Below are 139,266 nucleotides of genomic sequence, written 5' to 3'. Positions count from 1 at the left end.
GAGTACCCTAGCAACCGCATAGCAACACCTTAGCAACCGCCCGAGTACCCTAGCAACCGCATAGCAACACCTTAGCAACCGCCCCGAGTACCCTAGCAACCGCATAGCAACACCTTAGCAACCGCCCAGAGTACCTTAGCAACCACATAGCAACACCCTAGCAACCGCCCTGAGAACCCTAGCAACCGCATAGCAACACCTTAGCAACCGCCTCGAGTACCCTACCAACACCCTAGCAACCACCCCGAGTACCCTAGCAACCGCATAGCAACACCCTAGCAACCACCCCGAGTACCTTATCTACCTATCTATTAAAACTCATTCAAACTCATGAACTCAAACTCATCAAATCTATCTATCTACTAAAACTCATTCAAACTCATAACTTTAAACTTTATAAACTACTTTAAAATTTCTGGACCAACTTTTTCAAGCCAACTTAAAGTTTGTCTACAAACTTTTTTATCTAGTTATTATTATTCTTCTTAGACTAAATTTCTAAATGCTACTCCTCCTAGACTGTTCAAGCTACAACCACCAAACTAGACCTTCAGACTGTTCTGACTTAGTGTGCTATATCTTTTCAGACTGATCCGACTTACGGTTTTCCTAAAAATGCTGATTAAAACTGAAAAAAACTCCCATTGACTCCCATTGAAAATCTGAACATTCCATCAAACTCCAACTGTCAAAAATTCAAATCTAAACACACTGAAGCCCATTAAACTCAATGAAGCTTCCATTCTATGTACTATTACTGAGCCATTCAAACTCATCTATCTATCTATCTATCTATCTATCTATCTATCTATCTATCTATCTATCTATCTATCTATCTATCTATCTATCTATCTATCTGTCTATCACTTCTCATCTATCTCTCTTCTCATCAATCTCTCTATCTCTGTAACTCTCTTCTCATCTATCACTTCTCATCTATCTCTCTTCTCATCTTACACTTCTCATCTATCTCTTCTCATCTATCACTTCTCATCTCTCTATCTATCTATCTATCTATCTATCTATCTATGACTTCTCATCTATCAATCTATCTATCTTCTCATCTATCAATCTATCTATCTTCTCATCTATCTATCTATCATTCAAGCTATCTATCTATCTATCTATCTATCTATCTATCTATCTATCTCTTCTCATCTATCTCTCTTCTCTCTCTCTTTCCTTCCTTCCGGTTTGAAGTGGGAGAGGAGTCACGGTGAGGGGGGAAGTTTATGGACTTTTCTTTTTTTCTTTCTTACTTATTTTTGAACAAAATTGATATTTAAAAGCTATCATAAAATCTAGAGATAAAATTTTAGTTTGAGGTTTTCATTGACGGTGTGTGAGGAGTTCACGTGGCGAGTGTAGGGATGGCGTCGCACCTGGATGTGCGAACGCCGTCACTGTCGCTTCGTCACGGAATTAGATGCATCACTCAAGTTGGAGTAACAGTTGAGGACGTGTTGCTGGATGTTGCTGAGCAAGTGGGGCATGAAAACATAATTTCAGCATCCCGGATGAATAAGGCCGTGGTGGTTTTTTTGAAGGAGGAACAAATGGTGAATCAGTTGGTAGAGAGCGGCATTGTGGTAAGTGGAGCTTTTGTTATTGTTCAACCTTTAGTATCTCCAACTGTAAAGGTAATAATTTCAAATGTGCCGCCATTTATTCCGGATGAGGATATACAGCGTGAGCTATCTAGGTATGGAAAGTTTGCGAAGTGGAATTAAGATGGTGCCGCTTGGTTGTAAACATGAATCCTTGAAGCACGTGTTGTCTTTCAGACGGCAGGTGTTTATGTTTTTGAATGCTCCGACTTTAAACGTGTCCTTTCGTTGCGTGTACGAAGGAAAGTCGTACATGTTGTATGCAAATACTGGAGAATTGCGATGTTTTGAATGCGGTTCTGTAGGACATGTAAGATTGTCTTGCCCACAAAGGGAAGAAGTGGTAAATGAGACAGGTCAGAGTAAGGATTTGAATGGTAGTGTGGAGGAACTTATCGTGAAAGAAGGAGTGGAAACTGAGGATCAAAATAAGGGGAATGAAAAGGATCAAGGTAGTGTTGGTATTGAGGGTGAAACTAATGGTTCTGTGTCGAGGGTAGTAGAGGATATTAATAGTGAGATACAGGTGTTTGAAGGGAAGGTGAGGACAGAAAATAAAAGTAAAGAGCAAAGAGGAAAGGTGGAAAGTGCTGAAGAAGTGATGTTAGTTGATGGGGATCAGTCAAGTGTTGCAGGGATGGTGATTTTGGAGGAAAATCAATCTGGAGGAATGGTTGATAAGGGAGGAAAGGAGGAAAGTGAGGATGATGCATTGTCAGACATATCAGATGTGTCAAATTTATCTCAGGTGGGATGTGAACAGGTTTATTCTTTGGAAGAAATAGATGCTTTTTTGGATGAGACTTTTGGGAAAGTAGCAGAAGTGAAGGATTACTTCGTTGATACTAAGAAATTTGAATGTTCTGTTTTATACTGGATGAAACGAGTTGGAGAAGATAAACTAAGTAAGAGGAAGAGGTTCCGTTTGAAAAAGTTTGTCACGAAAATAAGGAAGGGGAAAACCCCAAAGAAAAGGAAATTTAATTAAATCGGATAATGATGTGTAATTCACTAAGGGTGTCTTTATTTCTTCTTTTTCTGTCTCTCTTTTCCCTCTTTTGGAACATTTTTATGGAGGTTGTAAGAGTAGGATCTTTAAACATAAATGGGGGAAGAGATAGGGTTAAAAGAGCAATGATTTCTGAATTTATTAAATTAAATGATGTTAAAGTAATTTTCTTACAAGAAACACATTCTGATAGAAATAATGAAGTGGAGTGGTATAGATGGTGGGAAGGGGAGTGTAAATTAAGCCATGGGACAAATTTTAGTATGGGTGTTGCAATTCTCTTCTCGAAATCTTTGGCTTTAAAAATTGTGACAACAATAGAGATAGAAAAAGGTAGAGTTTTATTAGTTATAGCAGAAATTAAAAGTGTTAAATTTCTTTTCATTAATGTATACGCTCCAAATATAGGATTGCATCGTGAAATAACATTTCAGAAGTTAAATGATGCAATAAAGCAATATGATGATGGTAATTATTGTGTTGTAGTAGGAGGTGACTGGAATTGCACCACTAATTTTTTACTGGATAGGAATGGGGAGGAGCCTCACTCAAAATCCAGTAAGGTATTATTTGATGTCACAAAGAATTTTAATTTAGAGGATGTGTGGAGAAGTAGGAATAAGATTGTAAAGCAATATACCTGGATAAAGATATTAGATTCTGTTATGACAGGAGCTAGATTGGACAGGTTGTATATAAGTAAATCAGAAATGAATAGAGTTATTAATACTAAAATTTTACCAAATGGCTTTTCAGACCATCATATGGTGACTTTAGATTATAATATTGTAAAAGTATCAAGATCTACATTTTATTGGCATTTTAATGTAAAATTGTTGCAAGACAAGGAATTTCTTGAGAAATTTTGTATTTTTTGGGAAATTTGGAGACAGAGAAAAAATAATTTTGAAAATATGACTCAGTGGTGGGAAGTGGGAAAAGCACAGATCAAAGTTTTTTGTCAACAATTTTCTTATAATGTTACTGTTGCAGTGAAGAGAACGGTTAAAAATTTGGAGATTGAGATTAATGAAATGGGAAAAAAAATGATTGATGTTGATAACAATGGGTCAATAAATATTGTAAAAAAGAAAAAAATGGAGCTGAAGTCATTGTTGGAACAAAGAGTTAAAGGTGCACTAGTTAGAGCTAGAATGTCTTCAATTAAGGAAATGGATGCTCCAACTGCTTATTTTTTTGGACTTGAACGGAAAGAAGCACAAAAGAAATGTATGCTGCATCTTAAAAGAAATGATGGATCAATTACTTCAGATCCAATAGAAATGAGAATGATTGGGATTGAATTTTATAAAGATCTGTTTGGAAATATAAACTGTGATTTTGGATCTATGGACCAGTTCTTAAGGGACCTTCCTAAATTAAGGCCTGAGGAAAAAGAGGAACTGGACAAAATGATCTCTTTTGATGAACTTTCAAATGCCGTGCAACAGCTTTCTACAGGAAAGTCACCAGGAGTTGATGGGTTACCATCAGAATTTTATAAAGCCTTTTGGGGTATTTTAGGAAAAGATTTGTATGATGTGTTTTGTGAGTGTTTTGAAAGAGGATGTTTACCAAAAACCTGCCAGAGAGCTGTGTTGTCACTTTTGCCAAAAAATGGAGACCTAGGGTTGTTAAAAAATTGGCGCCCAGTGTCATTAATGTGTTTAGACTATAAAATACTGTCTAAGTGTTTAGCCAACAGATTAAAGAAATTTTTGCATGTTGTGGTAGAAAGAGAACAAACTTACTGTATTCCTGGGCGTACAATAATGGACAATTTGTTTCTTATGAGAGATATGATGGATATGTCTATTAGAAATAATCTTGATGTGGGTTTTTTATCTATTGACCAAGAAAAAGCTTTTGACCGGGTAGGTCACGAATATCTTTTTAATGTTTTAAAAGCTTTTGGATTTGGGAAGAATGTGATTTCTTGGATAAAAATACTTTATGAAGATGCTTCGGTTATGCTTAAGATGGGGGGGGGGCTGAGTTGTACGATCCCTGTTAAAAGAGGAATACGTCAGGGATGTCCTCTATCAGGGCAGCTTTATAGTTTAGCTATAGAACCTTTTCTATGTAAGCTGAGAACTGAATTAAAAGGTTTATTGATACCTGGTGATATTTTAAGACAAAGGTATGAAAGTGTTGGGGGTGTATTTGGGTTCTGAGAAGTATAAAGAAAAGAACTGGGAGGGTCTGCTTGAAAAGGTTGTTGCCAAGTTGTCTAAATGGAATTGGCTATTACCCGAATTATCTTATAGAGGCAGAGTTTTAATTATAAATAACTTGACTGCCTCTATGTTATGGCACAGACTGAGTGTACTTGAGCCAACATATGAAAGCATAAAGGATATTCAGAGGAAACTGGTGGACTTCTTCTGGTCTGGTCAGAAATGGATTCCTGGGCCTGCACTTTACTTACCAGTGAATGAAGGAGGGCAAAGCCTAATAGATGTACGAAGTTGCATAAATGCCTTTCGGTTACAAGCAGCACAGAGACTGTTGTATGAAGAGAATGTTGGGTGGATTAATGTTGCTTGTGCTCTTCTACGAAAAACATCTGGCCTTTTGTATGATAAACAGCTTTTTTTACTACAAATTGATGAAGTGGATTTGAAGGAGTTAACACCTTTTTATAAGTCAATGATAACAGCTTGGAAAAAGACATTTTTTATACACAGAGATATTTTAAACCCTGAGGACTGGATATTGGGAGAACCGTTGTTCCACAATCCATTAATAAGAACAAAGATTTTGTCCTCTAAATCGGTGGAAAGCTGTTTTGTGAAGGCGGGGTATGTCAAGTTGGGTGATTTGAGAAGTGGTGATGGCTGGAAAACAGAATGCTACTGGACTGAGATCTCTTCGCCTTCTGAGGAAAATAATAGAGGAAGTGTGGGCAGCTCTACCTGGTGCATGTAGAGAGGCATTGTCTAAGGATGGGAAGGGGGAATATACTTTTCCACCCATAAAATGATCAGCTACTGTACAAGAGGAGAATGAGATTCCTGGATCTTCAGTTTTATCTTTTGAGTACCCTGAGTTGGGAAGTTTTCAAGAAATTAAGAAAAAGGATCTTTATATGACTTGTGTGAAAGTTACGCATCAGAATGTGTTAAGAGGAGTGAAGACTTGGAGGTGGTCAGAAGTTTTTGGGACAAACTTTAAGCCTTGCTGGAAGTCTGTGTATAAATTCCCAATTGAAAAGCGTACTGCAGACTTACAGTGGAGATTAATGTTCGGGGCTATAGCTACGAACAGACACGTGGCACACCTAAATCAGGCAGTAGGAAAAGAGTGTTTATTTTGTGGGAATGAAGAAACGGTTAATCACTTATTTATTGATTGTTTTAGGTTGGAGGGACTGTTTAATTTTTTAACACAGTGTTTCATAAAATTCGGAGAAAATTTGTCTTATCAGAATTTTATAAGTGGTCCAATGTATAATTTTCATGAAAGGAGGAAAAAATGTTTATTGAATTTTTCGTTGGGGTCAGCTAAGATGGCTATATGGAAAACGAGAAAAAATAAAATGTTGGGTATTGACTCAATTAATGCAGAGATGGTTCTGAAAGGAATGATAGCTGCCAGAATTAAGATAGAGTATGCATAAGTTGGTATGTGATATTGAAATGTTTTCTGAAATTTGGTCAGTGGGGGGGGGTTCTTTGTCAGATTGGAGAAAATGAAATGTTAATTTTAAATTTGTAGAAGTGTATTTTATAAAATGTTATTTTTGTAAAATGATTGTATGTTATTGAAGTAGAAAGAAAAATGGCATAATAAAGATATTGTTAAGCCTCTATCACTTCTCATCTATCTCTCTTCTCATCTTACACTTCTCATCTATCTCTTCTCATCTATCACTTCTCATCTATCTATCTATCTATCTATCTATCTATCTATCTATCTATCTATGACTTCTCATCTATCAATCTATCTATCGTCTCATCTATCAATCTATCTATCTTCTCATCTATCTATCTATCATTCAAGCTCATCTATCTATCTATCTATCTATCTATCTATCTATCTATCTATCTATCTCTTCTCATCTATCTCTCTTCTCATCTTACACTTCTATCACTTCTCATCTATCTATCTATCTATCTATCTATCTATCTATCTATCTATCTATCTATCTATCTATCTATCTATCTATCTATTTATGACTTCTCATCTATCAATCCATCTATCTTCTCATCTATCACTTCTCATCTATCTCTCTTCTCATCTATCTCATCTATCTATCTATCTATCTATCTATCTATCTATCTATCTATCTATCTATCTCTTCTCATCTATCTCTCTTCTCATCTATCACTTCTCATCTATCTCTCTTCTCATCTATCTATCTATTCTCTCTTTCTATCTATCTATCTATCTATCTATCTATCTATCTATCTATCTATCTATCTATCTATCTATCTTCTCATCTATCTTTCTTCTCATCTATCACTTCTCATCTATCTTTTCTCATCTATCACTTCTCATCTATCTCTCTTCTCATCTGTCTTCTCATCTATCACTTCTCATCTATCTCTCTTCTCATCTATGAATTCTCATCTATGACTTCTCATCTATGACTTCTCATCTATCTATCAACTTATTCAAATTCATAAACTCTATCCATCTATCTATCTATGATCAACTCTCATAGCAACCACCCAAAACAACCTAGCAACCACCCAGAACACCATGGCAACTGCATAGCAACCACACAAATCATCACTGGTAGCTGCCAAGCCACTCCCTAGCAACAAACAGAGTACCCTAGCAACCATTTTGGAAAATCTATATCTCTGCATCAGAACATCGTACAGACATGGGGGTTGGTTTATATTGTCAAGCAGCCTTTGGAGTATCATCATTGGCAGCTGCCAGGCCACTCCCTAGCAACCAAACAGAGTACCTTAGCAACCGTTTAGCAAGATCTATATCTCTGCATCAGAGCATCATAGAGACATGGCGGTTGGCTCTTTTGACTCATGCTAGCAAACTGGACTTCCAACATGCTACACATGCTAGCAATGAATAGCTACATGCTAATAGTGATTAGCTAATTGCTGCTAGCATTATGTTAACATGATTAGCATCTTGTAAAAATCATGCTAGCAACATGGTAATCATGCTAACATCATGCTAGCATTATGCTAGTCATGTTAGCATGTTGTTAGCATTGTGTTAAAATGATTAGCATCTTGTTAAAAACATGTTAGCAGCATGCTATGGGTGTTAGCATCATGCAATCAACATGCTAATCATGTTAGCATTTTGCTAAAAACATCCTAGCAGGAAGGTAATTATGGTAGCATCATGCTAATCAAGAGTGCCAAGTTTTGCCACTGCAAGCACCATTCACATTTTCTTCAGGAAATGTACATTCTAGTTAATGGTGCTTGCCAAAGGCAAAGCTCCATTCTTATTCTCCCGCATACTTATTATTATTATTATTATTATTAATGGTGCTTGCCAAAGGCAAAGCTCCATTCTTATTCTCCTGCATACTTATTATTAATGGTGCTTGCCAAAGGCAAAGCTCCATTCTTATTCTGCTGCATACTTATTATTATTATTAATGGTGCTTGCCAAAGGCAAAGCTCCATTCTTATTCTCCCGCATACTTATTATTCTTCTTCTTCTTCCACTTTTTTTCTGCGCGCTACTCCTCCCGCAGTTTTTGTCATAGACCCATGAATGAGGTGTCAAATCGACCGGCCCATTGAGGAGTGGTGTGCTATGACTTTTATAAGCGATCGGGTGTACGATGTTCGTCCGGCGGGCGAAAAATCGGGCGAAAAATCCCATAGACTTAACATTGGGATGATATTTGACGAGTCATAGCTCCTAACGAGGATTTCATAGAAACATGTGGGTTACGACGTTTGAAGGGGCTGACAGGTTCTGTCAGACCATATCTCAAAATGGGGTGTAAGTTGTACCCCTGGGGCGCAAGAGCTGCCCAAAGTTGCCCCATAGACATACTATGGTGAAGCCGTGCCCATGAACCAGGAAGTACTGTGTTTTTCCTACTATGGGAAATTACATAGGGATTTTGTATTGAACATAACTCTGGATTACAATGTCATAGAGACAAGGGGGTGGGCTCATTTTACTCAGGCAACCAATCAGTCTCTCAGGATCATTGTGAAACTATCAAGCCACGCCCTAGCAACCATATAGAGCACCTTAGTAACAAGCTCCATAGACTTCCATTGAAAAAGATCAACTGAATATCTTTGGATAGGAGTGTCATACAAACATGAGGGTGGGCTCATTTGACTCGAGGCAGCAAACCGCCAATCATCATAGCCACGCCTTAGCAACCATTTAGAGCACCCTAGCAACCCAAAGCATGGGCAGATATCTTCAAATCTGAATATCATAGAGGCATGGGGGTTGGTTTATATCATTCATACTGGCAAGCAGCCTTTGGTTTATCATTACTGGCAGCTGCCAAGCCACTCCCTAGCAACCAAACAGAGTACCCTAGCAACCGTTTAACAAGATCTATATCTCTGCATCAGAACATCGTAAAGACATGGGGGTTGGTTTATATTGTCAAGCAGCCTTTGGAGTATCATCATTGGCAGCTGCCAGGCCACTCCCTAGCAACCAAACAGAGTACCTTAGCAACCGTTTAGCAAGATCTATATCTCTGCATCAGAGCATCATAGAGACATGGCGGTTGGCTCTTTTGACTCATGCTAGCAAACTGGACTTCCAACATGCTACACATGCTAGCAATGAATAGCTACATGCTAATAGTGATTAGCTAATTGCTAAAGTGGACTGAGAACATGCTAAGAACTCTATAGAAACTCCATAGTAACTATCTGTGACAACTACCAACCACCTAGTAACACCATAGCAACCACCCAGGTTACCATAGCAACCGCCTAGCAACCACCCAGAACACCCTAGCAACCACCTAGCAACACCGTTGTGACCACCCCAGGTACCTTAGCAACTGCCTAGCAACACCCTAGCAACCACCCAGGTTACCATAGCAACCGCCTAGCAACCGAGTGCCGATTTTGCCACTGCAAGCACCATTCACATTTTCTTCAAGAAATGTACATTCTAGTTCTGCTTCTTCTTCTTCTTCTTCCACTAAAATTTCTGCACGCTACTCTTCCCGTAGTTTTTGTCCTAGACCCATGAATGAGGTGTCAAATCGTGCAGATTATTGAGGAGAGGTGTGCTATGACTTTTATAAGCGATCGGGTGTACGATGTTCGTCCGGCGGGCGAAAAAGTAGCCGAAAAATCCCATAGACTTAACATTGCGACGAACTTTGACGAGTCATAGCTCCTAACAAGGATTTCGTAGAAACATGTGGGTCACCACGTTTGAAGAGGCTGACAGGCTCTGTCAGACCATACCTCAAAATGGGGTGTAAGTTGTACCCCTGGGGCACAAGAGCTGCCCAAAGTTGCCCCATAGACATACTATGTTGAAGCCGTGCCCATGAACCAGGAAGTAAAGTTTTTCCTACTATGGGAAATTACATAGGGATTTTGTATTGAACATAACTCTGGATCACAATGACATAGAGACAAGGGGGTGGGCTCATTTTACTCAGGCAACCAATCAGTCTCTCAGGATCATTGTGAAGCTATCAAGCCACGCCCTAGCAATCATATAGAGCACCATAGCAACAAGTTCCATAGACTTCCATTGAAAAAGATCAAATGAATATCTTTGGATAGAAGTGTCATAGAAAAATGAGGGTGGGCTCATTTGACTCGGGCCAGCAAACGGCCAATCACAAATCACCTTCAACACTTCATAGCCACGCCCTAGCAACGATTTAGAGAACCATAACAACCCAAAGCATAGGGGGATATCTTCAAATCTGAATATCATAGAGGCATGGGGGTTGGTTTATATTGGCCAGCAGCCTTTGGAGTATCATCATTGGTAGCTGCCAAGCCACTCCCTAGCAACTAAATGGAGTACCCTAGCAACCATTTTGCAAGACCTATATCTCTGCATTAGAACATTGTACAGACATAGGGGTTGGCTTATATTGGCCAGCAGCCTTTAGAGTATCATCATTGGTAGCTGCCAAGCCACTCCCTAGCAACTAAATGGAGTACCCTAGCAACCGTTTTGCAAGATCTATATCTCTGCATCAGAACATCGTACAGACATGGGGGTTGGCTTATATTGGCCAGCAGCCTTTGGAGTATCATCATTGATAGCTGCCAAGCCACTCCCTAGCAACCAAACAGAGTACCCTAGCGACCGTTTTGCAAGACCTATATCTCTGCATCAGAACATCGTACAGACATGGGGGTTGGGTTTTTTGACTCATGCTAGCAAACTGGACTTGCAACATGCTACACATGCTAGCAGTGAATAGCTGCATGCTAATAGTGATTAGCTTAGGGTTTAAACATGACACAAACAAGTAAAAATGTGTTAACATCAATGCTAGTATCATGTTAATCGTATTAGCATAATGCTAGTGGAATGCTAATCATGTTAGCATCATGCTAGCAAACATGCTAATCATGTTAGCATCTTGTTAAAAACATGCTATCAACATGGTAATAATGCTAGCATGATGCTAACAACATGCTAATCATGTTAGCATCATGCTAATAAAATGCTAATCATGTTAGCATTTTGCTAAAAACATGTTAGCAACATGGTAATTATGCTAGCATCATGTTAGCAACATGGTAATTATGCTAGCATCATGTTAACAATATGCTAATCATGTTAGCATTTAGCTAAAAACATGCTAACAAGACAGTAATTATGTTAGCATCATGCTAATCAAGAGTGTCGAGTTTTGCCACTGCAAGCACCATTCACATTTTCTTCAGGAAATGTACATTCTAGTTAATGCTGCTTGCCAAAGGCAAAGCATCCATTATTATTATTCAAAATACTTATTATTATTAATGGTGCTTGCCAAAGGCAAAGCATCATTATTGTTCTCTTCCATACTTATTATTCTTCTTCTTCTTCTTCTTCCACTAAAATTTCGGCGCGTAACTCGTCCCGCAGTTTTTGTCCTACACCCACGAATGAGGTGTCAAATCGTGCGGATTATTCGGGAATGGTGTGTGTAGGAGCCAAAATGTGTTATTCTCATTATGACCATTGAGTGGCGCTGTGATTATTAGGAATTGTATATGTGTGTGTGTGTGTGTGTGTGTGTGTGTATATAAGCAGCCTTTATTTTGTGGGTAAGCAGGTGTTTGACCTGGAAGGGCAAACAGGTTTTTGACCGCTTTGATGTGGTGTTAGGCACGCTTATGCTTCAGTTGAACATGTGCGCGATGGTAACAAAGGAAAAATAAAGCTAACTTATATGGAAGAAGAAGAATGGTCTCAGCATCATTTATCAAGAAGGTAAACACGTCATCAACCAGAAAGTGAGTCAAACCAACTTCTCCGGAATCAAACAACTCAGTAGCTAAAGTATAAGACTTGGCTCCTACAATTTTAAGTAAAAAACCTTGCAATCATGTGGAACTTTGTGTGAAACTTCGGCACGTTTGGATATATCAAAGTAGAAGGAAGACGCGGTGTTAACGGGAGTTGCTGGATTAATGCCTGCGGCAAAGAGTGTTCCTGCCTGCTGTTTACCATCATTCTAAAGGACATCGCGATGCTGGATTCATAACTTTTAAAGTTGGCTACAGAACACTGTAACATCGGATCATCTAATGGCGCCCAACGCACTGAGGTATGTGTAGCGCTACACTGTTTTATGGCCATTCAGTTGTGTGCACACGTAATTAATAATTGAAATGGTCTGATCGCCGACGCGAGCAGATGATAAACTTGGGTATTGACTGTTTGTTGCAACGAACTATTAAAACAGACTAATTCTTATGGAGACATGCAAAGAAATATCAAATAAAACTGTGGGTTCTGATGTGTCAACTGTTAGTAAAACAAACAGTGTGGTTAGCAATGTGGAAGTGCAAACTGAAAAACGTGTGGTTAAGCTTTCATATAAAGCATTAGCTGATAAATTGGATAAGTTGCAAGCTGGCAGAAAAGCCAAATTGAATAAGGCAGATAATATAAGAAAATCTTTGCAGGAGTTTATTAAAAAGGGTGATATATTACAGGTACAAAGTGCACTTAAAGAGCTCATTGATGTATGTGATCATGCAAAAAACATTCACAAATCTGTATTGGGTTTATTGTCACCTGATGAAAGGGAAGAACATGAAACATGGTTTAATGCAAAAATGATGTTTAATTATGAGTGCATTGCTGATACAAACCAATGGGTCATGTGTAATGAAGGAAATGCGTTTGTAAGAGAATGTGATGTTATTGATGATGGTGTTGATCCCAATGACAGTGTGTCCAATATAGAAAGTAAACGTTCAAATAAAAGCAGCATGAGCAGTAGTAGAATCAGCACTACATCCTCTACAAGGATAAAAGCAGAAGCAGACAAAGCTGCACTTGTTGCTCGTGTGGCAGCTTTAAAGGTTAGGCATGCTCTTGAGGAGCAGGAGCAGCAGATAAGGAGGAAAAGGGAGCAGCTCGATTTGGAGGCTGAATTGGCTGCATCCACTGCTAAACTGGCTGTTTTAGAGGCTTTTGAACAAAAGAGCGTTTCTCAAGGATCTGCCAGTGTCATGAATTCTCACTTGGAAAAGGAAGGAAGTAAAAGGAAGTCTGGCAACGGATTAAACCCTATGGCAACTGAATACAATCCAGGAACAGTGAAAACGGTTCAACAAAGTGTCTGTTCATTACCACCTGGCAAAGTAATTGATGTGCGACCTAAAACAAGTGAGAGTCGAATTAACACTGTTACAAGCCAACAGTATGCTTTTAATCAACAACAACAAACAACAGTTGCACAGGGAACATCACCGCATACAACCTCCCAATCAAAGAACAAAAATGATGTTGTCGTTGGTCAGAGTATACCTGATGGTATACTTAACATCATGCATAAGCAAAATGAGATTTCAAATGCCTTACTTCAACAACAGCATTCAATGTCATTGCCACCAAGAGATATTCCCACATTTGATGGAGATTCACTTCAATACAGAACTTTTATAAAGGCTTTTGAACAAGGTGTGGAAGAAAAGGCCAGTAAAGCAGATTGTTTGTACTATTTAGTGCAATTTACTCGTGGACAGCCACAAGATTTGGTGTGTAGCTGTCAACACATGGCTCCGGATCGTGGTTACACAGTAGCAAAGAACCTTTTACAAGAACACTTTGGCAACGAGTATAAAATTGCTACTGCTTATATCGAAAAGGCTCTGGCTTGGAAACCTGTGAAGTCTGAAGATGTGAAATCACTGCAAGCTTATGCTTTGTTCTTACGTGGCTGTTGTAATGCAATGGAGGAGCTTCAGTATATGCAAGAAATGGATATGCCTGCAAACATGTGAAGTATTATTTCCAAATTGCCATTTAAGCTGAGGGATCAGTGGAGAATAACTGCTTATGACATAATGGAAACATGTAACTGTAGAGCTTGTTTTATTGATTTGGTCACATTCATAGAACGTTATGTTCGAATTCTTTCTGACCCTTTGTTCTGCGATATTCAGGAGTCATCATTTGGTGTCACTGGAACAAAAACGTTGACCAGATTTAAACAACAGCCTAAAGAAAGAATGAAGGGAAATAACTTTGCTATTACAGTAGCAAACATGGACTCAGTGTTAGGATCTGGGAGTTTAAAATCAGACTCTGGGAATGCTGATGAGGATGATTGCCTATGCTGTTCTAACAATCACTCATTGGAGGAGTGTGATCAGTTCAGTTCAAAGAAGCATAAGGACAAGATAGACTTTCTTAAGGTAAAAGGAGTTTGCTTTGAATGCTTATGTACTGGACACATGAGCAAGGATTGTAAAGGGCGCCTGAATTGCAAAGTTTGTCATCAAGCTCACCCTACAGTGCTTCATATTAAAAGGCAATCAGCAGCTATGAAACAGTTTTCATCTGATAAGTTCAATTCTTCCAAAATATGTGGCCATACAGGAGTCGGTAAGGACCAATGTGCATTGTCTATTCTCCCAGTACAAGTTAAATCCACCAAAGGAAACAAGGTTATAAAAACTTATGCATTCTTGGATCCGGGTAGTTCAGCTACATTCTGCTCAGAACAGCTCATGCAGAAACTGAATATTTCGGGTAAACAGGTCACATTTCTGCTAAGTACAATGGGGCAACAAGCTATAGTTCCAGCTTACTCCTTGACTGGGTTGGAAGTATCCAGTGTGGATGGCAATAATTTCTATCAACTTCCTGAGGTTCTCACACAGCAGAAAATGCCAGTAAGTACTGACAACTTGATAACATCTGAAGATTTGGCAAAGTTCCCATACCTATCAAAGGTGCGCATTCCAAACATAAAAGCAAATGTTGACTTGCTAATTGGTATCAATGCTCCCAAGATATTGGAACCTTGGGAGATAGTCAACAGCTGTGGGACTGGCCCATATGCTGTTAGGACAGTTTTGGGATGGGTTGTTAATGGTCCACTGAATGGAAACAGTGGTGCATCAGGTATGGAGATTCCTACTGCTACAGTGAATAAGATTGCTGTGTGCAGATTGGAGGAAATGTTAATCAGTCAGTACAATCATGACTTTAATGAAAGCAATGTGAAGAGAGAAATGTCCAGGGAGGACATCAGGTTTATGGAAATTATGGAGCAATCAGCAATTCTTCAAGATGGGAAATATTGTTTGAAATTGCCCTTTAAGACCCAAGAAGTCTATTTGCCTAACAACTTTGCTGTTGTAAAGCAACGGGTCCTTGGCTTGAAGAAAAGGTTCCTTAATAACCTTGAGTTTCATCAAGAATATACAGGATACATGAATGATGTCATCAGCAAGGGTTACGCAGAACAGATACCTCAAGAACAGCTGCACTGTGAAAATGGGAAAGTATGATACATCCCTCATCATGGTGTCCATCATCCAAGAAAGGGATCTATTCGTGTAGTGTTTGATTGTGGATCTACATTTCAAGGAACATCTTTGAACAACAAACTTCTACAGGGTCCTAATCTTACCAGCTCTTTGCTTGGAGTTCTCACCTGCTTCAGACAAGAACCTGTAGCTTTTATGGGTGACATTCAGGCTATGTTCCATCAAGTAAAGGTGGCTGAAGAAGATAGAAATTTTCTTCGCTTTCATTGGTGGCCAGATGGAAACATTTTTGAGAGACTTGAGGAATATAAGATGACTGTACATTTATTTGGAGCTGTTTCCTCTCCAAGCTGTGCAAGTTATGCACTGAGGAAAACTGCGGACGATAATCAGTCTGAGTTTCCAGCTCATGTGATTCAATCTGTCAAGCAAAACTTCTATGTGGATGACTGCTTGAAAAGCTCTGCTACAGAAAAGGAAGCTATAAAGACGATGGAGGCTCTCATTGCTTTGTGTCAGAAAGGGGGATTCATTCTGGAAAAATGGATCAGTAATAGTCGTGCAGTTTTTCAGACTGTTCCAGTGGATCAAAGAGCTAAAGATTTGAAAGAATTAGATTTAGACAGAGATCAACTTCCACTTGAAAGAGCATTGGGCCTACAATGGTGTGTAGAAACTGACTCTTTCAAATTCAAGTTGGAGGTAAAACGGCAGTCTTTTACCAGACGCGGTATGCTTTCAATCACCAGCTCTGTGTATGATCCTCTGGGGTTCCTGGCGCCAGTTATGTTGTCTGCCAAGGTGATGCAACAAGAACTCTGCAGGAGAGGTTGTGGATGGGATGATGCCATACCACAGGACATATTATGCCAGTGGAAGAGATGGTTGGAGGATTTGGAGTCGCTAGCTGCATTCTCTGTGGACAGGTGTATCAAGCCTAGGGATTTTGATTCACTTCCAATGAACAAGCAGGATTGCAGTGTACTGTCTAAGTGCTCAAGACTTGTAACAACAACTAAAAGTTCTGTGTTGACACTGGATGATCTATTGGGAGCTGAGGAAGCCATTGTTCATTATTGCCAGCAACAGAAATTCAGTGAAGAAATTTCGGCTCTTTTATCTGGGAAAGTGTCAGTGAAACGACAAAGTTCTATCTATCGGTTGGATCCATTTCTGGAGAATGGATTATTAAGAGTTGGAGGAAGATTGAGTAAAGCAGCAATGCCTGAAGAAGTCAAGCATCCACTTTTACTTGGTAATGATCAGCATATTTCCATGCTTATTTTGAAACATGTACATGAAAGTCTGGGTCATGGTGGACGAAATCATACGGTATCAACAGTTCAGAGGAAATTCTGGATTACCATCTCCCATGCATTGGTAAGAAAAATCATTTCTGGATGTGGGTTTTGTAGACGCCATAATAGAAGAGCAGTTGAACAAAAAATGGCAGATCTTCCAAAAGAGAGAATTCTTCCTGACTTACCACCATTTACCAACACTGGAGTGGATTACTTCGGACCAGTGGAAGTAAAGAACAGAAGAGTAACCTGCAAAAGGTATGGAGTAATATTCACGTGTATGGCAAGTAGGGCAATTCACCTCGAAGTTGCAAGTTCACTGGAAACGGATGCATGTATTAATGCATTACGACGTTTCATTAGCAGAAGAGGACAAGTGAAACATTTAAGATCAGATAATGGAACTAACTTTGTTGGAGCACAAAGAGAACTGAAGGAAGCTTTGGCTAGTGTAAATCATGACAAGATTCAAGGAGTATTGTCACAAGTTGGAATTCGTTGGAGCTTTAATCCCCCAGCAGCTTCACACCATGGAGGTGTATGGGAGAGGATGATACGCTCTGTAAAAAAGGTTCTCTGCTCTGTTCTACATCAACAAAGGTTAGATGACGATGGACTTCATACAGTGCTTTGTGAAGTAGAATCCATTTTGAATGATCGACCAATTACCAAGTTATCAGACGATCCTAATGATTTGGAACCTCTCACACCAAATCATCTTCTTCTTTTGAAAGGGAAACCAGCTTTACCCCCTGGTTTGTTTGAAGCTCATGATCAATATTCAAGAAGACGTTGGAGACAGGTACAATATCTGTCAGATTTATTCTGGAAAAGGTGGATACGGGAATACCTACCTTTACTCCAGGAAAGACAAAAATGGAATCAGAAGAAGAGGAGTTTCAGTGCTGGTGACATTGTTGTAGTTATGGACTCATCAGCTCCTCGTGATTCCTGGGCTCTTGGCAAGGTTATAGAGGTTTTCCCTGACAAAAATGGTGTGGTGCGTTCTGTGAGGTTGCAGACAAAAAGCAGTATTATTGACAGACCAATAACAAAGCTTTGTCTGTTATATGAAGTCTAACTAATATAAGGTTTTTCAACTGAATATGTGGTAATATTTTTGGCTCCTTATTTTTTTAGTTTGAATTGTTATGATTATTCACCATTAACAATTAGGAGTCGGTGTGTAGGAGCCAAAATGTGTTATTCTCATTATGACCATTGAGTGGCGCTGTGATTTATTAGGAATTGTATATGTGTGTGTGTGTGTGTGTATATATAAGCAGCCTTTATTTTGTGGGTAAGCAGGTGTTTGACCCGGAAGGGCAAACAGGTTTTTGACCGCTTTGATGTGGTGTTAGGCACGCTTATGCTTCAGTTGAACACGTGCACGATGGTAACAAAGGAAAAATAAAGCTAACTTATATGGAAGAAGAAGAATGGTCTCAGCGTCATTTATCAAGAAGGTAAACACGTCATCAACCAGAAAGTGAGTCAAACCAACTTCTCCGGAATCAAACAACTCAGTAGCTAAAGTATAAGACTTGGCTCCTACAGTGTGTTATGACTTTTGTAAGCGATCGGGTGTACGATGTTCGTCCGGCGGGCGAAAAATCCCATAGACTTAACATTGGGACGAACTTTGACAAGTCATAACTCTGGATCACAATGTCATAGAGACAAGGGGGTGGGATCATTTTACTCAGACAACCAATCAGTCTATCAGGATAATTTTAAAACTATCAAGTCACGCCCTAGCAACCATAGAGAGCACCTTAGTAACAAGCTCCGTAGACTTCCATTGAAAAAGACCAAATGAATATCTTTGGATAGAAGTGTCATAGAAACATGATGGTGGGCTCATTTGACTCGGGGCAGCAAACTGCCAATCATGCAACACTTTCAAGACTTCACAGCCACGCCCTAGCAACCATTTAGAGAAGTGGATTTAGGAAGGGAAGAAGTACAATGGATTCTACAGTATGTTTAGAGTATGAAATAAGGAGAGCGCAGATTAATAGGGAAAGTGTAGTGGCTATATTTTTAGACATTGAGAAAGCTTATGATATGATGTGGAGAGAAGGTCTGAAAATTAAGTTAAGAAAAATTAAGAAAAGCAGGAGTTAATGGAAAAATGTTAAGATGGATTAAAGATTTTCTATTTGGAAGAACTATTCAAGTCAAAGTTGGGCAAATTTTTTCTAGGACCATGATTGTAGAGAATGGTACACCACAAGGTAGCATAATTAGTCCCTTATTATTTACTGTTATGATTAATGATGTATTCTCAAGTATTGAGAAAGGATTAGGACTCTCCCTTTTTGCAGATGATGGGGCAATTTGGAAATGTGGAAGAAATGTGGATTTCATTGTCAGGAAAATGCAAGCTGCTATAACAGAAGTGGGAAAATGGTCATATCAGTGGGGGTTTAGATTTTGTGTTGAAAAAACAAAAACAGTGATTTTTTTTCAAAACGGAGAGTCAACAGTGGGATAAAATTAAAATTATATGGCCAAGATATAGAAAGAGTTTCTTGTTTTAAATTTTTAGGGGTATGGTTTGATGAGAAACTTACATTTAAAATGCATATTGAGAAAATTATTGATAAGTGCAAGAAAGTACAGAATGTTATGAGATGTTTGGTGGGTAAGGGCTAGGGGGCTGAAAGGTTGGCATTGAAAAGTATATATACCGGATTAATGCGATCAGTGCTTGATTATGGTTGTATAGTATTTCAATCTGCTGCTATAAGCAAGTTGAAGGAACTGGACAAAATTCAATATAAGGCATTAAGGTTATTAACATGGGCTATAAGATCCACTCCTACTGCAGCATTGCAGACTGAAACAGGGGAAATGCCCTTAGAACTTAGGAGAATGCAACTGTCACTGAATTATTTGGTCAGTATAAAAGGACATATTATAGATCACCCAGCAAAAGAAGTGGTAAAACCATGTTGGGGAAAAAGAAAAGGTTGAAATCAAGAGTTTTGGGTGGGTGATACTTAAAGTGGCGGAAGAAATGGAAATAAATAAGATGGCCATTAGTCCAATGTTCCATGGTCAGTAATTCCCCAGTGGTTATTACCACAGCCCAATGTGGACATGTCACTGCTGGAGAAGAGGGACAAGGACCAGGGGGATGGTTATAATGCTCGAATGGTGCAGAAATATATTCAAACTCATTATTTTAGTTATGTCTTGATTTACTCTGATGCATCTAAAAATATAGAAAACAGAGTAGGCGTGGCATTCACAGTTATAGATTTTAATGTCAAAGTTAACAAGAGAATCTCAGATAATCTTTCAGTATACACTGGAGAAATGATTGCAATTTTATTGGCACTACAGTGGGTTGAAGAAAATAGACCATTGAGGACACTTATATGTTCTGACTCAAGCTCATCTTTAATGACACTAGAAAGTGGTCAGTCTGAGAGTAGATCTGATGTACTGATCGAGATCCTTCAAACTTTATACAGGATTCAGATGAAGTATCTTTCTGTTGGGTACCTGCTCATATAGGAGTAAAGGGGAATGAATTGGCAGATGAATGTGCAAAGGAAGCCACAGGGAAATCAGATATAGACATGAAAGTAAATTATAGTAAGGCTGAGATGAAGTTTTTAATTAAACAACATGTGAAAAATTGATGGCAGAAACAATGGGAAGAAGAAAGAACAGGAAGATGGTCTTATAACATCCAAAGAATTGTTGGTAAAGGCAGAATAACAAGGAGAAATAGAAAGGAAGAATCAATTATATCTAGACTTAGATTTGGACATACAGCACTTAACAGTACTCTAAATAAAATAGGGAAACATCAGACAGGAGCATGTGAGTATTGTAATCAAGAAGAAACAGTGGAACATGTTATAATAAAATGTCCAAAATATAATAGTGAAAGGAGAGTATTGATATTTAATTTGAAAAGAATTAAGATTAAGTTTAATTTGATAAATGTATTGCAAAGGAACTCACATGAGGAGTGTATTGATTTTTTAATACTGTATTTGAAAATGACTGATTTAGATAAAAGATTATAAGTGTTTAGAAGGTATTAGGTAAAGGTCCTTGCGTTCCTGGTCCACACTCCTAACCAGCAGGTGGCGGTAATGCACCTTGAAGTTGTTTGCCAACCGCCATAAAAATCAAGAAGAAGAAGAAGAATACGTCACTTTCTCTGCTAGCAGTAAACAGGAAACACTTCATAAGAAGACGTAAGGAGACGGCTAATGAAAGGTACTTTATTAATATCATTATCAAATAATGGTTTTACCTAGGTATTTAACACAATGAGATATGTAACTGGTTTTGCATATGGGCGAAAAAAAAAACCTGATATATTAGTTATCTATCGAACTTTGGTTGGAGCTTCGATGCTCTATAGATTATGGTTGTATAGTATGGAGCTGCAAGTCAATCAAGTCAATTGAGAAATTAGACAATACAACAAAGAGCTTTAAAATCTGTATAAGAGTTATGGAAGCACCCCAATAAATGTAATATTAGTAGAAGCCAATACAATTCTAAATGAATTGTTAAGAAATTATCACTTACGATTGCAGGTCGACAACTGTTCTGGGAAAATTATTGGGAGTTTTAAAAATATGTAAGTGAAGATTTGTATTGAATATGTATTATATAACTATAGTGTTTGGAATAAAAAAATATAGAAAATAGCCCAAGAAAGTGAGTACTAGCACGGATATTCCCTGAACCACGGATATATATATATATATATATATATATATATATATAGAGAGATAGATAGAGAGAGAGAGAGAGAGAGAGAGGAAGATTTTTTAAGAGAAATATGCAATATTTTCAAATTTAGAAAAACATAGATGTTTTTATTATTTTTTGATTACCCGCACAAGTAGTGTTATACAGAAAGGTAAATCCTACTGATATAAATTTCTGGATTGCTCATGACGTAATAAAAAATGAAGCTACCATATCCCTAGTATTCCCTCACATTCTATTGAATTAATAGGAAATTATCTGATTTTAATGACAAAACATTATCGTCATGTACAGTTATTCACTGTGTTTATTTAATTGTTATATTTTTATTTGTACAATAACTGCAAATGATTCAAAAGTGTTTTCGTTAACAGCATTTATTTCGAAACAGTAAAAATAACGATTAAACTTTGGTTAAATTAATGATTAGCTCAAACATACATACAAATGGCACTTAATTCATATGTAAACTGTCATGCTTGTAAAAAGCCACAGAATTTGAGCTGGCCTGTGGCTTTTTAAGGGTTTCCAATATTTCCAAGAGTCTGAAGTGGATGCTGGTCAGCAAAAGACATCAGGAAATAATATACATGCTTCACAACTTATTTAGAGATAAGATGCTGACTGCGTTTGGATTTAAAGAAATTAAGCTTTATTTCCAAGAATTTATTGTTGCTCCGAGCACGATGATGCATGGTAAACATTTTTAATATAATATAGTTCAAGTTAGTAATAGGGTATTGTATGTATTGTATTATTTAAAGGGCTAGTTCACCCAAAAATGAAATTTCTGTCATTAATCACCCTCATCTGTTCCATACCCGTAAGACCTTCGTTCATCTTCAGAACACAAATTAAGATATTTTTGATGAAATCCTAGCGGTATATGACTCGTCCATAGACAGCAATATAATCAACACTTTCAAGGTCCAGAAAAGTACTAAAGACATCGTTAAAGGGATAGTTCACCGAAAAATTTAAATTTGATCTGCTTACTCCCAGGGCATCCAAGATATAGGTGAGTTTGTTTCTTCAGTAGAACACAAATGATGATTTTTAACTCCAACCGTTGCAGTCAGCCATATAATGCATGTCAATGGTAACAAAATCTATGAGAGTAAAAAAACATGCACAGACAAATCCAAATTAAACCCTACGGCTCGTGACGACACATTGATTGTCCTAAGACACGAAACGATCGGTTTGTATGAGAAACCGAAGAGTATTTATATCATTTTTTACCTCTAATACACCGTGTCCAACTGCCCTGAGCGCTCGCACGGCATCCGGTGCGTGAGGTGTGTACGCGCTCTGGTGTAGTTTAAACATGGTGCGTAGTACAACAGTTATTATACAAATGGAAGTAAACCACTAAAAATCGTGGTTTTATTTAATCAAAACATTTTATTTTGTTACTTTTCATAAGGGCAGCTTTACAAATAAAAAGGACACATACAAAGATCTTGTTCACATACCTCAGTTGGATGTGGAAAAACCATAGGCACAGCTGATGGTTTCAGTCATACGTGATCCTCTACTGGGTATGTAAAATCATCAGGGGAAAAATTATCACTGCAGACCCTCAACAACTTTAGTATGTTAATGCGTGTGTTGATATCCAGCCGAAGAGCAATCAACCATAACTTCAGGCAAGCAGGCTCAGAAGTTGGAAATACATGGAAAGTTACTGCTCCCGAATGAGTTCGCGTGAGAGAACGTAATCTTTTAGTTTTAAGTCGGTTTGAACAATCCAGATAAGCGCAAGTAAGTACCATTTTGATTAGCCATCGTACCTACAATGTTTGTGCTCTGTATAAACGATCCCTGCATCTCAATCAGCTCCCTAGGTTGTGAATCAGTATATCATGAAAATGAATGTGGCCGACTCCCTGATCAGTGCCCTGACTACTGAACTAGGGAGCTGATTGAGACGCACCCGATGAGTGACGTATACGAGCGAGAGATCACTTTGGGCACTTGCATAAACCACGCCAAGGCACGTACACACCTCACGCACCAGATGCCGTGCGCGCACTCAGGGCATTTGGACATGGTGTATTAGAGGTCAAAAATTATATAAATACTGTTCAGTTTCTCACAAACCGATCGTTTCGTGTCTTAGGACATCAATGTGTCGTCAGGAGCCGCAGGGTTTAATTTGGTTTTACTCTCATAGATTTTGTTACCATTGACATGCATTATACGACTGACAGACTGCAACAGTTGGAGTTAAAAATCATAATTTGTGTTCTACTGAAGAAACAAAGTCACCTACATCTTGGATGCCCTGGGGCTAAGCAGATAAACATCAAATTTAAATTTTTGGGTGAACTATCCCTTTAAAACAGTCGACGTGACTGCAGTGGTTCAACCTTAATTTTATGAAGAGACAAGAATACTTTTTGTGTGCAAAAACGAAACAAAAATAACGACTTTACTCAACAATCTCTTCTTTTCTCTGTCATCATCCTTATGCAGTTGCCGCAGTAAGCACAGTGAAGGCTTCCGTGTTTACGTCCGAATGCCGGCACTTAGGGTTTTTCCTGGGTCAAAAATGGTCTTCGGTGGTGACAGACATGGTCATCCACACAAACAGTAAAAAGTGCCCTACCCATATGATCTGCCAATATCGACAATAAAGTTCCCGTCACTCTCACTGTCATTCTTTCTTGCCCTCTTTGCAAAAAAATCTGATTTCATATATTTGTAAGAGAAGATGCTTCTTTGCTAGACATGAAAATTATTTTGGTATGTATAATAATAATAATAATAATTAATAATAATAATAATTAATAATAAGTATTAAAAAGTAGCATTAAAAAGTTAAATTAACTAATAATATAATTTTCTACCATGTACAATCGAATGCACCTAGCTAACAAGAACTTGCTTTGTTCTGGTTTCACCTCACTCCAGTCTAAACTAACTGATTTTATAGTTAGGCCTAATTTACTACACATTGTCAGTTAAATATATACCTTAAAGTACTGTGGATTATTAAGGCTAATTTTACTAACCACTTGCTAAATGGGGTAAGCACACTTATGTTCTCATTTCAGAGTTGTTTGAGTAAATGATTCGTTATAGACCGTGTGGACAGATCAGTTGTTTTCAATGAGTCATTAGGTCGCGAAGCGTATATTATATATAATGAATCGCGGACGTTGACGTGTTGCATGCGAATCGCGGCTGTTCACAAAAGATTTGTAAACACAGAAAACACTTCATCACTGGATGGGATTTTGTTTTTGTTTACTGAAAGTGTAGTTTATGTCAGCTGCATGTGCGGGATGCTTGTCAGAGAAGATGAGGTGATGTTCTTTTGAGCACTATATTGTTATCGTGGGCACTTTAAAATACCGCAAAAAAATATAATCAAAATTTTGATTTTTAGAACGCGCATTAGTTTCTTTTTCATCAACTGGATAAAAGTACACTGCATGTATGCTGCGTAGGCATGCACATTCTGATCTAAACAAACCCATTCCCCATGTGGAGATGCAGTGTGTGGGTCAATATCCCTTCTCGTTTTCTCGCTCCTCCGTCCTCCATCCTATGACCCAGAAACCGATCAAATCCATCTTGAAGGACATCTCAATTCTCACAGGTCTCAATTGCACCACAAGGAGGCGAGGAACGAGGAGTGGGGAAGCTTCCTGAGGAGTCATGAGCGAGGATACAGAGGTGTATCTTTTGCGGAAGTCTTTATCGTCAAGAAACGTGACGCACATATACATTCTCCTCCCCCTTCATATCTGTCACAATAATTGAATTAAACTTTACATCTCATATTTCAATGGGGCATCTTGCTTTATTATTATTTTTTTTAAATAACCAAACTTTAACAACATATGAGTAGATCCCTCAAGTGCAGCTGATGATGCTATGAAGTGACGCTAAAGGGAGCAAGGATATCATTTCCCTTGATTCAATTCCTCCGTCCTCGCATCTTTTCCCTGCATCCTTCTCTCGCATCCTGAAGGGGTGGAGCTAAGACTCGAGGAAAGAAAGCAAGGAAAGGAAACGAGGATGCACAAATAAGAATTGAGAAGCACCCTGTGTGTGTGTGCTGCTGAGCAAAAGATGCATGCGCACTCTTATGTAAACAGTACCCACATGGAGAGGAAGCATGGCAAAAGAAGGAACGCTGGCAACGATTTATCCCCCTTCTAAAAGGGTGAAGTCAGAGGATTGGAAATATTTTGGGTTCCAAAAAAAATGCAGAGGGATTGCTGGTTAAAGACAGGTTTGCTTTGTGTAAGACGTGGTCGGAAAGTGGCAGCGAAACACAGGAACATGTCTAACACGTTCGCTCATCTCCGTGACAACCATCCAGTCCAATTCAGAAAGATAAAGGTAAGTTTATAAAACTTTATATATATATATATATATATATATATATATATATATATATATATATATATATATATATATATATATATATATATATATATATATATATATATATATAAAATTATAAAAACTAATTTCCGTGTTGAATCCACATAAAAAATAAAAAAAAATTTGTTGAATGACAAGATGCCTAAGTTACACAAACTTTTTTCATTTGCATGTAATGTTAGCTTGTTTCAATGTAGTTTAAGTAATTAAAAATGACAGTGTGCCAGAATAATTATTTTAATCATACGTTGATGGAATGCAATAAAGTTGTACACTGTCACAAAGTGCGAGTGAACTTGCCCTTTATAAATATTTAGCTAGCTATAATAGTTAACACTGGCTTGGCTTGTTATTCAGACAATAATAATAATAATAATAATATGAATTTAAGTACTAGTGTTGTACAGACAAGTTAGTATGTGTCAAGAATGGCCATTTAAATGTCAAGACATGTTAAAATTTCAGTGTTACAGAGTAATGTTTTCCTTCTCCATTTCCTTTATTTTTCTTGTCTTTCTCTATTTACAGAGTAGCCATGCATCTAGCAGTGCTGGTTCATCTTCAGCTGAAGCCATTGTTCAACCAAGAGTCAAAGAGGCATTCCAGCGTCAGGCTTCATATGGACCCTCATCTTACCGGGCCAAAGAAATCAATCATGCCATGGCATATTATATTGCTAAGGACATGATACCAGTTCACACTGTAGCAAAACCAGGATTTCAGAAACTGATGAAGACCACAGTTCCACTTTACAAAATTCCCTCAGAGAAGTTTTTCTCAAAAACAGAATTACACAGAATGTACAACAGTCTAAAAGAGGAAGTTGGCAAGAGTATAGCCCTGGAAAATGGTATGCAGCAACCACTGACCTGTGGACCAGCAGTGGAGGAAGCGGACATCCATACATCAGCTTCAGCATCCACTACCTCTTGGACTCAATCAAATTGCCTGGAAACACAGTTCTTTCCAGAAGACCACACTGCTGACAATATCAGAGAATTTTTTGATAACATGTTGCAAGAGTGGGGCATCAACAAAGAGCGTCTTGTCAGTGTTACAACTGATAATGCTACAAACATGAATAAGGCCTTTGAGAGTGACACCACCTTTCCATGACAGTGGTTTGGATGTTTTGGCCACAACTTGAATCTAGCCATTTCTAAAGCTCTTAAAAATCAGAGGCTGGACACAGCAATGGGGATTGACTCAGAAAATGCTGCAGAGGTTTATTAAACAACAGCAGGCAGTCTGTGCTGTACTGGCAACTGAGAGAGGGGCATGGCATTTGATGCCAAAGGATATTGCAGTCATTGCAGTCACTGAGCAAGTCTTAAAAATACTTGATCCACTCAGTGCTTTCACTGATACTTTGGCTTCAGAGAGCCGAGTAAGCCTGTCAGCCCTGAAGCCGGTGTTCCGTAACATCATTTTTAGACATTCTTGATGTGAAAAATGAAAACTGTGCTCTTACCAAAGACCTGAAGAGGTTAATGAAGACAGATCTCGAGTCCGGGTACACTGATGATGCAAAGAAAGTGATGGACTTGATGAGCTTTGTTGATCCGCGGTTTAAGGGAAGCTTTTCTGATGACCTTGAAGCCACAGTAAACTTCTGCAATGAGGAAACTTCAAAACTGATAGAGATGACAACATTGAGTGAGGGAGCTGCCCAGACAGAGCAAACCAGAACAACCTCCCCCATCCCCACCTTTCAAAAACAGCGCCAAAGCTTGGCCACCCTCCTCAACAAAATCACCTCCACAAGGCAACAGAGGTCAAAGGAGGGTGAAGGCAGCAGCACTCTGAGCCTGAAGTCAAAGATTGAAGCAGAGGTAAAGAGTTTATCTTTCTGTGCCAGTAAGAAAATCAGAGGCAGATCCATTGCAGTGGTGGAGTCTGCATGCTGAAGAGCTACCTCATCTAGCTACCGTTGCCCAGAAGTTTCTCTGCATACCCGCAACAAGTGTTCCTTCAGAGAGGGTATTTAGTGCCAGTGGACACATCCTCTCACCTCACCGATCAAAGCTCAAAGCCAGAAAAAGTGAACATGCTTGCATTTTTGCACTTTAATCTGAAGGACTAAAATGTGACAGCTCAGAAGGAATACACAGAAGATACCAGGAATTGGTTGAAAATGTTTATTGTTGACACTTTATAGTTCTTGTACTTTTAAATATATTTACAGCAGTTAACAAAAGTTGTTCTTTTGCAGTTTGCACTTTATTCTCTTTGATACAGTTGCTCACTTTATACATCATTACTGTGTGTTGTTTTCTTTATTTATTTGTATTTAAATGTTTGAGGTACTCATTATTTAAAATAAAGTTGTTATTCAAAGGACAACACTGAAGTTGGTTTATATTTTCAACCTTTATTTCTCATATAATTGAATACCGTGATAAAAACCTTAATCAATTAATCGCAGCATGGAAATCTGATACCATCACATGCCTTGTCATATACTTCTCAGATTTCATCAAAAATATCTTAATTTGTGTTCTGAACTTGAATGATGGTCTTAGGGGTGTAGAATGATATGAGGGTGAGTGATTAATCACAGAATTTTCATTTTTGGGTGAACTAACCCTTTATATTCAAATCAATTTCTGATAATAATCCCAAATATATGTTCATGCTTAATATTTCCTGTGTAATTACATTATTATTATTATTATTATTATTTATTTTTTAAAATGCTTTGTAGAACATTCAGTTTACAGTGTGGTACAACAAAATTAGAGCACAATAGGGCTTTTCACACTTTTTACACTTCTCATAATTTACCTGGGGTTAACAATTAGGCCTAATCCTGCGTATTCATAAGATGACGTTTCACACTGTACATACCTAAACCCTGGGTTTATGTTCTTATTCACATATTTGCGGTGTCAGTGCCTAGGGCTGTGACGTGGCAATTTTTTACTACCGCGGTGGGAAATCACCAACAACCGTGATGTTGCGGTGGTGGGGTCTGGGGAGCGGGGTTGGTTTTATTATATATATATATATATATATATATATATATAGTGGGTACGGAAATTATTCAGACCCCCTTAAAATTTTCACTCTTTGTTATATTGCAGCCATTTGCTAAAATCATTTAAGTTAATTTTTTCCCCTCATTAATGTACACACAGCACCCCATATTGACAGAAAAACAGAATTGTTGACATTTTTGCAGATTTATTAAAAAAGAAAAACTGAAATATCACATTGTCCTAAGTATTCAGACCCTTTGCTGTGACACTCATATATTTAACTCAGGTGCTGTCCATTTCTTCTGATCATCCTTGAGATGGTTCTACACCTTCATTTGAGTCCAGCTGTGTTTGATTATACTGATTGGACTTGATTAGGAAAGCCACACACCTGTCTTCAGATGGCAAATATAATATTTCAATTTGGGTATCCATCTTAGAGATAATACCCATATTTAATGAAACAAACATATTTAAACATATTATATTATCATATCATAATAAAATATAATTTATTGTTACTGTAATTTATTGTTACTGCTACTGTAAATCTATATTAAATATTATGGGATATTCTTCAATGCTTTCAGAATCTTCACTTTTTAAAGTAATTTTGTTTCTGGTTTTTTTTAAATATATTTTTATATTAACATACACCTATTTTAATGACAGTATATTTATTGAACAAAAATTAATTATTTTATTTATCAAAATAAACAGAAAATAGTACAAACTTTGCTAAAGTGATTCTATTGAACAGGTATTAACTTAGACATTATTAAAAACATATTATTTTAGCTAAAGTATTTGTATGAATACTGTGTGCCTTTTAACCCATGCTGGGGAGCCCTTTACCCCATGTGTGGCGTAAAAGGCTCCCCTCACCACCTCATACATTTATAATATTTTATACAAAATTAACCACTTTTATGAATATATATATATGAATATATGAATATATATATTTTTTCTGCAATCATGTACTTTGAGAGTAGTGAAAAGCACATTTTTTCTTAAGGTGTGCCTTTAGCCCCGTTGTACCCTATATATAATCAGAGGTTGCGTTAGACTTGCAGACAGGATCGTAAAAAAATCTGTCATAATTATTATAATTTCATTTCAATCATTTTAATTTTTATATTTTAATAAGACATTTAAGAGCTTCTGATTTTGTCCACATTTTCATTTTTATTTACAAACTTACAGTGAGCAAATAGGCAAATAGGCTTAGGCCAGTGGTTCCCAACCACATTCCTGGAGGCCCTCCAACACTGCACATATTGCATGTCTCCCTAAACAAGCACACCTGATTCAAGTCATCAGCTTATTACTAGAGACTCCAAGACCTGAAATGGGTGTGTCAGACAAAGGAGACATGCAAAATATGCAGTGTTGGGGGGCCTCCAGGAATGTGGTTGGGAACCACTGGCCTAGGCTATGCATTTATTTAGATTATGAAAAGAAAGTTGATCAAAGACTGCATCACTTTTCAGTTTTCATCTTGAACACTCTAGGATGCGATCATCCTTTCCTCTTTACTACTGTACAGAACGAAATAAACATGAATGAAAATTTAAAAATATGTTGAAAAATATAGTAGCTTACCGAAATCTGTATCACATCAGTTCAATGTCACGTAGCACCTCAGAAAAGCCATTCTTTGACCATAAACTTATAGTCAGCAAGAAAAATAACAAAACGAAACAAACTGGATTAGAAACTTAATTATGTAAGTGTAAGCATTATAACTTTATTATTATAAAATGAACTTGAACTGGGTGCGTGTAATCAAACTCACCATTTTCATTTTATTTTGAAGACTGAACTTGCGCTCTGCAGACTGGAGCACACTCATCACCAACTGGACAGGGGTGGGAATTACAGTTACAAGCAACATCAGTCTCAGTAATTTGTCAAAATGACTAAAAAATATTCCATCAATGATGGAAAATTTTCAGTTAACGCGACCTTTTGAGATTATTTATGTATATTTTATAAATATAAATATATATAGTAGGGTGACCAGACGTCCCCGTTTTCCGGGGATAGCTGTTGGTGAAAATAATCTACGCACTATGGGACCCAGGTGGGGCCCCAGTGGAACAGCCCCAAAGTGTGTGCTTTGCTGTGGGCTGGCCCACACTAAGTAGAGTGGTCCCCCATTGGGGCCAGTTGTGGGCCCACAGCAAGCCCCTTAGGGGCCCATGTGGGGCCAGATACCGGCGTGAAATGCGGGGAACATGTGGGCCCCACACTATGGGACTCAGATGGGGCCCCAGTGGGACAGCCCAAAGTGTGGGCAGAGTGGGCCCCTGTTGGGGCCATTTGTGGGCCCACACTGTGGGCATTCTGTGGGTACACTGGGAAAAGAGTGGGCATACTGTGGACAATGCACAGATGTCTGGGAACATACCTTTGGCATACCTTAACAAACAACAAGATTAGCTTGGTTCTACTTTGCATTTGCCACAACACACGCAAAACAATTTCACTTCTTGAAAGAATAAATTAGAAGTCATCTGTTTCAAAGAATTTCATTTATTCACAGTAATGTAAAAAATAAATAAATAAATAAATAAATAAATATATATATATACACACACACACATTACCGTTCAAACGTTTGGGGTCAGTAAGATTTTTAAAATGCTTTTGAAAGCAGTTCCTTCTGCTCATCAAGGCTGCATTTATTTGATAAAAAATACATTAAAAAGAGTAATATTCTGAAATAGTATTTCCTTAAAATAACTGTAGGGCTCGACATTAACGCTTACATGGAACAAGTGGATTTTTTTGAAGGGGCAAGTGAAAGAAAATTGTTCTTGCCTGACCAGACAAGTAGCCTGATTAAAACGGCAATAAAAAAAATAACTAGGGAATCACCAAAATGCGAGATGTTCTGCATTCATTTAGTGTAAGTGGTGACTGATAGTGAATAATAATATAATGTACTGACGGTAACAAGGTTGCGCTGTTGAGGCTCGCGCAGCCTCTCGAGGAGAAATCGCAACAAATGAGAGAAGCTCACACAAAAAAACTCGTTTAAAGGGTTAGTTCACCCCAAAATGAATATTCTGCCATTTATTACTCACCCTCATGTTGTTCCACTCCCGCAAGACCTTTGTTCATCTTCGAAACACAATTTAAGATATTTGTGATAAAATCTGATGGCTCGTGAGGCCTGTATTGAAAACAAGTTAACTTAGACTTTCAAATGCCCAAAGGTAACTGTTACTAAAAACATATTTAAAACAGTTCATGTGACTAGTCGTTCAACCTTAATGTTATGAAGCGACAAGAATACTTTTGTGTGCCAAAAAACAAAATAACGACTAGCACTTGTCACTGAACTAAACACTGCTTCATGAAGCTTCGAAGCTTTACAAATCTTTTGTTTTGAATCAGTGGTTCAGAGCGTGTATCAAACAATCTCAAACTGCCAAAGTCATGTGATTTCAGTAAACGAGGCTTCATTGCATCATAATTGTTTCAAGATTTCAATGATTCACGTGACTTTGGCAGTTTGATACGCGCTCTGAACCATTGATTCGAATCAAAAGATTCATAAAGCTTTGAAGCTTCATGAAGCAGTGTTTAGTTCAGTGGCGAGTGCTAGATATTGTTGGATAAAGTCATTAGGGTGAATTCAGGGTGATTGGGACACTTTTTGCCATTGAGATGACTTGGAAAAAGTGTCCCAATCAACCTGAATTCACCCCTTTCGTTTTCAAAAACGTTGCTAGTGTTAGTGCAGTCATATCAATAATATTACTAAATATTTACTGTCTTTTAAACAAAAAAAAAAGTATAAATATACGAACGGCTTCACATTCTGAAATACTTGAATTAAAAACAATCAAACTAATAATATAAAAATTCAGATGGGATGAGACGTGTTTCTGTTCTCATGATTTAATCGTTAACTTGCTCTCAATGCAGGCCTCACTGAGCCATCAGATTTTATCAAAAAATATCTTAATTTGTGTTCCAAAGATGAATGAAGGTCTTACGGGTGTGGAACGACAAACCTGGCAGTTTAGTTTCATGTTTAAAAGTATTATTCTTTTCAACATTTTGTATTTGTATATTCCATAAATATTTAAAGCAATCTCATAACATTTTTAAATGCAGTTGTAATTTTTCAGTGTAAAATATTTAATTTGATTAGTAACAGCCCTATAGTATCCTACAACACTAATTTAATTTAATGATCAAATTTAAGAATTTAAAATGAAAGATGAAGCATATATTTAATAACTGGGGGAAAATGCCCTTTATAAAGGTAAAAATATCATAAATATGCAGATTTAAATGTCACAGCTGACTGAACACTGATGCTTCAGAATAAATTATATTTACAACAGGGTTTGTGAATGACAGATTTACTCGTCCGAAGAACAAGCACATGAAAAGGCTTAATGTCAAGCTCTGAACTGTTTTAATATATTTTACAAAGTAATTTATTCCTGTGATGTTAAAACTGAGCCTGCATCTAGTTGTCAGTGTCACATGATCATTAAGAAATCATTCATTTGTGGATGATCATGGAGATGAATGATTTCTGCTCAAGAAACATTTCTTATCATCAGTGTTGAAAACAACTGTATATATTTTTGTCTCGAGGAGAAATGGAAACATGAGAGAAGCACACACAAAAAGAAACTTGGTTAAACATACTGCAGTAAAAATTCAAAATGTTTTTATAAGTTGATACAGGTAAGCAATATCACACAACCAAGAATGCCGTTTTCCTAAATAGGCTACCGTCACGATTAAAACCGTGACACTGATTTCATACAACAGTTCAATTAACAAGTAGTTAATATTAAGCCACTTACATTTTAGAAGGAACATTGACTGTTTTTGTTCTATTTTATCAGCGAAAATAGTTTCAAACAAAGATCACAGCAGAACCAAAGCGCAACACCTTGTTTTCATTACTGAATGATTCAGCGTTTTGAACGAATCGGCCATTTGAACGAATCAATGACCCACTCATTAAGACGGTTACTTGCCGCCACCTACTAGTGGTTTAGTTTCATTTTTAAAAGTATAATCCCCCCCCCCCCAACATTTCATATTTGTATTTTCAAAAAATATTATGACAACAAAAACAGAAAAAATATATAGATGAAACAATTTTATTGGGAATTTGGCTGTATTAACTCTCTGAAGTCGGGAAATGCGCCGGCGCATTTTGCAGGATTTTTTTCACATTGCCTCAAAACAGACTTAAAATACTCCGACATTTTTTTTGTCATAGAGACATAAGTAATATATCAATTGAAACTATAGAATATCTTATTTTATTTGTGTACACTCAGAGTAAAAACAAAATGTTGTGCTTTTTGCAAAATAAAGAAAACTAACATGATGCGTGATCTGTCGTCTCCCTCTGAACGAAGTCCAATCTGATAGTTCTCAGAAAATGAACTGTAACTTAGTGAATACTAATGACACAAAAATGAGACTTATGTCTAAAAAAATGTTAATGTCAGGTTTTAAATCGTGTAAATCAAATCGAAAACAAATATTCTCTGTTTATGTAATCTGTATGAAAAGAGACACGTCAGACCTCCGTGATTCAGCTCATTATCCACTAATGCAGCCACGCCCACGGAGCCAGCGCTATTCAGACGCAAATTCTGAGGCAGTACATGTATACATCGTAACAATTGTGTATTTATTGTCTTCAAAAGTGTTTTGAATAGCCATAGTTAGCGATCTCTGTAAGCCTGTTAGTTCCTGGATTTGTGATACTAAAGGTAGTAAAGAGGTAACATAATTGTTCAGACACTTTGCATCACAGAAATACATTATATTTTAAAGTATATAATAGAATACCATTATTTAAATTGTAATAATATTTCACAGTATTGCTGTTTTTTCTGTATGTTTGATAATACACCATGATGAGCTTGAGACATGATCACAGAGGGTTTTTTCACAGCCTACCTGACTGAAAGGCCTCATTAATATGCAAGTCATTACAACTCATTATGCGATTCTTTTGTCTTCTCAGGTGTAAATGACCCATTATTCATGATGATTCACGCCTCCACACATACTGTGTTTCTTGACAAAAAAGTGTCTTACAAAAACTAAATCAATATATTGTTTTATATGAACGAGTAGGGAGGATAATTTTTACATAATTTTGAAGCAAAAACTCTAGTCTACAACCTCCAATACCCAGAAGTCTTGTGAACACATATATAATATTATTTTTTGGCCTTATTTCAGTGACTTCAGTTTTTTGTTTTTTCAATAACCACGCATAAACGTTATTCCTTCAAAAACACAAACATGTACATACATGTTCCTCACATATGTGACCTGATCCAGCAAAATGAGTCACAGTGACCCAAATTTAAAAATTTAGATTTTGGTATCAATGGAAAGATGAGACGATAAGCTTTAAAATGATATCATAGTCAAAGTCATACCTTGAATGGTTTTAAAGATATACCCATTTGAATTATGGTCGTCTGCCCTCTTTTTCCAATTAAAAACCTGAGAAAATCGCTTTTAAAGTTTTTTGCCCGTTTTTTTGTTGATATCTTTCAAAATCCATTGCATTTAAAGGGATAAACTATTTATTTTACAGCTTAATTTGACCAAAGACATTTATATATATATATATATATATATATATATATATATATATATATATATATATATATATATATATATAAATGCTATTAAACCAGGCTGAAGCTCAAATTATTTTAAAGTATTTATTTGAATTAATATTTTATAAGGCACTTTTAAAAAGATTTACTAAAATCAGAAAGATTGAACAGAGGTGCTACATTTTTGCTTGAGAGAGAGGGTGTGTTTGTGTGTGTGTGTTTGTGTGTGTGTGTTTGTGTGTGTGTGTTTGTGTGTGAGCGTGCGTGTGTGTGTGCGCGTGTGTGTGCGTGTGTGTGTGTGTGTGTGAGTGAGAGAGAGAGAGAGAGAAAGTGAGACAGAGAGAGAGACATGCAAAGAGAGAACAAATAATGCTACCCTATACAATCATATCTTTGTGTAGGCTAGTTGACGATAACAGTGTAACAAATTCATAACGGAGATACCAGCGCGCGCTAGTCTGACAGGAGGATGGCTGGACCAATCGCGTGCCTGTCAGTCGAAACGGGGCTTCCCATTGATAAAAATCAGCGTTTGTGTCAGTGTGTTTACATTTCTAAGCTTTTTGATTGGTTCTATACAACATGTAACACACCTGCGTTGGCGCTTGAAAAGTTGAGAAATCTTCAACTTCTGCCACTTGCAACGCGAGTGAAGCGACGCGATAGAACCCACAATTCAGTTTGGCAACGCATGACGTCACCCATTCAAAGTAAAAGAGAAACGTTAACGCTGGCGCCCCGTGTGAATGCAGCGTAAGTGACGAGAGGAGTTGAGAAGTTCATTTCCAGCTAATTTAGTAAAACCATGTCAAATTTAATAGCCATTTAAATACCTTTACTCAATTATCTGGACTACGAAACTTTGGGAGATTATTTTTGAAAGTCTGTTCTTTGGAATTAGCTTAAAAAAAATTTTTTCATTGTTTTTCCACTAGAGCTGCACGATTAATCATATCGCAATCGCAATCGCGATGTCAAGCTTGTGCGATTATATGATGCAAAATGCTGCGATTTTATGAAATAAAATAATAATAATAATAATTTAATAAATAAATAAATAAATACATGTGTGGACACGACAACCCATTCTCTGAGAGCCGTTTGCCCAATTTATACACCGCTAACAAAAAGAAGACCAGTCAGTTTCAGTTTAAGCAGTGGCACGTGTGGCGCGCACGGTCATGTCATGACTTTTTCCGGTGTGCAGCGCAGAGAACGGGTAGATGGATGCGGAGCAAACGGTCACTGAACTGGTGGCAAGAAAAAATGCTACCTCTGTATGGTAGCATGGCGATATTTTGGCTATAAGATTATAAACCCAGAGTAGTAGTGGTTTTGTTGATCCGTGATCCGTACGGACCAAGGCCCACAGTTCGGGACGCATGTGTTTCGCGGATCAATTGCAACTTTAACCGCAATAGAGTGAAAGGTTATCATTTGAACGTGTTTGTCTTGCTAGTTTACACATTAAATAGATATAATAAAACCATTCCAGCGCTAGAAGAGGCAAAAGGATTTAATTCGGTATCGCACGCAGCGCTGTTATCGGTGCGCACATGACGCACATACATACAAGGCTCACGCGCACAGAGAGAGAGAGGCGCGTTATAGCTCGCAAACTCCAAATTGATTTCTCTTTCGCGTCCTCAATGCACTTGGATGGTCACATACACGCATTATGTCAGTCAAAATACCTCTCTCAGCAAGTCTTCTCGTAAACACTTTCGGTTAATTTCTTAAGTGAAGGAGGTGAGAATTCAGATGTGTATCTATCTGATGTGTGCGTGCATGTCTTACTCTTAAAGTGACAGCAACCTATAAATACCTGCTGTTGTCTGTCATGTAAATCAAACAACAAAACACAGCTTTAACAAAGATTAATCTATATTAACCCCCTACTGCACACATGTTGATGGCAAATGAAAAAAAATATTCCACATAATTTTTTGGTTCTTTTGGGAACATTTTATTGATTAAAAAAATTATTTTTTCGTTGCCTCAGGGCAACGTTGTGCGACAATGGTACAGAGTCATAGAGAAAATTATCATCAAAATCAATTTTTTTTGTAAAAAAAAATTCAAGAAATCATTAAGTAAAAAGGGAAAAACACTTGAAAGACATTGATGTATTGAATTTGATACATGCATAGATCTGTATCATGTAGTGTGCTATGCAATATAATGTACTTCATGTAATAAGATTTCACTCTGTACGAAACTTCAAAAAGCACTTCTTCTCTGCTGTGACATAGTGGTGTATGTTACAATTTTTGCACATCACTTTGGGTGTTCCTGCACACCCAGGAATCTTGCATCTTCCCTTCTTATAATACATTGTTGCCAATGAGAGGTACTGTCTAAAACCTCCTCAAAAAGTGCCCCTTATCGCACAACGAAAAGAAAAACTGAATTTCTGAACATGCAAAATAAAAAAAAACTTCATAAAACCTGACAAAAGGCTTCTCTACACCTTCAAACACACACACATATTTTTTATGTACAGTTCATGTCGTTTTAAATAAGATTACTAAAGCAAATAATATTGCCTTCTTCTCACACCATGTGCTCCTGTGACCATGTGTCAGAACAGGACGTCCCACCTTTAAATGGTGCTTGATATTGACTCCAACACCTTACTGAACTGTTATTTGGTACTTTCTCGACCTTTCTAATTGGTTGATATCATTTAAAGAAATATTTACTAAACATAGGGCTTAAGAAAACTCTCCATTGCCTGAGGGCAACGCTGTGCTGTAGAGGGTTAAATTTATACAGTGACCAGTGTCATTTTACATTTAATTATTACATTTCTGTGCATGAAAATTAATACTACAGTTAGACCTTATATTTTATTTGTAACTTTATGTAGTATTTATCTATGCTTGTTGTAATTGGTGTACAGTATTTGTTCTTTTTACAGTCTGTTCACTTGCCTTTAATAATGTATTACTTAAGCTAGTAGTTTATGCTGTGGTATCAGAGTAGTTTAAGTGGGCTAAGTAATACATGCAAAGTTAAGTTGTTTTTTTTTGTGCTGATCCGAAAAATTATCCGATCCGTGACGTCATAACCGTGATGTGATCCGAACCATGAGTTTTGTGATCCGTTGAACCACAGATTAGTAAAGAAACAAACATCTTAAATGGGATTATAACAAGTTTGCAGTAATGCAAAGGTGTTATTATTTAATTTTGTAAAAATATTTTAATTTGAAAACACTGTGCATTTATTTGTTGTTGTTGCTAGTTTGAGTTAAGAAATACACATTTCAGCATTATCAGTAATCTGTGTGTGCATTTTCATAGAGAACCAAGCAAGATGACTCATGATACTATTTGTTTATTATATCGCTATCGCATATCGCAATCGCAATATTGACCTCAATAATCGCAATATGACATTTTCCCCAAATCGTGCAGCCCTATTTTCCACATTATCGGCCCATATCTTAAAATAGAACGTTGCGACTTCTGACTCATTTCGCCAGACCGGGTCACATATTATGGTAGCCTAGTTTGTGCTGAATACAGTGTAATGACAGATAATGAGTGTCATTAATATGTTTATGAACAACTGAAAAAAGCACAAATGTCAGGGCATGTCAAAACTTCTCCAGGCCCCAAATCAGCCTCAGACTCCAGAGGGTTAAAATATATTATGTGAGCAAAAGGGTAGCAGCAGAGAAGCAAACAAATGTAAAGGGCTGACACTTGGCAGAATTTTCAAATTGTTATATGTCGTCATCTATTGACATTTAGCGGCATATATATATATATATATATATATATATATATATATATATATATATATATATATATTTATATGATGAAACCTGTAGCAGGGGTTTCAAACTCAAATTGGCTGGGGGCCGTTTCTGTGATTGACACCTCATAGGAGGGCCATTTTAAGCACAAGAAAGTGCAAAATTTCTGAAAATGTACTTAATTATTTTTCATTTACTTCAAATTTAATTTCTAAAATTTAGATCCGCTCTGATGGATAGATCCGTTTAGATCTGCTGGCCGGCAGTTTGAGACCACTGCCTGTAGAAACCCTTAGCTCCAGTCTGAATGTAGTTCCTGGTTATCCTGAAGACCTGTAGTCAGTAATCAGGACTAGTTGGCAATGAATAATGAAAAGAGAGAGGACAAACAACATTTTAATGGTATAAACCCAGTTTAAAACTTTTATTCATGAATATGTACAGTGACATCTGAGAATGTGACACATGACACCACTGTACTGTCAGATACAGCATTTAAGTGAGGACCATTTCATTTAAAAAAATTGATACCCAAAAGATTAACGGATAACAAGCAAAATGTTTATGAAAGTACAGTTATATGGGTGCAATCTACAATGCAAAAACTGAGAATGTGTCAGACGGTGAGTCGAATACTTACAGAGCAGAACCAATTATCTGATTACAAACAATGAAAAGGAGAAAAAGAAACAAGAATGAATATTTCAGTTCAATATTGCTCTATATGGATGAACGTGCTGATGAAATGTATACATTCAAGAGAAATTATTACATTAATATTTAATGTGAATATAACGGAAGTAAAACATTTATGCCATGAAATTATATATTTTCATAATTAATTAAAGATTACAGATGGTTGATTTCATTTGAAATACACAGGCGAATGAGTCCTCTCTGGCCCTGTCCCAAATGGCACCCTAAACCCTCACGGTCTTCCTCTGAGTCCGCACTTTCACGACATAATGCCGCTTTGACTGCCGGGTAGAGTCCTCTGAGTAAAATCCTCTGTGTAGCTCACAGTCTTGCAGGCTTAGCACTCTTCTTTAAGCTTAAATGACAAATGGGACACCCTACTGTCTTTTACCCTACGACTTAACGGACACGCGCACGCAGCGGCCATTTTAAGTCCACAAGACCGAAAGTGCACATGAAGTGTGCCATTTGGGACAGGACCTCTCTCTCTCTCTCACTCCCCGTGTATGCGCCAGCGTCTGCGTGAGACAACGCGTTCAAAGTTATAGGTGTACAATCTGTTATTTTTAGGTCACATTAAAGGTGATAGAGAGGATTTTTTCGTCGACTGAGAATCCAAAGACTGTTACTGAGTTTTTGAAATGAGCGCATGCGTAAGAACAGCCCCCCTCCTTCACAGCTCACTTCAAAGGAACGCCTCCCAAAACTCGTGCACAAGTATTGGAACACGAGTGTTTACCACCGGCATTCGCTGTGTCGTGTTTTTTGGATTCATTATGTCGGACTCACCGCAGGTAACTCATTATAACCTTTTAAACCTTTTATAACCTTTTATAACCTTTTATCATTTAAACGGCAGCATACGTTACAATCAGATTTAACCACTAAAAATTGGTGTAATATAATTTTAGTTAATAAATTCTTTACCATTTTCATCTGTTACACTAATTTTAATAGAAAACTCAGAAATTACTATTTAAAAAAGCTTATAATTTTAAAAGTTTGGAGTATTTACTTGAGCTATTTTGACCCCCTATTTTGAGATCAAAAGGATAAACAATGCAGATTTATTTTTTTAGTCATCTTTGATCATATTTACCAAGGGTGCCAATAATTCTGACCACAACTGTCTATATATACTGATGAATACCAATGATAATAGTGAACAAATCAATCATTGATCAACCATTTGCATTGTTTTATTGTGACAAATAAGTTAATTTTATTTAATAAATACGATAACACTTTCTATGAAGTCTATGCTTATAATGAATTTTAGCTTGATTTATACTTATTTATGAGTAGACTTAGTATTCTATACATTTATAAAAATAGTGAACAAATCAATCAACCATTTGCATTGTTTTATTGTGACAAATAAGTTAATTTTATTTAATAAATACGATAACAATTTTTTATGAAGTCTATGCTTATAATGAATTTAGCTCCATTTACACTTATTTATGAGTGTAAATGGAGCTTTTATTAAGTATTATAGAATACTTAGTGTTATCGACTAAGTATTCTATAAATATATTTATAAAGACTCATTAAGACATATACTGCATTAAAATAACGGCTATAGTAACATTTATATTATTACTTAACATAAAATGTTAAGTAATCAAGAGGATGTGCACATTATACATTTTAAGTTGTTTTGCAAATGCAACTAATGAATAATAATTCCAATAAAAAATAAAAGAGAAAGAAAGAAATCATTGCAAACAGTTCTTTTTAATGTTACATACTAGCAAAACACTGCAACATAATTTTTTTTAAAAGAATGGGAACAGCTGCTACAAGCAAACAGGCAAAGACAGTACTTGTCTTGCTATCTTCTTGACTATGTGCAGTTTTAGTTAAGTATGGTGTGAGCTGTTGAATGTAATGACATTTATGACATTTTACTGAATCATAAAATAAATAGTTTGATTAACCCTGAGCCTTGAGCGTCTAATCTTAAAACAATGATTTAACTGTGCTGTTAACATAGTGGGCTGCCCACAGTAAACTCATGCTGGCCCCACGGTGAAAAACTTTTGTGGGCCCTGTATGAGGTAACCCACCGGGGGCCAGTGTGCGTTTTCTGTAGGCAAACCCACAGTGGGTTGCCCAGAGTAAACCCTCATGGGGGCCCAAATGGGTAAAACTGCTGTGGGCCCCGCATGGGCTAACCCACTGGGGACCCGTGTGGGTTTTCCATGTGGGTTTCCTTTGGGGCCCCAATGGGCTTGCCCTTGCCCACACTGTCCCACAGAAAACCCATACTTACCCGTAGTGGGCCCACACTGGCATGTTTGCTGGGATACACTGGCATGTTTGCTTGTTTGTTGTATAATCAATCTCTCAAAGAGCTCCCAAGTAACCCTACATTACTAGTGAATGATAAAATTTCTTGAATGTTCAAATTGGCAAGGTTTAAAGGTGCCATAGAATCCTTTTTCACAAGATGTAATATACGTCTAAGGTGTCCCTTGAATGTGTCTGTGAAGTTTCAGATCAAAATACCCCATAGATTTTTTATTAAATTTTTTAACTGCCTATTTTGGGGCATAATTAAATATGCGCTGATTCAGCATGCGTCCCCTTTAAATGCTCGTGCTCTCCGCCCCCCAAGCTCGCAACTCTATAATACATTTCATAAACAAAGTTCACACAGCTAATATAACCCTCAAAATGGATCTTTAAAAAGTGTTCGTCATGCAGCATATCCGATTATGTAAGTATGGTATTTATTTGGATGTTTATATTTGATTCTGAATGAGTTTGATAGTAGCTAGGCTGCAGCTAACGGAGCTAAAGCTAACATTACACACTGTTGGAGAGATTTATAAAGAATGAAGTTGTGTTTATGAATTATACAGACTCCAAGTGTTTAATAATGAAAATAACGACATGGTTCTTGTCTCCGTGAATACAGTAAGAAACAATGGTAACTTTAACCACATTTAACAGTACATTAGCAACATGCTAACGAAACATTTAGAAAGACAATTTACAAATATCAATAAAAATATCATGATATCATGGATCATGTCAGTTATTATTGCTTCATCTGCCATTTTTCGCTATTGTCCTTGCTTGCTTACCTGCATAAAGTCTGTTGATTCGCTGTGCTGCTCCAGACGTTAATACTGGTTTTTCTAATACCTTGAACATGGGCTGACATATGCAAAAGTTGGGGGTGTACATATATTAATTGATCCCGACTGTTGCGTCACAGTCGGTGTTATGTTGAGATTCGCCTGTTCTTCAGAGGTCTTTTGCAAAAATCTAATTTACCTAAGAAGGAGGAAACAATGGTGTTTGAGACTCACTGTATGTCATTTCCATGTACAGATCTTTAATTATTTAACTATGCCGAGGTAAATTCAATTTTCAATTCTAGGGCACATCAGTTGTCCAAAACATATATGAAAGTGTTGTATCGCAGCGCGCAGCTCACTTAGTACAGGCGCAATGTCTTTTGAAGCCAGAAACAATTTGTTAATTTTGAGAGATAGAGAAAGGAGAGAAAGTATTGCTGAAAGAAAGTTTTTAAATTACTGATTTGATAATCTGTGTTGATAAATTTACTAATGAACATTTGCAGTAATTTCCCGCTTTTGTGAATGCGAAATCTGCGAGAATGAGTACAATTATGCACAATACTTGCTCCAAAATTTAGACCCTGTATGGTATCGATTTAATATTTATGTATCAGTATTAGATTGCGGTACTGTACCAAAGCCAAAATTGTGGTATCAAGCCATCCCTACATTAGCTCAGACAGACTGGAGCCACTTAATTTATGGTCCTAGATAGTTGATTTGGAGTCTAGAGTGTTGAATTTTTGCATGGAATTATGTTTAAACTAATCATCTAGAACAGTGGTTCTCAAACTGGGGGTCGCGGAATGATTTCAAGGGGTCGCGAGTTGGTTTGAAAAAATTCTGTATTTTCTGATTACAAAAAATATTTTTCAATACTAAAAAATTAAGATTACAAATAAATATTTTTTGAATTGAACAGAATTGATTAGAAGGTTTAAAAAAAAATAAATAAATAATAATATTTCATGACTCTAAGATATGACGTCACCGTGCGGCGACTGATCGCTAGTTATCAATACTGTACGCAACTGCACGTGGAAACTGCAACTGCAAGAATGGATAAATTTGTAATTCACAAGGTTAAAAATGTTGAGGAAATTGTGGACAGTCTGCCTGAATCATCATCAATGGATGTATTGCTTCCGTTTGGCTCTACTTATGTGTGCGAGCAGACTTTTTCCGCTGTTACATACATGAAAAATAAATACAGATCACGTCTTGATGTTGAGGATGATCTGCGAGTAGTCGTATCCAACATCAGGCCACAGATTACGCTTTTGTGCACCGAAAAACAAGTGCACCCATCCCACTTAAAGGTAAGCCTAAATACAGTAAATATTATGGAAGTTTGTTTCTGCCACATAAGAAAATATTTGAAAAGATAATTGTGATTTTTTTTAATCTAAAAATTGCGAGTTTACATCTCGCTATTCTGACTTGTTTTCTCATAATTGTGAAATATAAACTTGCAGTGCGAGTTATAAAGTTATAAATGATATAAAGTCGCAATTACCTTTTTTTATTTTTTATTCTGTGGTGGAAACAAGCTTCCATAGGAAGTGGATGTGGATTTAAAACAACTTTTTTTTTTGTTTATTGTTTGTGTATTCTGTGGTAGTGGGTCGCGAGTTCTCGTCGATGTTAGTTTAGGGGTCGCTGGCTAAAAAGTTTGAGAACCACTGATCTAGAAGATTCATTTGTCTGGTTCGCCCTCAAATTTTACACCAGACACCAACAACAACTGCAGAGTCAAGATGACTTAAGGCTGCAAACCATCAGCCTGGACCCCCAGCCACTAACTCCTACCCATCCCTACCTACCCAATATCTATGAAAAAACACCTGAACTTAGATTTTGGTGGACTTCATAGGTACAAAAACTAATAGTGGCCCACAGCCGATTAGCAGAAGTAATAAGTAAAGACAATAATAACGTGTATAGCTGGACACCTACACAATAACAATATTTGAACACCCTTTAGAATACATCATTAATTAATTTATACTCACAGGTTGTGATTCTGTGGAGCAAGTTGGCCAAATAAAGTGGTTACTGTCCCATCTTTAATGGATAAGCATTTTGTGAATCCCATTTAGACCTCACAGAGATTTGAAAAGCAATCGTCAGAAGGTTATACTGCTGTTGTATTGCTGTGGTAATTTTAAACACTGACTCATCAGATCCTTTGGAAGTGTTTACAAAGAAAATGAGCTTTTTCTGAGCAGAAAACGGTGTCTTCTTGACATTTATTGTTGTGGCAAATTTGATGTTTCTTCAGTTCTGGTCTCAAAGAAAACTCTCAGAGTCGAAGTTCCAGGAGTTTAACCTTATTGACAAGCAACAAAGTGAGATTGCCAGCTCCACATCTGAATCTCTCTAGCCAGGGCACAATTTTTATACATTTTTCTTATCTGTTAAAACAGTGTAAGATCCACCCCTACAGTTTTTTTCCATGATCTCATTTACAGGTGCTCTCCTCCCTTTCTCTTACCAAGTACTCCCCAACATTTTTACCACAATCACTTCACCAATTAAACTTCAAGTGTTGCTTATGCAAGAGATAATTCTCTTTGTAAGGGTGGCCGACTGCCAACTAGTTTACATCTTTTGACTTAATCTCTCGTGGTGGAATTCTGCCAATTAATGGTCAACCCTTTCTCATAGGCAAAATGAAACATTGTTTTAAAAACAATCAACACTCCCTGTAGGCAAGAAGCCTTCACATGACACCCTTAATAATGATCTCATTCATTTCACATCCTCCTGTTATCTGGTGGAAAACTACCAGAAAAATATGCTTAGTGGCCAAGTTAACTTCTCAGACACATCTGACCCTTATAGTCACATAGGCCAAGTGGCCTCTAAACACTTCTAGCTTTTATAGTAAGCAAACTAATTCTACAATTGTTTTCTATAGGATGGATAAAATACTCCATCACGTCTTAATGCATTTGGGGAACGCCTTAGCGGGAACCGGTGTCTGAAACGCTGTTAAATCACAGCAATCATAGTGGCCAACGACAGCCTATGACGTCACTACTAGTGCGACCCGAACACACATAAGGAGCGCCTAGAGAACAAGTCATCCACTTATCGTCTGAAGGGACTGTTGAGCAGGTAGCCCCAAGGCATGGCAGGGAGATGCAGTGTCTCGTTCCCTGTTGTCAGGGAACCATGGTTACACGCATAACCTGAGACGTTCCCTTTCAAAAGGGAACTCAAACTGCGTCTTAACGCATTTGGCGAACGAAATACCCACGCCGCCATGCTGAGGGTAGTGCATGCCAAAGAATGGCTGTGACAAATATCAATTTCAAATGAAATACCAAAAAACACTTCTTCTAAGGTTCGCAAAGGCTGTTAGTGACAGCATTCCCCATGGCCACCACCGAAGCTATAAGCCTCAAAGAGGCTTCCAGGCCTACCAAGGCCGCTCAAAGGCTTGGAACCAACAACTTCAAACAGAAGGGGTCCCTTTAAGGAAATGTGGTCAGGGAGCCGAAAGGAGCCCCGGCCAGTCACATCTCAGGGGAGCATAGTCTACCCTGACTGCCACCAGGGAGTCCGACCTTGTCCTACTAAGTAGTAACCTAGTCTGGCCAGCAACCTGTCTGTTACCAAAACAGAATCTCTAAAGCACTAGCCTCCAGAGGAGGGGTCCAGAAAGAGGGACTGCAAACTGGCAGTAACCAACTCAGACCGGACGTAGAGACAGGCATCCTGGGGAGCAGGACTTGACATAGCGCTTTGAATCCTTTTAATCGAGGGGAGTTACTCTGCTCAACCTAGGATCTACAGAGCGCTTTTTAATAAGCACTCTGGAGGCTGAGAACTCTAAATAGGGTCCCTAAAGAGAAACATACCTCCAGCTCCAACAGGAGCTGATCGATCAAGGGAGTTCTTATTAAAAAGAACCTTTTAAACCTCAATGACCAACTCAGGGGCGAGGTCCTCAGCCTTAAATACTGACCTCCCAGGGAGGTCTCACGAGAGACCTTCAACCTTCCGATCAGACCTCGGGAGCGCAGTACTCTAAAGAACGACCCTCAATGCGAGGGGAGTACCCACTGGACTCAACCAAGACGAGTATTGACCAAGCTCAATGCAAGTACCAGGGAGGCTCCTAAAGAGCCTACACTCTGATATAACTCTAGGGAGTCAGAAGACTATCTTAGCTGGAAGTGCTAAGGACCTACTTGACCCAGAGGATCTCCTTCAAGGTGGCCTGCTCGAGGGCCAACTACTTGGTAAAGATCTAAAACTCCAGGGCTAGTATCAGGGAGGCTCCAATGGAGCCTGAGCTACCTGATAACAATCTGCTCAATTCTATGGAACTAGGAAACTCAGGAACCTAGCTCAACCCAGAGGATCGCTTTCAAGGTGACCCAAGGAGGGCCAACTACTTGGTAGCAAATCTAACTCCAGCAGAGATAGACTGGACTAGAGGTATGCATACTCATTTACATTGCCATCACAAGCCGTGTACTCAGCATATCGCTTTCTACCTTTAAAACAAGGGGAGTACAAAACTATGCAACCGGGCTGACGAGGAGGCCTCAGTCAGGGCCTACTACCCTAGCATAACACAGCCACAGGCTCGAGGCTAATGCTTGAGCTCTAAGGGAGCGTGCTCAACTCACCCTGAAAGGGGGAGTACTCGACACGCTCGACCTGAGCATCACTGGTGTTGGGCACATATGGGGCACAGAGCTCTGGGAGCAAAGTGAGCTAACCCGAGAAAAGCTCAAAGGTAAAAACCTGAGCAAAAACTCTTATTCCAAGACGAGAAAGGCTGTCTGAGTTCAGCTCTGGAGGAATGGAGGCCCCAACAGGAAGAAATTCCACAGGAGGGGCCTGCAACACTGTTCTCCGCGACTTGATGATAATCAAGGAGCTTTTGGTGGAGAGATGCTCCAAGCTCAAACTAGACAAAGCTGCTACCAAAGCTCTGGAGAGCAGAGACTTCAGCATAGTGCTTTACACTCTCAATACGACGAAGTCTAACAATGCTCAAGGACAACCACAGGGGAGGCTTTCAACAAAAGCCTACAACACCTGGCTATTTGTCTGTGCCTAACACCACCAGGGAAATGAAGCTCAGCATATCGCTTATACTCTAATATCAAGAGGAGTTTCTGCTCAACCTAGATACATTGAGGTAGGGCTGAAACGATTCATCGAGTTACTCGATTAACTCGATTACAAAAATTCCTCGAGGCAAAAACTCTGCCTCGAAGCCTCGTTAAATTCCTATGACGCGCACTATACGCGCAGGGATCTGATTTACACGGACCATTGTTCAATGTTCAGGAAGCACACCATAGCGCGTGATACATTTTGAGTTTAGTTGAAGAACCCCTTCACACACACACACACGCACGCATGCACCCTCGTCTCTCTCACGCGCCAGTCAGACCAATCGCGGCAATGCATCACATATGCTTAAACTTTTATGTAGCCACGCAACAATAATTTCAGCATGCATTCACTGTATTCACCGGGATGTGATGTTGTGACGCGATTTTTCGAACGGATGCTTCACCTAAAATGCACCGCAATGCAAGTGATGCAAGCCAAATGCAGCGTTCTATTGAAAATGAATGTATGTATTTCTGCCGTACCAAACTGCAATGAAGCAACTGGTCTGACTGGGGCGTCACTCTTCCTCACACACACACACACACACACACACACACACACACACACACACACACACACACAGACACAGGTTGCTAGGTTACCATAGCAAATGGGCTCACCACAGAAATTATATTGTTATATAATTGTTGGCACTTATAAACACTAAATGGGTAAAAATTGCAATAAATAGGCTTAGTTTTGGAGCCAAATGTTGGAATCAATACCTCTGTTTTTTTTTTTAGAAATAAAAGTCAAATGCTTGATCATTTTACAGCCACATCATTTTCGCTATGCATTATTTGTTTTGGTTGTTTAAAAACACACACAAAAAAATATCCAATTAATCGATTAATCGATCGATTAAGTGCTAGATTAATCGATTACAAAAAGAATCGATAGCTGCAGCCCTACATTGAGGAGGCCGTAAGGCCTGCCACTTGCATTAATAACCTAATGCAGAAGGCGGGCCCCGGCCGGGGACAACTCTCACAAAGAGAGGAGGCGTACTAGGATCACTAGCTGCTAGTCTTAAGCTGGAGAGGCTCTCCTAGGAGTAGCCTACTCCGGGCTACTGCATGCTATGAGGCGGAAAGCTGAACCGCCTCTGTCAAAAAAAGACATATTCCTGAGTACAAGCCTAGGCCAGATATCTGGGTGGCCCAAAAGAAGGTCCGGCACACACGCACTCATGACCTTCCTGGAGCTCAATAAAATGGAGACTTCAGCCTAACAACTCTAAAGAAAGGAGGCTGGCTCACACAACACTCAGGGGAACTGAGAATGTTGGAGCACAGCATAATCTGCCACCGCGTATATCCTGCCATATACACACAGGACTGGCTTCATAACACAAAAACGTGGGTGCAGAAAGGAAACACGCAACTAGGGTTGCCAAGGGAAACACTCAAGTGCGAGAAAACAGCCTTATACAGGCGAACGCGTGTGCTCTTATTCCAAACAAACAATGCACAAGTAATGTGTGTGATAGATGTAAAGCTTGCACACAAACCTACACATCGCTCGTCCAAACGTAAATAGAGCATTGATTACTGATATAGAGGATGCATCCTAAATCAGCTAAACACTCTCATAACAAAAAAACCTGTCCTGCTTCCCTCGAGAACAGATAGACAAAACGAGAGTGGAGCTTCCTCGGAGGGAAACGCTCACAGTGCGTGCCAACAGAACTCTCAAGCACTGGGCATACATGCTCTAACAAAGACGCACAAATCAAGTGTGTTACCAGGTAACTATACATGGATGTGCACACAGACTGAGACATCTGTAAACAGCCGTTCTTACCTTTTAAATAGCGCTTCAAACAAAACAGTCCCTGAAAGATGAAAGAGGATGACTTGTTCTCTAGGCACTCCTTATGTGCGTTCAGGTCGCAATAGTAGTGACATCATAGGCTGTCGCCGGCCAATACGATTGCCATGATTTGATAGTGTTTCAGACACCGGTTCCTGTTAAGGCGTTCCCCAAATGCGTTAAGATGCAGTGCGAGTTCCCTTTCGAAAGGGAACTATTCATGTGCGTCTGATATGCTGCAAATCGGGTGATTTTAGGTCAGTGTTTTGGCTGTAATTCAATGATGCCCTCTGTCAGTAGGGAATCGTAAGATGCCTGCAGGCAGTTTAGAATGCAATGAGCAATCCAGTCATTTATATAGATCAGTGGTAAATCCTTATTTAAAAGGTAGTATAGACTAACAGTTCAAAATTTATAAAAATGACGCTGTTCAAATGTTTACATAATGTAAAAAATAATACAAATTTTTATAACGTTTATTGTAATAAAATGTTCTGTAATGTAGTAATTTTCTCAATGTAAACATTCTTGAGCTCATAATGTAATAATTACATTACAACAATGCTGTTCACATTGTTTTAAATGTGGCCAGTATCACATGTCCAGTGTGAACAGATCATAGTTCTGAACTGACCCGTATGCGCAAAAGAACGATATGGGGTTGCCAGGTTTTTACCACAAAATCCATTCAGTTGCTTCTTAAAATTAGTCTAAAATTAGACCAATCGCGTTCCGGGGGTTAAATACCACATTAGTGCGGTCGCTTCAACCCACGGAGTTGCAAATCAACCTGTGGGAAAATTGCGGACTTGGCAACACAGTGCAATGTCATATGGAAGTAAACACGGAGGGCATTAAAGTAAGTGATTGCGCATTTATTTATAATGTGCCTGCAATAGCAGAAATAAACCTTTTTAATTATAATAAAGGTCCATGTTTAATAAAAAATGTTCATGAAATTAAATAAAAATGTTTTATTTTAAAAGAGATTGTTGTTTAATTTAGTTTTATACATATGTATAAATATATATCCCCCAGGACATTTTCAATATATACGAGACAAACTTTGCTGTCATCCTTTCGAAACCGCTGAAAATTATACCATTTTATGAAGAGTGATGATTATATCTCCCCTACTGAAATACTCAACTGTTCTTTTAAGATATTTTGAGATAAAGATAAATCTGTAGTTCTTTTATGTGTGTCACACCATAGGACACCAAAGTACAAAATTGGTAGTTATTGCATTAAAGAGAGTGAGGAGTATTAAATAGATTATTTTTTATTTAACCTAGAATGTATCAAAGAAGAGAGAAAATTTAATTTTGATACAAACAATACCAACATGTGTTATTTATTTATTTTTGTTTTTTTATAAAAATTAACAAAACGAGCGGTGATTCCTTCACAGAGCAAATATCTTTTAAACTTTAACACCCCAAAATCTTTTTTAATAGAATTCATTTGTTTATTAAAGAAGAAACAATATTTCATTTTGTTACATAATCAACCATGTTTTAAAAAATCACATTTTTTAAAGTATATGGCTGTTCTTTTTAAGGCATCACTTCAATTTATTTTTTATTTTTTTTTATTTTATTTTTTTTTAACTTTGTGTCGTTCTCTAGGATGTTTTCCCTTCTGTGTGGATCCCTGTTAATTTTCTCTCTATACTTCCATGTCCTCTCCCTGCCACAAATTTCTCTCCCTCAATTTTTTCTCTCAAAAACAAAGTAGTATCACATTTTATGCTTATTTTCATGACACTTTTTAACAGTACAAATTTTCTGCAAAATATCAGGAAAAAAAAAAAAAAATTAAATGTAATTATTGCATTTAAGAACAATGAAAATGATCAAAAAAAAAAAAAGAATAAAAATGAGTTGAACAATCTTATTTAATTATTTAAAGTGCTTCTTAAAGAGACCTTGTCCTCTTGTGTGACATCTTTGTCCTCTGGTGGTAACATTATCTGTCACACCATAGGATGTTTCAGCCTTCTGAGTCAGTTAATGGCCTTACTATTTGTAGCTAACCTGTCATTAGCAGTTAGCAAGACACATTTGCATAATTTTCCATGATTATGTAGTTTAACATACATTTTTAATTTAAAAAAAAAAAAAAATAATAAAAAAAAAAAAAAAAAAAAAAATATATATATATATATATATATATATATATATATATATATATATATATATATATATAATTTAGTGGTGTCACACCAATGGACAACAAAACTTAACACTTCTGTAGTGGTTCCAAAAGATGAAGATGTGAAGATGAATTTCCTCTTGGAGGACAAAATAAAATTATCTATCTATCTATAAAGTCCACACACCCCTGCTAAAACGGTTTGGATTTGCAATGTAAAAAAGATAAATAAAATCATAACTTTTGCACCTTTATTCTACTACTACAACAACTACTACTACTACTACTAGTAGTAGTATCAGTAATCTGGTGGATTTTGTAGGCAGGTTGAGACTTGATTTAGATTTTTAAAATGTACTATAAATTAATAGGAATGCTTTAATAAATATATATAATAATGATAATGATAATAATAATTGCATGAATATTTAAATGTTGCATTTACTAATATTTATGTTTAAAAAGCTATTACAAAAATAGCAATATGACATGTTTTGACAAGATTTTATGTTTTGATACAATTATTACATTATTATTGTAATAAAATGTTATTAATGTAATACTTATTACATTATGTTCAGTTTTTACATTATGTACTGTTACATTATGAGTTGCTGCAGGGTCATTTTTATAAATTTTGTTATTTTGTCTTGTGGACTATATGTGAAATAGCTTATTCAGGAAAATACTAAATAATGAATGACTTACAACTTTTACCCTCTTATTTTGTTAAAATGATTAACATTTAGATTTTTCTTCAGGAGGTATGTAAACGTAAGAGCAAAACTGTATATAAAAGACACTACCTAGATGAATGTCCAAAAAGCTCCTGTAACAGGTTTGTATGTTATGTTTCCTACAGCACGATGGAGGGTTTGAAGTTTTCTAGCAACACCATGCAGGTGAGTTTTGTTTGTCAGCGCTGCAGTCAGCCACTGAAGCTCGACACATCCTTCAACGTCTTGGACAGAATGACTATCCATGAGCTCACGGGTATGACCATACAGCAGTACACCACTTTAAACTGGTCTCTTTACACAGTAAAAGAGAGCTGAAGTTATTTCATTAAGAAGTAGATTGAGTTTGACTTGTCTTTTTTTTTTTCAGCTCCATTAATGACAGTAACAGTCAATAAACAGTTGGATAGCAGCGAGGGCAGTAGCTTCCCTGAGGTGAATACATCACACCAGCAAGCTTTCTTTGTGATCTTGCTGGCTCTCAAGTGTACAGGCACTTTTCCATACACACAAAAAGTGGTGTGGAATGCAGCAGTTGCTTTGGTAACGAGCAATGATGACTGCTCATTTTAGGGAGTAAAAATATCCTGAATCTGAGATTATTGCTATATTTGTCATTGAACAAAGACTTTAAAGACTTTCTTCGGCACATTTCCTTCATAATTGAAATTTAATCATAGTGTCCTCAGTGGCTCAGATGCAGAGAGTCTATGGAGACTCTTATGTTTGTTGGTACATCCAATAACGGTACATTTGTAGTGGGTTTTTTTTGGCACAGACATTGTATATCTCCAGCTGCTGTGACACTATGGTATCTATGCTAACAGGGCAGATCATCACCAGTCATGGGTGTGGCTTCCCTCTACTCTTACGTGAGAGTTGGAGAGACTGTTTATGATTTATGGGTATTACAAAGAAAGGAGTGGGTTGATTTATACCATTTTTGGCTGGTTATTTACGCACACTGTGGACAACACATCTGTGTTCAAACAACTTATAATGAACTTTGCATAATAGTTCCCCTTTAAAAATGGATTGGATAAGTAAATGAACAGATGATCATATTACCATCAGGCTTCTCAAGCCAACATCAAAGTGTGTTCACACACTTTAGCCTCTAGCTATTATGTTGGCTTAAGAAGGCAACATATTGTTATACTATTTAAATAATATTATTATTAGGGGCCAAGCACCGAAGGTGCATAGGCACCTCTTGTTATTGTTGGGGTTCTTCTTCCACTCAAGTAGTCTATGGCAGCCCATAGAACCGTATGGTAAAAAGTTGTGAAAATTGGCACACAGATAGAGGTCAGTCCCAACATTAAACACACTGATTTTGGAGCCTCTAACTCAATCCCATGTTTAGGCATACTCCTCTTAGGGGATTCATGCAATCACCACTAAACTTTCTGAACATGATGACAAGACACTGGAGATGTTAAATTCTGAACGATTCAAATGGTGTTGCCATGGCAAGGGTTTAAAGTAAGGACAAAAAAGGGAAACTGGTCTCATATCTACTAACCAATAAATTATACACCCTTTATTTCAATATATAATAACACAAATATTGTAAATAAACACATTTTAATTTATTTTTTAATTGCAAGAAGTATGTGCAAGTTAACATTAACACTCTGAGGTCTGAGGTATCGCCGGCGATACCACCGCGGTTTTTTTCTTACCAGTGTGAAAGAGACTCAAAATACTCCGTCAATGTTGCACATACAATTAAGAGTTATACACCATTTTAATCTGTGGAATATCTTCTTTTATTTGTGTACACTCAGAGTAAAAACAAAATGTTGTGCTTTTTGCAAAATAAAGAAAACTAACATGATGCGTGATCTCTCGTCTCCCTCTTAACGAAGTTTAATCTGATAGTTCTTAGAAAATGAACTGTAACTTAGTGAATACTAATCACAAAAAAATTAGACTTATGTCTAAAAAAAACCTTGAAATGTCAGGTTTTAAATCGTGTAAGTCAAATCGAAAACAAATATTCTCTGTTTATGTAATCTGTATAAAAACAGAGCCATGTCAGAAGTCCGTGATTCAGCTCATTATCCGCTAATGCGGCCACGCCCACGGAGCCAGCGCTATTCAGACGCAAATTCTGAGGCAATACATGCATTCATCGTCTCAATCGTGTATTTATTGTCTTGAAAAGTGTTTTGAATAGCCATAGTTAGCGATCTCTGGCCTCTGTTAGTTCAGTTAGTTCCTGGATTGCCTATTCTTCTTTGGCAGGCATTGTAGACTAAAGGTGCACAGAGCGCCCTCCGGCTGCAAGTATGAATTGAAAACACAGTATCCAGCGTTCACAGTTATTACAATAAATCCTGAATAAATATTACTCCTCTGTATAGAAAATTGACAAACATATGAGAATCCATCAATATTTCTCCAAATGTGCATGCTTTTAAGCTAAAAGCCTATATGAAATGCCATAGAGGTAACATAACTGTTCAGACACTTTGCATCACAGAAATACATTATATTTTAAAGTATATAATAGAATACCATTATTTTAAATTGTAATAATATTTCACAGTATTTCTGTTTTTTCTGAATGTTTGATTCACACCATGATGAGCTTTGAGACATGATCACAGAGGTTTTTTTCACAGCCTACCTGACTGAAAGAGCTCATTATTTATGCAGGTCATTAGTGCTCTTTATGCGATTCTTTTGTCTTCTCAGGTAAGAATCACCCATTATTCATGATGATTCACGCCTCCACGCATACTGTGTTTCTTGACCAAAGATGTTTTAGAAAATGTAAATCTCTCTATTGTTTTGTATGAAGGAGTAGGAAGGATAATTTTTACATAATTTTGAAGCAAAAACTCTAGTCTACAACCTCCAATACCCAGAAGTCTTATGAACATAGATTTAATATACTTTTTTGGCCTTATTTCAGTGACTTAAGTTTTTTGTTTTTTCAATAACCACGCATAAACGTTATTCCTTAAAAAATACAAACATGTACATACATGTTCCTCACATATTATGGTAGCCTAGCTTGTGCTGAATACAGTGTAGTGACACTTTTGTCATTTATATGTTTATGAACAACTGAAAAAAGCACAAATGTCAGGGCATGTCAAAACTTTTCCAGGCCCCAAATCAGCCTCAGACCCCTGAGGGTTAAGCAGATAACTGCTCTTTGGTTAAAATAATTCAAATAATATTCAAATGTCATATTTAGAATAAACACTAGAGGGCAGCATATACCTAAAACAGGATTGAGAAAACTTGAGTTTTGACAACACTGTTGAAAACACTAATTTAGGTATAATTATATTTAATAGGTATTCTATTTGGATGCATATATTTAGACATTAACAAAGACTAATTACTGTCACAGTGTAGATTTTATTTTTTATTTAAAATGTTGAATCTTCTGAGTCAACTTACTGATAAAATAGTCTCCCTCCCTCTCCCTGTCTCTCTCTCTCTCTCTCTCTCTCTCTGTGTGTGTGTGTGTGTGTGTGTGTGTGTGTGTGTGCGCGTGCGTGCGTGCGTGTGTGTGTGTGTGTGCGTGCTTTACAGCCTTGATCAGTTCTTTAACCCTTTTCTTGGAGACATGTCACTGTCCTTCAGAGTTTAGCTCCAACCCTAATCAAACACACCAGAAGCAGCTAATCAAGCCAGTTCATTTGTTGGCCACTGACAACATGGTATTCTGTAATTACTTTGATAATTAGGTTAATTAAAATATAAAACACATTTTGTTTTGAATGTGGATTTTTTTTTTTTTTAATCAGGCTATGAATTTTATACTAATACTCCTACATGGTTTATAATTTTTTTTTTTTCAAATTACATTTTTTTTTTTTTTTTTTTTTTTTTTTTTTTTCAAATTGCAAACTGATGTTGGATATCTTGAATGGTGTTGCCATGACGACTGACGGATTAAAGTCAGGACAAAAAAGGGAAACAAAGTGTCCCATACCTTGTAAAATCATTGTTTGATTTAAATGAAATTAAGATTATATGTTTGGTAATTTAACCTGAATGTATTTAAAATTAATGCAATATATTTTAGATTATTATTTATTATTATTTAGATTTTTAAATTATTTCTTCTGAATCTCACTCTCACTGTCTGCTCTTCCCTTCCCCCACACTCCCTCAGTCTCACTCATTCTGTGTGTGTGTGTTTTACAATCTTGATTAGTGTGGGTTTTTTGTGTTTTCTAGACATGGGCATTACAGAAGATCATGTGTTTTATTTGCGAGCATCATGTACAACACCTAAATTAATTATTTATTGCTATAATTCAAATTTATAAATATAAATATATAAATATAAAATATAAAAATAAAAGTGGCTGTTTATAATAAACCAGAAAAGTGAGCAGAAAAATTTAGACACATACCTTACTCTTACCTGAAACTGATATTAAAATCATTTTTGCAGGTTCCGTGATTTGGCTCTATTTATTAATTTCATAATTTTATTTTTACATTGGATACCACCCATATTGAAATTAAATGAAAGCATGATTTTGGTGCAGAAGATTGTTGCAAACGACCCTATGCTAAGTATACTACAAATGCATTTACATATTTGTGTACTTAATATAAATACCCTGCAATTGTACTTTTAGGCCTGGTTTCACAGACAGGGCTTAGGCTAAGCCAGGATTAAGCCTTATTTCAATTAGGATATTTAAGTAGCTTTTATGAACATACCCTAGAAAAAAACATTACTGGTGTGCATCTTGAGACAAAACAATGGCACTGACATATTTTAAGATATGTCAGTACAAGCTGCTTTCAGTTAAAGCAGTTCAAACATGCATTTTAGTCTAGGACTAGCTTAAGCCTTGTCTGTGAAACCGGGGGTTAGTATACTAAACTGGTATACTTAAAGTCTGCTAAATTGGAACAAGTATTTTTGTGTTGAGATCCAACTAAAGATATACTTTTTTATTGTGCTAAAGTGGAACTATTGCAAGTATACTTTAGGTACACTTTAAATATCTTGCATTCAAATTATACAGTCATCATACAATCCTTACTAATAGTGATATTAAACACATTTTAGGCTAAATATTAAGAAATATTCATTGTGCAATATAAAGAAGAACTCCAAATAAAGTTTAATTAGAATATTTATGTCAGTAAATATATATATATATATATATATATATATATATATATATATATATATATATATATATTAATGGATTTGTAGTTGGTATAAAATGTATGTAGGCCTATTTTAAATACATTTTGGTAGGCTTTTTCACTAGGGCATTCTACATCCATTGCCTCTGACATGTTTTCTCACCGTCATGCACCTAACTCGGAAATTCTTAAGAAAATTCATAGTTACCAAAACTCATAATTATAGTTTTTTTCTCATAAATTCACACTTTCTGACATGACATGAAAACACTGTAACTGCTGAAGCTAAACCTTCCCCCACTGGCCTGCCCCAGCATCCTACCATTGGTTGAACCAGAAGTTGACACGTATAGACCACATTGATTGATCTATGTTTCAAACACGCCATAAAGCCAATGCCATCACACTCACCAACAATTGGTTTAGCTGTACTTTTGCTTAACAACAGAACTCTCTGGAGTGCACACTATTGGAAATCTGTATTGCAAATTTTGGCACATTTGTCAGAAGGAAACATTTAGAGTCTAGAAATTCATTGCTAAAGACTCATAGCTAAAGACACAAGTCTCACCATGTATTTCAAATCTGAGAATGATGAAATTATTTTTAGATGATGCTATGTAATTTTTTAGATGAGACTTTCTTTTTGTGTAAACCAAAGAAAGGGTGAGGTATGAAGTGAAACGTCTAGTTTGTTTCTGCTGGTGCTGTGAAGGCAGAATTTTCAAACTTTTGCATAACAATGAGCAATTTGCAAATAAAATGATTTAATTTGTTAAATATTGAAGTACTACTACAGTCATTTATTTTTGTTGAATCCTATGTTGACCTGTTATGATTAAATGTACAATTAAATTAACTGTATTTGAGTTCTGCTTGAATCTAAAAATAGTATTGGTCTAGATAAAAGTTTACAGGAAATGTGTTTTGAGTTGCAAAAAATAATCATGAAGTAAGTTTTATAATTATGACCTTACTTTTTCAATAATTTGCTCACACTATGAATATCAGGTAGGCTATTGTTTAATTCAATTCAAATTTATTTCTATAGCACTTTTCACAATTTTGCATGTTTGCAAAGCAAATATACATACATATAGAAAGTAGTTACATATAAAGAAAACAATATAGTTTGAAATGGTGAAAGAAATTCACGTATCTGATCAGAAGTTTTATTACTTTAGTGTATTTCTAATGCATTCCAATGCACCTACTGTAATACACTTTTTCAATTAATGCTACTTTTATGGCCCGTTGCACTTTGAAATATGGACTGCAGCCCTTAGGGCTGTCCAAATATTATGAATTATTAAACTAATTATTAAACTAATTATGCTGACCAGTCCTCAAAAATTACACAAAAAGTTAAAATGTCAAATAAATTAAAAAACGTTAACTGCATGAAAAGTAAATCATTTTAATTCATGCATCACATTTAAATCCACAGCGTATTGCAAGATCGCCAATTCATTTAATTGCGTTTTACGTCAGGAGCAGTTGTGGTGCATAATTGAGAGTTGAAGCGCGCAGAGACAATCGGCAGAGAAATGTTACAGATGGTGTTATTCCATCTGCGTTCTCTGAAACGCAAGTAGTTCAGTATGTTCACATTCTTCCACCAACAAACAGAACTGTCTGTGTTTTAGTGCGTGCACAAGAATGAAACTAATGTTATGCCGGTTTATGCAATCACTTCACTTCCACAGGAACAGGATTTTAATCAATAACGCAGGAGATAGCATACACATGTAGACAACAACGAGAACGGACAAGGAGTGAAGGAGAACACGGTATATATACAGGTGACTAACAAAGGGAGCTAAACAAGGTGACGGGATAATTAACAAGACACAGGTGGATCAAATGAACTAATCAACAGAACAGGGAACCTAGGTCACAGGGGAAAGACTGGAACATGAGGCTTTGTAACAGTTCGCCCCCTCCCGAATAGGCGTGTCCTCGCGCCGTAAGAGTCCAGAGGAGGGAGGGAGGGGGTTCTGGAGGAGGGCGGAGTAAAAAAAACAAAAGAAAAGAGTCCATGGAGAGCAACAAAGACAGTCCAAGGGGGAGTGGAGGGTGGGAGGAGCCAGGGGGAAGCCAGGAGTAGGAGGAGCCAGATGTTACCCCAGAAGCCAGCCAGGGCGAGGCCCCAGGGTAGAGTTGCAGGTGGGAGGAGCCATGGTGGAGTCAGCTTGAGGGCTGACGACACCCTGGGGACGACCAACGGAGATTCAGCTTGAGACCCAGATGGAACGGAAGAGCCGACGAGCCCACGCGCAGCCGATGGTCCTGGAGACCGAGGAGGAGCCATGGTGACAAGCGTCCGAGGAGGAGGCGGATGTCCAGAGGGCAGAGGCTGAGCCGGAGGGACCGAGGATGTAGGCGGAGCTGGAGGGAAGGAGGAGCCAGACGGAGCCGTAGGTGCAGGCAGGTGGACGACTGACCAAGGTGGAGCCGGAAAGACGAGGGAGCCCGGAGAAGCCATATGGCCGATGGTGTCCAGTGGAGCCGAGGGAGGGAGGAGCCAGGGTGACACCGAAGTGTCGACGGGCCGAGGTGGAGCAGGGGGCGTGGAGGCTGGAAGTGGAGGCAGGGGATCTTCTTGAATGGATGGAGTGGAGGGCCTGAAGATGCTTGACATCCCCACCTGGCATGTGGGAGATGTCAAGCGGCTGAAGGGCAGAAATGTTGGTGGGGCTGAGGAACTGGCTGTGAGACTAGGTGACGGAGGAGGCGGGAGAGGGAGGCTGGGTGGGCAGACAGGGAACTCAGGAGACTGAGAACTGGAGAACACTGGAGACTGGTCCTCTGGAGGCTCAGGAGATTCGTTAAAAACAGGGAAATCAGGGGAATGGGAAATTCCCTTCTCCGAAAAAAATCAATTAAATTAGCCGTAAAAACTTCTTTCAGTTCCTCAGCATATTTGCCAGTGTCAGTCATTGTTTCCATCGTGGTGGTGTTGTGGGCGGAGCTTTCCTCCCAGCCCTCGAGCTCCACAAGCACTCCCTCGACGTCAGATGATGTAACCGGCTCGCGCACCTGGTCAGAACCTTGCTGTGAGGTTGGCTCCGGGATGATGGTACTGTCCGATCCTTTCCTCGGTCCAGGCTCATCCATCGTGGCAGGCTGGCCTCCTTGGTCTGTGGTGGGCACGTGAAACATCTCCGTTGTGACGTTCGTTGATGGTGGCTGACTTGCTTCTGGCAGTGGAGTGGGGCTGGTGGCGAAGTCATCCTCCGTGGGGCCGATGGAAACAGAGAGTTGTTGTTTACCAGCACCCACTCCACGTATGCGGCGAAATCCTCCGTTGGACCGCCCGCTGGAATGCGTGCCTTGTCCGGGAAGTGAGTTAGGCACGCAAGCTGGAGAAAGTCACTAGTGTGTTGTTCCAGCGAGCGGTCTTTCTGCTTCAGGCAAAGGAGCTGGACTGCGGGTAAAGCCATGAGGGGAAAACACAAATAAAAACTGAAGGAAAAACGCAGCAAAAAAAACTGTTTCAGTCCGTTCTTCTGTTACGTGTGGCTGTAGTTGAAGAGACACGGCAAACACAGACTTCCACAGGAACGGTATTTTAATCAATAACGCAGGAGATAGCATACACACATGTAGACGAGAACAGACAAGGAGTGAAGGAGAACACAGGGTATATATACAGGTGACTAACAAAGGGAGCTAAACAAGGTCACGGGATAATTAACAAGACACAGGTGGATCAAATTAACTAATCAACAGAACGGAGAAACTAGGTCACCGGTGAAAGACTGGAACATGAGGCTTTGTAACAGAATGTTGCGTCTGCTGGTTTTATTTCTTCAACAGCTTTATTGTTATATACAGGCCGCCTCATGTTTATTTTCACGCACCACTTACTGTGCCTATATTGAGACTTTTCTCTGCAATTCGCAGTCTTTTAATCCATATAATTTGTGCTGTCATTAATCTGATAATCTGAAAATCTGTTTACTTATAGCTGTACTTGTAACAGTATAGAGAGAACACAAAGTAACCCCAGTTTTACATTGAGTATATCTGCGTGGTGGCGCAGCAGGTAAAGTGAGTGTTCTTATGTGACAGCAACCCGAGTTCGAATCCAGCCTGTACTGGTTCCTACATTCAATATACAAATATATATCTGTTCCAATTGTCTCACTGATGTTCACTGGATAAGAAAGTTACTGGTGTACTGGGGGTGTCTGTAAAAGGCATATTCTAAAGCTGTGACTTGACTTTATTGTAGCCTATTCAAAGCCCGCTATAATGATGCCATTAGCACACTTCAAGTTTACTTGGAATGCCATAGCAATGTGTTTTAACGTCACTAAAAGTTTGTTATCGGTATAATATTAATGTGTGTTTAACACTCTTACAGTGTAATTGAATTGCAATTCTAATGTCACCAGAATACATTTGAAGCTTATGCTGGGTGAATTCTGCATTTCAAAACTTAAATACAAGAGTATATTTAAAGTGTACTGAAGTATACTTGGAATAGTTCTACTTTAGCACAAACAAGTATATTTAATACAACTTTAGCTGAACTTCAGCACTGCTTTTAGACAACTAAAATGCATTTAGTGCAAAATTAGTTGTTCTAATTTAGCAGACTTTAAGTATACCAATTTATAGCGTGCTACAAATACATTGAGTTATACTAAAGTACATACAAATAAATTGTGCTTAAGTATACTATTTTTTCACTTGGTGGTGTTTTCACATGCATGGAGAAGTGTTAGGGTAATACAACATCATCAGTCACAGACATTTGCATTAGACTGGATTAGATTTCTCAGAGCACTGTTGAGTTTGCGCAAATAACGGTTAGTAATTTGCTCTGGAATTTTTATAGAGGTTGTCTGAGAAAAACAGACATGGCAGATTAGGATGGTATTCTGTTCTCAAAATTGACCTATGACGTTCTATGACATGAAATTAATCTAAATTTAAATTATCTCATGGATGTGGCTGTTGTGATTTGTGATCATATGGGCACCAGCTGCTGCAGTAAATGTGGTGTATTCAAATGACTTTGACATAGTCCTTTTATTTTTAACCATTTTAAATGCCTATAGCCCACCATGCACAGTTTCCCTGAAGCTACCATATAAAGTGCCTAGGAGTAGTCATTTAAAATTCAGAGCCTGATTTAAAAAAAAAAAAATCCACATTCAAACCAAAATAGCTGACTTTCTGTTGGTCAGAGTGTTCTGTGTTTAGTGGCTGTAGGTAAAACTAATCCCCCCCTCACTTTTGTCAAAAGTTGGTGCTATAGAGCCCCTCCTCCCTGTTTGTTTCTAAGGTTTTGCCCATGTCTGCTTGCCAGCACTGTGACGTGTGTCGAGTTTCATGCAATCTGAAGCATGCTAAGAGCCTCAAAAACACCAAAGAATATTATTAAAGTTTGACGTTTTAACAGTATTATATCATATAAATCCTTTCACAGGTCTACACCTGCCCTCTTTTGACAATATACTGATGAAGATTGAAGCAAATCAGGTAAAAATAAGAGGGTGATTTTAAAGCATTTTGAAAGTGATACACTTACTGCTGCCAGTTGGTGGCGCTATAGCTTTGACTCACAATAGTCATATCCATGTGATTGACCTCCTACAATGAACATATACAGCTGAAGTTTCATCCAAATATGTGAATGTTTGCAGAGGTTATAACACGCTTCCTTTTTTACTTTTCTTGCCATAAATTAATTTCAATGCCACGGCCAAACCATTCGGGATATCAAAAATCCGCTTGCAGTTTAGCATCCTCAGTGTCTTGACTTTATGCTGACCAAGTTTGCTGGAGATTGGTTGTATCCCCTAGGAGGATTATATCAAACTCCAGAGCTGTCTATATGTGTATTGAGTTTCATACAAATATGTGCTAGTATGTATCCAAGATTTCAGATTCCGTTCTAGGGGGTGCTGTAAAGCCCCCATGTCATACCCGTGTACCAGCTAATGGCTGCAGATTTTAAACAGTGCAAATTTTCAAGCGTATTTGAGCATGTTGAGGACCCCAAAAGGCCCCGAAACCTTGACGAAAATGAATAAGAAGAATAATCCTAAGGAAAACAATAGGGCCTTCACCCTTTTAGGGCTTGGGCCCTAATTATTTAAACCTCTGAGCCATCACAGTGCAAACATTGCTTCAAAATGTAACACAAAACAGTAGTTCATTCAAAATGACAAATTCTGTCATCATTCACCCATGTCCTTTCAAACCATCTGACTTTCTTCCATTAAACACCAAAGATATTTTGAAGGCTCATTTGATCTAACTTTGTTCACTGACTTGCACTCTATGGCAAAAAAACAAACAAACAAAAAAAAAACATTCTTCAGAATATCTTGTTGTATGTTCCACAAATGAAATGAAGTCATGAGCATGGAAGGAAATAAGGGTGAATAAATTGAAGGGATTTTCATGTGGGTGAGATATTCCTTTAATAATTTGTATTTTCTTATTGTTATTGATACATTTAAATATAAGGTCCACTGAGCAATTGTGTGTAACATGATGATGGAGGGGGCTGTTGGTAAGGAGAAAACTGAAAGAACGGCTAACATGGAACAGCACGCTCCACAAAGGGAGAATATTTAGGCCGGGTAGGAGGGCATGGAGGAATACGGTACTTGCATCTTAGACTTTAAATGAGTCTTATGCTTCATATAAAATCATATAAGTATTTTTTTTTTCCTCTCCATGACTCTACAAGTTTCTCTTCCTGCTGTACAGTCCACTTGGCTTTCTTCAACATTTACCTTGTGGTGTTTTGTTGTCATTGCACTAATTGTGTCATCAGGTTCTGTGCTTTTATTGGTTGTTGATAATTGAGTCAGAGAAGCCACACTGCATGACTGTGCGTCACAACTTCTGACACTAGCAGAATTTCATTGGAGGAAAAATGTAATCCAATGATTACCATAGCAACTGCCTAGCAACCACCCAGAACAACTTAGCAAAGATCTTTTTTAAACTATTTTAAACTTTCTCAAACTAACATCAAAGTTGGTTTACAATCTTTACTGTTCTAGTTTTCTAATTAATACTACAAAAAAAATGTGATCTTGAATTCTGTAAAAATTAGTGTGTTGTGTTAGGAGACCTTTTTGGAGAGCAAACAGGATGGTGTGGCTCGGAAATACATCCCACCCTCAAGGTATGAATGCCCTGATGACACCTGTTTTTACACTTTCACATGTGTTCTGGATAGAGCTGCACAATTAATTGTTAAAAGATTACTATCTTGATCCAAACAATATTGTTTCCCACATGTATGACTTATACTTGTGGTGGTGGCCATTATAGTCTACTGCATGTGACAAACAATAAATAACATTTTTTTGGTAAAGATTTAGTTGACTGAAAGTTTGAGCATTTTAATCTTGGTTAAAGAAAATCGTAAATATTTTGGTCTAGTTTTTATTAATGAATATGACATTTTAGTCATATTTTAATCACATTAAGGCCCAATCTCAATTCTATTTTATACACCTTTGCCTACCTCTACACCTGCCTCTTCCTCTTGCCCCTTGAAACAGAGTGGCAAGGAGTAGGGGTGAAACTACTCCCCCTAAGAAGCACCAACCTAGTGAAAAAAAAGTATGCTAAGTATACTTGCAGCCAGACTAATTATCAGTATGTTTCAAGTGCGTTAATGATTAGTTAACTTAAAGTGTGCTATTTTGAAACAACTAATTTTGTACTAAGTATATTTTAGTTGTAATTAAGCTGTATAAAAACACAACTTTAAGTATATTTAGTGTACTTTTGTGTGTTAAATTGGAACAACTTCAAGTATACTTAGTACACTTTAAGTACATGCCTTTGTAGGGACTAATTACATGCTTGATTAGTGATATTAAAGTGTACTTAATTTGTTATAACTATACTTTGTGTTATAAGTACATTTAAACTTTATTTGTGATTTAAGTACATTACAAATTAGTTAACACACAAGCAATATACTATGAATATATTATTGTTTTACAGGTAGTAGTATATACTGTATGCTCAGTACCTTTGGCTTATTCCAAATACTAAAAATTACACACTTTGTAGTTAATAACAATACACTTTGTTATTACTCATACTTTGTATAATATAGTCAACATTTGAAGTGGATCATAACCTTTAATCAGTTGTCCTAAAACCTTCTTCTTAGGACAACTTTGCTGAACTTTTTTGATCCACTTAAAATGTTGACTACTGTAGTTTGAATTACATAATCTCACACATACAGTATTATAATTGTGCTACCATTTAAATACCGTTTAACAAATTACTTAAGTGACATTTTCCCAAAGTTAAATGCATTTGTTTTCAAGGCCATTAAAATAAATAAAATGTAACAACATCACTAATGAAGAGACATATTTCATTAACAAATCAAATGTTTTTTATTTAAACTTAACATGGTTTCAGCAAAACTTACCATGTTTTTCATTAAAGAAAAAAAATTATTGGACCAATGGTGACCCTCAATACACAAATACAAATTACACAATATATTCCATTTTTTGATGAGCTTCTCATTATTGTGTCTGATGGCTGCTTACACAGAGGCATTTGACTGCAGAAACTCGTGAAGAACTGCATCTGTTAACAGAATATACAAAAGATATGAGGTCACCCTAGTGAAAAAAGTATACTTTATTGTATTTTAAATATATTCCCTTTTTCTATAGTACACTGCAAATATACTAACAAAAAATGTACTATCGTTAAATATATAAAAAGTATATTAGTATCATATTTTCACAATGCAACATTTAACACACTTTAAAATAATTGTACTTTAGTATATTTTCTAAAAAAATATATTTTAGAAAAATATATTTGAAGTGTAAGTTCAGTTTATTTTATAAGTGTATTTATTTGCACTTTATAAAAATATATTTGAGGTATATTTTAACTGTGTGCTGAAAATGATCATTGTAACAATGCACTGAAAGTATATTTAAAAAATACATTATTTAATATCCTGAAGTTGTAGTCAAGTCAAGTCAAGTCAAATTTATTTATATAGCGCTTTTTACAATTTGTAATTGTTTCAAAGCAGCTTTACATATTAGGAGCACAGAAAAAAGAGAAATGGTTAAAAATAAGCTGTACAAGCAAGTAGTGTATCTAAAATTAAATTTGAGTATATTTTTCAAGTTTACTTCTTCATCCTTGGAATTCATTATATTACTTGTGCTTATTTATTTCAGTATGAATGCATTACAAGCCCATTTAATATATGCAGTGTAGTCTATACAATTTCCAAATATGTGTAAATGTTTATTAAGTTTACACTGGCAGAATGATTTTACAATCGTACACACAAATCTATATTGAACAACACACTGTCACAGACACGTCAGGTTCCACCTCCCTCTAATACCCACGCACTCAATCACCGGAGTACTAATCACCGCCACCTGCACGTCATCAGCACAACAATCACCACCACCTTAAAAACCCCACACTCACACACAGTCACTGTCCGGTCTCGTTCGTACCACAGCTACATGTGTACTTACCTCAAGGACTCCTACTTGCTACTTACCTGTCTCCAACGTCTCCAGTGTCTCCAGTATTCCTTGTGTGCTTCTCCAACTGTGTGTGAGTGTTCCCTGTCTCCAGTCTCCAGCGTGCTCATCCAGTCTCTTCCTACAATCAACAAAAGGACAGTATCATTCTTCTATCAACACCTCAAGTTTCAGTAATTGCCATATACTCACCCGATTCTCTGCTGATATCAATAAATATACTTTACTTGCTTTTACATCTGCCTCCGAGCCATCTCTGTTGTAACAGAAGACCGGACCATACCAACTGGATATCAGCATGAGTCAACAGAACCCGTTTCAAGAGTTCGTTGACGCTTTGCGCTGAGCACTCACCCCACAACCACCGTCACCATCACCTGCTGCCGCTTCCGCATCCACTTCTTCCACTCCTCCACCTGCGATACACGCCAGTCCCATAGCCAAACCGGCGCCCTACTCAGGATCGGCGGAGGATTGCAGCGGATTTCTCCTGCAATGTGAGTTGGTCCTGGAGATGCAACCGCATCTCTACCCCACGGATACTGCAAAAATAGCGTTTATCATCTCCCAACTGTAAGGTAAAGCTCTTCATTGGGACGATTCCCTCTGGACTCAGAAAGGCTCCGTAGTCAAGTCATATTCCTCCTTCGTCGCCCATTTCCGTGAGGTCTTCGGAAAACCCCTGGCTGATTCATCTATTGGTGAGAAACTCTATAATTTAAAACAAGGATCCAAATCTGTGACTGATTATGCCTTGCAGTTCAGAATGCTAGCCGCTTGCAGTGGATGGAATGAACAAGCCCTCATCACCTCGTTTCGTCAGGGGTTAGAACCCAGAGTGCGGTTGCATCTCGCTGCATACGAGGATTCCATCGGCCTCGAATGCTTCATCCAACTCGCCATCCGCGTAGGCACTCGTATGCAGTCGTGTCTCGAGGAGCACCAGGGCCAGCCACTTCCCAACATCTCTCTCCGTCGATCCGAATCCGTCAGCTCCCCAGAACCAGCCAGCGAGCCCATGCAAGTGGATAATTCCCGTCTATTACCCTCTGAACGTCAAAGAAGACTGACCCTGAATCTATGTCTATATTGTGGCTCTCCTGGGCATGTAATCTCTGCATGCCCAATTCGTCCTCCTCGACCCATGGTGAGTGCCATCATTCCCTCCATTAAGAAGATGAAACCACTCACTACTGTTGTAAACCTTACTGCTGTTGATGTATCTGTTCCAGTGGTGGCGCTCCTCGATTCAGAGTCAGCAGGAAACTTCATCTCAGGCTCCCTCTGTCGACAACTCAAACTCAAAACCTCGCCCTCTCCGACTATCTATCAAGTCCACTCCATCACGGGCAAACCCCTGAGCCGTAAGAGGATCAGCCGTTGTGTGGGACCCCTTCAGCTCCGTGTGGGTATTCTTCACGTCGAGGACATCCATCTGCTGGTTCTGGAGGATTCCACCGCTGACGTGGTTCTAGGGCGCCCGTGGCTCGAACAACACAGCCCCACCATCTCCTGGTGCACAGGCGAGATCCTGAAGTGGGGCGAACACTGCTTCTCCAATTGTTTCTCCGAGTTTCCTGTTCCCAAGTCTCCACGTTCCAAGAAGATCTCCATCTGCACCACTTCCATTGAAAGCCCCATAGAGAAACGCTCCACTGACATTCCATCCTGTTACGCCCCCTTCAGTGACGTCTTTTGCCCGCAACGAGCCTCCAAACTACCTCCACACCGGCCATGGGACTGTGCCATAGATCTGTTACCGGGTGAGCCAGTGCCTAGGGGAAGGATCTACCCCCTGTCAGTGCCGGAGGAGAAGGCCATGGAAGAATACATCGAAGAGGCCCTTAACCAAGAATATATCCGCCCGTCTACTTCCACTGCTGCTTCAAGTTTCTTCTTCGTGGCAAAAAAGGACGGAGGCTTGCGGCCCTGCATTGATTATCGTTCCCTAAACAAGATTACAGTTAAGTTCCGGTACCCACTTCCCCTCGTCCCAGCGGCCCTGGAACATCTCCGTGGTGCCACTGTGTTCACTAAGCTGGACCTCCGCAGTGCGTACAACCTCATCCGGATACGCGAGGGGGACGAGTGGAAGACCGCCTTCGTCACGCCCACCGGCCATTATGAATATTTGGTCATGCCCTATGGACTTGTCAACGCCCCCTCCGTATTCCAGGATTTCATTCATGAGGTGCTCTGGGAGTTCCTCCACAAGTTTGTACTGGTGTACATAGATGACATCCTTATATACTCCCGGAGCCTGGCCGAACATCGCCACCACGTTGCAGAGGTCCTCCAACGCTTATGGCAATTCCACCTATTCCTCAAGGCAGAAAAGTGCTCCTTTCACCAACCCTCAGTCCATTTCCTGGGATACTTCATTGATCACAGTGGCATCCGGATGGACGAGGGGAAGGTAGAAGCCATCAAGTCCTGGCCCATTCCCACAACCATCAAAGAACTCCAACGTTTTCTAGGCTTCGCCAATTTCTACCGCCGCTTTATCAAAAACTACAGCTCCATCGTCCATCCACTCACCAACCTCCTCCGTCACCAGCCCAAGTCTCTGTCCTGGTCCGAAGATGCCACCAACGCCTTCGAAGCCCTCAAGAGTGCCTTCACCACCGCTCCCCTCCTCGTCCACCCGGACCCCTGCCATTTGTCGTGGAGGTGGACGCTTCCACCACAGGAGTGGAAGCGGTACTTTCACAGCAGCAGGGGAAACCAAGTAGACTCCACCCATGCACCGCCTTCTCCCGCAAACTCAACCCGGCGGAGGTCAACTACGACATCGGTGACCGTGAACTCCTAGCCGTCAAGCTTGCTCTGGAGGAATGGAGGCATTGGTTGGAGGGAGCCAATCATCCGTTTCAAGTACTCACCGACCATAAGAACTTGGAATACCTCAAAGCTGCCAAAAGACTTAATCCTCGTCAAGCCCGCTGGGCCATGTTCTTCTCCAGGTTTGATTTTACAATCTCCTATCGCCCAGGCTCCAAGAATATTAAGGCTGATGCCTTATCCCGTCTCCACGCTCCAGAGGAAAAGAATAAATCTCCTGATCGGCCGAACTCCTGGAACCAGTATCTGGGCTGGGCCGAGTACGCCCAAAACTCCCTCCGACAGCCTTCCACTGGACTAACACCCTTTCAATGCGTACTCGGTTACCAACCCCCACTGTTCCCCTGGGACGGGGAACCCTCCAACGTTCCTGCAGTCGACTACTGGTTCCGGGAGAGCGAGAGGGTATTGGACTCAGCTCACCACCAACTGCAGAGAGCCCTGCGCAGACGCAGGATGACAGCAGACCTTCGGCGCTCCAACGCTCCATCCTATCAACCGGGGCAGAAGGTCTGGCTGTCAACCAATGACATCAGGCTGCGTCTGCCCTGCAAGAAGCTGAGTCCTCGCTTCATTGGCCCATTCACCATCACCAGACAGATCAACCCCGTCACATATCGTTTGCAACTTCCACCTCAGTACAAGATTCATCCCACATTTCATGTCTCCCTCTTAAAACCTCACCACCCTTCTGTTTCTCCCTCCACAGAACCTGACGTGGCAGCCGCCGAGCCCCCCCTTCCACTCATCCTGGATGACGGTGCTGCATACGAGGTTCGCGAGATACTGGACTCCCGGCGTCGTGGTGGTCTACTGGAATATCTAGTCGACTGGGAAGGCTACGGCCCAGAGGAGCGCTCATGGGTCCCTAGAAACGATATCCTCGATCCCAATCTTCTGCAAGCATTCCACGTCAGCCACCCTGACAGACCTGCCCCACACCCAAGAGGACGACCACCACGACGTCGGGGTCCTCGGCCCTCGGCCCTCAGGAGCGGGCCGTGGGAGGGGGGGGTACTGTCACAGACATGTCAGGTTCCACCTCCCTCCAATACCCACGCACTCAATCACCGGAGTACTAATCACCGCCACCTGCACGTCATCAGCACAACAATCACCACCACCTTAAAAACCCCACACTCACACACAGTCACTGTCCGGTCTCGTTCGTCCCACGGCTACATGTGTACTTACCTCAAGGACTCCTACTTGCTACTTACCTGCCTCCAACGTCTCCAGTGTCTCCAGTATTCCTCGTGTGCTTCTCCAACTGTGTGTGAGTGTTCCCTGTCTCCAGTCTCCAGCGTGCTCATCCAGTCTCTTCCTACAATCAACAAAAGGACAGTATCATTCTTCTATCAACACCTCAAGTTTCAGTAATTACCATATACTCACCCGATTCTCTGCTGATATCAATAAATATACTTTACTTGCTTTTACATCTGCCTCCGAGCCGTCTCTGTTGTAACACACACCAGCAGCACAAGTAATGTTACATGCGAAAAAATATGTTGAGTGGTTAAACTTGAGACTTCGGAATGTGTCTTCAACTTGGTCTGTGACCAATCAGATTTTGTTGCTCACTGCCTTCAGCCAATCAGAGCTGCTGACGTCACGGTCGTCGTCTGAATACCCTCGCTCAGTCACTCAAAACGCTGGAGCGCAATACATCGCTCAATCTTGGGGATTCTGCCCAGTTCAATCAAGTGACATCGCAGACTGACCGTGATGGCGACGACAACCGGCTAATCTAATACTTTTTAGTATTAGATTACCATATTGTTTTCGGTACATAGTCAAGCATACGACACTTTATGAATTAATATCGTACAGAATACGGGCCGATTTGACCAATCATATGAACGGGGCGTTTTGGTGCTGCATTCATGTGCCATAAACCACCACACACAAACTCTAAAAGGAGATATCAAGCCGAAATCTTGCTCTCCGTTTGTTAACTCCCTCGGGTCGGCGGTCACGCCGGCGTGATCACCGCGGTTTTTTTCTAACCAGTGTGAAAGAGACTCAAAATACTCCGTCAATGTTGCACATACAATTAAGAGCTATACACCATTTTAATCTGTGGAATATCTTCTTTTATTTGTGTACACTCAGAGTAAAAACAAAATGTTGTGCTTTTTGTAAAATAAAGAAAACTAACATGATGCGTGATCTCTCCTCTCCCTCTGAACGAAGTCCAATCTGATAGTTCTTGGAAAATTAACTGTAACTTAGTGAATACTAATCACAAAAAAAATAGACTTGTGTCTAAAAAAACGTTGAAATGTCAGGTTTTAAATCATGTAAGTCAAATCGAAAACAAACATTCTGTGTTTATGTAATCTGTATGAAAAGAGAGCCATGTCAGAAGTCTGTGATTCAGCTCATTATCCGCTAATGCGGCCACGCCCACGGAGGGAGCGCTATTCAGACGCAAATTCAGTCAATACATGCATTCATCGTCTCAATCGTGTATTTATTGTCTTGAAAAGTGTTTTGAATAGCCATAATTGGCGATCTCTGGCCTCTGTTAGTTCAGTTATTTCCTGGATTGCCTATTCTTCTTTAGCATTGGCATTTGTGGACTAAAAGTGCACAGAGCGCCCTCCGGCTGCAAGTATGAATTGTAAACACAGTATCCAGCGTTCAGTGACGACAATAAATAATGAATAAATACTCCTCTGTATAGAAAATTGACATAAACATGAGAATCCATCAGTATTTCTCCAAATGTGCATGATTTTAAGCTAAAAGCCTGTTCAGACACTTTGTATCATAGAAATGCATTATATTTTAATAATAGAATACCATTATTTTAAATTGTAATAATATTTCACAGTATTGCTGTTTTTTCTGTATGTTTGATTTACATTATGATGAGCTGAGACATGATCATCAGGGTTTTTTCACAGCCTACCTGACTGAAAGAGCTCATTATGTATGCAGGTCATTAGAGCTCTTTATCTGATTCTTTTGTCTTCTCAGGTGAGAATCATCCATTATTCATGATTATTCACGCCTCCACGCATACTGTGTTTCTTGACCAAAGATGTTTTAGAAAATTTAAATCTCTATTGTTTTATATGGAGTAGGAATGATAATTTTTACATCATTTTGAAGCAAAAACTCTTGTCTACAACCTCCAATACCCAGAAGTCTTGTGAACAAAGATTTCATATATATATTTTGGCTTTATTTCAGTGACTTAAGTTTTTTGTTTTTTCAATAACCACGCATAAACGTTATTCCTTCAAAAATACAAACATGTACATACATGTTCCTCAGATATTATTGTAGCCTAGTTTGTGCTGAATACAGTGTAATGACACTTTTTCCATTAATATGTTTATGAACAACTGAAAAAAAGCACAAATGTCAGGGCATGTCAAAACTTCTCCAGGCCCCAAATCAGCCTCAGACCCCTGAGGGTTAACTGGTAGACTACAACTTACCTCCAAATAGCAGGACTTTTCTCCGGTTCTTTCAGCATCGCGTAGGCCATTAAATTCCTAGCCGGTTGTCGTCGCCATCAAGGTCAGTCTGCGATATCACTTGATTGAACTGGTCAGAATTCCCAAAGACTGAGTGATGTATTGCACTTTCAGTGTTTAATTAAATAAATTATACATTGTGACCATTGCGACATTATACTTCACCTGAGCGAGAGGGATTCAGACGAGTACCGTGACGTCAGCAGCTCTGATTGGCTGAAGGCAGTGAGCAACAAAATCTGATTGGTCACAGACCAAGTTGGGGAGACATTTGAATTCCGATAAGTCAAGTTCAACCACTCAACATATTTTTTTTCGCATATGTGCTGTTCAATATAGATTTGTGTGTACGATTGTAAAATGATTCTCCCAATGTAAACTTATTAAACATATTTACAAATATTTGGAAATTGTAGGCTACACTTCATATAAAAATGGGCTTTTAATGCATTAGTCATACTGAAATAAATAAGCATAACAAGTAATAAAATGAATTCCAAGCATGAATAAGTAAACTTAAAAAAATACTCAAATTTAACTTTAGATACACTACAACTTCAGGATATTAAATAATGTATTTTTTAAATATACTTTCAGTGCATTGTTACAATGATAATTTTCAGCACACAGTTAAAATATACCACAAATATATTTTTTTATAAAGTGCAAATAAATACACTTTAAAAAAAAAAACTTAACTTTCACTTCAAGTATATTTTTCTAAAATATATATTTTTAGAAAATATACTAAAGTACAATTATTTTAAAGTGTGTTAAAAGTTGTATTGTGAAAATATGATGCTAATATACTTTTATATAAATAAAAATAGTAATTTTTTTGTTAGTATATTTGCAATGTACTATAGAAAAAGGGAATATATTTAAAATACAATAAAGTATGCTTTTTTTTTCACTAGGGCACTACTAAACGTTACACATCATCTCATGAGCATCCCGGTTTTCTCAGGCGTCCTTTGTTGATACAGAACTTACAAGACTGGTAGATCATGTTGCAATAAGCACAAAACTGTAAGCACTGTTTGCTTACGTTGTGTTCATGTATTCATGGACATAACTACAACAAAACAATGCGTTGACACTTGACATGCAGTAAAGGATAGGCAAATTCCCTACTGACCCTTTAAAAATAAATGGTTAAACTATAACAACATTTTATATTTAACCATTTTAGTTTAACCATTCAAACAAACTGACTTCAACATGGAGTTTTGTTCCCATGGTCTAGTACATTTGCTCCATATACAGCTTTAAGGCCAAGTGGCAGTAGTCATGTAATGCAATTTCATGTCATTTTGTTCCGCAAGATGTCAGCAGAGACACTCAGTATATGATTTATGATGTTAACTGTTCTCTAGATATTAACTGTTCTTTGCATGCAATGAAAAAGTGTTTTTTATTTAAGTGAAAGAATGTGAAAAATATGCTTATTTTATATTAAATCTAGTAATTTAAAGGGTAAATAAAATAAAAATACCAACAATCTATCGCACTGGCCCAAAAGTGGAAATGCTGCTATTCATTCAACCAATTCATTCAAAGTGGTGGATTCATTCAGAAATGAAGCAAGTGTCAGACTTGTATCTTGAATTGGTGTTTGAGTCATTTGTTCAACAGATTTGTTAAAAATGCGCTTTCATTCAGAAACTCCAATAAGTGTTGCTCTGAGATGTGTAACGGTTCTGCTGGGGCTTTGAAACTGTTTTCTTGCTGAAATATAGCAAAAATATTAATAAAAAATATTAATTTCTTCAAATATTCACTTGCAATTGTGTTTATATTAAGAAAAAACAGCATTTTTGCTTGTGTGATATTGCGTAACTATATGTTATAAATAGCTTATAAAAAACAAAAACTTATACAGGATCATGTTTTGCACCCATTTCTTATTTGTTTGTTTTTTTCCTTCTCTCTGAATGTGTATATTTACACTAACTACTGCCTTGTTGGCAGAGACTATTTACACTATCTCTTCCCACCATTTTCTGATTAAGCCAGACAAAATTACAAAAGAAATCCCACTGATAACAGGATTGGTGGTGTGAAGAGTAAAGGCCCCTTCACACTAAGAATGATAACTATGAAGATAACTATAAAGATATAGTTCTAAAAATCATTCTAAATATAAAAATAGAAGAGTCAACACCACAGCTATACCGATACAATAACAATAATGATATAGAGGAACAATATCATTGGGATAACTTTCAGAACGATTTTTTCCAGCTGTTGAACGATAAAAAACTGTCAGCCAATCAGAATCCATTCAAATTTAAAAGCTTGTGCATGGCAGATGACAGTGTGGAGAAGTTTATCGCTGAGGTCCAGAAAAATTCACCTGCTGTTTGACAAGTAAAACCACCTTTTCAAGGATACTTAAAAAAAAAAAAAAAAATGAATATATGGAAAACAATTGGTCATACCCTCGGAATAAATGATATTACAATAATTTCTCAAATATACTTCTCTCTTCCTGAAGTAAAATGTATAAATCGCAAATTATCTTGAATTGTGCACAGCTGAATGGTTTTTGATCTCCGCTTTGTAAACGCTGTCTAATTAATGTCATTAATATATAACAGACCACCAGTCAATATCCACGTCAAAGAGCTTTTTTATAAATATGAAAGTTGCCGTGGATTTTTATGCACATGCTAGGAGCAAATCTCTGCGTACGCACATTTAATAAATGAGGCTCCAAGTGTTGTTTTATTCCACTATATTAACTATGTCAGTTAAATTCACTGTTAGATTCGATTGATTACAATACAGAACAAACCAATAAAACAGACTTACAACTCGCTCATTATACAGATTAAAAAAAAAAAAAAAAAAATCATTCTCTGTCTCACGGACTTTGCTGTTAGTTATTTTTATGTAGTTTGTTTTTAGTTCTGAACTGAAACATCCATAAATCCTGCATGTTATTTTCTTTAGTAAGTATAATGTTCCAGTTCTGTAAAACACTGAAATTAATATTTTTCCTTAGTTAATCCACAGTTGTATAGCTCTAGTTCTGGGGCCGTATTCACAAAACATTTTATCTTACCACTAAGAGTTCTCCTAAATGGCAGTAAAAGTTATTAGTTAAGAGTTTTCTCTTAAAACCTATTCACAAAGCTGATGAGACAAACTTTTACTAAGGAACATAAAGAAGTCTTAAGATAAGAGTAAGGGCGGCTATGGATGATGTCAACATGCTTACTAACTACAGTATGCCCACAGTGATATAACAGTGAGTTATATAAATATTGAAGAATGAGGTAACATGTTGCCAAATTCAAATAAAGGTTTTAAAATACAAATGTTGCATATTCAAATAAAGATTTTAAAATAAAAATGTTGCCATATTCAAATAAAGGTTTTAAAATGTTAGCTAGGTGTCACTAATTAAACTAGTACATGTTCAGCTAATTGTCAGCCTCTTACATGTCTGTGTCTCGAGAGAATGTAGAATTCAAGCGACAAATGATGTTTTATAAACAAAGTTTGAGAGGAGCACATTTAAACAGTATCTAATCAGCTCAAGAGGAGGTATATACACAGACGAGAGCCGACTTACCTATAGTTACCTCGAAAGTTTTCTGCATCCCTCCGCCACCCCGTTCCTCACTCTCGGCTGGCGATACGGGGGAGAACTGGGCTAAATAAATTCCAAGCTCGGAGCTCTCAATCCCCTTGGACAGCACACCAAATGCGCTTATTAGCCTTATTAGCGCTTATAAAAAAAATTTACTCTATTTGATCATTTGTAAGTGTGAACTTGTGAAAACAACTGCCACAGGTAATCAGACATTATTTATTTTTTAAAGATTTATTTTTGTCGTCTTATCGTAGATTCAAATCTATAAATCAAAATATTTATTGCATTTTCGAAGAAAAGGTTCAGCACCCAAGGCTCTGTCACTATTGCCTCATGGTGTACAGTGTCTTTGGGCAGATTGCTGAGGTGGATTGGCAGCAACGGCCATTAGGATTGTTTATGATTTGGTCTTAGTGACTTAGGAGTCCTCTTGACTACTCCTAATGTTTCACAGATTTAGTAGCTAGTTTTAGTGCTAAAATGCTTTGTGAAATACTTTTACAGCAAAAATTTAGGACTCCTAAAATTAGGACTGACACACCCATTGTTTTTAAGAGTTTCCCCTAAATCGTCAAGTTAGGAGCTACTTTTAGCCTTAAGATGTTTTGTGATTACGGCCCCTGTGGCCATATGTATACAGCTGCTCAGAGTAAAATTTTAGTCTTAAGTGTGTCAAAATTCTAAGAATGACGTAATTTTACTCTTATTCCTAGACTTGAGAATAAGCATAATTCATAAAGGTTCCTAAGTGTCAAGACTAGGTCTTAGCTCCTAAATTATTGAGGAGAGCTGGAGAAACAAGATTGCAGCAAAGAAGAGGAGACCCACACACTTTCCAATCAAGATATGATGACATGGAGTTGATAAAATGATATAAACTTGATTGACAATTATTTTTGTAACTGACCTAATAAGAAATGTAATAACTTTAATAAATACTAAATGTAATAAATTTAAATATTACAATGAAAAAGTTACAATGAATAAATACTACAATGAAATTATAACAATAATTAATACGTTTAATGCATTTTAATACATTTAATGACTTTGAATAAACTTTTTGTAACTTTAAATGTAAAAACTTCTCCCACTCTACAAATCAATGATCTGACTGTAGAAATAAACCTTTGTTGGTAACTGGAAAATGCAGCAGTGCACCGGACCGGTGATGACTTGAGCCCATCAGTCCACAGTAGGCAGTGTCTTAAATAATACTATTGCTAAACTTACCACACCAAACATAGTGGACAAAATTAATTGGACATTTTTTTTTTTTTTTTAATGACCCTAAACCATCAAAATATGAGGAAAATATTTTTATTTTTATATTATTTAAATGTTTTAAAATATGAGGGAAGAATAAAACTAAACTAAGCAAAGGTATTTATCTGACAATTTTTGGCAACAAAAAAAAAAAAAAAAAAGGAAAACTACAGCGACAGGTTTCAGAAAAACAAAAAAGCACACATTGACTACAACATAATCATTTTTTAATATTTCATTGGTCCCCTTGTTTTTGCATGTGTTCATAATTTCTTTGTATGACAGCCTGGCCAAAAATAATTTAAAATAATTTGAAATTTTATTTTATCATCACACATGAAAGTGTTGACTCAGCTCAGCTACGTGATATGCTTTCATCTTTAAACACATTTTTAAAAATATTTGAATTAAGGTTCATATGGCTGGACATCACATTTGCCCACTACTCTATGGCAGTTCATTAACTTCTCTAACTGACCATTAAACCGTGTGGCAAAAGCAAGCCACTTTTAAGTTGATAGTGGGCTGGAGTTGTTGGAGCCACTGATGGAACTCATGACACATCAGTGCTCCAATTGTAAATGAGGAGACATACATCAATATAAAAAGATTCCACACAATCAATACTGATTTGTGATAATTTTGCATAATGCAAAGCTATTTTAAAAAAATAAATTACGTCAAAAACGTTTCAGTGTCTTTTTAAATTATTTTTTTATAATAACATTAAATTATTGTTGGTGTGCTGCTGTGACTTCACCCTTGCAGGCTCGCTATTGGCTGATTCAAAGGTTGAGGGTGGCCATTTTGAGTTGACATCATTGTAGTCCATAGTTCACAACACTTAAGTGAGCACTTAAGAATCTGTCTTAGACTTTACTAAAAGTTGTTTTTAGCTTCTTTATAAAAGTCTCCTACTCTTAGAAAAGTCCTACTCTTTACTAAGAATTTTTTGACACTTAAGTATATAAAAATATATATTCGGTTAATTCTCTGTTATATGCATATAACTGTAACATCAACACATACTGAGTTGAAGGTAAATAATACAAATGTGTGGTGGTTTATTAAAATATTTTTGTTTTGTAGGATGATGTCAACTGAGAGCACAAATAGTTTCACTCTTATTGGAGAAGCTTCAGATGGAGGAACTATGGAGAACTTGAGTCGCAGGCTGAAGGTATGGACACTATACTACACAATTTCATATTTACATTTATGTTCTTGGCAGACAAAAAAATGGTACAATAAAGTAGGTGATTTATTAGTTTGAGTTGATTTCACTCTATCCACCTTATTCCTACGCCCCATGGCGCTTGCGCGAATTATGGGTGTAACTTCCATTAAGCTGTAAACAGTCAGTGAAAGGCTCACTCTATGAACGCAATAATACGTTTTTTTTTTGTTTTTTTTAAACTGGGTACAATGAGATGACATTATTCTACTCACCCTTCAACCAACGAACATTAAAAGGACATTTAAATGTGTAAAAGCATCAACAAGGTACTTTCAACAGGCCATGAAAAAGCGTGATTCTTTCCACAGCAATAACGGACGGGTTAAACATAACTATAGTGATATAAATCTGTATTATGTAATATACATTGCCTTAATAAAAAATTTTGAACTTCAGCATTGCGTGATACTATTTCAAAGTGATTTCCATCATTTTAACAGATAATAAATTGTATTTACCTGTGAAAAACCTGGAAAGAGACGTGAGGCTTTGAGGAGAAAAACGAGAGATTCTTTGTGCATTCCAGTGAATTATTAATGGGATATATTGTAAATTATATATAAAGGGACAAAAGAAAATAATCACAAGAATAGAAAGCAGCGACTGAAAAGAGCTCTTGCCATAGATAATCTTGTTACGTTAAAATACAAGTGTTACGTTATTCTCATGATGTCTGACGGATAAGCTTTATTTGTAGGGCAACCTTATGATTTGAAACAATTCGTTCCGTCTTTTTAAATGGAAGTTCCCTAAACCGGAAGTGCAACCTATAATTCGAAATGCAGTAGGCTAGTCAGGAATAAGGTGGATAAAAATTAGTCAAAAATCTCACGGTACGATACTACCTCGGTGTAAAGTCCACAGGATGATATTTATTGAGATATAAAAAAAAAAAAAAAAAAAGGACAAATGAAGAATTGGGGAAAGTGCCATAAGTGTTAAACAATGATTGAACATTACAATGATGTACAAATTAACCATATCATATCATGTCCTCTTTACTTTGTCCTCTAATCATAACTGTTTTTGTATACTTGTTTATACTTGTAAAATGAGTTTAACATCTCAACAAATTCACTAACACTTTGCAATAAGGTTCATTAACATTAACGTTAACATTAGTTAGCTACATTAACATGAACTTACAATGAACTGCATTTCTACAGCATTTATTAATCTTTATTAATGTTAATTTCAACATTTACTAATACATTATTAAAATCAAGAGTTGTATTTGTTAACATAAGTTAATGCACTGTGAGGTAAAATGAACAAACTATGAACAGCTGTGTTTTTATTAACTAAGGTTAAAAAAGATTAACAAATACACTAACAAATGTTAGTTCGTGTTGGTACTTCAAAATCTTTTAGCAGTGTCCTCCACCTTAGTGGGGTCATATTACAAAATGTATTAGTCTTTTAGAATCAAAACTTTTTGTAATCTTGACAAAATACATATCGTCGGAAAGGTCTGAGTCTCAAGATTCCTGTAATGATGGGTCAGCAGAATGTGGATCCATTTGCAGCTTTTATTAAAGTAAACACACAAGCAGACAGGGCATAAGCAGAGACAAAAACAGGGACAGGCAGTGGTCGAGACAGGCGGCAGACAAACAGGATCAAAGTACAGGCAAGGGTCGAGACAGGCGGCAATACAGTCAGAGTCCAGGAAACAGGCAAGGATCAGGGCAGGCGGCAAGGTTCAGAAGAGATAAACAGTCCAATCGATAACAGGTAACAGTCCACAGAAAAACGTTCAGAAATGATCACCTCGGCAAATCAAGACTTTGTGGTGCGTGTGTGTGTTTCTTAAATAGTGTGAGTGTGATGCAGTGCAGGTGTGTGCGCAATCAGTCCCAGGAATGAGGGCCCATGGGAAACGTAGTCCGAAATAACCAATGCTCAATATTCCGGTGATGGCTCCCTCCGGCGGTCTGGAGGAAGGACCGAGGGAGCCCCATTCGTGACAGAGCCCCCCCCCACCCGTGAGCGGCTCAAGACGCGAGGAAGTGGACGCCGGGGTCTACCACGTGGTCGAGGGGCTGGTCTCTCCGGGTGCGTCTGATGAAACTCCTCTGTGAGTGAAGGGTCCAGGATATCATCCGCATTGACCCAGGATCGCTCCTCCAGGCGACTAAGTACTGTAGTCTCCTACCCCGGCGTCTGGAGCAGCTCACGTACTTGATAAGCTTCCTCACCTTCGATCATCAAGGGTGAGGGGGTGCGGGCCTCGGCTCCCTCTGGCTCCCCTCTCGGACCCCCGGAGGGTTTCAGCAGCAAAACATGTAAGGTGGGAGAAACACGGTAATTAGCAGGTAAATTTAAACAAAATGATACTGGAGTTATTTGTTTGATCATTTGAAAGGGCCCTACAAACCTGGGACTGAGTTTTCTGCATGGAAGTCTTAACCACAGGTCTGGACAGCCAGACCCATTGCCCCACGGTGTACTGAGGATTGGGACGTCAGTGTCGATTGGCCTGGATCTCCTGTCTTCGTACGGCACGTTGTAAGTGATGGCGGGCTTGATTCCAAGTCTCCTCGCTTCTTTGCATCCACTCAGTGACAGATGGTAGGTTGGACGGTTCTCCAGACCAGGGAAATAATGGAGGTTGGAAGCCCAGGATGCATTGAAAGGGGGTGACTCCAGTGGCAGGTTTTTGAAGGGAGTTTTGGGCGTATTCTGCCCAGAGCAGATAATGGCTCCAGTCATTCTGGTTGCGTTGACAGTAGGTGCGTAGAAATCTGGTTAGCTCTTGGTTCATGCGCTGTGTTTGGCCGTTGGATTCTGGATGGTACCCTGAAGTGAGGCTGACGTTGATATTGAGATTCTTGAAAAATGAAGCCCAGACTCGCGATGTGAACTGAGGACCCCTGTCTGACACAGTGTCCTCGGGTAGTCCATAGAAACGGAACATATAGTTACACAAGAGCTCTGCTGTTTCGAATGCTGTAGGTAGTTTGGCCAGGGGGATGAGTCTGCATGCTTTATAGAAGCGGTCAATAACTGTGAGAATGATAGTGTGGCCCTGGGATTTGGGGAGATCAGTGACAAAGTCAATGGCTATATGAGACCAGGGACGTTGTGGAATGGGCAGAGGTTGTAATAAACCGGCTGGAGCTTGATGCGATGCTTTGGTGGTTTGACAGAGTGAACAGTTGGTGATGAAATGAGTGGTGTGGGGGAGCATGGAGTCCCACCAGAACCGGTTTTTGCAACAGGTGCAGAGTGGCTGTGACCCCCGGGTGACCAGAGCTTGGAAAATCATGGACATGATGGAGTAATCTGGCTGGAACATATGTGCGATCTGGTGTGCATGCAGGGGGAGGTGCAATCTGTTTGTTGGCGTGTGTGATTTCTGTGATAATGTCCCACTGGATGGGAGCGAGCAGTAGTGTGTCAGGGATTATGCTCTCAGCATTCTCCGTCCGTCCCACCTCCTCATGTTGCCGTGATAGTGCATCCGCCTTAGTATTTTTAGAACCTGGCCTGTAATTTACAGAGAACTGGAAGCGTGTAAAGAACAAGGCCCACCTAGCCTGCCGTGGGTTTAGACGTTTGGCTGAACGCAGGTATTCCAGATTTTTGTGGTCCGTGAGAATGGTGAACGGATGTTTTGCTCCCTCCAGCCAGTGACGCCACTCTTCCAGAGCCGCCTTCATAGCTAGTAGTTCCCGGTTGCCCACATCATAATTACGCTCTGCCGCCGACATTTTCCTTGAATAGATAGCACAAGGGTACATTTTCTCTGGGTTACCTTGGCGCTGAGAGAGAACGGCCCCTATACCCATGCTTGAAGCGTCTACTTTCACAATGAAGGGGAGTTCAGGGTCTGGATGACGGAGAATGGGTGCTGTGGTGAAACATTCCTTTAACTCTTGGAAAGCCTGTACTGCCTCGGAAGACCAGACGAGACGTGAGGATTGTCGCTTGGTCATAGATGTCAGTGGGGCTGCCACGCCGCTGAAATTCCGGATGAATCTTCTGTAGAAGTTGGCGAACCCCAAGAATTGTTGCAGTTCTCTTAGCGTGCGAGGTTGTGGCCACTCCAGTACTGCCCTCACCTTACTGTCATCCATGGCCACGCCCTCCCGGCTGATCACATAGCCCAGAAAGGTTGTGGAGGTTTGGTGGAATTCGCACTTCTCGGCCTTTGCATAAAGTTTATGTTGGATCATTCTCTGGAGTACTGCCCGAACGTGCTGAACATGTTCGTCGTAGGAATTGGAGTAGATGAGGATGTCATCTATGTAGACAATGACCCATCGATTGAGCATGTCGCGGAAGACGTCGTTGATAAAGGACTGGAAGACAGAGGGACTGTTGGACAGGCCGAACGGCATGACGAGGGTCTCGTAGTGACCAGTAGCTGTGGAGAAGGCTGTTTTCCATTCGTCTCCCTCTCTGATGTGGATCAGATTGTATGCACAGCGAAGGTCCAGCTTGGTGAAGTATGTGGCTTGTCTGAGTTGTTCGAGGGCTGGAGGAACCAAAGGCAAGGGGTACCGGAACTTCACCGTAATGTCGTTTAGTCCACGATAATCAATACAGGGTCTTAGATCGCCATCCTTTTTCTTGACAAAGAAGAACCCTGAGGCTGCTGGTGAGGTAGAAGGACGGATAAATCCTTTAGCGAGTTCCTCCTCGATGTATGCTTTCATGGCCGCTGACTCGGGTTGTGATAGAGGGAATATTCGGCCCTTGGGAGACGTGGTGCCCGGCAGCAGGTCGATGGCACAGTCACCAGGCCAATGAGGAGGTAGCTCGGTGGATTTGTCCTTGCTGAAAGCCACGGCCAAGTCGGCATATTCGATGGGTATGTTGGGTTTCTCGGTGTCAGTATCGTGGAGTGTGGCAGTTTGAACCGGTAGAGGAGTGATTTGATTCAGGCAGTTTTTGTGGCAGTTAGCGTCCCATTGTACAATCTGGCCTTCTTTCCAGGAAATGTGAGGGTTGTGAATTCGAAGCCACGGTAAACCAAGGATTACAGAGTTGTTGGGTGAGTGAATGACGTAAAATCGGATTTTCTCATGGTGTAGGGCTCCTACTTGCAGAGCGAGCTCAGCGGTGATATGGGCCACTCTGCCTCCGCCGATGGGCTTCCCATCTAGCGCCTCCACTGTTAATAGGGAATTACAGTCTGTTAGAGGAATGTTATAATCTTTGATAAAGGAATCTGACATGAAGTTCCCAGCAGCACCAGAATCCAGCAGAGCGTGAGTGGATATATCTTGGCCATTAACTCCCTCGGGTCGGCGGTCACGCGTTTTTTTTCTAATCAGTGTGAAAGAGACTCAAAATACTCCATCAATGTTGCACATACAATTAAGAGCTATACACCATTTTAATCTGTGGAATATCTTCTTTTATTCGTGTACACTCAGAGTAAAAACAAAATGTTGTGCTTTTTGCAAAATAAAGAAAACCAACATGATGCATGATCTCTCGTCTCCCTCTGAACGAAGTCCAATCTGATAGTTCTCAGAAAATGAACTGTAACTTGGTGAATACTAATCACAAAAAAATTAAACTTCTGTCTAAAAAAACGCTGAAATGTCAGGTTTTAAATCGTGTAAGTCAAATCGAAAACAAACATTGTGTTTATGTAATCTGTATGAAAAGAGAGCCATGTCAGAAGTCCGTGATTCAGCTCATTATCCGCTAATGCGGCCACGCCCACGGAGCCAGCGCTATTCAGAGGCAAATTCTGAGGCAATGCATGCATTCATCGTCTCAATCGTGTATTTATTGTCTTGAAAAGTGTTTATCTGGATGTTAAAGCCATGGTTAGCGACCTCTAGAAGACATGCCGTTAGTTCCTGGTTCCTGTTCTTCTTTAGATTAATTTGTGGACTAAAGGTGTACAGAGCGCCCTCCGGCTGCAAGTATGAATTGAAAACAGTATCCAGCGTTCATAGTGATGACAATAAATATTGAATAAATATTACTCCTCTGTATAGAAAATTGACATAAACATATGAGAATCAATCAATATTTCTCCAAATGTGCATGCTTTTAAGCTAAAATCCTATATGAAATGGTTGGCCTGGGCACTCAGTTCAGAAGAAATCTGCATGAGGGCTGCTGGATCGCTGAGCGGCGAAGTCTTCTGTAATGATGGGTCGGCAGAATGTGGATCCATTTGCAGCTTTTATTAAAGTAAACACACAAGCAGACAGGGCATAAGCAGAGACAAAAACAGGGACTAAAGGTGGACTAAAGTGGTCAAGACAGGCGGCAGACAAACAGGATCAAAGTACAGGCAAGGGTACAGGCAAGGGTCGAGACAGGCAGCAATACAATCAGAGTCCAGGAAACAGGCAAGAATCAGGGCAGGCGGCAAGGTTCAGAAGAGATAAACAGTCCAATCGATAACAGGTAACAGTCCACAGAAAAACGCTCAGAAATGATCACCTCGGCAAATCAAGACTTTGTGGTGCGTGTGTATGTGTGTGTCTTAAATAGTGTGAGTGTGATGCAGTGCAGGTGTGTGCGCAATCAGTCCCAGGAATGAGGGCCCATGGGAAACGTAGTCCGAAATAACCAATGCTCAATATTCCTCGGAAGGACCGAAGGAGCCCCATTCGTGACAATTCCATATTTGGTGGTTATTTTGTGATAGAAGTTGAGCGAGATATTGAGAGAGAAATTTATACATTTATTTTAACTTTTTTATACTTTAATTTTTAAAGACTAACGAGTATGAGCTGAAGAAAGTGCTTCCATTCACATCCATCCATCATAAACAGCTCCAGGGGGTTAATAAAGGCCTTCCGTATTCAATGTACGAAGAAAGTGTAAAAACTCTTGCAGTTCAAAAAGCTCATCTACGTCCTACGCCTTCCCTATTCAATTTACGGAAAAAGCTTAACTGATGTAAAGCCGGTTTACACTTTCTTCGTAACTTGAATACGGAAGCTGGTCTGGCGGAAGCTAGATATTTTAACTTGTTAAATATGAATTTTTTTTTTTTTTGGACTTTATTAATCCCCCAGAGCCGTGTGGAGTACACATTTATGATGGATGGATGTGGATGGAAGAACTTTCTTCAGCTCATACTTGTTGGTCCCGCTCACTCCCATTATGAAGATCGGATCTTCTTGTCAGGATATCTCTAATTGTGTTCATTAGAAAGAAAAAAGTCATATACACCTAAGATGGCTTGAGGGTGAGTAAAGCTTGGGGTAATTTTCATTTAAAAGTGAACTAATCCTTTAATGGTTCAATATTCTAACACATTCGAGGTATACAAATATATAACCTGTATTTATACAATACATACAATAATGCAATCTATTTAATAGGTGCTTGTGTTGTAAAAATTGAGCTTATAGTTTCCACTGAAATAAGCAAAGAACATACAGTATATCTGTGTTAACTAGGAATCCATTGTAATAATTCTGATCCTGGGAACAGTATGCGATACCTGCTCTTCCTCTCTCATCTCCATCACCTTCTCTCCTCCTTCTTCTCTCAGTCTCCTTACCTTGACTTGTAGCTATATTTCCCTTGCCAGAGCTGAGCTTTGATTGATACAGTCTTTGCAAACTGATTGTTTCTGTCGGTTGTTTAAAACAGCTGTTTAGTTAAGCTATTTACATCTTATCTCGCACTTTGACTGTTAACTAAAGCGTTGCACTGGAATTTGCACTCACCACTTCTGTGAACATTAAGCCCGCCTACTTTGATTTCATCTCAAACATTTTGACATTACGAGCAGTGTTAGTCCGCTGAAGCAGCTCAGATGAGAAGGTCGCGATGAGCAATATCCTTGCAGCACCAAATTGAAGTGAATATTTGGCAATTACTTTCATTAAATATACACTTAGTAAAATTAGTGGTCCGGATCTCGGGGACCTCACTAGTGGGTAAGGCCCTGTCTCCACCCTAATTTTTTTTTTTTTATAATTTACCGTATTTTCTAGAAAATAAGTTTCACCTGTCCTGAGTGTTGCATTGCTTTGTTGCATTGTTGAGAAACACACACACGCATAAAATGTAGGCATATTACTTCCCCTCACTCCACAGCAAATCCTCAGAACAAAACAAGAATGAAAAATACCCTATGAAATAATAATAATAATAATAATAATAATAATAATAATATACAGACAACATTTATTTTAAACGCCAAGTCTAAACGAATTAATTTGAATCAAAACTGAAACTGCACAGACGTTGGGCTTGTGCATTTCTCACTCAGTCCAAAATTTCCACATTTGATATGTAGCCTAACATTTGGATGCTAAACTATTTAACCATTTATGTAAAGAAAACTTTATAGTTCAGTCCCAATATAGGCCTACATGTAAATTAGCATCTTCACATGTGGAGAAATGAGATTGGAATAACAGCAAGTCGACAGTATAAGGGTTAGTTCACCCCAAAATGAAAATTACTTACCATCATGTCATTCCAAACCCGACTTTCATTCATCTTTGGAACGCAAATGAAGATCTTTTTGATATCAGAAGGCTGTTAGATTTCCTTCCATTGACTGCCTTTGTAACTACCACTTTGTTGCTTCAAAAACTTCATAAAGGGATCGTAAAACGAATCCATATGAATGGAGTGGTTTAGTCCAAATTTTCTGAAGAGAATCGACCGCTTGTTATGACACGAGAATGCCTGTAACACATGAGAATGAACCTCATTGGTTACGCAGCACGTTTGAGTTTCCAGAAGAGGTTTGTTCTTGTGCGTTATTCAGGTTAGGTTGAGCTTCTGCCTATGTTCGCTGATCAATGTTTATATAGGAGTAAAAGGCTAAATCAAATCTGTTCATCATAACAAGCTATCGTTTCTCTTCAGAAAATTTGGACTAAAGCACTCGATTCATATGGATTAGTTTTGCAATTTCATTATGAAGTTTTTGAGGCATCAAAGTGGTAGTTACAAAGGCAGTCTATGGAAGGAAATCTGACAGCATTCTGTCATCAAAAAGATCTCCATTTGTGTTCCAAAGATGAACGAAGGTCTTGCAGGTTTGGAACGACATGAGGGTGAGTAATTAATGACAGAATGTGGGCTTCATCTGAATACAGAGTCGCCCCGAGCCTTTTTAAACATTTCTTTAAATACTCAGACCAAGACAAAACATCCCCCAATGTGGGGCATGAACTTACAATTTGCATCAGAATTTGCATTGACTAGGGTCACAGACCCAGGGGGTTCGCACCTTGCTGTGGAACAGGAGGTGGTTTGGATGAGGGACCCTGGGAAAGGGGCACACCACAGTTGCAACCAAAATATCTCTAAACTCTGACTTTGATTGTCAGCTTCACTGCGCGCTGCTCCAACGATTGTAAAGGGAGCTTTCTTTGATCGCTTTCTTTATATCATTTAATCACGTTAAATAACAAATTATTTTCATCCTACTAAGAGAAACAACGCAAATTGACGTTTAGTCACTGGTTTGATTTACTGACACACAGACAAAGAACATCTGACTGTACATGAATCATATCAGATCAGGCATTAGAATTAACACAGTTACTTACATGTTGCATTACTGTCGAGTCCAGGCACTGCACGATATTTTGTAATCCTCAACGGCATGTTTATTGCTTGGTAGCTCGATCTGGTTTAGCACCACGTAGGCCTATGTTACTTAGGCTACCTATTCTATTGCATGTCATGCGCGAATCGGTGGGTGGGGCTAAACAGGCAGTGATGAAGTAGGCGTTGATCTTCTGCAGAGGCGGTGATTGCTGCCCTTTGACGTCATAGATCCCCACTTTGATAATATTGTCGTTTGCTGGGGCTGATGTCAATAAAAGCTTTTATTTGACTAAAAAGGAAGTTTTCAGCTCTGAAACTTACAGGATATTCTTATAGTATGATGACCTCTTATATGTCAAAAACTCAAGGAAAATTTGATTTCTCAGTTCATCACCTCTTTAAATTATAAAATTAATAAATGGAGCCAAATCACGGAAACTGCAAAGCAGTGTTAATTTCGTTGTCGAATAATTTGTCATTATTTTCATCAATGACATTTTTTCACATAACAAAATGAGACGATGACTAAATAAAAATGCGTTTTGAATGACTGAATAAAGAGTAGATAAAGAGGGTCGATTTGGGAAGATATCCAGTCAAGACTGCTGTCCTGTGTGGAAGATGTGCACATTTGAATCTAACCGCAGGAAAAAGTGGCGCTGTTGCGCACTCTACAGGCTGTTGCGTGCTCTACAGGCTCACCCAGCAGCACTTCAGACTGCTTCACAATTAATGAATAGTGCACATTTATGCCAATTGATTGCTTATAAGCTAATATTGATGAATTATGACAATGTTTACCTCACAATGTTTATATGGTAGTATGTTTTAGACGGTTGTAAGAATGCATATTTTATCTCCCTCATGAGTAGTCTGCTACAGTGCAGACTGCAGACATTTCAGAAAAAGAGTCACGGTGTATTTCGGGATGGTTTATAATTATTATTTTTTCCTGGTCATTATTGTTATTTTGTTTACACAAACTTTTTAAACTTTTTTAATTCATAGTAAACTACTGTATCTTCTGTCACAGGAAGGAAAGACTAAGAACATTATTTGACACATTATTCAATATATTTTATAAGTATACGGGTTATTATAGTTAACTAAAACTAAAACCATAAAAAATCTTCATTTCTTGAAATAAACTTTAACTGAAATAAAAAAATATATATAGCTTATATATAAAAATGTCAACTTATTTTCTTTCATCTAGTTTCCAAGCTTTAGCTTAACCTCATGTATTAAACTAACAAAAATAAAAATAACAATAAAAAAAACTATATAGACATTTAAAAGCAAAAACTAAAAAACATAAACACCAAAAATTACTAAAACTTTTAACTAAACTTGCTATGGCGAGTAAAGTACAGTTGGTTGTCTTAAGTGAACAGAAACCGTTTGGAGAATATCAGATGTATATCAGTGTATTGGATATGTGTATTGTTAGAGAAATGCTTACTTAATGCTTAACTTAATTACAATTTAGTTGACTAAATCTACTGTAGATTTAGTCGACTAAAACTAGACTAAAACTAAATGGCATTTTAGTCAAAAGACTTACTAAAACTAAATCAGAAATTGCTGTCAAAATTAACACTGCTGCAAAGATGATTTTAATATCACCTGATTCAACTCATCAGCTCATTAGTAGAGACTGCAAAACCTGAAGTAGGTGTGTCAGATAAGGGCAACATACAAAATGTGCAGTGCTGGAGTTCCTTCAGGTCATTAAATTATTGCACTCACCATATTCGCGCGTCATCCTCTCTCCTCCACTGGAAGCACGGCCGCGGTGTTCGGCGATGGCCAGAGGTTCAAACAAAGTTTACATGCCCAACAACATCTCCTCGAGTGAAAAAGAAACAATAGAAGGGAAAAGACAAAATAACGTACTTCGATCTCGCCGATCAGGTGTTCATGCACAGTGATGTCCAACGCATGCGAGAGAGAAAACTAGCTAACCGGAGAAAAATGTTACGTCGTTTAAACAATGATTTTCACTGCTCACAAACAGTCTCTCGGGGGAAACAAAGAAATGATAAAAAGGTAAATGTCTGTCAAACTTGCCAAAACAAATGTTCCAACTTCTCATCGACAGCTCAAGTTCACACACACTATGACAAAATGGCGTCATTACCTGACTCGCTGCAGCAAACCAATGTGTGGGAGGCATGGTCAGAAGAAAAACTTAATAATTTGAGCGCATTTAACTTAAATTTATTAACACATTCAAATTATATCCACAGATTAGTAGAATATACTTACATTTTATAAGTAATGCAATCAAACTTAAATATTTTAAGTATATTGTAATGTTTAATTAAATATAAAATCCAGGCTAAGAGGACACTCTCACCTATTCATATTTAACTTAGATATTCTAAAACCTTTTCACTTTTATTTTGTCTCTGTCCCAAATTTTCTGGAGTGTGTTGCATTCATCAAAACCAAAATTTGTTTATATTTACAAAGTACAATTAAATTGGTCAGTGGAAACATTGGTAAACTTTTTTTTGTACTTTTGTCAGTTAAATAAATGTTCAAGAAAATTAGCAAATCACAGAATCTTTTATTGCATTTTACAAAATGTCCCAACTTTTCTGGAAATGAGGTTGTAAGTTCAATACAATCCATAGCACAAAATAAATTAGACTATGACAAACTTTTATCAGCATTATTGATCAATCTTGTCACATGCCTCCCCATTCTAGGGGTCAGGGAAGCAGTAACAAAGAATGTTAATGACAATTAATGTTAACAGACAAACAAGAGCTCTCCTGCCCCAGCACTCCACAAAGATTACACAGATTTATGAAACTCTCAAAAGTTAAATTTTATTTGGTAGGTCCAAAGTACAAAAAGGAAAGCATCAAAAGGCCTCAGGAGGGTATAAGGCCAAAATAATAAACATACAGTTCTGACGTTGAGGGGAACACTTTCTAACCTTTCAAAATAAAATTCAAAATGAACAAAAATTTTTTTACCTTACTCCCTCTCTAGCCAAACACAGGAGAAAACATGAACATAAAAAACGTCATCCACCTCCTTACTGCTTCCTAAATAAACTAAAACAGAGTGACTTAGAAACAGTTTTAACTTAAAACTCTTTTAGGAATATGAAGGAACTTAAGAAAATTGTTTAGCAACAATTAGCCAAGTCTTTAAGTTAACAATAAATTGTACAACAACCAACAAGGAGGTATAGGCTGCATTTACACTGCAAGACTTAATGAACAGATCCGGTCTTTTGACCATATCCGATTTTTTGGCCAGTCTGTTTACATTTACTTTAGATGCGACCGGTATCCGATATCTGTGTTTACATTAATTCCCGCCCAAAATGATTGTCATTGATAGCTTTGCATGCACATGGTAGACCCTCGGGTTTTGAATGGCCGTGCTATTAAAATTATTTATATATTTCACGTTGGTCATGATTACCTGCCAGAATGGATAAGTTCACAGCTATCAGTGTCATGGATGTTTTGCAGTGTGAATTCTGACTGAACGAATATAGATTGGAAAATAAAGGTAATTTGTGTTTGTTATTTTATCTACAGTAGTTAAAGCTGCAGTCTGTAACTTTTTTTGGTTAAAAATTATCCAAAATCAATTTTTGAGCAAGTACATAACCAGCCAGTGTTCAAAACTATCTCCTTATCTTAGCTCGATTCACAACAGTAAGCTTGTAATAATGTTTTAAAATAAGAGCGACCTGGTAGATTTCCACGGGAAATTCAAGCATGCAGCAGTTCGTCTTTGCGTCATTACGTCACATCTGTAAACAGAAAAAAGGAGTCCAGGCAAGTCGGTTTTATCATGTGAGGATGCTGCTTGTAGCGGATCATTTATAGTCTGTTCTCACAGCAGCTGAAATAATTAAATGTCATTCTGACACTGACAATCATCAGTGACAACTGGAGATTCACCCGTAGTCAAAAAGCAAAAGACTGTGGAGTGGCTACAGGAATTGAAATCTACAGGTAACTCTAATATACACTAAATACACATAGCGTGCGTCTCAGTCAGCTTCCTAGTTCAGTAGTCAGGCCACTGATCAGGGAATTGGCCACATTAATTTACATGATATGCTGATTCATGAGTTAGGGAACTGATTGAGACTCAGGGATAGTCATGCAATGCTGATGTTGTTAACATTAACAATATGAGATCAAAGTATAACAGTAATAATAATTTGCACGGTTTGGCATGATTTGAGCTAAGCGATTGTTAGATTTAATCATCATTGGCAGCACGATTTATTGTAGGCCTAATGCTTACTTGCTTGTTCAAGATAATATTTTCCAGTGAAAATCATTTTGGTCATACTTCAAGACATAGAATCTATGATTCTAAAGTGCCATATCCACACCGGTGTAGCAAACATTAGATTCATCCGCGCTGAGCCGTGCCGATGCACAACGCACTTAACGATAACTATTCAACATATGACTCTGCAATCACATGTTTCAAACAGAGATGGCGACAAAGAGGAAAAATGGCAGACTGCAGCTTTAAGATTACATTTATTTGAATGAATGATAACGAGAGAGCGAGCAAAGGAGAGAGCGCACAAGAGAGAGAGTAGCCTACCCAGTGAAGCTTTTAGTTTATTAAAATAAAAAATAAAAAAACACACAGCGGTCTCTCTTAAATTAACTGTCCAGAGTTTGAAATTCAGCTGCTAAATGTGTGTGTGTGTGTGTGTGTGTGTGTGTGTGTGTGTGTGTGTGTGTGTGTGCGCTCAATTTCTAAAATAGACATATAAAGTTTCTACCTCAATAATAAAGCTATGAATTTTTAGTGTGAGTGCATACAGGCACATCTGCTTCATAATACAACATTAAAGCTACCTTAAAGGGCATTAAAGCTACAACATTAAAGGGCAAACGTGTTGCCCTTGCCTTGTGGTGGCTTGGAATTCCAATGAGAATCGGATATGCATGTTAGACGTAGGTCGCATGTCCATAGATCGGATATGTATCTGATTTAAAACCACATGTGGAAGTGGCTCAGATCGGATGCGTAAAAATCAGATCTTGTGCGGATTTTTGTGTTTACACGTGTGCAACAGATTCCAATCTGTGTCAGATGTGAGCAAAAAATCTGATTTTTTTTGTGCCAGTGTAAACACAGCCATAAAGTCAATCTTAGCACACATGCTAAGGTCTGAGGCAGGAGAAGACAGACTTTTCCTGTGTTTCCATCAAGTTGTTCGAGCGGATGAAGGTGGTATTGGTAACCTAGTAACCAACACTAAATAAAACACTATCAGTGGAAACAGATAATTAGTCATGTGGGTTTAATGTTCGCTACATCAGCATTTATTCAGCAAATGCATTTCCATCTCCCATTATTCCCATTAACTCTTTTTCACAAGTAAAAAAACCTCCTCAAGTGAGAGTAAAACTTTTTTTGTGGATTAAGGGATTTTTTTTCTTCTGAAATTTGGCATTTACATCACTTGTTTCTGATGCAATACTTCAAAATGCACATAAAAACAGAGTGATAGAAACATAGCTAGAGTAATAGCTGTATAGTATCTTTTGACATGACAACTGAAGAACTTTCAATCATGCATGTTAATGTGCAGAATAAATATCAGACTAATATAGCATGCATTAATAAATAGATAAACTTCATGACTTAGAGATAGATTTCTAATAAAGCTATTAATATCATGAAAATCTGACTTTTTCCATGTTTAAGTGCATCTACCAAACCATAAACATGAAAAAGGACAACCCAGTAACTTGGTTTTTGGCAAGCCTTTTATCTGCAAGCATGTGAAAAAACAAGCCGCTGAGATTTCACTCCCCTTGTGACGTAGGAAGGGGATCTTATTATAATATTACCGCCCCTTAATTTGCATGTTTCCACCCATGGCACAGTCATTTTGTTTTCGCAAGTGAAAACTGAGTACCAGTTCTAAGGCCATGGCAAAAGTTCGAGCAAAGCGTGCTAACTGTTCTGTCGTTGGCTGCACAGACAAGCACAGAACACTATTTAGAGTCTCATTAGCTTGGATATAGCCTGGAAGTTGACCCTGGCAAGTTTGATTGCTGAAAAAGGAGTGTTTCTGTCCGAGCAATATTTTAGAACAAATATTAGACCATTCACAGCATTTGATAGCAATCATAAACGTTAGCCTGGTGTGTATGGCTCAGTTTGGCAAACAGGTACGCTATGTATAGGCAAGGCAAGGCAAGGCAATTTTATTTGTATAGCACATTTCATACACAATGGTAATTCAAAGTGCTTTACATAAAAAAAGAATAATAAAAATAGAGCATAAGGAATAGAAATAACAGTAAAAACAGAGAATTTTGCTATCTGGATGGAAGAGCTAGGAAGTCTTAGGGAGTTTGTTGTTGTTGTTGTTGTTGTTGTTGTTGTCCAAGGCACTTCAAACTGATAAACACAGTTTCAATCTCCCCTTTTGCCAAGATACCTCAAACTGCACCACACAGCCCTAATCCCCCTTCCGGAGATATCTTATCTATGCAACGCAGTTCAAATTTCCCCTTTGGAAATGTCCCCCTTTGGAAAGTGTCCTGACTGTAATCCAGAGATCTTAACCATGCACTACAGCTTAAATTTCCCCATGGTTTGTCCCCTTATCCAAATTTACCAAATTTTACCCTGATCACTTTCTTCCTAATTCTCCCAGCTCTTTCAACCAGACAGCAATATTTAAAATGCATTAAAAGTCAGAATAACAAGATGATACATAAAAGATATAAAATACATTAAAAATGAAATAAAAACAAGAAAAGGAATTAAAAGAATAAAAAGATAATACGTATAAAATAAAGTGCAAACAGTTCGGACATAGCACAGTGCTCAATCAGCAAATGCATAGATAAAAAGATGTGTTTTGAGTCTGGATTTGAATGTGGCTACTGTTGGAGCACACCTGATCTCTTCTGGAAGCTGGTTCCAGCTGCGGCTGGCGTAACAGCTAAAAGCAGACTCTCCTTGCTTTGAGTGAACCCTTGGTATTTCTAAATGACTTGATCCTGATGAACTGAGTGATCTGTTAGGTTTATATTCTATGAGCATATCTGCAATGTTTTGAGGTCCTAGACCATTGAGTGATTTAAATGCAACTAAATGCAACTGGAAGCCAGTGCAAGGACCTGAGGACTGGTGTGATGTGTTCATGTTTTCGGGTTCTGCTCAGAATCCTGGCAGCAGCGTTCTGTACGAGCTGCAGCTGTCTTATGGTCTTTTTGGGAAGGCCAGTGAGGAGCCCATTACAATAATCCACCCGGCTGGTGATGAAAGCATGAACAAGTTTCTCTAAGTCTTGACTGGAGACGAAGCATCTAATTCTTGCAATATTTTTGAGATGATAATATGCTGAATTAGTTATTGTCTTTACATGGCTACTGAAACTCAGGTCTGACTCCCAAATCACACCAAGATTCCTGACTTGATTTTTAGTTGTTTGACCCCTAGAGTGAAGGTACATGTTCACTTTGAGAACTTCATCTTTGCTTCCAAATGCAATGATTTCAGTTTTGTCTTTGTTTAACTGAAGGAAGTTTAGACACATCCAATTTTTAATTTCATCAATGCATTGGCACAGGGAGTCAATGGGGCTGTAGTCGTTAGGCGATAGGGCTAGGTAAATCTGGGTGTCATCTGCATAGCTGTGATATGCAATTTGGTTCTTATTATTTGGCTCAGTGGCAGCATATATAGATTGAACAGGAGGGGTGCAAGAATTGAACCTTGAGGGACTCCGCATGTCATAGATGTCCACTCAGACTTATGGTCACCGATACTCACATAATAACCTCTCCCTTCTAAGTATGATCTGAACCATTTAAGGACCATCCCAGAAAGCCCAACCCAGTTTTCCAGCCTGTCAAGAAGAATGTTGTGATCGACAGTGTCAAACGCAGCACTGAGGTCGAGTAGAACCAGCACTGATAATTTACCTGAATCTGTGTTAAGGCGAATATCATTTATTATCTTTATGAGTGCTGTCTCTGTGCTGTGATGCGGTCGGAAACCAGATTGAAAGTTGTCAAAGTATCCATTCAAGCTTAAGAACTTGTTCAGCTGATTGAAAACAACTTTTTTAATGATCTTGCCTATGAAAGGAAGATTTGAGATTGGCCTGTAGTTGCTCAATATGGTGTTATCCAGATTGCTCTTTTTCAGGAGGGGCTTGACAACTGCAGTTTTCAGGGATTTTGGAAAAGTCCCAGAGAGAAGTGAGGCATTTACCACTTCTAGGAGATCTGCTTCTAAACAGTTAAACACACTTTTGAAAAAAGATGTGGGAAGTGTGTCAAGGGCGCAGGTTGATGTTTTAAGGTGCTGTACTGTTTCTTCCAAAATTTTACCATCAATTGCTTCGAAAACAGACATAATAGCTGCTTTCTGATGTTGTGATCTGATCTGTTTTACCCCAGTGCAGCTCAAGGATGTGCTGATTGCCTTTCTGATATTATTAATTTTCTCAGAGAAGAAGGAAGCAAACTCACAGCATTTGCTGTCTGAGAGCATTTCACTGGGAATCTGACTTGGGGGGTTTGTTAGTCTCTCTACAGTAGCAAAAAGAGTGCGGGTGTTGTTTAAGTTTTTGTTTATAATATTTGAGAAGAAGGTCTGTCTAGCTTTGCCTAATTCCACATTGAAAGCATGAAGAATATCTTTATAGATGTTATAATGGATTTCAAGTTTTGTGTTTCGCCACATGCGCTCTGCTTTTCTGCATTGTCTTTTCATATTTTGCACTGCTGTTGAGTTTCTCCATGGTGCTTTTTGTCTGCCACTTTTCTTCCTGACTTTCACAGTGTCACGGATCCCTTGTCTCCCGGACTCCAAATCCCATGATCCTCTTGTCTCCTCACCTGCACTCACTTCCCTCGTCAGCTCCTCAGCTTCACGGATCACCTGCACCTGGACTCTGTTCTCAGCACACCCTTTATATTGCACTCCCTTCACTCCTTGTCCGTCTTAAATGTTACTCAATGTTATGTTTACGTTGTATATTTGGTTCTCCTTGCCTTTTGGATTAAAGTATTGTGTATTGTGGAAATCCGTACCTGCCTCATCTCTTCAAACCAGTACAACTGTAACAGAAAGACGGACCTTTATACCGACCGGATTTCCACAGAAAAAAAAAATGGAAGCTTCCTTCATCTCCCGGGCTCCAACTTCTCCCATGCCTCTCTCATCTTGGACAGCTGGCGAGCGGCTCATTGGACTCCTACAGGTGGGTCGTTCGCTGGAGAGGTATGTGGAGGAGTTCGTTGAGCTTGCCTTTTTGTCTGACTGGCCTGAAGCATGTTTGATCGCCCTGTTTCTGGATGGTCTGGACGACAACACTATCCGTTTAGATCAGTGGTTCTCAAACCTGTCCTGGGGACCCCCCACCACTGCACATTTTGCATGTCATCTAACACACCCATTTCAACTCTTGCAGTCTCTACTAATTAGCTGATGACTTGAATCAGGTGTGTTAGATGAGGGTGACATGCAAAATGTGCAGTGGTGGGGGGTCCCCAGGACAGGTTTGAGAACCACTGGTTTAGATGAACCTGATTATCGTCTCTCCTTAAGCGAAACTATCAATTTAATTTTGTTTTTGAATGATTCCAAATTCTTCGTGGAAAAGGTTCAGGATGAGTGTTTGTCTCCAGTACATCCAGAAACACGGTTGGCCGGGCCAGTCAGTCAGTCTCCGTCTTCCTCCGCATACCCCTCCAGTGAATGTTTCCCCTGTGTCCTGCCGGGCCCACAAATCTCCGCTGGGTCCGGTAAACCTAAGAGGAGGAAAAGGAAGAAGGGCGAGCGCTCTCCAGTCTCCTGCGAGCCAGTCTCTCCAGTCTCCTGCGAGCCAGTCTCTCCAGTCTCCTGCGAGCCAGTCTCTCCAGTCTCCTGCGAGCCAGTCTCTCCAGTCTCTCCAGAGCCCGCTCCAGTCACTCCAGAGCCCGCTCCAGCCCCATCCGAGCCTGCCGCTCCAACTCTGTGCAAGCCGCCAGATGATGCGGCCTGGCTAATAGACTTCTGGACCGAGCCAGTTTCTCCAGTCTCCGCCGCCGAGCAAGCAGCGCCAGTCTCCGCCGCCGAGCAAGCAGCGCCAGCCTCCGCCGCCGAGCAAGCAGCGCCAGCCTCCACCGCCGAGCAAGCAGCGCCAGCCTCCGCCACCGAGCAAGCAGCACCAGCCTCCGCCGCCGAGCCCTCAGCTCCAGCCTCCGCCGCCGAGCCCTCAGCTCCAGCCTCCGCCGCCGAGCCCTCTGCTCCAGCCGCCGCGGCCGAGCCAGCCGCTTCAGTCTCAGCCGCCGAGCCAGTATCCCCAGTCTCAGCCGCCGAGCCAGTATCCCCAGTCTCAGCCGCCGAGCCAGTATCCCCAGCCTCAGCCACCGAGCCCTCCGCTCCTGCCTCAGCCGCCGAGCCCTCCGCTCCTGCCTCAGCCGCCGAGCCAGCCGCCCCAGTCGCCGCAGCCGAATCAGCCGCCCCAGTCGCCGCAGCCGAATCAGCCGCCCCAGTCGCCGCAGCCGCCGCAGCCGAATCAGCCACTCTACGCGCCGCCAAGCCAGCTCCATGCTCCTCCACCCACATATCCATGATGTCTCTGGGACTCCTTGTTACTATCCTAAACCTCCCCAAGTATTTTTTTGGGGGGGGCAAGTACCCGTGGGTGGGGGACATGTGGGCGCCACACATGGGGGTGGGCTCCGAACACTGCCGTGGCAGCCCACGTCTCCTGACCCGCCGTGGCTGCCCACTGCACCTGACCCGCCGTGGCTGCCCGCTGCACCTGACCCGCCGTGGCCGCCCACTGCACCTGACCCGCCGTGGCCGCCCACTGCACCTGACCCACCATGGCAGCCCACTGTACCTGACCCGCCATGGCTGCCCGCCTACCGGGAGGGGGAGGTACTGTCACGGATCCCTTGTCTCCCGGACTCCAAATCCCATGATCCTCTTGTCTCCTCACCTGCACTCACTTCCCTCGTCAGCTCCTCAGCTTCACGGATCACCTGCACCTGGACTCTGTTCTCAGCACACCCTTTATATTGCACTCACTCCCTTCACTCCTTGTCCGTCTTAAATGTTACTCAATGTTATGTTTACGTTGTATGTTTGGTTCTCCTTGCCTTTTGGATTAAAGTATTGTGTATTGTGGAAATCCGTACCTGCCTCATCTCTTCAAACCAGTACAACTGTAACACACAGGAGCAATGTTATTAATAACATTCTGTACTTTTGAGTTAAAAGAATCAAGGAGAAAATCAACAGAGTCTGCAGATATGCTTGGTGTTAAAGATATAGCCTTCATAAACAGTGCACTAGTATTCTCATTTAAGCATCGCTTTTTGACCGAGATAGATCTAGCTTCAACAGTCTGAGAGATCAATAAATCAAAGAAAATACAGAAATGATCAGATAGCGCTACATCCTTAATGACAATGGATGAAATGTTTAGACCCTTACTAATAATTAAATCTAGAGTGTGTCCACGATTGTGTGTAGGTCCATGTACATGTTGAGTCAGATCAAAATTATTCAAAACAGTTATGATTTCTTTTGCCATATTGGATTCTGCATTTTCTATGTGGATGTTAAAGTCCCCAGTAATAGCAAAACAGTCAAACTCAGAGGAAATTGCTGATAACAGTTCTGTAAAGTCCTCCATAAAGGCTGGAGAGTATTTTGGAGGCCTGTAGATAACTAAGTAGAATGCGAGGAGCACCTTTTAACACAATACCCAAGTATTCGAAAGACAAGTCATCACCAAATGACACTTGCTTGCATTGATAGACATCTTTAAATAGAGCAGCAACACCTCCACCTCTCCTGACAGCTCTGCAGACACTCATAAAAGTAAAGTTAGGAGGGGCTGTTTCATTCAGGATTGTTGCACTGCAGCTGTCTTCAAGCCATGTTTCATTTAGAAGAATAAAATCTAGGTTGTTTGTGGTTATTAAGTCATTGACTAGAAGTAATTTATTTATAAGTGAGCGGATGTTTAAAAGTGCTAACTTAACAGTCTTACTTTCTGTCTCTACAGTAATCTTAGTTTGACGTGTAATAGGTAGCAGATTAAATGGGTTTGCCAAACGCTTTGAGAAGGCCTTAGGCTTTCTATAACGTAATAAAACAGAAATAGAGAAAGCTACAGGCACACTGGGTTCCCACTTGTTCTGTAAACATTTGATAAAGTCACTGTTATCATAGCGGGGACCCGACACACATCACTGAGAGCTGTTATCGGTTGTTTTTGGTTCACCTAGAACAGATGGAGGAGGTTGAGGGCTCTGGCGTTGTGGCAGGGGCCGAAGAGCTCTCGCAGGAGGAGAGGGAGGGCGAGCTGGGCCCACAGGCTTTGGTGGTTTCGGGGCTTGACGCTTTTTTTGTTTATATCTGGGGGCTCGCAGCAAAAGAGTGGGAGAGTTTGGTTCCAGCATACACCAGTTCCTCCATTTTCTCTGAGAAGCACAGAAGAGGGGATGCTGGAGAAAGGGATAATGTGTCCGGTGAGAGGGGCTGTTGCTCTGGTGTTACCGGAGGCTGTAATATGTTGTCCTGGCTTCCCTGGCTGTTTTCCCGAAAATCGTCCTTGGGTGCTGAATCTTGGAGCAGTTCTAACACGTCACTGTCTCTCGGTGAGCTCTGTGGGCAGGGCTCAGTCAGGATTGTGTGCGTGAGCAGTGGTTGTTGTGGCTGCGTGGTGTTATCATTGACCTTGTGGGATGTGTCAACCGCATGTCCATTCAGGTGCTGAAATGAAGTCCTGTGGTCAGTTGTACTCTGTCCAGGTGTGTTTGTGCCATTCAGGTTGAGTGGATTTGCACACACTGCTGAAGGATGATGGAGGCAGAAGTAGATATTGTCCTTTAGCACTCTTGAGCCCAGTTTGTTTGGGTGCAGGCCATCATGAGTGAACAGTTGTCTCTGACTCCAGAACAGATTGAAGTTGTCGATGAAATATCAGTCCTTTTAAGTTGCAGGTTTTTTGCAGCCATGTGTTAAGACCAAGCAACCGTGTAAATCTATTTGTTCCTCTTGCTGGGAGTGGTCCACTGATGAACGACTGAACTTTTAGTCTTTTAAGCATTTCAAAAAGTTCATTGAAATCCCTCTTAAGGAGTTCTGACTGCTCCTTCCGAATATCATTCTTCCCCACATGAATGATTAGTCGATTTGCAGTCTTATATTTCATCAGAATGCTCTTAAGTTCCCTGTTTACATCAGAAACTGTTGCTTGTGGAAGACAGCATGTAGTTGTATCCCTGCTGCTAATGTTTATGATAATAGAGTCACCCACTATCAGAGTCCTGGGCTCGGCTGCTCTCTGAGCTGAGTGCCGCTGACTGTTCAACCTTGAGCAGCAGTTAGCATCGGTGTTAGCTGCTGGCTGATTTGATCTGTGTCCGATCATGTTTGGGGATTCCTCACCCACATTCATCATGTCTGGAGATTCCTCACCCACATTCATTAACACTTCAAATCTGTTCTCCAGATGTATTGGCGGTGGTAGGGAGCTAGTGTTTGGGGTAGAGGATGCTACTGCATTAATATGTGATACTCGTGACAATCTGATGTCTCGAGTGCCTTTGGGTCTCGCTCCCTGTATGTGCCATCGATTAATATGTTGATCAATTTCGGCACTCAGTACGGTCTGTTTAGTGGCATTAGATTCATGGGACTCACCGACTGTGTGCTGAGGACGTCCATGATGAAGCTCTGTTGTGTGTTCCTTCTGGTTTGGTAGCCCGCAAGTAACTTTGTTTCAAGAACTGCAATCCTTTGTAGAAGTCTGTGGCAGTTTGTGCAGCAGGTAGATTCTTCAACCAGAGGAGGCATGTTATTTCTAATCCTTTTGGATGTAGGCAGCTGTGTTTTCCCTTCTCCGGAATGTAAGCTGATGGCTGCCGTCAGTGGGAGGCTGGTTGGATAAAAATTCCCCTTTTTTGTAGCAATTCTTCCAGTTAAAAAGATTGTTGGTGCCAAGATTTGTCGTTTGAGCACTGTGCCTATTTGCTGTAGTTAAAATTAGGAGATAAAATATAAAAGCAATAGAGCAAAGCGCGGAGCTGTAAGCAAGAGCGTCCGAACAGTAGCGAAGAAGGAAGATTATAGTGGGCGTCCATACGGGTTTTGCACAAAAGATTAACATGACTGCATATGCTAGTCGATAAGTTGAATCAACTCCACTGCATCTACATAAATTTATCCTCTAAACTTTCAGAAATGTCCAGTTGCATTCTAAAAATGGTAACTTCTTCCTGAGTCTCTCCATCAGTGTCCAACGGTTTGAACAATGTAAGGCTGAACACAGTCGCCATTTTGGCTGCTTGTAGACGTGCCAATATTCGGTAATGTGATATATCACGATAATGAATATGCACGATATTGTTATCGTGGGCACTTCAAAATACCGTAAATAATAATTTTTTACCAATTATAAAATTTTTATAATGCATTAAGAATACTTTGCCCATCAACCATATAAAATGCACAACACCGCTGTATGCTGCGTCAAAGGGACACACGCACTCATGTAAACAAGCACAACGTGCATGAGAAGCACATGGCGGAACGAGTGAAGGAGACGTGCTAAATGAAAGTGCACGTTCACTCTCTGACTGCAGAGGGCGCTGATGGAACAGCAGAATGCAGTGGTTACCCGGAAACCCCAAAAACAAAGCAACTTCGCTAGTGAAGTTTTTAAAATGCTTCAAACAGCCATTCATTTTTTTGTAATCTCAATGTTGTTAATCTCAGCACCAAATACTTAATACTTAAAGACTTAATAGGCTCTTTATTTTCAAACTGAAACATTTTTATATTTTAATCTGGATTACGACATGCCCTAATGATTAGAAATGTTCTGATTATTTGTTATTGTTCAGTAAAACTTTGAGACATACGGCTTCATTAGTTAACATGTTAATTCATTATTACCAAAGTGACAATGACAAATACTTATAAAGCATTAATTATTCTTAGTTATTGTTAATTTCTTAGTTACGGTTTAATAACATTACTAAAATCAAAAGAACTTATTTAATGGACCTGAGATAAAACTAACAATGATCAGTTGTATTTCTTAACTAACATTAACAAAAAATAATACTTTCTGTAACAAATGTAGCTATTGCTGAATCTTAGTTAATGCATTAAATAATGAGACCTTATTGTAAAGTGTTACCTTTTGTTCTTTATAACCTAATTCTTTTGCACTTTAATCTGTTTGAAAATTTTACTTTATATATTTTTTGTGTATTGTATTATTGCAATACATGTATTTAAACATTCAGAGTTCTTTTTATTACAAAAAGAGTTCTTAAATCTGTTATACTATGACAACACTTTTTTTTTTTGCAACTTATTTCAATATAGTGATAATACCATATACCGTGATAAAAGCTTCAGCAATTAATCGCAACATGAAAATTTGATACCGTCACATGCCTATCTGCGTGTAATATTCTCCGCGAGCTCCACTATGACCCCAATATTTGCATAATGCCAACCCATTCGATGCATTAGACAAGGAAAGGCAGTATTAACGGCTGGATCTGTGCACAGACAAGGTAAGCAAGCAAGAACAACAGCGAAAAATGGCAGATGGAGCAATAATAACTGACATGATATCATGATATTTTTAGTGATATTTGTAAATTGTCTTTCTAAATGTTTCATTAGCATGTTGCTAATATACTGTTAAATGTGGTTAAAGTTACCATCGTTTCTTACTGTATTCACGGAGACGAGAGTCGTTGCTATTTTCATTTTTAAACACGTGCAGTCTGTAATGCATAAACACAACTTCATTCTTTATAAATCTCTCCAACAGTGTGTAATGTTGGCTTTAGCCACAGAGCATAGCCTCAAACTCACACAGAATCAAACGTAACCATCTAAATAAATACTTTACTCACATAATTCGAAGCATGCATACAGCATGCATGACGAACATCTTGTAAAGATCCATTTGAGGGTTATATTAGCTGTGTGAACTTTGTAAATGCGATGTATATATAGTCGAGAGCTCGTGGGGCAGAGGGAACGCATCTCTTAAAGGGGCCGTGCTGAAAAAATCAGTGCATAGTTAATGATGCCCCAAAATAGGCAGCTAAAAAAATTAATAAAAAAAAATCTATGGGGTATTTTGAGCTGAAACTTCACAGACACATTCAGGGGACACCTAGGACTTATATTACATCTTGTAAAAAAACAATCTAGGGCACCTTTAAAGCGGCCGTGACTCTTAAAGGGTTAGTTCACCCAAAAATGAAAATTCTGCCATTTATTACTTACCCTCAAGCTGTTCCACACCCGTGAGACCTTCGTTAATCTTCGGAACACAAATTAAGATATTTTAGTTGAAATCCGATGGCTCCATGAGGCCTTCATAGGGAGCAATGACATTTCCTTTCTCAAGATCCATAAAGGTACTAAAAACACATCTAAATCGGTTCATGTGAGTACAGTGGTTCAATATTAATATTATAAAGCGACGAGAATATTTTTGGTGCGCCAAAAAGACCAAAATAACGACTTATATAGTGATGGCCGATTTCAAAACACTGCTTCAGGAAGCTTCGGAGCATAACGAATCAGCATGTTGAATCAGCGGTTCGGAGCACCAAAGTCACGTGATTTCAGCAGTTTGGCGGTTTGACATGCGATCCGAATCATGATTTGATATGCTGATTCATTATGCTCCAAAGCTTCCTGAAGCAGTGTTTTGAAATTGGCCATCACTAAATAAGTCGTTTTTTTGGTTTTTTGGCACACCAAAAATACTCTCGTCACTTTATAATATTAATATTGAACCACTGTACTCACATGAACTGATTTAAATATGTTTTTAGTACATTAATGGATCTTGAGAGAGGAAATGTCATTGCTGGCTATGGAGGCCTCACTGAGTCATCAGATTTCAACAAAAATATCTTAATTTGTGTTCCGAAGATTAACAAAGGTCTTACAGGTGTGGAACAGCATGAGGGTGAGTAATAAATGACATTATTTTAATTTTTGGGTGAACTAACCCTTAAATGTTTTTTTGTTTGGCAGCCGATGCTGCCAGTCATCGACCGTTTTTTTTTTATAATATTTTTTAAAGTGAAAATGTTTTATTGTAATAATTCAGGAATTACCTGTAAAATAACTGTTTTTTGGTTTATTTAAATTAGGATATTTTAGGGTTATAATTTAGATATAATTAGGGTTTTTTGGCTGCCATTCATTTGACTGTTTTATCATTTAACCATTTTGTTACTGTTTAATTACTGATTATTTTTGTAATTTTACATAGATTTGTTTATTTAAGAAAACAGAAAAATACTGTATAAAAAAAACCAGTAAATTTTCTGTAAAAAAAATGTGAATTACTGTATTTTTTCATTAATGTCAAAATACTTAAAATAACAGCCAAGTTGTTAATTTACATATATTGTTTGTAATTTTACCAAGTTTTGTATATAATTTAAAAGAAAAGAAAATGACCGTAAAAAAAAATCAGTTATTTTATGTAAAATTAGGATTTTTTTTTTTAAAACAGTGTAGGGTTGAACCCTGTACAAGCAGTTGGGTGGATGAATGTATCAGAATAGATTATTCATACTGTATGTGTGTTTTTCTTATAGGTGACAAGCGATCTGTTTGACATCATGTCTGGTCAGACAGATATTGATCACCCACTGTGTGAGGAATGTACTGACACACTACTGGACCATCTGGACACACAACTCAACATCACAGAGAACGAGTGCCAGAATTACAAGTTAGTGTCATTCATGCTCAAAACAACTGTTTTTCTTTCTTATTTTGTGAGTTGGATGTGTTGATTGTTTTGTGTGATGGTTTGTATCATTATTTTTGTCATTAAAAAATATTTAGTCAATACATGATTGACATCACTGACTCCAGCGGGTCACTCAATTGGCTTTGAATTGTCAGGAGCTGTTTAGAGTTGCTGTCCCAACTACCAGAAGAGGAGGAGGCCAGTCTACTGAATGCACTGCAGCAGATGAAACAAGAAGAGGAATCTTTGATCCAGGAACTGGAGAGCATTGAGGGTCAGCGTGAAGCCGTGGCCAAAGAGCTAGCCGAGGGACGCAACCACAGCCAGCTGATGGACACTGAAGAACTTCAGTACATATGAATGAGAATATTTATCAGTCATATCATTCTTTTTTATTATAATAGGGGAATCCCTGTTCCTCAGGGCAATGCCAACATTTAGTGTGTGAGAGGGACTAAACTAAACAATGAACTTCTGCACTCGCAGATGAGTCTTCTTTTTTAATATCCTCTTTGCAAAGCATGTATTGTGATACGTTCATAATTTCTAGCACTGATTTAATTCTGATCTTCACAGTTTGAGCAGTACATTTTAGTGTGGACTGCTCTAACTGTCAAGATCAGAATTAAATCAGTGCTAGAAACTGAATGGCCTTAAGTGAAGTTCTAAAATATGTCATATACAATATAGTTGAAGTCGTTATAGCACTTTTGTATTGCATTGATCATGTTTTTTTTGAGAAAAAGAAAAGAAAAAAAGATTCCTCATGTGCGGTCCATATAAGCTGCGAATGCTCTGCATACCCAAGCCATTTGTGACTCGGCAATTAATATTAATATTATAAATTACTAATAAATCCCTTGTTTGATGTGTACCATAAAGCCTACATGATTGGTAATGCATATGTAACTGTCCGTAATTTATTTATTTGCGAAACGACGGTAATTTTCTTTAAATCTGCCAATTTAATTTAAATCTTACGGAGACTTCCGGGTAATCTGATCTACGGCAGCTTTTGCGCCTTCGTGCTTTTGTTATGGAACGTCATCATCGTCCCGCGTTCTCATTGGTTTGCTGGTCTATGGCAAATTACATGGGCAGGATAAGCTATGAGCGGACCGCTCGCCCAAGAGGAAAAATTATCTGCTGCCAGATCTCGATCACCGAAAATCACATTTTATTTGATACAAAACTAACTATACTAAACCAAATGGTGAAAAATCATAACTTACACTATTTTCATAGTATTTAATTTTCTCTATAGGGAAATTATCCAAATTTTTGTATGAAAACTGAAAACAAAATAAATTGTTTAAGACAGTCCTACTGTAACTATCAGAGGATTTTTTTGCAAACGCACCTTTCGCATGTTGCGCCTCTGTCGACTCAAACATCACAAAAGCTCTTACAGGTGCTTATGAAAAGGCACATCTTCACAGGTAAATGTAGGCCACTCTCAATAAAACATATTAGAAGTACTTTTCGCTGTGTTGCTATGTGTCATAAGCAACTGAGTAAACTAACACTGTCTAGAGCAGGGGTGTTAAACTCATTTTAGGTTGATGGCCGGATTAGAAAAAAATTAACAATGTGTGGCAGAATTACCATTTTTTTCTTTCTTTTTAACCTTAGTGCGCTTATAGTTGCATTAATATTAACCATATAAACAACAAATTAATTTGCATGAGAGCTAGTACACTGCTCTTTAAAACTGCATTTGTTTTTACAGCAAAACGACTATTAGATTTATTTAAATAATGCTTTATTTAATATTTTTTATTAGCACCAGTTTTGATTTTTCATGGGCAATTCCAATTTTTTTTAGAAGCAAATTGGCCGATTCTGGTACTGTTTGCAGTTTTTTTTTTTTTTTTAAAGCAAATGTATTTGTTGTTAATGTTTTCACAGGCCAAACTGGCCTTCAACAAAAATGTGTAGCCCTTTGATATTAGAGGCAAACACTGCATTTTTATCATAATCCCAACAAAGATGTTATGCACATGAGCAGTTGTTTTTAATTTAAATTATTGTATAATTTAAAGATTAACAGCTTTAATTTTAGCTTTGTGAAATTGTGCTTCATAAGACACCTGCACAATCAGCAGACGGACTGAATGAAAATGCAAATTCAGTCTCTGAAATAATATATTATAATTATATATATATTATAATATATATAATTTTTTTTTTTTTTTAAAGGGTCATCTCATCTTTTTTCTTTTGAAAAGGAAAACGAATCTTTTTTCTTTTGTTCTTTTTCTCGAAAAAAACAAGATGATAGGTAAATACATTTTTTGTTTGTCTGTTTGTACATTTGTACTTTGTCTCTTTCTGTCTCAGGTATCAGAAGGAGTACTGCGAGTTTAAGAGACAGCAGTTGGAGTTGGATGATGATCTTAAGAGTGTGGACAATCAGATGCGTTACTGTCAGATTCAGCTAGACAGACTCAAGAAGACCAACGTTTTCAATTCCACCTTTCATATCTGGTTTCATATCTCTTTATTAACTTGTTTTATCTAATATTTTAGGAACAAGTCTCACCATCAAGACAGAAATATGTGCACATTGAATAAGCCGATAAAAGCATTTATATTCAAACCTGAATTGGGTAAAATTGTGCATATAAACATTTTAAATTTCTTTTGTTTGTTTTTTTTCTACACCTCAGGCACAGTGGGCAATTTGGAACAATAAATAACTTCCGCCTGGGCAGATTACCCAGCGTACCAGTGGAATGGAATGAGATTAATGCAGCCTGGGGTCAAACCGTACTACTTCTGCATGCGCTTGCAAACAAGATGGGACTATGCTTTCAGAGGTGCTTGAATAAGAAAAAATATTTACAACTAGATAGATTTAGCTTGTAGACAAATGATGCCTTGTCTGAAAGTTTAAAATAGTTTTAAAAGCTTGAAGTTTTTATGTCTAGACAGCAGATCAGATCAGTCAAACTTAGACCAATAAGAAAAATCAGACCGACCAATTTAGTTCACATTAGACCACATTGAACTGCATTAGACCTCAGCAGACTTTTAAGAAACTCATTCAGACCCAATTAAACCTCTTCAGACACAATTAGAGGGCATTTACACCTGGTCTTTTCATGAAAGCTCATTAGTATAATCAGTAAAAATGCATGAAGTGACTAAGTGTAAACAGGCCCTGAGAAAAAGCCACCTCAGTGGTTTCCTGAATCTTCTGCTTGATAGTTGTTGCTGGCATGTTCCTACCATGTTGCTAGTGTGACCTGGCATGTTGCTAGTTGTTGTTAAAACCATTAAAATACATAATGTAATATACATAAAATAAACATAATTAACTTGTGAACATTATATATCATATTATAACAAATGTCTGCAGAGGGTGCCAATGGTTTGTGGCCCATTTCAGAAAGGAGGTTAAAGTCAAGTGAAAACTCTGAGTATGTTAACCCTGAAATGTTAACCCTGTTTCAGAATAGGAGGTATGTTAAACCCGAGAAAGCAGAGTAAGTCAAGCCTGTTTCTAAAAGGGAGATAACTATACTCAGAGTCAGTTACCATTGTAACTTGTGAACCTAACCTGGTCGGGAGCAGGTTTTCTTCAGTAAACCCAGAGTTTCTTTCGGTCTCCTCCCCCTTTTTAAAGCGAAATTGATGTTTAAATACTTCATTCATTCATTCATTCATGCTGCAAAAATGCTTTTCTTAAATGTATTTTTCTTATTGTATTTTTTGTCTTATTTCAAGTACAAATATCTAAAAGTTCTTAAATCAAGATGGATTTTCTATATAAGAAAATAATGCAAGATATTAGGTCTTGTTTCCTGGGGGATCTAAATTAAGTGCATTTTACTTAAGTATAATTATCTGCCAGTGTGATAATAAAAATAATCTTAATGCAAACAGAAAACATTTTATTCAAAACAGATTATTCAGAGTGTCTATTACTAAGTGTTTTAACCTTGTGTGACCACCAATGTCACACAAGGTTAAAAACTAGGAGCATGTGTAACGGCTTCAATTGTGTAGGCAGTAAAGCAGTGGGATTGAATTGAATTGAATTGAATTCAATTCAATTAATTTGAAAAATAACAAAGAGAAAGGACGATCTATTATTTCTCTATATGAAGCATATTTATTCAAGCCACAAAAAGTCAATACCTACATATATTACTAAGTACACGCTATGATACAATAGCTATTAAAACCACCTTTAGCAACAATAACTTGAAGTAATCGTTTTATGACTATATTAGTCTCACACTGTTGTGGAGGAATTTTGGGCCACTCTTCTTTACAACCTTGCTTCAGTTCATTGAGGTTTGTGGGCATTTGTTTGTTTATGTTTGTATTTGTTCTTAAGGTCCTGCCACACCATTTCAATCAGGTTGAAGTTTGGACTTTGGCTGGGCCATTGCAACACCTTGATTATTTTGTTTTTTTAACCATTCTGTTGTAGATTTGCTTGTGTGGTTGGGATCATTGTCCTGTTGCATGACCCAATTTCGGCCAAGCTGTAGCTGTTAGACAGATGCCTCACATTTGATGCCAGAATACTTTGGTATACAGAAGAGTTCATGGTCAACTCGATGACTGCAGTGTGCCAAGGTCCTGTGGCTGCAAAACAAGCCCAAATCATAACCCCATCCACCGCCATGCTTGGCAGTGGTGTTTGTGCTGATGTGATGTGTTTGGTTTTCGCCAAACGTGGCGCTGTGCATTATGTCCAAAAATCTCCACTTTGGTCTTGTCTGTCCAAAGGACATTGTTCCAGAAGTCTTGTAGTTTGTTCAGATGCATCTTTGCAAACCTAAGGCATGCTGCCATGTTAGAGAGAAGAGTCTTTCTCATACCAACCCTTCTAAACAAGCCATACTTGTTAAGTCCTTTTCTAATTGTACTGTCATGAACTTTAACATTTAACATGCCAACTGAGGTCTTGCAATTTCTGACCTTGCAACAATTGCTTCACTAAGATCATTGCTAATGCCTTTCCTCCTTGGCATTGTGTTAACACACACCTGAATGCTCTAGACCAGCAAACTGCAAAAACGTCTGGTCAAAAACTGATGATCAGTTAATCAAAGACATTTGAGAAGACAGCACCTGGTTTAATTTCTTATACAGTGTGTGTGTGTATATATATATATATATATATATATATATATATATATATATATATATATATATATATATATATATATGTGTGTGTGTGTGTATATATATATATATATATATATATATATATATATATATATATATACAGGTCCTTCTCAAAAAATTAGCATATTGTGATAAAAGTTCATTATTTTCCATAATGTAATGATAAAAATTAAACTTTCATATATTTTAGATTCATTGCACACCAACTGAAATATTTCAGGTCTTTTATTGTTTTAATACTGATGATTTTGGCATACAGCTCATGAAAACCCAAAATTCTCAAAAAATTAGCATATCATGAAAATGTTCTCTAAACGAGCTATTAACCTAATCATCTGAATCAACTAATTAACTCTAAACACCTGCAAAAGATTCCTGAGGCTTTTAAAAACTCCCAGCCTGGTTCATTACTCAAAACCGCAATCATGGGTAAGACTGCCGACCTGACTGCTGTCCAGAAGGCCATCATTGACACCCTCAAGCGAGAGGGTAAGACACAGAAAGAAATTTCTGAACGAATAGGCTGTTCCCAGAGTGCTGTATCAAGGCACCTCAGTGGGAAGTCTGTGGGAAGGAAAAAGTGTGGCAAAAAACGCTGCACAATGAGAAGAGGTGACCGGACCCTGAGGAAGATTGTGGAGAAGGACCGATTCCAGACCTTGGGGGACCTGCGGAAGCAGTGGACTGAGTCTGGAGTAGAAACATCCAGAGCCACCGTGCACAGGCGTGTGCAGGAAATGGGTTACAGGTGCCGCATTCCCCAGGTCAAGCCACTTTTGAACCAGAAACAGCGGCAGAAGCGCCTGACCTGGGCTACAGAGAAGCAGCACTGGACTGTTGCTCAGTTTTGCATGTCATTCAGAAATCAAGGTGCCAGAGTCTGGAGGAAGACTGGGGAGAAGGAAATGCCAAAATGCCTGAAGTCCAGTGTCAAGTACCCACAGTCAGTGATGGTCTGGGGTGCCATGTCAGCTGCTGGTGTTGGTCCACTGTGTTTTATCAAGGGCAGGGTCAATGCAGCTAGCTATCAGGAGATTTTGGAGCACTTCATGCTTCCATCTGCTGAAAAGCTTTATGGAGATGAAGATTTCGTTTTTCAGCACGACCTGGCACCTGCTCACAGTGCCAAAACCACTGGTAAATGGTTTACTGACCATGGTATTACTGTGCTCAATTGGCCTGCCAACTCTCCTGACCTGAACCCCATAGAGAATCTGTGGGATATTGTGAAGAGAAAGTTGAGAGACGCAAGACCCAACACTCTGGATGAGCTTAAGGCCGCTATCGAAGCATCCTGGGCCTCCATAACACCTCAGCAGTGCCACAGGCTGATTGCCTCCATGCCACGCCGCATTGAAGCAGTCATTTCTGCAAAAGGATTCCCGACCAAGTATTGAGTGCATAACTGAACATAATTATTTGAAGGTTGACTTTTTTTGTATTAAAAACACTTTTCTTTTATTGGTCGGATGAAATATGCTAATTTTTTGAGATGAGAGGAATTTTGGGTTTTCATGAGCTGTATGCCAAAATCATCAGTATTAAAACAACAAAAGACCTGAAATATTTCAGTTGGTGTGCAATGAATCTAAAATATATGAAAGTTTAATTTTTATCATTACATTATGGAAAATAATGAACTTTTATCACAATATGCTAATTTTTTGAGAAGGACCTGTATATATATATATATATATATATATATATATATATATATATATATATATATATATATATATATATATATATATATATATATATATATATATATATATATATGTATATATATATATATATATATATATATATATATATATATATATAATTTTTAATCTAATTAATTACATAATGTGCCGATTAATTAATCCAATTAATCACAATTTAATTGCACATCAATTTTGGCTGAGAAATGAACCCCAAAAGATCATTTGAAGTCATTTTTGTGTAAAGCATCAAATAGACATTACAAAATAGCTTCAGAAAGAAATATTTTATTTGTTTCAACATAAAATTTATTACACACTTTTGGACCATGAGTGAAGTGAATGATTCTCTTCAGGTTTGCTGGACTTTAACCAGCACTACACAGACAGATGAGTGTATGACATCAAAATCAGGCGAGACTGACTGCTTCTGAATCGCTCTCGCTGTACTTTTATGTCATACACCGATTGGTATGTGTAGCGCCGCTTCAAGTCCAACAAGTCTTTTATGAATGATCCACTGAATCACTGGTTTCAAACGGTTCATTCAAAACGCAGATTTAGAAATGAAATTGCTGTTTATTTTGGAGAGACGAACAGTTCTGCTTTGTCTTTATATTTTCATTGGCAAAATTGAACAAAACAGACAATGCTGTCTCTAAAATAACACAATATTAACTTCTTATTTACTTGACTGTTGTATAAAATCAGTTGGCTATCGCATTTGCACTCGCTAATAGCACTTGTGAAATATTGCACTCGTGTAATATTACACTCATTACTCGTGTGATATTGCTTAACTATGTTCTAAATATGAGACAAAAACTCAAACGGGCATTTTTGCCCCCATCTTGAATTATAGGAACTTTCTGACTGCATTTGTATAGGCTTCCTCTCGCAGTGAGTTGTTGCCCTCCATCATATTCTTCATAAATCAACTGTATGAAATGTCAGATGACCTACATAGATCTGGGGCATGGCAAGTGCGTTAAATGCATAAAAAAATTTAACGCATTATTTTCTACCTTAATTAATTAATCTAAGTAATCAACAGCCCATATATATTACAGTCAAACCAAAAATTATTCAGAAGTTTTTGATATTTTTAGTATATTTTTTCTAATGGGTGCAGGACACTATAGTTCATTTATGTAAGTGAGGATAGCAAAATAAAGTAAACTGTGACATATTATACCCAAAAATTCTTCATACAGTGGACTACCAGTAAAATCGATACAAATTTGGAACCAAAAATGTATGCAATGGCGCCTTGCTCTCTCTCACACACCACGGTGTGAGCTCTTACACAGTGTGAGCTCTTACGTCCAGTAACCTTGACTGCTGTGATGTATATCACATATGTGATGCCTACACCATGGTTGTCTTCTTCATGCCTGTGATAAGCTTCTTCTTTATGCCTGTGTTAATCTTAGCTCACTTCACAGATGTTGTATGCGTAAGTTACACTGCACATGTGGCTGCTAAGTGGAACCCACCTGTGCTGCTCAAAGTACCCCCGAGTGGAAAAACTACTCTGCCCACTTGGGTTCTGACACTATTGCTGAAAGCCCTAAGGGTCCACCCTTTCAGCCCTTACATTCACTTGAGCTGCGAGTGCTTTCTCTTTCTTTTTTTTTTTTTTTTTGGCTTTGGTGAAGTGTGTGAATGATATGCAGGTGCTCTCAGTTGAAGCTTCTTGTATGAAATTTGGGCCATGAGACTGTAGAGTCACTTTAAAGCCTTGAGGCTATGTACCAAAAGTGCTCTCAACACTGTTTGAAGCAGAGGTCATAATGCAATCTTCCCCAGTAGTATTTACAATTGTATATGTTTGCCAGTTTACGCAGTCTGAGGTGCTGTCTGTTTGAGCAAGTTGTTTTGCTTTGAGCATTTTTCTCCTATTTGCGGCACTAAATTATAGCTTAGGATGATTGTGCACAGTGCTGAACAGTGTTTGCTGCCTCTGCATATCTTAAAATGATGCTGGTATCATTTTAATGCATTACTTGTGCATCTACAGGCAAGGTCACTGCTTAGTATAACTTATTGATGTTCGCCGGCTGTCTGCCGCTGTTCTCTCGCTATATTTCAAGCACCGGCCATGCTGCTGCTCCGACGAGAATGTGTAGCACAGCTTACACTAACCACTATACTGGCTGTCATTGCCACTGTTCATAGCCTTCATTCAATGCTGCACCACCTGTGCTGCTGCATTTAATAAGGTGTTTTGACCTTGCATTATTAAATATAAGTGCTAACGACACCTCTGCTCTCTACAGTGTAGTGTTTACACTAACCACTATACACTGCGTCATTCATATCTTTTCTGTGGTGATGAACTAGCTGTGCTGTTGCTTTCAGTATGGTTTGTATGGCTGTATTTTGCTGCTCTCTCAGGAAAGCAAAGGTGATGCTGCTGCTTTTAGTGAGGTCTGATAAACCTACTTGCTCTCTATTGCTACGGTTGTGGCTGTCAGTGTTCTTATGCAAATTGTCTGACACTGACAGCTGTCACAGCCATACTGGTTCATATTTGGTTATAGGTCGAAAGATTCTGAGGTCAATGGCGTTTGGCACCCTTTTTATAGGCAGGACATTTTGAACAGCATTGGCCACTGTTTCTCACCGGCGTGATTCAATAAGGCTTCAGTATTTTGGAGAAAGGTTTCCCATAGCGTCAGCTACTGACACAATGTCTTGTTCGCTCTTCTCAGAGAACCAAGGTTATGTGAGTAACCAGAGATGTTTATTCGAAGTAGGCATAGTTGTAGTGTGGACTTCTCTTTGGAATTTAAAACAGTTTTTAAAACATTATGGTTCTACTTAGTTATTAGTTAGGGTCTCATTCAAGTTTGATAAATGTAGCTTAAAAGGGTAACATTTTACAATAAGGTTCATTAGTTAACATTAGTTAACTACATTAGTTAACATGAACTAATAATGAACTGCACTTATACAGCATTTATTAATCTTTGTTAATGTTAATTTCAACATTTACCAATACATTATTAAAATCTTGTTAACATTAGTTAATGCACTGTGAACTAACATGAACAAACAATGAACAACTGTATTTTCATGAACTAACGTTAACGAAGATTAGTAAATACAGTAACACATGTATTGCTCATGGTTAGTTCATGTTAGTTAATACATTAACTAATGTTTAACTAATGAACCTTATTGTAAAGTGTTACCCTTTAAAGCTTTACACATTCCAGATCCGTTCTCTTATTAGCTCAAACATGAAGTACGTCATAACGAAATGCATTCAGTGTAGCATAATTTCCAAGCCATTGTAAAGCCTGCATGATTAACATAAATTGTGAAATGTTCTCATATGTTTTATGTTCTCTTTGTAGATATCGACTAGTTCCTTATGGAAACCATTCATATTTGGAATCTCTCACAGATAAGTCTAAGGTAAGTGCCACATATAAACTTTATTAATACATTAAGGAGAAGGAAAAAAAGATTTTATAGGTACACAAAGCGAGTTTTTGCACACCTGGTAAATGGTTTCTCTGGTGAATACAACAGTGGTCTTTAAACTACTTTATACAAGTAGTGTAAAGGGTAATAGGATGGTTAGAGAAAGAGTACCAAAATTTCAGTAGTCAGTTCTAATACCAGTCAAATTTAACGATTCAGTGGTGTGACGTTGTAAAACTAGGCACCCGTTTCTTGCTCTAGAGACATTCTTATTTAAATCTTGTTTAGATCTTATTTGCCCTTGTGACTTCACAAATCCCACAAATTTTGAGCTTGGTAAACACACACACACACACACACACACACATATATACATATATATATATATATATATATATATATATATATACAGTACAGTCCAAAAGTTTGGAACCACTAAGATTTTTAATGTTTTTAAAAGTTTCGTCTGCTCACCAAGGCTACATTTATTTAATTAAAAATACAGTAAAAAACAGTAATATTGTGAAATATTATTACAATTTAAAATAACTGTGTACTATTTAAATATATTTGACAAAGTAATTTATTCCTGTGATGCAAAGCTGAATTTTCAGCATCGTTACTCCAGTCTTCAGTGTCACATGATCCTTCAGAAATCATTCTAATATGCTGATTTGCTGCTCAATAAACATTTATGATTATTTTCAATGTTGAAAACAGTTGTGTACTTTTTGTCAGGATTCCTTGATGAATAGAAAGTTCAAAAGAACAGCATTTATCTGAAATACAAAGCTTCTGTAGCATTATACACTACCGTTCAAAAGTTTGGGGTCAGTAAGAATTTTTATTTTTATTTTTTTGAAAATAAATTAAAGAAATGAATACTTTTATTCAGCAAGGATGCATTAAATCAATCAAAAGTGGCAGTAAAGACATTTATAATGTTACAAAAGATTAGATTTCAGATAAACACTGTTCTTTTGAACTTTCTATTCATCAAATAATCCTGAAAAAAAATATTGTACACAAATATTTTGTACAATTGTACACATTAAATGTTTCTTGAGCAGCAGATCAGCATATTAGAATGATTTCTGAAGGATCATGTGACACTGAAGACTGGAGTAATGATGCTGAAAATTCAGCTTTGCCATCACAGGAATAAATTACTTTGTGAAATATATTCAAATAGAAAACAGTTATTTTAAATTGTAATAATATTTCACAATATTACTGTTTTTTACTGTATTTTTAATTAAATAAATGTAGCCTTGGTGAGCAGACGAAACTTCTTTTAAAAACATTAAAAATCTTAGTGGTTCCAAACTTTTGGACTGTACTATATATATATATATATATATATATATATATATATATATATATATATATATATATATATATATATATATATATATATATATATAGTATCTCACAGAAGTGAGTACACCCCTCAAATTTTTGTAAATATTTTATTATATTTATTCATGTGACAACACTGAAGAAATGAAACAGCTTGTATAACAGTGTAAATTTGCTGTCCCCTCAAAATAACTCAACACACAGCCATTAATGTCTTAAACCGCTGGCCATAAAAGTGAGTACACCCCTAAGTGAAAATGTCCAAATTGGGCCCAGTTAGCCATTTTTTCTCCCTGGTGTCATGTGACTCATTACTCATTAGACTCATTACTCATTCTCAGGTGAGAATGGGAAGCAGGTGTGTTAAATTTGGTGTTAAATTCGCTGTCGCCTTTGGCTTGCTTAGTTGGGGACACTTGACATTTGACTTGACATTCAATATTCAACAGTATTCTTGACATTTATTCAACAGTGCTTTCGATCTGCCTGCATTGACACTATTCTTTAAGAGCTGCTGTGCAACCAAAATGATATACCAGTTATCACTGTAAAGCTGCTTTGACACAATCTGCATTGTAAAAAGCGCTATATAAATAAAGGTGACTTGACTTGACTTGACTTATCGCTCTCACTCTCTCATACTGGTCACTGGAAGTTCAACACGGCACCTCATGGCAAAGAACTCTCTGATGATCTGAAAAAACAATTGTTGCTCTACATAAAGATGGTGTAGGCTATTAGAAGATTGCCAGGACCCTGAAACTGAGCTGCAACACGGTGGCCAAGACCATAAAGCGGATTAACAGGACAGGTTCCATTCAGAACAGGCCTCGCCATGGTTGACCAAAGAAGTTGAGTGCACATGCTCAACGTCATATCCAGAGGTCGTGTTTGGGAAATAGACGTATGAGTGCTGCCAGCATTGCTGCACAAGTTGAAGGGGTGGGACTGTCAGTGCTCAGACCATACGCTGCACACTGCATCAAATTGGTCTGCATGGCTGTCGTCCCAGAAGGAAGCCTCTTCTAAAGATGATGCACAAGAAACCCTGCAAACAGTTTGCTGAAGACAAGCAGACTAAGGAACCATGTCCTGTGTTCTGATGAGACCAAGATAAAGGTCTGGTGTTGCATCCTCAAACGGAAGGTGGATGAGCGCAAGGTCTCTAACATCCACAAGCTCTGTGATGTCATCATGGAGGAGTGGAAGAGGACTCTAGTGGTAACTGTGAAGCTCTGGTGAACTCCATGCCCAAGAGGGTTAAGGCAGTGCTGGAAAATAATGGTGGCCACACAAAATATTGACACTTTGGGCCATTTTCACTTAGGGGTGTACTCACTTTTGTGACCAGCGGTTTAGACATTAATGGTGTGTTGTTATTTTGAGGGGACAGCAAATTTACACTGTTATACAAGCTGTACACTCACTACTTTACATTGTAGCAAAGTGTCATTTCTTCAATGTTGTCACCTGAAAAGATATAATAAAATATTTACAAAAATGTGAGGGGTGTACTCACTTCTGATATATATATATATATATATATATATATATATATATATATATATATATATATATATATATATATATATATATATATGTATATGACCAAAGAAGGCTGTGAAAATAAATCTGCATCGTTAATACTTTTGATCTTTTATTTAAAAAATCTACAAAAATCCAACCTTTCATTGGAGAATAATAATTTGAAATGGGGGGGAGAATGTTTTTCTCTAAAACACATTGCTCACAGTTAATCATACCCTTTTATTCAATACTTTTTGCAACCTCCTTTTCCCAAGATAACAGCTCTGAGTCTTCACCTATAATGCCTGATGAGTTTGGAGAACACCTGACAAGAGATCAGAGACCATTCCTTCATACAGAATCTCTACAGACCCTTCAGATTCCCAGCTCCATGTTGGTGCTTCTTCTCTTCAGTTCACTCCACTCATTTTCTTTAGGGTTCAGGTCAGGGGACTGGGATGGCCAGGGCAGAAGCTTGGTTTTGTGTTCAGTGACCCATTTTTGTGTTGGTTTTGATGTTTGTTTTGGATCATTGTCCTGATGGAAGATCCAACCACAGCCCATTATATGACTTCTAACAGGGACAGTCAGATATTGATTTTTTATCTGTTGGTATTTGATAGAATCCATGATACCATGTATCTTAACAATACAGGTCCAGGACCTCCAGCAGAAAAATAGGCCCACAACATTAAAGATACAGCAGTATATTTCATTGTACACATGGGGTACTTTTTACCCCTGTGTGCACCAAACCCATCTTAAGTGTTTGCTGCTAAAAAGCTAATTTTTTTGCTTCATCTGACCATAGAACATTTGAAAAGTAACTGACACTACTGAAACTTCAAACGGGATGGGTTATATAGTCAGATGAAGCAAAAAAAAAAACAAAAACGCTTTTTTAGCAGCAAACACTTAAGATGGGTTTGGTGCACACAGGGGTAAAAAGTACCCCATGTGTACAATGAAATATACTGCTGTATCTTTAATGTTGTGAGCCTATTTTTCTGTTTTTCTGACATCTTGTTCAGATACATGGAATAATGGATTCTACCAAATACCAACAGATAAAAAATCAAAACCTGACTGTCCCTTAGTCACATAATGGGCTGCGGTTGGATCTTCCATCCGGACAATGATCCAAAACAAACATCAAAACCAACACAAAAATGGGTCACTGAACACAAAACCAAGCTTCTGCCTTGGCCGTCCCAGTCCTCTGACCTGAACCCTAAAGAAAATTAGTGGAGTGAACTGAAGAGAAGAAGCACCAACATGGAGCTGGGAATCTGAAGGATCTGGAGAGATTCTGCATGAAGGAATTGTCTCTGATCTCCAAACTCATCAGGCATTATAGATGAAGACCCAGAGCTGTTATCTTGGGAAAAGGAGGTTGCAAAAAGCATTGAATAAAAGGGTACTGATTAATTGTGAGCAGTGTGTATTAGAGAAAATCATTTCTCTCGTAATGAGATTTTCCCCCCATTTCAAATTATTATTCTCCAATGAAAGGTTGGATTTGTGTAGATTTTTATATATATATATATATATATAAAAACATAAAAAATTACAAAAAAAAAAGTAAAAAAAAAAAACACTTTAACACTTTTGTTGGTTTATAAAACAACATGATTAATTGTTTGTTTTATTTCCATAACTACCCCTTGCTCTCCCTGGTGCTTGTTTAAAATTCCTCCCAATTGCATTCCTTAATTCAAACTCTGTTGCTGCCAGGAAGATGGTCATCATGGCATCTGCCAAATAAGAAAAAAAAAAAAATGCATGAGAAAAGCATTGTTGACATTGTAGCAAATTAGCTCAAAATAAATATGAATAATTAATTATAACTAGTTATAATTAATTATAAATATTTGGATCAGTTAATAGAATTAACTTAATGTAGTAATTTTTTAAAATAAAAGATCAAAAGTATTAACGATGCAGATTTATTTTCACAGCCTTCTTTGGTCATATTTACTAAGGGTATGAATAATTTTGAGCATGACTGTGTATATATATATATATATATATATATATATATATATATTATATAATATACAGTTTTTATTTTACTTTCATGTAGATTCATACTGTCTTCTTTAATTAAGTTCTGTTTTAAAATTTCTTTTAGTCAGACAGAAGTGTTTTGTTTACCTGCTTTACTAGTTTCGGCTACTTCCTGTAGCCTTCGTCAGAAGCGTCACGTGATGTTGCTGTGACGTGTCTTGTAGGCTGCTTATGTTGTTTGGCCAGACAGTAGGAAGAGCTTGCGCCTCCTACTGTCTGACGCCTTCTCCAGGACCGCATCCCAGGTGTGGGACAAGATGTAGGGTCCCTTGTCTCGGTTCATGGTCCTTGGTGGGCGTCTCCTAATCTCAATGGCCTCCCTGATCCAGCGGTGATATTTGTTGCTTTCAGCACGGATGACCCTGGCATTATCCCAGTCCATAATGTGATTTTCCCTCTTGCAATGGTCGGATATGGCTGATTTGAGGTTGTCCTGTTCCGCTTGTTCTTTTATTGCTCTTGTTTGTCTGTTGGATGTTTCTTTCTCGCATTTTGTCTGATGTTCCTTTTTCCATGTTCCAAATGATCTGCCTGTTTCACCTATGTATGTTTTGTTGCATGATAGACATGGTATTTCATATATGACGTCACATTTGTGTTCTTGTTTTATTCTGTCCTTGGGTTTTACTAGGAACTGTCTGAGTTTTATATGTGGTTTTACTGGTGTGTTTATGTTGTGTCTTCTCATAGCCCTTTGTATGCGTTCTGTGATCCCCCAGATGTATGGTAATGAAACTATTATGGGTGTGTTGGTATTTTGTGTCCTCCTCTTACTTTTCATTTCTTTACATATGTTTTGTGCCTGTTTTCTTCCCTTTTCTATGGCCCAGTTAGGATACTGACATGTCTTAAGTGCAGTGTGTATATGTACTTCTTCCTCCTCCTTGTCCTGTGTGTCTGTGATAATGTTTGCCCGGTTGTGAGGGAAGAGAGAAAATCACATTATGGACTGGGATAATGCCAGGGTCATCCGTGCTGAAAGCAACAAGTATCACCGCTGGATCAGGGAGGCCATTGAGATTAGGAGACCAAGGACCATGAACCGAGACGAGGGATCCTACATCTTATCCCACACCTGGGATGCAGTCCTGGAGAAGGCGTCAGACAGTAGGGGGTGCAAGCTCTTCCTACTGTCTGGCAAAAGAACTTAAGCAGCCTACAAGACACATCACAGCAACATCACAGCAACATCACATGATGCTTCTGACGAAGGCTACAGGAAGTAGCCGAAACTAGTAAAGCAGGTAAACAAAACACTCCTGTCTGACTAAAAGAAATTTTAAAACAGTTTTTATTTTAGTTATTATACTGTCAAGATTAGCGCACAGCTGCATGCCATGAGCACTTTACATGAGAGCATGTGCACGCATACGCATTTGAAAATGATAATTTTTCAATTTGTAAACCAAAAATATATAAGGTGGGAGCAAGTAATTCTCAAGTCCCTACCATAAACTCTCAAATCTTGTGCACACAAACCAAGTAAGTCAAGTCAGTGGCTCCCCAGCAAGCAATTTTGTCTTTAAAAGACATCTAATAGTCGTCAAAACACATCCCTGATGTCTAGGCTAAAACATGGCAAGGTTTGGGCTGTCAGTGAAAATATAATAAACGTCTAACCATAGCCCAAGAGTAGACTAGTCATTAATTAGACCGCTATTGAACAACTACATATATATGTATAGTCAAATAGATGGTGAATATGGGTCTAGGCTAAAACAAGGCTGAATTTGGGCTGTCAGTTAAAATTGTGACTGCAAAATCTAATAGATGTCTAACCACAGCCTAAGATTAGACTAGTCATCAAGCATACAGCTAATTATTGACTACATACAGTATATACCAGTGGCGTGCGGTCCATATAAGCGGCGAATGCTCTGCATACCCAAGCCATTCATGGACTCGGCAATTAATATTAACATTATAAATTACTGTTAAATCCCTTGTTTGAGGTTTACCATAAAGCCTACATGATTGGTAATGCGTATGTAACTGTCCGTAATTTATTTATTTGCCAAACGTTGGTAATTTTCTTTAAATCTGCTGGTTATGGAGACTTCCGGGTAAGCTGATCTACAGCAGCTTTTGCGCCTTCGCGGGACTGAAATGGTGGCTAACAAAGAAATCTCTAGCGTTAATTTTGATCATGGCTTAAGTTGAAAAACAAAGACAATTTAACGTTTGTCGTAGGACTGTGCGCCAAATCTTCTGACACTGCCAGAATTTCGTCTGAGGTCAAATTTGATCGCAACGGTCATTAATCGGCTGTTGGTGAACATGTTAAACTAGTGATCAAAGACTACAGATTTTTGCCTAGGATTTTAAGAATCTTTTAGGATTCTCAAAATTTGTCTCAGACGACCAAATCGTGGCCAAAATCGCACAGTATGCACCCACCTTATGGCTGATTACATGGCAGGATAAACTATGAGCGGACTGCTCGCCCAAGAGGAAAATGAGCTGCTGCCAAATCTCGATCACCGAAAATCACATTGTATTTGATACAAAACTAACTAGACTTAACCAAATGGGGGAAAAAATCATAACTAAAACTATTTTCATAGTATTTCATTTTCTCCATAGGGAATTTTTTATGAAAACTTATAAATTAAGACAGTCCAACTGTAACTAGGCCTATCAGAGGATATTAATCGATAGTCTTTGCGTTTGTTAAAGTCATCAGTTTGCATAATTTCAACTTATTTTTAAAGAATACTGATATTTTTATTTATTGTAGCCTACTTATATTTATTATAATTAAAACATTTTTTATTATAATAGGCTGCTAATACTAATTATGTTATACTTATTTTTAATTATTAATTTAAAAAGTACTTCTGGCATACATTTAAATTGACGCCATGGTGTTTTTTATTTGTTGTCTCTGTGTTCTAAACTGATATGTTTAAAGGTGAAGTATGTTGTTTGTATGACACTAGCGGCACCTAGTGGATTACAAAAATACAGCATATTTTGCAAACGCTCCTTTCACATGACCTGCCTCCGTCGACTCAAACATCACAAAAGCTCTTACAGGTGCTTGTGATGATTAATTGTTTGTTTTATTTCCATAACCACCCCTTGCTCTCCCTGGTGCTTGTTTAAAATGCCTCCCAATTGCATTCCTTAACTCAAACTCTGTTGCTGCCAGGAAGATGGTCATCATGGCATCTGCCAAATAAGAAAAAAAATGCATGAGAAAAGCATTGTTGACATTGTAGCAAATTAGCTCAAAAGAAATATGAATAATTAATTATAACTAGTTATAATTAATTATAAATATTTGGATCAGTTAATAGAATTAACTTAATGTAGTAAAATTAACATTACAATCAATTAATCTGTTTGTCCAGTGAACACTGTGTTAATTGTTATAACTAATTATAAATATTTGGATCAGTTAATAGAATTAACTTAATGTAGTCAAATTAATCGATTAATCTGTTTGTCCGTTGAACACTCAGTGTTAATTGTTTATTAATTCTAAGAAATTATAGCATTGTTTGAAATGCAGCAGATCAACAGCCTTGAGCAAACCATCAGTTTAGTCCTAACAAACCCTTCTTTAACTACACGACATGAACATCATTTGCCTCTTAAAACTAGAGGAACATAGTTAATCCATTTCACCCAGGTAAATAAGTTGCAAAAGTTGCAATGAAAAGTGGCATTGTTGAATGTAAAAATGTTTGTTCAAATAACTCAATTTGTAAAGTTGGGACAACATTTGGACAAGTTTTGGACAAATGCTTTAGAATCTAAGTAAGGTCAACAACAACAACAACAAAAAAACTTTTGTTAGCAACATTTTCTTCTAACAAATGTAAAAATAGATTGAACAAAGATTATTTGGGATGAGTCGGTTTATTATCTTGAATGAACTTAACAAGAATGCTCTAAACATGTTGCTAACAAAAGTTGTTTTGTTGACCTTACTTAGATTCTCAAGTATTAACTTCTTAACAAGAAGTTTTAAGTTCAAAAGATTACCTGGTATTCATTAAATGAACAAAAGTATTTAAGTTGATTTTAACTGGAGCGAATTAGTTGACTTAACTTAAAAAGTTGAATGTGATAATTTGCCCTTTTTTTAAGTTAGCTCAACTTTATTTATTTTTTTTACTTTATAATGTAAAGTTTTGTGTTGTTACTAAAGAAAGACAAGATGGTTATATCTTTTTAGACTAATATTTAGTATCAACCAAAACAATGGTACTTTTCATATCACCACAGTGGGTAATCTTTAGCTGGTCATCTTGATATGGCAGCCACCAAGAGCAGAGAGGGCCTTCTTTATGTAGAAAAAAGTGTTTTTATTCTAGAATAGTGATAAGACTGGAGCCTTCGTCTCATGTGAGTGTAGATCGTCAACCAATTTGCAAAAACTAATGTGCATTTCCTGAAAGTAAAAACTAAAAAGCCAGTGTAAAACAAATAGATATAAAAAGGTTATTTTTAGGGCTGTCAATTTAACACGTTAACTTCATCATATGATATAGTTAAGCAATATCACACAAGTAACGAGTGCAGTATCACACGAGTGCTGTTTTTGTCCCGATCAGCACAAGTGCAAATGTGATATTGAATTTACAACAGTTCAGTAAATAAGAAGTTAATATTGTATTATATTTTAGATGCAATATTGTCTGCTTTTGCTCCTGTACCTGTAAAGCCAGAGCAGAACTATTGTGCATCTCCAAGCAACACACAGCAGTGCTTAATTTCTGTGTGAATGCAGCGTAAGATCAGCACACCCGGAACCCTCCGTCACTGGCAGATTTGAAGAAAATTTCCGTGGATTGTCAAATAAATATATGACGCAAATTTGCATACGTATACTGAACAAAATTATAAAGGCAACACTTTTCTTTTTGCCCCCATTTTTAATTAGCTGAACTCACAGATCTAAGACTTTTTCTATGTACAAAAAAGGCCTTTTTCTCTCAAATATTGTTAGTGAGCACTTCTTCTTTGCCGAGATAATCCATCCACCTCACAGGTGTGGCATATCAAGATGCTGATTAGACAGCAGGATTATTGCACAGGTGTGCCTTAGGCTGGCCACAATAAAAGGCCACTCTAAAATGTGCAGTTTTATCACACAGCACAGTGCCACAGATGTCGCAAGTTTTGAGGGAGCGTGCAGTTGGCACGCTGACTGTAGGAATGTCCACCAGAGTTGTTCCCTGTGAATTGAATGTTCATTTCTCTACCATAAGCCATCTCTAAAGGCGTTTCAGAGAATTTGGCAGTACATCCAACCGGCCTTAAAACCACATACCACGTGTAACCACACCAGCCCAGGACCTCCACATCCAGCATCTTCACCTCCAAGATCATCTGAGACCAGCCACCCGGACAGCTGCTGCAACAATCGGTTTGCATAACCAAAGAATTTCTGCACAAACTGTCAGCAACCATCTCAGGGAAGCTCATCTGCATGCTCATTGTCCTCATCGGGGTCTCGACATGACTGCAGTTCGTCGTCATAACTGACTTGAGTGGGCAAATGCTCACATTCGATGGCATCTGGCACTTTGGAGAAGTGTTCTCTTCATGGATGAATCCCGGTTTTCACTGTACAGGGCAGATGGCAGACAGCATGTATGGCGTTGTGTGGGTGAGCGGTTTGCTGATGTCAACGTTGTGGATCGAGTGGCCCATGGTGGCGGTGGGGTTATGGTATGGGCAGGCGTATGTTATGGACAACGAACGCAGGTGCATTTTATTGATGGCATTTTGAATGCAAAGAGATACCGTGACGAGATCCTGAGGCTCATTGTTGTGCCATTCATCAACGACCATCACCTCATGTTGCAGCATGATAATGCACGGCCCCATGTTGCAAGGATCTGTACACAATTCCGGGAAGCTGAAAACATCCCAGTTCTTGCATGGCCAGCATACTCACCGGACATGTCACCCATTGAGCATGTTTGGGATGTTCTGGATCGGTGTGTACGACAGCGTGTTCCTGAACCAATATCCAGCAACTTCGCACAGCCATTGAAGAGGAGTGGACCAACATTCCACAGGCCACAATCAACAACCTGATCAACTCTATGCGAAGGAGATGTGTTGCACTGCGTGAGGCAAATGGTGGTCACACCAGATACTGACTGGTTTTCGGACCCACCCGCCCTTGTCATTTGTGTACAGATTACAGAAACAATAAGTTTGTTTTAGCAAATCATTGCGCAGTATTCAGGTCAGGTGACAAGGCTTCTAGTCACTTCAAAAAGACGCGCTAGCTGAGGGAAGTTTCTTCAAAGCGAACTAAAAGTGATCGAGGATTTATAATTTCGACTCCTGCAAGTCCATGTATACCATGCACGTCTTATATGCTGAACCATTGATTGTTCTTTTGCCTTTGTGTGTGTGTGTGTGTGTGTGTGTGCACGTGTGTGTGTATGTGTGTGCCAATTTGTTAGTGTGTGTGTGTGTTTGAGTGTGTTTTAAATGCAATTACAAAGCAATTACTTAGTTTTGTTTAACTGAAATGTGGAGTTACCTGCTTTTGCCAAAAAGTCTGTTGGAGTTATCTGCTTTTGCTAAGAAACAAACTTTCTATATATATATATTAGTGGTGGGCATAGATTAATTTTGTTAATCTAGATTAATCTCACTGTAATCTTGGAATTAATCTAGATTAATCTAGATTAAAATGGCTCATTTGAATTCTGCCGAAGACATTCAGAATATGTATGCTACCCAAATAATGACTCAAAGTAATCCGCCATTTTGTCCGACAAAGCAGTCAGGAGTTAGAAGATTAACCTCGGTGGAGTTAAACTTGAAAAATTGTGTATATTGACATCTTTCCGCGTTTGAAACAACATTGATTCTCATGTTCATTCATGTTTATTTGATGCTATAAATGGACTAGTAGTAAGAGATGATCGGTTTACAAGCCTCTTGAGCTGAGGCGCTACAACAATCTGTCACGACCATGGTCACGACACATTAAAGAGCAACAAAACGGTTTTTATTGTTTGAATTTCTTAAAAAACTACATAGTTTTAAAGCTGGGACTTTGTTTAATATCATAAGTAACCTGCTCTGTCTTGTCTGTCGACGTGTTGTCAGTGTCCTCTTTGCTCCGTGATGCATTTATCACTGTGTGTGGCGTGATAGCACCATGGCTTGTCGGACAAAGCAACAGTAACTAAGGGGGGCGGGTCTTTGCGAAGGGTCAATTCGGCTAGGTATACATCCGCACTAAACTATCAAGGTGAAAGTCATCATTGCTTGCGTAGTATAGACCCAGCTCCCAACCCAACTTTGAGAATAGATTAACGCGATATTTTTTTTATCGCCCGATAAGAGTCTCACGTTAACGCAGCACGTTAACGCCGATAACGGCCCAACACTATATATATATATATATATATATATATATATATATATATATATATATATATATATATATATAAACATACTTTAATTTTGTAAGTTACCTGTGGTTTTTGGAGTTATTATTACTTAATCAAAACAACCCAACTGCTGCAGTTTGATTGATATTACTTGGAATGCACAATAAAAAAATATTTTGTGAGAATTAATAAAAACTGAGTTATCTGTTTTTGCACATGAACTCTTCATATATATATATATATATATATATATATATATATATATATATGTAGCATTTCTAATGCTACTTTTTGTAATTATTATTTGATTTTTTTTTTTTTTTTCTCATTTAAAACAACAATGAATTTATATTGTGGGGGTAATTTCTTAGCCAAACTTGAGGTGCAATAGATTTGTGATTTAGATTAATTAATCACCATATTGTGTAATTAAAGGCAGGGTAGGTAAAAAATGTATAAAAAATTTTTTTTCAAAATTTGTTTAAACTTTATTTATATATCAATACATATTTAAAATGTAAGTACTCTGAAAAAGAAAGTATAAAAATCGAGTGTCTGTAGACCTCTCACGACTGTTTTAAAGACAGCTCATTATTTCCATTCACTCCACCCCCTCCCTTCTGGGCTCCTTCCAAAGCCATGCCCCCAAAACGCATGAACGTGCCACTCCGACCACTGAGCTGGAAGACGCATTATTTACCTGAGACGAGCGGAGAGGAAGGAGCACAGTGCATGTAGTGACATCATGTCAGAATCACATGTAATAAAAATAACTTTATAATTATGAAGATAAACATAATTTAATTCGCTAACGAGCTAGTTATTTATAAGGCAAAGCTAAAAACAGGTTGCATGATACACGTTTTTCCATTACCATCATTTACACTGTGATGAAGATGAATTTCGTGTAAGATTCATAACATATACGTTGTTCTACAGATAAACAGAGTAACATACACTCAAATATCAACTCACAACTGCATTGCAGACACAAAATAATAACACACACATACAACAAAGTGTGTACGACACACACAGATACAAGATAAAGACATCAGTAAACATAGGTAGAGAATATAAAAACAAAACAAAGGCGAAAAAAAACGTGCAGGTAAACTTACAGGTGAACATGGTAAAAGAGTTAGACAGAGGGTAAATATAGTTCTAAGAAAAGTTCCTAGATGCGGAGTAACGTTAGGCCTACTATCTGTTAAACATGTATTTAGTTATCTAAAGCAAAAATATGCACAATTCAACACTATAGCTATCATCTTGTGCTAGGCCTATAGATTATTTATCGTCTCTACTACGGCTCGCTAAGTAATGTTATGTTAGCTATATTACGCAGCTACGTGTGCTAATGACACATGCTTCATGAAAAAATAAACAAAAAAATATGTATGATCAAAATACAAAAAGAAAGATTTACCTGTCCAGCAGAAATAAAGCCATCAAGGAGTCACTTTTCAGCCCCTTGAGTTCCCTCAGTTCTCGCCATCGCTGGAGAGCCACGCCGATATTAACTCGCGTTTTATTTCTTTGTTTATCCAAAGACTTTTTGTTCATTGCCTTTTCTTGTACTGTTACTGTCTTCCTTTTTTGCCTGGTTTGCCTTCACTAACTGCATAGGCCGGTACTGTGAATTTTGCTTGCTGTTTCTCTGCCATTGTTTTGGTATTCCTAGGATCCATGCCTCTTGAATTCCCCAAATCAAACGTGCGCGCGCAAGTGGGCAGGTCGTGTGTGGCAAAAGGGTGTTGCCATGGTTGCGAGAGAGTGACAGCCGCCTAAGCCAATCCTATGTTTCGTCCCGGATGGAAATAATGAGCTGTGTTTAATACAGATTAAACGGTCTAGAGTCACTCGATTTTTATACTCTTTTTATCAGAGTTCTTACATTTTAATTATGCATGTATATATATAGAAAGTTTAAACAAATTTGGAACAAAATTTCTTACCTACCCTGCCTTTAATTAGATTTAAATTTTTAATCACTTGACAGCCCTAGTTCTTTGCATTTCTTAGTGGGATTAATTTAATGATCAGGAAGACACTGTCCTTTAAAAAAGTCTTGGAGGAAATGTACAAGTCGCATCATCAACATATTTTTGCTTTTGTTTCCTGTTGTAGGAGTTGCCATTGTATTGCTCAGGTGGTCTGCGCTTTTTCTGGGATAATAAATTTGACCATGCAATGGTGGCCTTCCTTGACTGTGTCCAGCAGTTTAAAGAGGAGGTGGAAAAGGGTGACACAGGCTTCTGTCTTCCTTATAGGTAAGAATGTACAGAAGATAAATTTATATATATAAAAAAAAATTAATGCCATTATAGATCACCAGGCTGTTGGAAGATTTGTAACTGTAGCTGGTGCAAATGAAAGCTCATTTTAATCAGCCAAGAGAGGATAGTAGTTGGCAACATTGATAATCTCAAAATGACCAACTATCAGGCTATTAATCAAGTCTTAGATAGTGCTAAACATGCTTTTGCTTTATTGCTATGGCCAATTAATCTGCCAATATTTGGTGTTGAGTGAGATGTTCAGTGTTACATATATGTGCCAATATCTATGACTTAACCACATAGTTTTAAAACTCTATCATGTAAGAGCAGGATTTTCCAAACACTTTGTTTGAGATTCTGTTTGTCTTCTGTATTTAGAATGGATGTGGACAAAGGAAAGATTGAGGACACCGGTGGCAGTGGAGGTTCTTACTCTATTAAGACTCAGTTTAACTCAGAGGAACAGTGGACCAAAGCCCTCAAGTTCATGCTCACTAACCTGAAGTGGGGCCTGGCCTGGGTCTCCTCGCAGTTTTACAACCGCTAGATTTAAGCTTGACTCTCACCTGATCCATGACAAGGAAATCACTTGAAATCTTCACAGTACTTGGATGGGAAATTACTTTTTTGAGTGAACTCAACTTCCATCACAATCATTTTGTTAGAAAACAGAAAATGGAATCTAATTAAATATTAAAGTACAAGTAATATGAATTTGTGTTACTGGCGGTATTGTGGTATTATTAATACCGGTGGTATTTTTCATGAGCATAACTAGGAGTTTTGAGATGAGGAGGGGGTGGGGGATGGTTTTCAGCCTATACTTGAATGTTTTCTTGTCTGGAACTCCCCAGGAGTCAAGTGTAACTATAATGGGAGTTAGTTTGTGTGTATTGGTTATTCTTACTCAGCCATATAGATGTTTCATATGCATTAATATCTTGTTTATATAGGGCTAAGTTCAAATACAGAAACCAGTCATGTCAAAGCAACTTATAATTGAGAAACATCACAAGCTATTTTAAATAGTATTTGTAATCACAGCAAGGTAACAAAATATACAAATACTGTATATATTTAGAAATGCTTCACCTACAAAAGGCTTATGGAACAGACATCAGCTACTCATGATATTTATGTGTACATATCCATTTAAATATAAAATAACAATAAACATTTTTCAATTTTCTTTTTTTAGGTAATTCAATAATGATCTTTTTTTTTCATTGAAGGTATATGTGAATGGGCTGATGAAGCAAACTAAATTAGGAGTAATATATGTAAGAAATATTGGCCAAAGCAACACTGAATTATTGAAAAATAGTGCCCACCCGAGTGGGTATTTTGTCCATGATGCAAAACATCAATAAATCAATAGTCTGGCTATAGTCCAAAATTATTCTGCTTATGTTTCAGTTACCAAACTGCAAGACTAATGTTTTATTTTGAGACATTTGTCTGTTTTTGTTCTTAAAATGCTCTTGTGTCTAGAAATACTTTCTGATGCAAAAACTTGGGAAAATGAGATCCAGGCAGTAGATAAAGTTGATGGAAAATTATTTATTCATTACAATTAAATTTAGCCTCACACACAAACTTTAATCGATAATGAAAATACTTAATAAAGCCAAAAGGTAAAATAACCATCATAAAGTATTAGTCAATAGTTAATAATAAATTTAGAGTATTATAATAAATCCAGAGTATTGTATCTAATAGATGAAGATCAAAAAGAGCAATAATTAAGACGTTTGCAGATAAGAGAGAGAAGTAGAAGCCAAGGAGAGCAAAGGAGGGAAAAAACTTAATTATCAATGACTCGGTCAGCTTTATACCATGAGCATATAGGGAAATTTACATCCCACTCAAATTGATGTTTTTGTTCTAAAAGAAAAGGTTAAATGTTTTTACCCATTAGTCACAGACTGGTCCAGTGTCAAAAATAGATATAAAAGTTGGTTTGACCCCCTTTGGGAATTTTGCAAATCTTACCCTTTTAAATGTCATCAGGAAAAATAACAGACATATTTTGATCAGATTCAAATTCAAATGGTTAATTCTGAAAAACACAACTTCTACAATACTTGGCAGGCGTCCAATGTCTAACCACAAACGTGTCAGCGTGACCTGTCACACTGGAACACTTGAAGAACAATTGAACATGACAAGCATACTCTCTTAAATATAAAATAAGATAACCATAAAGGTACAATCACAAGTGAATACTTGAAAATATGATGTGAATTAATATGTAAAGTAGAAGTACATAAATATATGAAATCAAAAGTAAAACTGATAAATCATAAGCCACAAATGATTAAAATAAATATTAATAGAAATGCATGAATATGAATATTGACCATTTCGGATCCATCACTTTCTTAGGCATCTTCCTTATAAACTGCCCAAGTAGTTATGCCTCCAAGTGGGGGCCATGATCACCCCTAAAAAACTGTGGCCAGCCCAACATATTTCATACAACATATTTCAGGTTGCCCCTTTTTTCAATGTTCGTTTTAGTTTGTCCCACTGGCCACCCCATTAAATACCAATGCCCAAGCTTCTGTTGTTAATTCTAAAACTCATTTTTGTTCTTGCAACGAAGGCATGAACCATTGCTGTGGTATTACATAGATTAATCTGTAACACTTTACAATAAGGGTACATGAATAATCATGTACTAATACCTGAATTAATACTTAATTCAGCATGAACTAATGATTATTGACAGCATGAACTAATCATGAACCTTAACTACAATTGGAGTCATATGGATTCACGCATGGATAATGGCAGCTTTAACTACATGTTAGTACGTGTTTGATAGTAAATGCATTAATTAACATTTATGGCTAAACCAAATAAACAGCCTCTTTAAGAAGAAATAAGAAGTACTCTGACTTTGAAACAAATTTAAATAATATCACAGTTTGAACTTTTGACTGCAGCTTTGTCATAAACAAGCACCGAAGGTGCTTAGGCACCTATTGTATCTGTTGGCGTTCTTTTTATTTTCGATTCTTCTTCTTCTTCTTCTTCTTCTTCTTCTTCTTCCGCTCTTGAAGTCTATGGCAGCCCATAGAACTGCTTGCGGGAAAGTTATGAAATTTGGCACACAGTTAGAGGACAGTCTGACCTTTGTCCATAGCAAATTTGGAGTCTCTAACTCAATCCCTCTAGCGCCACCAGCTGTCCAAAGTTGCACTTATGTAACTTTTGAACCGTAAGGGCTAGAAACAAAATCTCCTGATTCCTCTGATTCCTTGGGTCAAGCCGATTCGAATGCACCATATGACATCATTTTCCGTCATGAAAATTTTTCGGCCATTTTGAATTTTCTGAAAAACATACTTTTTCGAACTCCTCCTAGGCCGTTACTCAGATTATCATGAAAATTGAACCAGATCATCTTTAGACCATGCCGACAAAAAGATATGGAATTCAAGTCGATTCCTCAAACCGTTTTCGAAAAACACGCAAACAAATTTAATGTTGCGCTTGCGAAAAAAGACGTAAGGCTGTATCTCCGTAACGCTTTATTGTATTCAGACCAAACTTGGTACATGTCATCACAAGCATGACCTGAGGCATCATGCAGTGTGTGCAGCACCACCTACTGGTGCGGAGATATGAAAAATGGCTATTTTTGCTTATAACTTCTGATGGCTTTGTCCAAAAATCATAAATTTGGTCTCGTTAGATTCAGGGAATCATGCCGCGTCAAATGATATCAAACTTTTACATATCATCCATTTTGGCCGTCGGCCATTTTGAATTTTGTGCTAAAATGCTGTAATTTACGAACGCATTAGCGTATCGTTATGAAACTCGGTATGCATCTTTGGCACCATGTCCTTACAATACTCAAAAAGTTTTGGTGCAGCGCCCCCTTGTGGTCAAAAGTTATAACAAAATTTACAAAAATGCTAAGAACTTTTGACTTTATTAACCGATTGTAATGAAACTGGTCTCAGTAGATTCCTTGGGTCATGCTGAGAACATAGATATCAAATTTGACATAGTCGGCTGAACTTCCTGTCCACCATATTGTTTTTTTTTTTTAAAAACTACTTTTTCACAGTCCTCCTAGACCATTGCTCCGATTTTCACCAAAATCGAACCGTATCATCTTCAGACCATGCCGACAAAAAGCTGTGGATTTCAATTTGATATATCAAACCGCTTTCATATACCGGAGCAACGATTTTGAGGCATGATGCAAAACTCACTCTTTAAGCTGTATTCCTGCAATGCTTTGACATATTGACATCAAACTTTGCGAGTGTCATTGTCACCTCACTCTGACCATACCACAACAATTTGGACACAGCGCCACCTATTGGTCGAAAGTGATGAACCAGTAAATCCTCATTTTTGATAATTTTTCAGCTCATTTGCCTAGAATGATCTTAATAGATCTTTAATTGCTCACTGTTGCAGTTGGTCTGATGCTCACTAGGCTTGGGCGGTAATACGGTAATATGGTATACCGCGGGATCTAAAAATAGCAACGGTATCAGTTTCAATACCATCATAAAAAAAATGCACTTATATAGGAGACAAGGCTTAAATATTAAATATAATTTATTTAATGCCTAAAAATGCGCATGCGTGGTTGTCATCACGTGACAGCGTGGAGGAGAAAGAGAGGGGGAAAGATGGCGAGTCGCGCACCGAGTGACCTGGTCTCGAAAAAGAACCTGACTGTCCACACTATTACACCTGACTGGAAACTTGAATCCAAATGCCTCCAAACTACGTATTTTCCTGAGAGTTATACGGCGGACAATCTTGCTGCTGCGCTCAGAGCTGCACTTCAGGAATGGCAACTTGACGAGAAAAAACAACGCATTGCATGACCAGAGGCAAAAAACTGAGCGCGCCCTCGGACTATGCCTTTTCACACATCGGGCAACGTAAGCATGAACTCCACAAGAAGCAAGTGGACTTGGGACTCCCAAAACATAGTCTTATAACGGTAAGCATAAAACGTGCAAAGAGTTCCTCAGGGGAAGGGGCTCAAATGTAAAAAAGGGCATATATATGCTTTGCATCATATAAATAAATTATATTTAAAAGTAGGCTATATTAAAATAGAAAACCATTTTTTAAATTGTAATTTTTTTTCTGTATTTATGTTATCGTTTTCAGCACCGCAGGTAAAGTTGTCGGTCCACAACGTGCCCTGTTAAAGCCGTACAAAGTAAACATGCTGGTTTTTCTAGCGAAAAATCTTGACTAGATTTGATGCCACTTGCCATTCGTTCCTATTTGCACTGTGTTTATTTTTATTTATTTAATTGATTCAGGTCTTTTTATTTGGTCTTCGTTAAAATTAATATTGGAAAGAAGTTTTTTTTAGGCCTATTGCTTTGCAATATTTTTTATAACATGGGTGTTTATGTTAATTCAACTCTGGTTGACTGTTGTGGGTCTATTTGCACTTTTTTATAAGCTGCTCTTTGTTATTAAAAGTTGTTCAGGCGGTGTGGTGTGATTTAATTTAATTGATTTGTGTGCGCGTCTCTGCGCAAAAACTGTTCTGGATGTTTATGTTAATTTAATTCTGTTTGACTGTTGTATTTGCACTTTTATAAACTGCTATTTGTTGCTAATAAAAGTTGTTAATATTGTTGTGCATGTTATTTTGTTATTGTTTCAGTATTAGCGTATGGTATTCAGTTTCTGAATGGTTTAGGCACAAGCCAACAGTTTGGTGATGCTGTCTGAGCCTTACGTCATATTTTTTTTAATTATTCACGGTAATAACGTATACCGAGGTAAAATAGGGAGGAGGTTTGACGGTATCAGAATTTGGATACCGCCCAAGCCTAATACTCACAGCCATGTTGGCTGGCTTATTGTGCCGTTTTTGTGCAAGCACCAAAGCTGCATAGGCACCTATTGTATCTGTTGGCATTCTATTTAATTATTATTAGGGGCCAAGCACCGAAGGTGCGTAGGCACCTATTGTATCTGTTGGCGTTCCGTACTTTTATTAGGGGCCCAGCATCGAAGGTGCGAAGGCACCTATTGTAATCGTTAGATTTCTTTTTAGGGGCCAAGCACCGAAGGTGCGTAGGCACCTATTGTATCCGTTGGCGTTCTTTATTTTAGGGGCCAAGCAGCGAAGGTGCTTAGGCACCTATTGTAATCGTTAGATTTCTTTTTATTAGGGGCCAAGCACCGAAGATGCGAAGGCACCTATTGTAATCGTTAGTTTTCTTATTATTATTATTCTTCCGCTCTGGAAGTCTATGGCAGCCCAAATGCAAGTCGCTTCAAATGCACAATATGACGTCATTTTCCGTCATGAAAATTTTCCCGCCATTTTGATTTTTCCAAAAAAACTACTTTTTCAAACTCCTCCTAGGCCGTTACTCCGATTATCACGAAAATTGAACCAGATCATCTTCAGACCATGCCGAGAAAAAGTTGTCAAAAGCTTTTTGATAGAACGATCCATTCTCGAAAACAGCACAAATGAATTTGCCGAAATGCTCTCCAAATCGGACTTGAGGCTCTATCTCCACAATGCTTTATCGTATTCTGAGCAAACTTTGTACATGTCATCACAAGCATGACTTGAGGCAACATGCAGTGTTTCGGCGCTGTGCCACCTACTGGTCCGGAGATACGAAAAATGGCTATTTTGGCTAATAACTTCTAAATGGTTTGTCCAAAAATCATAAATTTGGTCACGTCAGATTCGGGACATCATGCCAAGTTGAATGATATCCATTATTACCATGTCGGCCATTTTGAATTTTGTGCTAAAATGCTGTATTTTATGAACGCATTAGCATATCGTCACAAAACTCGGTATGGGTCATCAGAACGATGCCCTGAACGAGCCTAAAAAATTTCGCACCAGCGCCACCTAGTGGTAAAATCAAATATTCAAATGCTTATCACTTTGACTGTGGTCGACTTATTTTCAAAAGAGTCATGTCCTTAGACTCCTGAATCCTTGCCGAGTCCAACGATACCAAACATGGTAGGTTTCGACTTACGGTTTGTCCGC

The 139,266-nt window shown here is 38.1% G+C and overlaps 2 protein-coding genes across 2 annotated transcripts; both read left to right on the top strand.

Annotated features, from left to right (window-relative positions):
* Window positions 1-20,930: 20,930 nt before the first annotated feature.
* Window positions 20,931-133,444, top strand: becn1 (beclin 1, autophagy related). The gene is made up of 12 exons (XM_048187618.1): window positions 20,931-21,052; window positions 53,089-53,219; window positions 53,334-53,398; window positions 65,200-65,258; window positions 79,921-80,011; window positions 107,197-107,333; window positions 107,510-107,704; window positions 109,695-109,841; window positions 110,024-110,173; window positions 117,565-117,625; window positions 132,091-132,233; window positions 132,621-133,444. The coding sequence occupies exons 2-12, from the start codon at window positions 53,093-53,095 to the stop codon at window positions 132,787-132,789; spliced, it is 1,344 nt and encodes a 447-aa protein (XP_048043575.1). The 5' UTR covers window positions 20,931-21,052; window positions 53,089-53,092; the 3' UTR covers window positions 132,790-133,444.
* Window positions 23,870-28,948, top strand: LOC125266705 (E3 SUMO-protein ligase ZBED1-like). The gene is made up of 2 exons (XM_048187619.1): window positions 23,870-25,912; window positions 26,486-28,948. Exons 1-2 carry the CDS (start codon window positions 25,775-25,777, stop codon window positions 27,071-27,073), a joined length of 726 nt encoding a protein of 241 aa, XP_048043576.1. The 5' UTR covers window positions 23,870-25,774; the 3' UTR covers window positions 27,074-28,948.
* Window positions 133,445-139,266: the final 5,822 nt, after the last annotated feature.

This window comes from Megalobrama amblycephala, linkage group LG4 (assembly GCF_018812025.1).
Source record: "Megalobrama amblycephala isolate DHTTF-2021 linkage group LG4, ASM1881202v1, whole genome shotgun sequence".
In the NCBI taxonomy this organism is placed as follows: domain Eukaryota; kingdom Metazoa; phylum Chordata; class Actinopteri; order Cypriniformes; family Xenocyprididae; genus Megalobrama; species Megalobrama amblycephala.
The sequence above is the reverse complement of the archived record's forward strand: the minus strand, read 5'-3'. Positions and strand labels throughout refer to the sequence as shown.

What these genes read in the sequence shown, in the direction of transcription:
- LOC125266705 (XM_048187619.1), top strand. Translation starts at nt 25,775, where the DNA reads ATGCAGAGGGATTGCTGGTTAAAGACAGGTTTGCTTTGTGTAAGACGT. An exon ending in TCCAATTCAGAAAGATAAAG is followed by an intron (nt 25,913 to 26,485) that starts GTAAGTTTATAA and finishes CTCTATTTACAG; the next exon opens with AGTAGCCATGCATCTAGCAG.
- becn1 (XM_048187618.1), top strand. Translation starts at nt 53,093, where the DNA reads ATGGAGGGTTTGAAGTTTTCTAGCAACACCATGCAGGTGAGTTTTGTT. An exon ending in GACTATCCATGAGCTCACGG is followed by an intron (nt 53,220 to 53,333) that starts GTATGACCATAC and finishes TTTTTTTTTCAG; the next exon opens with CTCCATTAATGACAGTAACA. An exon ending in AAATACATCCCACCCTCAAG is followed by an intron (nt 65,259 to 79,920) that starts GTATGAATGCCC and finishes TTTGTTTTGTAG; the next exon opens with GATGATGTCAACTGAGAGCA.